The 144,179-nt window shown below is 41.1% G+C and overlaps 1 protein-coding gene and 1 non-coding gene across 3 annotated transcripts; both read left to right on the top strand.

Annotated features, from left to right (window-relative positions):
- Positions 1 to 30,830: 30,830 nt before the first annotated feature.
- KDR (kinase insert domain receptor) lies at positions 30,831 to 74,292 on the top strand. Of its 2 annotated transcripts, XM_008140318.3 has the most exons (30): positions 30,831 to 31,099; positions 34,677 to 34,770; positions 36,921 to 37,117; positions 39,955 to 40,085; positions 40,323 to 40,491; positions 41,087 to 41,226; positions 41,845 to 42,022; positions 44,351 to 44,465; positions 44,556 to 44,719; positions 46,084 to 46,240; positions 47,152 to 47,275; positions 47,812 to 47,920; positions 48,602 to 48,922; positions 51,297 to 51,443; positions 51,783 to 51,914; positions 54,260 to 54,366; positions 54,789 to 54,924; positions 55,248 to 55,352; positions 56,701 to 56,814; positions 57,394 to 57,482; positions 58,084 to 58,237; positions 60,138 to 60,235; positions 62,504 to 62,626; positions 62,782 to 62,893; positions 63,146 to 63,245; positions 63,662 to 63,767; positions 64,826 to 64,977; positions 70,045 to 70,144; positions 70,650 to 70,735; positions 72,431 to 74,292. In XM_008140318.3, the coding sequence occupies exons 1-30, from the start codon at positions 31,033 to 31,035 to the stop codon at positions 72,651 to 72,653; spliced, it is 4,050 nt and encodes a 1,349-aa protein (XP_008138540.2). In that variant the 5' UTR covers positions 30,831 to 31,032; the 3' UTR covers positions 72,654 to 74,292. The 2 variants fall into 2 exon arrangements, with proteins under 2 accessions (XP_008138540.2, XP_027999616.2); XM_028143815.2 differs by lacking the exon at positions 70,650 to 70,735 and having other exon boundaries at positions 30,980 to 31,099; positions 72,431 to 72,546.
- Positions 74,293 to 113,481: 39,189 nt separating this feature from the next.
- LOC114231075 (U6 spliceosomal RNA) lies at positions 113,482 to 113,583 on the top strand. Its single transcript, XR_003617054.2, has one exon. It is a non-coding gene; the product is annotated as a U6 spliceosomal RNA (small nuclear RNA).
- Positions 113,584 to 144,179: the final 30,596 nt, after the last annotated feature.

Below are 144,179 nucleotides of genomic sequence, written 5' to 3' on the forward strand. Positions count from 1 at the left end.
GGTCTGTCCTTCCCAGTGCCTTTCTGCTACACACAGAGTCGATCTCTTTGTTTTGGAGAACTCCGTCTCTGTGAAACTTATTTTACTATTTAAATAGAGATGGCACTACTCCCTGGCTGTAGTGGGGACTCAACTTCAACCAAAGAGAACACCACATCCTTCTGGGCATAGTAACTAATTCTGGGTGGGCCTTTGACCAACACCAGATCAAATAGAGACAATCCTAAGCCTCTTGCTCAAATTGTCGGGAGGGAGATAATTTCTTTCGGTTGGATTGCTAAACTGGCACAACATATACCTAGAACTGCTGGAGGCCATCTTGCTACCACAGAAGGAGAGCCTGCCAGAGAAGGAAGCCAACAAAAAGGAAAGCAGAGCCAGGGATGGATAATTTCTGATGACACCGCGTGAGTAACTGGACCAGACATACTTGAAGCCAGAACTACTTGGATGTTTGTTATATGAACAAATAGTCTTTTCGTTGTTGTTGTTCAAATGGGTGTGAGCTTTTAAAATCTCCAGTAATTTAAAATCTAAGTATTTTACACCCCAAAATGAAGAATTTATCAATATGTACATTTTTAGCCTAGAGTCAGAATATTCTGTTAATTTTCATGGTGTTAAAAACAGAAAAAATAAATCTCAGTGATGAGACTATTTTCCTATTGGCTGGTTTCCAAAATATGTCAGGATGAGAAATCATGTTATTCTTTCTTTTTCTCCCAATGTGTTTCTGACAAACCACATGGTGTTCAGATAGCTGACATCCATGTACAAATCGCCTGTCTGTCCAATCTTATTGGGTCCGGTGTATCTCTGTTTTGCAAAGACTAGGTGTCCCTTCTCCCTCTTTTGTCTTTGCTCTACATCTTATTTCTTATCTGAGGCTCTGTAGAAGCCAAGTTTCTCTTTTCAGATGAGCATCTCCCCACATTAACACATGTATCACACTGACCTTACCGACTATCCTTACCCTCCAGGTCCCGAGGAAAGGAAAAGGCTTGGAAGGCTTTTGTACATGTGTGGTGGCAATCCACAGGGAGAGAAATGGGTCTGCTGAGACCAGAAATGCAAATGGAGGTTGACTTTAGCTTTATGTTAGAGGGGTCATTTTCCCCAGAGAGCAATTAGTGCCTCCCTATCTGTTACTAAGAGCCATATCTTAGACCCTCATTGTGGGATTATAGAGTTGGCCTAATGCCAAGAGGGCATTGACACTGGGATTTCCCACCTCCAAATGTCTAACATTACACTGTAGAAAAACCATGCTCAATTGGCAAGAATTTATTTCCTATTCTGACCAGTTTGCAATGGTCAGATGAGACTCAGCACTGGCCTGAGCAACCCTAGATTCGGGATTAAAAACCTAAATGTCCGCTGGGGCCAGGCAGCTGGCTGAGTTGAGAGAAGTGGTCGGGGTGGAGCCTGAGCTCTTACTTGCACAATTAAAGGGAGCTGCTACTGTTCAACCCAGTTTGAAGGCATGTACACGTGCAGCGTGGGCCTGTGCTGCTGGATGTTCAATCCTTCAGTGCAGCTGGGAACCCAGAAGTCATCAGTTTGCAACCTCTGACTTGATAATAGCATCAGGGATTTGTGCCAGGGGGCTGGGTTTGGGGTTGTGTTTCAACCTAATTTAGTTCACTTTGAACATAACCCAGTGCCATGATTTAGAGCATAGACTCTGGTGTCAGGCTGTTCTGGGTTTGTGGCCTGGCCTGAGACTTACTGATGTCATGACCTCAGCCAAAGAATTAATATCTTGGACATGAAGCTTCCACATTTGTAAACAGTGGCTGCAGTTTCCACATCTGACTAGTGTCGGGTTGGAGATGGCAGAGCCTGAGGTAAATGAGGTGATGCTCTCAGAGCTCCCCCGTAGCAGTTGTGGAAAAGTGTAAAGCTCTCTACAGGCTGGGAAGTCTATGACCAGAGCTGACAGAAACCAATGTAAGACATTGTTTTTGCATTATCCAGAAGAAGCCAGAAAGACAATACTGCATAGTGGTTAAGAATTGTGCAAATCCTGCCCGGCCAGTGTGGCTCAGTGGTTGAGCATCAACCTATGAACCAGGAGGTCATGGTTCAATTCCCGGTCAGGGCAAATGCCCGAGTTGCAGGCTCAGTCCCCAGTGTTGAGCATGCAGGAGGCAGCTGATTGATGATTCTCACTCATCATTGATGTTTCTATCTCTCTCTTCCTATCTGGAATCAATCTATACTAATAAAAGCCTAGGTAGTCCTTGCGCCCTCATGCAATGCCCTCATGTCATCACAAGATGGCCACCACAAGATGGCCACCACAAGATGGCCAGCAGGGAAGGGCAGTTGGGAGTGAGCGGGCTGGCAGAGGAGAGCAGTTGGGGCAATCGGGCCAGCAGGAGAGGGCAGTTAGGGGTGACCAGGCTGACAGGGGAGCAGTTAGGCATCAATCAGGCCGGCAGGGGAGTGGTTAGGGAGTGATCAGGCTGGCAGGCAGAAGCAGTTAGGGGCAATCAGGCAGGCAGGCAGGTGAGTGGTTAGGAGCCAGCAGTCCTGGATTGTGAGAGGGATGTCTGACAGCCCTGCGGGATTGGGCCTAAACCGGCAGTCAGACATCCCCCAAGGGGTCCCAGATTGAAGAGGATGCAGGCTGGGCTGAGGGACACCCCCCCCACACACATACACACACACCATACATGAATTTGGTGCACCGGGCCTCTAGTAAAAATATATTTTAAAAAAAGAGAGTGGTGCAAATCTGGAGTCAAATCTTGCTCTCTTTCCAGCCATGAGCCCTTGACCTCAGTGTTCTCATCTGTAAAATGAAGTTTTAAGGTTGCCTAACCCACAAGATTCTGAGGAGGATTACATGAGTTAACATGTGTAACTGAGCTAACATTCCTGAAATATTTAAAACAGAGCCTGGCACACAGTAATGACTCCAGGAGTGAAAGGTTATAACACTATTGTTGCAGTACAGTTTTAACAGCTCTTGTGACTTGTCATTTGAGTAAGACTGTCTACATACCCTGGAGCTTGTGGTTTACATTGTGCTACCTTTAATAACACCCAGTGCAATTATTTTTTAACTTAAAAAGTTGGGAAAGTTTACTTACTATTATAAGGACCACTTCAAATCTACAGTGAAAGGTATAAAAATGTAGAATATACGAAATTAATGCAATGATGTCAAGTTCTTTAAAAGCAGGTTTTACAAAACTGACTTAGAAAACGGTTGGGTAGATTAAAAAAATAACAATTTGTTGAGAGTCTCTTTTGTGCAACGCACATTGCTAGGCCTAGAAACAAAGCTAAAACAATAAATGGGGAAGGTAAACATCTCTACTTCAAGTTAAGGTTCATGTTCACACATGCTAGCATATGGTGGCGTGGGGACTTTTGTGAAGTCTTTTCTCCTCTCGTAGATGACCTGGTAGTGCAGGTGCATAGGGGTAAAGGTCAGCATTGAGTTCAGAAGCAATGCAGATGTGGATAACCAGGCTGGTGTGGGAACCCAGCCAGGACCCGCAGAGTCAATGGACGGTGGGGAAGGGGACCAGGTCAGGGGCACCAAGCCAAGGGAGTGAAACTTAGTCTCCAAAAGATTTCCATTGGCACTTTGTGTGTATTTGAAAGAAGGCAAAACTAATGCCTTCTACCCAGGCTGGAAGCGTGCATGTATGCATGCATGTGTGGACATGCAAATTCCTGGAGAGCATGCAGGAGTCTAGGGAGAAAGGGAGTAAAGGGACTGCCCGAGTGAGGAACAAAGGGGAGGTACTATCCAGCGAGGGCCGCACGTGGCTGGAGAGGCGTGTTGCCAGCCTGAAGTGACACTGAGGTCAGATGTGGCTGGGGGTGGAAGGGGCAGAGCCAGGCTGTGGCAAGGCTTGTCCAGGCCTCCACGAGGTCACAGGAACCCACAGTCCTGAAGCTCATGAGAGGGGACCTCCATCTCGCCATGCATCACCAGGGATACCCCACCCCAATTCCCTTCTGCATCCAAGTCCAAGTCCAGGGCCACCCTGGACTGCCTGCTCCAGGAAGGAAGGGAGCCAGCTGAAATGAGGCTGCTTTATTAACCAAAAGGCATGGGAGTTATGGAATCAGGCTGAGAGGTGTTTAAGGGAGGTGCTTTCCCGCTGGAAAGGGGGCGGGAGGTTGTCCACAGAGCAATTGGTAGCAGTTATTTGAAAAGTAAAAACAATTCATGTAGTATATGCACCTCTGGTGGATTAATAATCTTCACTCAACAGTCCCACATGCACAGGGTGTGAAACCCGAGGGCTGTGTTTGCAACTGAGCCAGAGTGGGAGGTGTCAGAGAGTTGGGTCCAGTTGTGGGGTGGCCTCAGGAGAGTATAATCAACTAACTTCTCTATCACTCCTTTTTTTTTTTAATGTAAGGATTACAGTAACATCTTAGCTACACCCCAGAATTCTGTTTTGAGGCAAAAGAGGCAATTTCTTTGAGTGAAAGAAAGTTCTTGATGAGCAAGTATTGTATAAGCATTAGCTATTAATAAATGAATTTAAAATTCACTGCTCTATGTGCTGCCTGATTCTTCTCATGATTTAAGGTATAACCGCTTAAAATGGAGAGTTGGATAATTTGATAACTATGTATTGAATGACTCTTTGTAAGCAGCTGTCTATATGATTTGATCAGTGCAGACAGCTGGACTGAATAGCATGAACTTCCTACATGATTATGTCAATGGCTTTTGGGAGGTTTGGGGATATATTATTGACACATTTTCTTCAACTGTCCACTTCATTTTCTCCATGATTGCCTGTTGAACTTCCTGGGTTTTTTGTTTGTTTGTTTTGTTTTTCTGTTTTTACTATGGAAAACATCTGTGTTATAAGGAATAATTGTTAACTGACTTTGTTTTTGTGTTATTTCCTATACCTAATTTATTCTTATTTAGGACTGTAATTAAACTCCATAAAATAGTTTAATGTGGGGCTTCATAGTTCAAGCTAAGACTAACTTTATTTGTGGGCGGAATATAATTTTATTATTTAATTTATTTCAGGTCAGATTATTTTCAAATAGCTGAAAAAATTTAGATAGACTACATCCTATATAATAAAAGGCTAATATGCAAATAGACCAAATAGCCGAACAACCGAACAATTGAACAACGAGTCACTATGACATGTGCTGACCACCAGGAGGCGTGCGTGGAACATGGTGGGCGTAGGCAGCAGGCAGCAGAGCGCTGAACATGGTGGGTGTCAGCTGTGGTGGGATGGTGGAGCAGGTGAGCTGAGCGGGGGCGCCAGACCAAGGCGGGGCGCCGGTCGCTGTCATCGGGATGAGCCTCTGATGATTACTGAAAATTCTTTGCTCTCATGCACCGCCATCCCACCCGGTGCTTGCGCCCGCTGCCAGGGCCAGAGCCACCACTCACACCCGCTGCCGACACCCGGTGCTGGCCCTGATCAGTGGATGCGAATGGCGGCTGCTGGCCCCAATCACCCCTCAGGGCTTCTCCACCTCTCCCTGCTCCTGAAGGGCAATTGGGCCTGGCAGCTGCCACTCGCACCCATTGCAGGCGACAGCCCAGCTCACACCTGCTGCTAGCACCTGGCATTGGTCCCAATCGCTTGGTGCTGTCAGCGGGTGCGAGCAGTGGCTGCCAGCCCTGATCACCCCTCAGGGCTTCTCCACCTCCCCTGCTCCTGAGGGGTGATAGAGCAGGCCAGTGTCATCAGCGCATGGGAGCAGCAGCAGGAGTGGGCTGCCTGCATACAGGAGACCGGGGCTGCAGGGGGAGGGGCCGGTCTGGAGCGCGGAGGATGGGCTGAGACCCGCCCCTGTGCCCATCACAGCCTCAAGGCCCACAGTTCCTTTCAAGGTGCACGAATTCGTGCACTGGGCCCCTAGTATGTACGTAAACTTAAGAATTCTAAAGAGAAAAATCCTTCTCCAAACAACTGTATGAATGAGTTGAAAAAGCCCAAAGTTGTATTTCAAGAAAAAGAAATATACTTTAACTAGAGTAATTTATAATTTAAAGATCTGACCCTGTAGCTTGATTCTACATTATAATCTCATTACAATTAATCCAAAGAACCATTTTCTCCCTTATTGGAAGTCCAATTGCAGGTATGGTCTCTGCATAGTTTTAATAATATAATCATATACTGTCTCTTATTACTTAAATTTATTGCCTAAATATCATTCTAACAAGAAAAACAGTCTTTACAGCAGTGAGGTTGTGTGGCTCATTTTTATGTCCCTCCACCCAGTGTCTTTCCAGAGCTGAGTTCAAAGTCATTGCATCATGTCCAGATGCTTTTGTTGTACTGTCATTTGTTTCTTTTGGGTCAGGTACTGTTATCCCTAATTTAGCTAAACAGTCCATTGTCAATTTGTACTTTTTGGTAAATTTAAACCTCTTATAAATTACCTTAGTTATCAGGCTTCCGTAACAATTCCCAGGGGGTTACCACTTCTCTTCTTTAATCTGTGTAAGAATAAAAGAATAAAGTTTCTTAGAGATATTTTCAATTGATACTCAGTGTGATTGACTTTGAAGAAATAAAGCTGAGGAACTGTCTGGCAGTTATGCCCAGCCAACACACCAGTTGTCATTTGCTTTGAGTTTTGGTTTGAGGCTCATAGAAAACCATTTCCTTCAAGAGAGCCATCTTGGATGATATTGAGCCTCTGTTTTCAGTGTATGGAAGCGGCAGGGGTTAAGAATGATGCTTCTTTCATCACGGATCACTTTTGGTGACATCAAAGGATTAAGGGAAGTGTTTTTTTTCTGGACCTCTCACCTACTTCACTTGTCCCTTCCTCTTCACTCTCCATAAAGCTTATCTTGGAAGCCAGGCACCATTTGCCATGTGACAGTAAGGTGTGTGTAATACATGCTCTGATGGGTTTGTGTTTATAACCCAAATACATGGAGCAATCACTGAGGCAGGAATTGCTCGACATCAGGAGACGCATCCTGAATGGGGATTACCATGGCTGGCCTGCGGTCAGATTGTTTTCCTGACATGACTTTCTCTCCCGCTTACTATCTACGTCTTCACTTATGAGATTCCCACTTTTTGTTGTTGCTGTGGTTCATTTTCTTTTCTAATCTCAACCCATCTGTGCATAAACTTTTGTTTCATCCCTAGTAAAAAAAAAAAAAAATTCTTCCAATTTCAGGGGTGGGGGGTAGAGGTCAAAACAAAATGAAACGGAAAGCTGTTCAGATAACCCAGGAGGATTTTAAGACCCCTTTGTTATAACAATCCTTTTATGTTTGAAATATTTATTGGGCCTCTTCCTGGTCACGATCGGAAGGGAAACCTGAATTGGTGCCCTCTAAGCTGCTTGGGCGGACAGAGGAGTACATGTTTACAGTCAAGTTGGTGCTTGATCTTGGAATGACAGGAAATGATTTTCCAAATCCAGATAAAGTATTGTATCCTAGAAAGCATGCATGCCAAACACAGTTTAAAGTAAACACACAAGAATCCTTATGTTATGTCCCATGGGTAGAGTGGTGGGGAAGCTAACACTTCTCCATATTAAGGACAATTTGGTGCAATAATTGCCTTTCAGTGAGGGACTAGTTTTGCCTGTGTGTCCTCCTGCAGATATAATTTTTTGGATTTTGACGATGGAGCAAGGCAAAATGAAATGGTGGAACTTGTCTGAATGAATGAATGATTGAATGAATGAACAAGTGAATGTGATAACTCTTCACCCACCCAACAGCATATGGAGTTTGCATCCTCATTCCAAATGTTGTGAGTACCTTCAAGTGAATCATGAGAGACTTGATCTCCACTTTTGGTACTAGTTTTGTATTAATTTGGTACTAGTTCACTTCCAGAGAAAGTGAAGCTGGTGTCTTAGTTCTGTTTCTCCATCCAAAATTATTTTAAAACTAGAAGCCCGGTGCACAGAATTCTTGCACAGGTAGGGTCCTTAGGCCTGGATGGCAGGCAATCAAGGTGGATAAGGTTCCCCGCTTCCTGGTGTCCCACCTCCTCCCCTCACTCCCTTAGGGCTCCGCCACTTCTGCTGGTTGCCCACCATGTTCCACACCGCCCCCTGGTAGTCAGCGTCATAATGAGCGATTGAACTCCTGGTCTCCCAGTTGAACTCCCGAGGGGATAATTTGCATATAAACCTTTTATTATATAGGATTATTTAAAGTTTATATTGATGAATATTATGGTATAAGATTATCTTGAAGTTTATGTATATTATGGGAAATTGCCAAGAACGTTTTGAAAAAGATTAGGGAGAGGCATTTGCACCACCAGATTTTAAAATTTGCTGCAGAGCTAATAATAAGACAATATAGTATTTATATATAGATCCATGGAACACAAGAGTCTAGAACAGATCAGGTATATGTGCTGACTTCATATTGCTAAAAGAGGCATTTTTGATTGAAAAAATTATTTAATAAATGTTGGTAGGACTTTTCGACTAGAACAGTTAACATCTAGCATATAGTGAGCATTCACTGTGTGCCAGATACTATTCGAAGAGCTTTCCATGTATGAATTCAATTCTCATAACAGCCCTTTGAGATAGAAATTATTATTATCCCAATTTGAAAAAAACAGAAACTCAGGGAGGGTTGAAAACCCAACACACAGCTAATAAGTGGCGGATCAGGATTCATACCTGGGCAATAAAATTTGATCATTACCTGGTTTATGCTATATATAAACAGTTAAATCCCAGATGGAGCCCTTTAATTTGTAAAACACAATATTAAGAGCTTTAAATATGGTATGTTTATATTATAGAATGACAGGTATACACCACGGTATTATCATAAGACATGCTTCATACACTTCAATACCTCCAAGGACAAGGCTGAATATCAATGAAACTGTGTGGGCATTGGGGTGAGACATCTTTGGGGTTAACAATATTGTTAGTGTGAGGGTCCTAAGAAGGTGGCAGAGGATGGGTTCCAAAGCACGGAAACACAGATTATTTTTAGATGAGAAGAAACAAAAACAGGACAGGAACAGATGTAGGTAAGTTAACATGTTAGATAAAGGGAGATGAGCTATTCCAAAGGATGGCTTTTCTTTTCCCCCTAATGTTGGAGTAAAGGGAAAAAAGGAAGTGAAGAAGGTTTGGGGAAGGTTTCCTGGAGAATGAGAAGAAAAAAAATAGTAGGATTGCTAGGGTCCATTTAAGGTTAGTGAGCATTTATGTAGAGTGGAAATTAAATTACATTTTTAGATTGGTATGAGCACAAGATACTGTATGAAAAAATGAATAAAAATTTCTGGTAAGAAGTTAGAAGTTTTACTTTTCTAGGAGAAAAATTCTAACATCCAATATTAGAAAAAATATGTCAAGAAATGAAAGGAGTTACTTGCTCTTTTATATTAGAAAATTTATTTTTGATCACAGAATTTTTAAACAACTTTATTGACATACGATTTATATACCATAAAATTCAGTCATCTAAAGTGTAAAATGCAATGGTTTTTTAATTTTATTGATTTCAGAGAAGAAGGGAGAGGGAGGGAGAGATAGAAACATCAATGATGAGAGAGAATCATTGATTGTCTGCCTCCTGCATGCCCTGTACTGGGGATCGAGCCCACAACCTGGGCATATGCCCAAGCAGGAATTGAACCATGACCTCCTGGTTCATAGCTCGACACTCAGCCATTGAGCAATACCAGCTGGGTTGCAATGGTTTTTAATATATCCATAGATATATGCAAGTATTACCACCATCAATTTTAGAACATTTTTATCTCTCACCAAATAAATCTATACTCTTTTTTAAAAATATATATATATTATTGATTTTTTACAGAGAGGAAGGGAGAGGGATAGAGAGTTAGAAACATCGATGAGAGAGAGAAACATTGATCAGCTGCCTCCTGCACACCCACTACTGGGGATGTGCCTGCAACCAAAGTACATGCCCCTGACCAGCATCGAACCTGGGACCCTTCAGTCCGCAGGCTGACGCTCTATCCACTGAGCCAAACCGGTCAGGGCAGAAATCTATACTCTGTAACCATCATCCTACACCTTAACCTCCTCACCCCCTCATTCCCTAGCCCTAGGCAACCATCAATCTATTTTCTGTCTCTGTGAGGACATTTTATATAAATGGAATCATACAATATATGGTCCTTTGTGACTGTCTTCTTTCACTTAGCATAATGTTTTCAAAGATTGTTGTGGCACACTTGTCAGTACTTTCTTCTTATTGCTGAATGATATTTAATTGTATGAATATACTGCTTTTTATTTATCCACTAGAAGCGGGGGGGGGGGGGGGGGGAGAGAGTCCCTCAGCCCGGCCGGCACCCTCTCACAGTCAGGGACCCCTCAGGAAATGTCCGCCTGCCAGCTTAGGGCCTAAGCCAGCATTCAGACATCCCTCTGGCAGTCTGTGGCTCTCACAGTCCAGGATCCCTCGCTCCTTACTGCCCACCTGCAGTGGAGGCTGGAGAGACTCCTGCCATCTCTGCTGCACTCGCCAGCTGTGAGCCTGGCTTCTGGCTGAGCGGTGCTCCCCCTGTGGGAGTGCACTGACCACCAGGGGCCAGCTCCCGTATTGAGCATCTTCGCCCTGGTGGTCGGTGCACATCATAGCTACTGGTTGTTCTGCCATTTGGTCAATTTGTATATTAGGGTTTTATTATATATGATTCATTAGTTGATAGGCATTTGGGATGTTTCCACTCTTTGGCTATTATGAGTAATGCTGTTATTAACATACTTGCACAAGTTTTTGTATGGGCATATGCTTTCATTTTTCTCGGGTATATACTTAGGAGTGGAATTGCTGGGTGATATAGCAACTATATGCTTAGCCTTTTGAGGAATTGTCAGACTGTTTTCCAAAGTGACTACAATCATAGAAATTCAGAACTTAGTGGAACCTTGAAAATTATTAGAGATGTTTAGTTCATCTCTAATAACTACCAGGATAGTTAATTGACTTGACCAAAATTTAAAAAGCTAATTAGTGGGAGATAAGAATCTGGATTCTGATTATCTTATTTAAATGTATTTCTTTAACTTTAAAAATTTTAAATATTTCAAATTTCTTTACACATAAACTCACATACATTAGTTTTCATTATTATGATTATAAACATGCTATTTTTAGTATAAAATTTGAATTTTCCTTTTTTTTGTACTTATCTTCTTTTCCCCTCCCACATTATCTTTATTCCCTCCACGAAGTAATTAATACTAACAACTTAAAAACTATTCTCTCATATTTCCTCTATGATAATATTTTTACACACACACACACAAATTGAATTTTTGTCATTCTTTTACAAAAATGGGATCATGTTATACTATATTCTGCATGTTTCTTGTGGAATTCCCTCCAAATCAACCAGAATACCTTAATTTCATTATTTGAAATGCCTGTATAATTCTCAATGATTTGGATATTTTATAATTTATTGAGCCTATTCGTGAGTGTTCATTAATTATTTCTGGGTTTTTAATTTAATTAATACTTTTGAAAGATTAATTATTTTAACATTTATTTTTATTATTGAGGGTATTACAGATGTCCTCCATTATCCTCCCCCTCTTACTCCTCCTCCACCTTGCTCCTGCCCCACCCAGGCCTTCACTATTGTCTGTGTCCATGGGCTATGCATATAAGTCCTTTGGTTAATTTTATTTTTAATGGACACCACTACAATAAACATCTTTGCTACTCAGATGTGGCCAACAGCACTGGCATCATCTAGAGCTTCATAGACATGAATACTCCCTGGCCTACTGAATTAGAATCTGCATTTTAACAAGACCCCACCCCCCAAAAGATTCATGTTCACATTTGAAGATTGCACACTGACCTAGTACATATAACCTTTTATACTAGTGCTATCATTTCTATCATTACATTCCAAGGAGTGGAAATCTGGGGCAAAGGGGTATACATACTTCACATTTGAACAGGTGTTTTAATAGATTGCTTTCTCTAAAGATTGCAGCACATAGATTTCTACCAGTACTGATTGAGAATACCCTTCCCCACACCCCCATATTCCCATTAGCAGTGAGTACTAAAGTTAAGATTTTAAAGGAAATTTGCTATAATAGGAGCATTTAGGTTTAATTAGATTTTTTCCCCATGTAACTGAGCAAATTGTTCATAAGACAGTATTATTAGAATAGTACCAATTTAGAGTTTTGGATTTCCAAGTCAAATGATAGAAAGAACACAAAACAAACAAACAAAAAAATAACGAGAATAAGGATGTAACAACTATAATAGAAAATTACCCTCTTCTCCAACATTGCCTGTGTTAACAGGAAGAAACGAGTACCCAAAATAGTGATTACCTGACCAGCTGGGTATGGTATAGTGACTTGTTCACACTTACTGGCAACATTTTCAGATAAATATTTGGCAGGAAAGGTAAAACAGAGTAAAGGTTTACACAACACTTGTTCAAGCTCAAAACGAATCAGGAATTTGGAAATGTTTTTGAAAAATAACAGTGTGCTCATAAAATTGACAGCTTTTAAAATATTAGCAATATTCAGTGTTGGTAAAGTGTGGAAAACCAGACAAGCTTATAAATTGTTGATGGGAATAGAAATTGATAATATCCTTTTAAGGGATGATTTGGCAGTATATAGAAGACATTTCAATGCACATACCTTATGACTCAACAAGATAGGAATCTGTCTTACAGAAATAGTCACACATGGGGAAAAGAAATATTAAAAGATGCCCACTGAAAATCTTGAGACCATTTAAATGTCCATCAGTAGGGACATGAATTAATATATTTTGTGTATTGATAATGTATATATCTATATGGTTTGCTTTTCAAGGCAAAAAAATCAAGTCTCAAAAACAATATATTTTGTATAATTCAAAACAATATATTTTGTACAACCCACATTGGAAGCAATAACACTGTGTGAGTGTGTGTGTGTGTGTGTGTGTATGTGTGTGTGTGTGTGTGTGTGTGAGAGAGAGAGAGAGAGAGAGGAGGATTAGTGATAAGAGTGATAGTGAAGTAGTAATATATATACTATTTCCTAAGTGATAACAATTATAATTATTAACATCATAAATGTTACTTACTATATATCTGGCATTATGCTAAAAGTATATACACTTACTATATATACTTACTATATATCTGGCACTATGCTAAAAGCTTTACATGAATAATCTTACTTAATTCTGACAACCACCTTATTCAGTTATTATTGTTAATATTTGAATTTTGCCAATAAGTTGACTGAGTCACAAATAGGTGGAGTAATTTGCTGATGATGACACAGCTAGGAAGTTGTTATGCTGTAATCTGAACCAAAGTAGTCCGACTCTAGAGACCATGCTCAGAACCTCAACTCTATCTAGCTATCCACCTATTCACCCAATTCTTCTGTCCATTACCTATCTATCTATCTATCTATCTATCTATCTATCTATCTATCTATCTATCTATCTATCATCTATCTATCTATCATCTCTCTCTTCTATTTCTTCTGTGACACTAAGGTTCTCAGTTCATCATGAAGAAAATTAAACCCAGTTTTCCATTTATATGTTTGACATATAATTTCTGAAAACACACTAAGTTTTTCAGAGAGTAGCACAATTGACAGGTGATGTAATTGGTTCTGATCATTTTCCAGTGCAAGGGGGTTTGCCTCATTCCAGGACATTTGTGTCAGAGCCTGAGTGTACATCTCTGATTCACCCCAATTATGTCAGTGGCAGAATTAGTACTGAAGTCAGATTTTCTGACTTCTGGTTCAGTGTCCATTCCACTGTATTAAGATTTGGGATTGTGTCAATTATAACACATGGTTGCTTCCTGTAGGATGTAACCAGACAGATGGACACAAGGTGCTAACCCATTCCTGTATATGGAGCTCCCCAAATTTGTATGTCTTTATCTAAAAGGAAAGAGAGGACTGAGCAACCAGTGTTGAACAGATGTTTCAATCATCAGCCTTAACAATTTGGCCACTGTACTCTCCTTAAAAATTAGAGATCAAACTAATTTCCTTGGGGTTATGTTTAACTATGTCAGTTAGCTAGTTGGGTTTTGTTTTTTTTTAATCCTCACCCGAGGATATTTTCCCATTGATTTTTAGAGAGAATGGAAGAGAGAGGGAAAGACAGAGAGAAATATCCACGTGAGAGAAACACGTGGATTGGTTGTCTCCTGCACATGCCCAACCAGGGTCCATCCGGGCTGGACCAGGGAATAGCCTGGAACTGAGGTATGTGCCTTGACTGAAATCCAACCCGGGACTGGGCCCGCAAGCCAATGTTCTATCCACTGAGCCAAACTGGCTAGGACGGGTAGTGGTTTTTATAGAAACTCACTCCAGCTCTCCATTTTAAAAGTTTCCATTTCCCTCAAACAAGAAAATCAGCTTGCCAGTATGGTTAAGCAATGGTTTTGTCAGACAATGGTGGACATGAAACGAATCATCTGAAGAAGAAGACCTGGGCAGAATGATGAAGCACAATGATGGGTCCAGGACATAGAGATGGGCAGGAAGTCATTGTCAGCTAAGCCCATGGGCAGGTGACAGAAAAAAAGATCAAGGGTCAGGAAACATGTGGACCCTGAGGAGAGAAGAGAAAGTACTGAGTCTAAACCCACTTTTCCTGATTTCATTCAAGCCAAGCGGAAGGCAAAGGGCTGCGTCAACTAACTTTCCCTGAACTGTTGCATCAGCAGAACGTGCGGAGCCTCTCCTACTTATCTTCAGGTCCCAAACATAGAGTTCATGGCCATCTGGCTGTTCTGCTTTGGGCTCCAGCAGGCAAAGGGGAAGAAAGGCCACTTGGACATCTCTAACTCCTCAATCTTGCTCAAGGATGCCAGCTGTCACAGAATGTCATCAGCCAACAGAGCATCATATCAACATGTTCTCCACTTCATAAACCTTTTAGCCTATCACAATTTATGATCATTTCCATGAGCCTTGTGTTGTATCAGCTTTAAAATTCAAGCTTCTGAGTCTTTGGACTATTTATTAGCACCCGAAAGTCAAAATATTCATCCATCTTTTGCTTGAGGAAAATTTTGTTTTCTGAGAGGCAATGACCAGTCCTCTTAAATTTAAAAATCTGCATGTAATGACCATTCTTCATCCTAATGTTTGGCTTTTATGGCTTTTTTGTTACTATTCTTCCTCATGTTGAGTGGATGTCTCGAAGTCATTTTTTTTGTAAAGCAGAGTATCTAAATATGTACATGTTACATATATATATACACATATACATATATTAATGAAATTAACTTTTAAAATTATAAATGTAATATATTTTTTATATCTCCACCAGTACAGAAGATAATAAGATAAAAAATAAAAGTCAGTTGCCAATCTCACAAACATTGACATTCTTACACTTTCTAACATTGCCTCTTGGCATTGATTTGTGCATGAGGTGGATTTATTAGGTACAGATGTCCTTTTTTTTTTTTTTTTTTTTACTAAATGAGATCACACGAGAGATACCTCCTTAGAAGTTTGCTCTTTTCCATTAGCAATAAATTTAACTTTTCTCTATTAGTAGATATTAAGGTTGTTTCCATTTTAAAATCCTTTTTAATCATATAATATTGCAATGAATATCGTTGTTATAGGCACCTTTGTAGACTTGTGATATATACCTTCAAATCACTATATTTTGGTGTTTCTTACAACTCTAGTGAAAGTTTTGAAAACTGAAAACAGAGCCTGAAGGCAAAAATAAAGGGTATGACATCTCCCTATATTTATCCTCTTTGGTCTCTATCCTCAACTGCTGCAGATAATTGAAAGCTGACTATAGGAAAAGAAGAGAAGCAGAAAAGAAATATCTTTAGGAAATATGGACAAGAATTTTCTTAAATGCCATGAAGTTCAGCTCTTACGAGAGTTGTGATTTGGTAATTTTCATCCTGGTATACTATTTAAAAGAAAGTGATTTCATTTGCCACAGATTAAGTTACTATTTCCTTCCTTAAGTCTCAATACCACTGAGGTTTTTTTTATCAGCCCAGCACTGGGTTTTGCTCCTTCTAAAGAATGCCTATAATACTTATTGCCTGTCCGGTAAATTTGACATGCTATGTATTTAGCCTTACATATTTATTTTCTAATGGACCTATTCTGAGCTGTGAATTTCATGCACCTCTTCATGGCAAGCTTTAGACCTCTCTCTGTCTTTTGTAGCACCTCTGCAGCAATATGCAATGCTTCAGAAATGGTAATGAATACTTCGTTACTTCATGAGTTGATTTCTCTAGATTCTAGAGTCCTATCTTATCTTCTACTCAACAGCAATAGATGAATAAGGGAAATATTTTTTCCATTGCCCCTTCCTAAGGTAGACTAATACTTGGCATCCAATTTGAGTTTCTCATTCTGTGTTTCCAGGGTCTGAGTGGACCAAAACAAGACATTTTGGTAGACAATGACCATGACCTTTGTTTTGTTTCCTTTCACAGGTCAGGTGGCCTTAGCTGGCACATAAGGAGAAACAGATGTCAAAAATGGTAAGGAGGTGTGTGGTGCCAATGTCTGAGTTCTGGGAAAAGGAAACACTTCACTGAGAATAGGTGCCACCTGTAGGGGTTGCAGTCTGCCAAGCGAAACCAGTTTGGCTTAAAGATAGCGAAAAATAATTCCCAAGGGTATAGGTAATGTTTGTTTATACATGAAATTGAATGAGGGTGTGTATGTGTGTACGTGTCTATGTCTGTGTGTACCTGGTGCATGCTCCACTCCAATGAAGCCTATTGACCTCTTTATGAATCCCAATTGCTGAAAGAACACTTTTTATTTAATATTTGACCAGTTCAGAAGAACAGCTATTAAATTTATTGTAACAGGCATAGAAGAAAGAATTTTTAATTTCCTTCTGTTTTTAACCATCTTACTGCGATTTTTTAAGCTCCTTAAAAAATATTTTGGGCTTTGAAGAACTATGTAACTCTACACAAAAAATGAATATTATTTACATCTTCTTCCTAGAAGAATTTTGTTACATTTGTGTATTAATTTTACCCAAGGAGGCCATTAGATGGGATTTAGTGCAAAAGCTGTGTCTCTTCAGGAAAATTACTAAATTTCTTTGTGCGTCAGTTTCCTTATCTGTAAAATGGGTATAATAATTATATGCTTCTCATAGGGTTATTGAGAAGAGTGAATGTTTTAGGAAAGTCACAGTATGTAGCAATAAGTTATATATCACTACTACTGTCTTACTACTATTACTAATATCTTTACTATGGCTACCAAAGTTCCCACCTCTCTATTACTGTGCTTTCCTTTCAAACAAATATGGACGTCTGGGAAAAGAAAAATGCCATTAGGGCACTGCATTTGAAACTAAATACCACAGATTTTATTCCATAGGAATCTAATTTAATGAACAGTATATGTAATAGTACCTATCCATGTAAGCTAATGTAAATTCCCTATATATTTTGAAGGATTTTTCCCCTTTTAAGTCATGGGAATAACTATTAAAGATCTTATTATGAAGAAAGGACCTATGCTGAAGAATTGAACAGGCATCAATAAAAAACAACAACACACAATCAGTCAATCAATGTAAAATAAAAAATATATGGACCAAATCCTGTATATCAAAACTTCTCCACATCAAATTTTAGTAAGCCATTAAAATATGTACGTATAGGAGAAATTATATAAAGAAGAGAATATTGATGAAATTGAATATGGTTGTAAGGGAAAATATTGGACACTGGAGGCAGACAGTTTAGCAGAGAGATCTAAGATGTTGTCTCAGAGTTTATTTAGTCAAACAATTTGGCTCCTAAGCAACTTCAAAGCTATTATTTTCCATCAGTCTCAGCAGAAGCCCAAGGTAGAAAAACACTTATTTCAAAGAGATTTGTGGATGTAGATTTTGACTAATAGAGTGAATATCAAGAAGAGTTGTAGGGGAACTACAAAGTTTTTAAGAGAATTATGTCAGTCCTGGCTGAGTAGCTCAGTTGGTTGAAATGTTGTTCCAATATACCAAGGTTATAGGTTCACTCCCTGGTCAGGACACTTACAAGAAGCAACCAATGAATGCAAGATAAGTGGAAAAACAAATCTATGTTTTTCTCTTTCTCCTATTCTCTCTCTCTCTCCCTAAAGTCAATAAATAAAAAAAGAATTTTGTCAGCATAAATATTACCATCTTAGATTGGTATTCAGTTATTGTTCAATATTCCTGATTGCTTCACAATATTAATTTCTCTCCACTTAAGGACATTGATTTGTGAAGCAAGAAAATTTAGATTTTTATCCTGGCTCCTCCATTTCTTAGTGGTGTGGGCTGTCAAAGATGCTTAAATTTTATGAGCCTCATAGAATTGTTTTGAAGAGAAAAGATATTTTACAGCAGGAGCTTAGTACGTTTTAGCTTTTAAAATGAATTATTATTGAAAACTTATGACTTCTCTGAGGTCAAGATCCTGTTTTGGCACTACCATGAAACACGTGAGGAAGTGGGGAGTATTACAAGAGAACTACTCCAAGCTCTCTGGCAGGAGAGAGAAGGCCAAGCCCTGCTGCTCACCTTCTTTTACCCACCTAGGCAAATGAGGTGTTGAGGATGGCCTTTAAAAGCTTTCTAAAAATTAAAAATTTAGTGTCACATGTTTATTAATATTTAAAATACAAACTTTCAATGAAAATACTCAAAAACATGAGTATAGAGTAATAAACAAAATGCTACCCTCCTATCCCAATCCTGATCCTCAGGGATAATTATTTTTTAAGTTTCACGTGTGTCCTTTAAGAATATTCTTCTCTGCATGTATGTATAAAAAGTATTATTTGACTCTTGCAGAAAATTTAAGTCAGCTATATTTTTCTCACTAATGAATAAACACTGTTAAATTCTGATGTGTATGTTTTTAGTTTATTTCCTATACACAAGCACACACCTGAAGTTACTTTTAAACTTTTAGAAACACAGGCTCATAGATAATTTTAAGGATGGTTGTAGTTCTGGGGTCCTCACTTTAGACCGTGAATAATTCTTGCAATTGCATATAAAAGCCAGCTCTTCATGTTACTCCAATTCATTGGAATTTGGCTTTTGACTTTGGGAGCTAGGAAGGGAGAAAGACAACATCGTATACTACATTGATTTCAGCAGTGTTTCTAGATCAGAGAAACTGATTTCAATGCTTCATCTTTCTTGAAACTCAATTTTGGTGTCTTCCTCCCACTCAACCTCCCCCAAGCAGTTTTTTCATTCAGAATTTCAGTTAACAAAAAGCATAACTAAAAAAAAAAAAAAGGGGGGGGCAGAGAGAATTGCTTTAATAAACATAAAAGCTTATCTTCTGTTTGAGGGTAAGACCTGGGAAGCTATAAATCTTTTTATCAAAATGAATCATTGTTACCAAACTGTTGACTTCGGATTCTTCTATTTCCCTGACTTATCTTCAGCAGTAGGTAGGAACATTTCATACTATAAATATTGAAATGTAATTTGAAATACTCGAGGATGCTATAAGACCTTTTTATTTTATTTATTTTTGAAATTTTATTGAATTTATCGGGGTGACATTGGTTAATAAAATTATATAAGTTTCAAGGGGTATAATTCTATGATACAGCATCTGTATAGTGTATCGTGTGTTCACCACCCAAGCTCAAGACTCCTTCTGTCTCCATTTATCCCTGCATTATCCTCTCCTACCTTCCTTCCCCCTACCCCCCGCCCCCCTCTGGCTACAAGACTTGTTCATATGGTAGGTGCTCTTTTGGAAGACTCACCCTGAATCATGGCAAGTTTATTAAAATGCACTTACATCTCATATTAAAAATATTTTTGGTTGAATATTATTTAACTATTTTTAATAATTTTGAGTTTGCTAAGAATCCATTATTTTGTTCTTATGAATTATACTTTTAAAATTTCCCACATATTTTTAGTATTCATTAGAAAGCTCACAGTGAGTATAGTACACAATGGATAAAATGGTCCTGGAGCTATAATGCATGTTTTTATTTCCAAGTTTTGGAAGGATCTTTTTTATTCTCACGCATGAGAGTTTAACAAGAGTTTAATGTGATTAGAATCCCATTAGAACACACACACACACACACACACACACACACACACACACACACTTCATTGGTCAGGTTTTCCTCCCAGAGATTCAGATTTAATTGATGTAGGATGGTGCCAGTAGTTTTTCAAAACTCCCCAGACTCAGGAGATTCTAATGTGTAGCCAGGATTGAGAACTACTGGTTTAAAAATTAATAAATAAATTCTCTAATAAATAAAAAAATAAATTTTAAAGTAATAAATGTCTAATAAATTCTAATAAAAACAAGAACAGTGCAGTACGTCCAGTTCATGGCTAATATTTTTATTTTTTTATGTAAGAACTGCATTTTATTTTATTATTTTTAAATATATTTTTATTGTTGATAGTATTACAGATATCTTCCATTCTCCCCTTTCATAGACATGTCATAATCACTTTGCTATTAAAAAGAAAATAAATAATTTGCTGAATGAATAGGGATTGCTCAGCAATTTGCCACTTGTGCTTAAGGAGAAAACTCTGGCACTGAAGTAGGTTTCTGGGCACAGAGTGTGGGGCAAAACCTTATAGTGTTGACACTTTGGGAAGACTGTCACAATCATATGCTAGAAGAAATTCTATGTTGCCAAGTGTAGTTGTGGAGAATCTTTTTAATACTTTTTCAAGATGCAAATAATTGAGATCTGTCTTTAGTGGCTAATGACTTGTTGACTGAAGACGTGAGACTGGTTTGTATAATCTCTTGAGAACCTCTACAGTTCTAGGAGTTCCATCTCAGGAAGAGCAGCATCCAGGAGTCAATTGACACACTGTTCCATAAGAATTAGTGCCAGGAACAACTCCAAATATGACCCAACATTTGTTCCTCATGGTTTTATTCTCTTATGATTATGAGCTGAAAGACATTAAACATTTGACATTGGAGATCAGGTCAGGAAGAAGAGTATTGGGATTAGGAGGATAGTTTTGGCTGAAGATATGAGATTGGCTAATTCTCAAACATATGATTCTAGAAGTCTAGCCAAGAGATGGTCAGAACTTGGATGGTTGATTTAATATAAGTGCAAACTAGAAAGAACAGATGTTAGGAAGAACTGGCAAGGGTGAGTGATGCTCTGAATGAGAGGGCTGAAAGACAAGAAGTAGCTTTTCAGAGACTGTTTTTACCAGGAAGTGCATTTTACTGAGAGATGAACCAGCGTACGAGTCTGATCTAGAGTATAGCTTTGGATTCATTCAGCTTTGGCTCAAATTCTGGCTCCACCCCATACAAGCTACAGGGTATTAGCCAAGTTACTTAAACTTCTCTGAGCCTTAGTTTCTACATCTATTAAATGTGAGGATAATAATAGTACCTACTTTATAGATTTGGTGGTGAGGATTAAGGGACTCAGCACATGTAAAACGCTTACAACAGTGTTGGACATATGGTAATTCAGTAAGTGTTAGTTATTGTTATGGTAATACCAGTGGATGAAGGGGAAGTATGTCAGAGGAGGAATAATAATAACCCCCCCCCCCCCCACACACACACACACAAATTTGTCTTCAATTAACTGGAAGTTTAGAAAAAACAATTATGAAAACTATACTAAACCTGCTCTCTATTTCATGATATAATGAGGAAGAGAGACATATGTATCCAATAAATCTGATGTAAAGCAGGTTATCATATACACCGCAACAGATATTAGATAATGGGTTGTTGGAGTGTGAGGAATATAGAGGTCATCGGTTGGTTGTCTCTGTAACATCTGGTTTCCCTTGTTTCCTACAAAAACCTTCAGATTTTTCTTTGAGAAATAGTACCTTCCTCATTATAATGATGGGTTTTACTGTTATTGACCACACTCTTAGTTTCAGAAGTGGACTCTGATTGGTCTTAACCTATTGGCATCATTCCTACCTGATATATGGTCTTAATGTTTGTGTCCCCACCAAATTCATAGCTTGAAATCAAAGGTGATGGTCTTGGTAGGTGGAGCCTTTGGAAAAGGATTAGGTCATGAGGGCAAAAGGCCTCATGAATGGGGTTAGTGCTTTTTATAAAAGAGACCCCACAGAGCTCCCTAGTCCCTTCTGCCATGTGAGGATACAGAAGTCTGCAGAAGAGGGCCCTAACCTGATCATGCTGGCACCCTGATCTCAGGCTTCTAAGCTCCAGAAATGTGATAAATACATTTCTGTTGATTATCAGTCACCCAGTCTGTAGTATCTTATTACAGCAGCTGGAACAGACTAAGACCCTGCCCCCTGGTAATTGATGTAGGAATGAGCAAATGAGATGAAAAATGTGTGCTGAAGACAAAGAATCTTCCTCATTATTCCTCAAGAGCTTCTGGCAAAGAATTTTCTCCTTCTGAGGACAGTGGGATATGAGGATGTACAGCCATTTGTTTTGTACTATGAGGAGAGCCTGAGGGCCGAATTGAGAAAATCACAGAGAAAAATAGCAGGATGACACAACGAGACTCTGACAAAACTAGCTGAAGCCAGCCCATAACTTATAGCAACATGATCTTACACATTTAAGCCAGCCTGAGTTGGTTTTTCTGTTGCTTAAAACCCAAGGAATCCTGACTATTTATCAGTGAGAGTGTCATTCAGATGGGCGGGGCAGCCGTGATAGGGAGGGAAGGTACATCTTGGGGCCTGGTTTTAAAGGAAGGCCAGCCTCCTATAGGCAGATAATGGAACAAAGTACATCCTGAACAAGAAGAACACTTTGAGCGTAAGCCTGAGACAAGAAAGCATAAAGTATTTTCTGTAAGTGGACAGTGGACCCTACATGGCTAGAACAGTGGTCGGCAAACTCATTAGTCAACAGAGCTAACTATCAACAGTACAACGATTGCAATTTCTTTTGAGAGCTGAAAACCGACTTCTGCGCATGGGCCATGAAGTTTCAATTGCACTATACGTGCGCGCCCGCACGTGGTATTTTGTGGAAGAGCCACACTCAAGGGGCCAAAGAGCCGCACGTGGCTCGCAAGCCGCAGTTTGCCGACCACTGGGCTAGAATATTGAGTATGTCTATGGCACACTGGAAGGTAAGCTGGAAAAACAGGAAATGGGCAAAGAATAAAGCCTTTGAACACCGGCCTTAGGATTTGGGGCTTTATGCTGTGTGCAAATGCCAACTGTCAAAGATAAAAAATATATGAACCTTGTGTTTCAGAAAGATAACTTTGGCAGCAGAGTGATGGGTGGATTGGAATATTCTAGGACAAAGGCAACATGGTCACAAATCAGGGCAGACTAGTAAAGGAAAATAGGGAATGGATATGAGAGATGTAAATAATGTACACAAGATTGGATTTGAAATGAAGGGAAAAGGCAGGGGAATAACACTGCAAGGTAAGGAGCACAGATATCTAGCAGGACTCTGCTTGAGAAGGCTGAAGGAGCCAGTGTAGGAAGGAAGAGACAGAGTTTAGTTTTGGACACTATGAACTTAAGAGGTTGGTGGGACATACACATGGAGATGTCCAGGAAGGCCTGGAGATTAGAGTCTGGAGCTAAGGTAGGAAATCAGAACTGGAAAGCACAATTTTGCAAGTTATATCAACAAAGAAGATAGTTGAAGACACAAAGGGGAATGAGAGCCCTGAGAAAGTCATGGAAGAAGACAAGGGGTGATGACCAAGAATGGGTTTAGAGATGCCCTATGTTTAGGGTTGAGCCACTGAAGTGCATTCTCTGGATAGATAGGCTGTACTGTCAAACAAAGACCGAACTTCAAGTGGGGTTGGGCAATGGGATGGATGTTATGGAGGTCCGGGGCAGGGTCAAGACTGGGAAGAAGTTATTGTACTTTTGGATAAAAGGTGAGGGATGACTTCTCTTTCAAGAAACTTTCTGCTAAAGGAAAGGTAAAAGTAACAGACAACTAAGTAGCTCTAGGGAGAAGCAGGGACAAGGCTTCTTATGATAAGGAAATGTGTTTTGTGTATACAATCCAAAGACCAATTTTATTGTTTAATATTTTCGATGTGTTGCTTTGTTACTGGACTCATTTTCTCCACATCTGGAACTTCTATTTATATTATGTGGTCAAATGCATGAAATGACTCCCTTCTGGCTTTTCATCTGCCTATAACCAGCCTGACCAATTTTTGGATGATTGTCAGTTAGATCTGAAGTTGTATTTTTTATTTTATTTATAAATTTCTCTCTGTGTGAGGTGTTTCTTAGCGAGTTGTTTCATTTGGCTTTATTATGTGCACCAAGGTAGTGAAGTATTAGAAATGAACGTTCAGAAACACTCCCAGAGAGAGTTTTTATTTGTGCCTCCGGGGTCTACTCACCAATGTTTTGGAAACTCTGGAGACTAAATTTATATACAAAAGACATAAAAGTTTTCCGCTGTCATTGACTAGCAATGCTGGTGAAGTAATATTACTAGGAAACACTACCTTTATTCTGGAAAAATGTGGACAACACTGCAAACTAATACAACTAGGATGGAAGTATATACATATCCTTCTGTGAGGGATGAGTGACTTGTAACGACTTGCTTGGAAAAAAGAGCATTTTTCTTTTTTTCATTATTTGGTTCTGGAAAATTTGATAAGCTTTTAAGAGGGGAGATGGTATTAATTCATTAGAAAATGGTTACAATCTGCAAAAGGCACAGATGTGAAGTTCATTCAAATAACACATTTATTATATAGTAATGCAAATCTTATAAATAATCTTTTTCTTCATTACTCAAAATCAAAAACAAAATTCCCATCACCACTGCTTAATATATTAAGAACTTGTATATTGCTATTGTATAGTTCTATTTATTCCAACAAGTTGCTCTCTGTAAAGATAATTGTGATGGATACCCAAGAGGCATGTGATTTGGGGTTGGGGGTGGAGGAGAGTGAAGAAGAATGAAAGAGCAGAAGAAAGGAAAATGACAAAAAGTGTTTGAAATTCATCAAAATATTGAGAGGTGAGTATGCACAGAGATTGTGTTAGGCGCTGAGAACATAAAATAATTTTGACCTAATTACTACTTTTGAGGAAAAATCACTTATATAAACATATGACTATATTATTGTCTATCATCTATCATATCATATAAGTGTTTTGTGTATATAGGAAAAGGAAAGTAATTTCCCAGTTCTGTGAATAACAAAATAGCCCCTATTAATTTTTCTAGTAGCAAGTATAAATTTAGTAGTTATGGATATATTTATTAAATGTATGACTATTATTTAAATGTCAACTTGAAAATGATTATGTCAAGTACATGATACATAGATGGCACATATATTTTTATCCCTACAGTATCTTTGATAATAGGTCTATTTGATTAGACATATCATGATAAGTCTATAGTGTACAACATACATTTTGCTAAGTAAGAATCATCAGCATGCATTTCACCACTCTTACTATAACTTAACAACCGTCTTCTAAATGCAACTGTCCAGTCAGGTAAGATTTGTCTATTTATTCTTAAAGAGTATCAGTTGAAGAAGATAGCTGAATAAAAAACTAAAATATATCACTTGGAAAGGGCATTGAACTAGTTATTGAAGAATGAATACAAGTTTTTCAGGAGAATAAAGGAGAAAAAAAAAATTCATGGCAGAAAAGAAATCCCCTCAATGCACAAGTGATTATGTGTATTAAAGCCACAGCTTTAAGATCAGTGGTTCAGGGGTTGGGTAGAAGGTGAGGGTCCAGTTGAGTTGGATTCTTGGGGTGGGGGAAGGGGAGATCGAATGACCTACATTTGTCCCGGAGAGATTCTCCTAAGTGACTTGGCCCTCTATCCACCCAGGAAAATGAAAGTGATTATCACGGGGAGGCTGAGGAAGCCAGTGGCATCAATTCACTCAGCCTCATCCCTTGAAAGAGATCAGTTCTCAGCAAGAAACTGGATGTGCTGGAAGGCTTTGTCTTGGATGTTTTGTACCCCTCTGCTGTTAAATCCCGATTCCTCCACTTTCTAAATCTCCTCTTGTCCCACCCACCCCTCATGAGAATAATTGTATCTTCTTCATGGAGTCACTGTGAACATTAAAATAAGGTAACCCAAGGAAAGTACCTGGCACATAAAATCTACTTCCTCTTATTTTAAAAATCAAAGAGTGTCTTGATTAGTATCATGTCATTAACTAATGGTCAGAAAACTACTAGTATACATTGTTTTAAAACAGATAAAACAACTTTTTTTTTTGCAAGACTTTTAGGAAGGCAAAGGAACATTTATTTAAATTAAGAATAATTTCTTGTCCTTACTCCCTTTTACCCCCACGGGATGCTATAGAATGAAGGAGGGAAGAAGTGAAGCATTCAGAACCGTGCTGCTCAATGAGTGGTGGCTACTTTCATTATTTTCTAACGTTCTTTTCTGGTGCTGTGTGGCTTTCCAGGTAATTATTTAAATTTCCTGCATGCTTTCCACATTTAAAACTTGTTCTGTTTATCTGTAAGATATAACAAGAAACTATATGGGAGAGCTTGGGAGGGCACAAAGGCACACTTATCTATAGTAACTGAGATTTTTCCTTTGCAAGTAGAAGTAATGAAGTTCTGTGTCATCTGTTTCACAAAAAGGATGGGGAGTTTGTTTTATTTTTATTTACTTATTTTTTTTGGGGGGGGGTCTTATATTTATTAGGATGTAAGACTTTAAGAATAAAACCAAAGCCTTAGCCAGTTTGGCTCAGTGGATAGAGCATTGGCCTGCAGACCACAGAGTCCTGGGTTCGATTCTAGTCAAGGATACATACTTCTTTGCAGGCTCCTCCCCGGCCTGGGCCCTGGTTGGGGCTCGTGCAGGAGGAACCAATCGATATGTTTCTCTCACATTGATATTTTTCTGTCTTTCCTCTCTCTTCCTCTCTCCCTAAAATCAATGGGAAAATATCCTCAGATGAGGATTAAAACAAAACAAAACAAAACAAAACAAAACAAACAAAAAAAGAATGAAACCAAATTCTGATAGATGCATCAAAGGCAAGCCTGACCTAGCCTTCTTTACCTTGAACATACAAATACATATTAAGTTAAAAATATGTCATACAGAGAGTAAAACAAACTTGGGTGTGTAAGGAAGTAGGATAACGAGGGAGAAAGGGTATGCTCATAATCTCTTAACGCATGATAGTCATGAGTACACACCAGCTATGAAATCTAGTCCACCTCTGGCAAGGTAGTCACAGCTTCTGGTAAACATTGGAAACAAATTAAGTGAATAAACACAAGCAAGGAGAAAGTGTCATGCAAAAGTGTAATCAACAAACGGCACTATCAGGAAATATAACAGCCACTAGAAGACAGAGTTGATATTGATTTGGACTTTTTATTTGTAAAAGTAACACTTTATTGCTTTGACAAAACGTTTTAGAAACATACAAAGTCAAAAGTGCAAGTCTTCATCCATCTGCCTCTCTGCTTTGACCATTTCTCAGAGGTAACGCCAAGACCCTGACAATGGAAAAGTCAGCGGAAACACTTTGGTTAGACTTTCTAAAACACAAAATTTTTTATCACGGAATAAAATGTAAAAGTAGAGAGAATAGCAAAATGAATCCTAGGTACCCATCATTCACCTTCCACAATTATTAACCTTTTGCTCATCTTCATACTTACTTTTTAAGATATGAAGTCCAAAATACTGGTGATGGAACCAAATTGCACAGAGTGTAGTTTATGCAGTTTGCTTGGTGATACGAACAATGTATATTTTGTGCATAAAACCCAAAGAAGTAGCTGGAGAATCAGTAGTTGTGATGAAGTTAAATTTGTCCTGAGTGGAGCTACTGTGAAGACTGCTCATTTATGCTCTCATTGTTTTCACCGTAGTAACGTTAGTCCTAGTGCCTAGCACATAGGAGGTGCTCAAAGACTGTTGAACGAATGGGCCTTCTTTGCAGTTTAGATCATGGCAGCATGATGGAGACCGTGCATGGTAATGCCTAACTAACTTTTGCAGAATACTTCCTACTGTGTATGGGGTGCTTACTATGTGCTGGGCATCTGTGCTTACCAGATGTTAGGTCCTAGCCTAAGTGCCTTACATCATTTAATTGTTGCAAAACCCTACAAAAAGATACTATCTATTATCAAAAAAAAAAAAAAAAAAAAGGTACTTAATAAGTTACTCAAGACCACATGGATAGTAAGGGGTAAATCTGAGAGTCAAGCCCAGACAGTGTGGCCCCAGAGTCTGTGAACCTAGCACCATTCTTTGTTGTTTCGCCACAAATGTGTCTGAATACCATTTATGGGCACTTTGATAGGTGGTTGTCATACCTGTACTGACCAATTAACTCATAAGATCACTCCTTTGCAGTGGTGCCCGATAATGGAAGGGTGTTGCACATGGGATAGACATTTAAAAACAGTAAATAGCATACTTTGCCATTTTTCATGAATGCAAGGCATTTCTGAGTGCTGTGTGGGAGGGAATGTGGTAGACTGATTTCATCGAGACCCTGCCAAATTCTGGTCTTGTGGCCATCAAAGGTGCATCATTTCCTTCCAAGACTTCTAAAGGGGGCTATTACCATGGCCTGCAGGTTCTGGTTTGCATTCAGAGGAGACACTATCTTCTTAAGTGAGATGTGGAAAAGGAAGTGTCATGCATTGTAAATAAGGCTGAGAGAGAAGAACTGTTTGGAGATAGAGATGGGGAAAAATCGCCTTCTGCAACTCATGTTTCATCTCCTCCCCCTTATCCAGCTTTGCCAGAGCCCATCCTGTTTTCTTTGCTAAGTTTACTAGCAGGAAGTGAGGAGTTTCTTTAGGGATACTCCTGCCCCTAACAAATAACTCCTGGTTAAATATTAGTCCATGTGTATGATGGGACACCATGCCACTATTAAAAAGAACAAGATGGAGCCCCGAGGGTTGATGTAGAATGATCTCCAAGTTATATTTTAAAGTGAAAAAGCCAACACTCAAACAGCATTAATACCCAGGCTACTCTTTGTGGATGGAGGAGGGTGATATTACTATACTTACACGTGCATAGAATTTGCTTGGGGAACAAAAGGAAGGTAGAAATGCTTCTGCCGAAGGAAGGGCTTTTCATTCTAAACCATTTCACATTAAAATATTTTTAAACCAAATACATGCATTATATTTCAGAGTTAAAGTATTTCAATTGTTGCCCTAGCCAATTTGGCTCAGTGAATAGAACGTTGGCCTTGGGACTGAAGGGTCCCGGGTTCAATTCCGGTCAAGGTCACATGCCCGGGTTGTGGGCTTGATCCCCAGTAGGGGCCTGCAGGAGGCAGCCAATCAATGATTCTCTCTCATCACTGATGTTTCTATCTCTCTCTCTCCCTTCCTCTCTGAAATCAATAAAAATATATTTTTTAAAAAAGGTATTTCAATTGTTAACCTGGCAAAGGAGTAAGTACAGAAAAATTTCTCTAAAATAGTATAACAAAAGCAGCAGTTTACATTAATTGTGTATTCCAGGAGGAAGGGTTTGGACTATATGTAGAAGTAATTTTTCCTCTTCACCTTCCTCAAGGATGGTCCTTTAAGTTGTCATTGAAAAGCACCTGAGAAATGGGAGACAGGAATCTGGAAGATCCCATTGAATGAAGTTAGGAGATATCTGATGCCATGCCCTCCCCCCCCCCCCCCGCCCCCCCGCCCAATGTGGGGAGAAATGGAGGGAAAAGAAGAAATAAATGTGCTCAGAAAGGAATCAGAGTTCTCCTCCCAAGCTCCACAAAGAGTCGACACATGTGGAGAGAGTTGTGAGGTCTGGTGCAGTGTTCTGGGCGCCCAGGGTCTGGGAGCTTCCGCTTCACTGCTTCTCCAGTGAAGCAGGTTGCTGGGCCTCGGTCCGCTCAGCCTAAGGGTATCTTGGCTGGAAGCTGTGCTCTGTAAAGGGGCCTGGCCTAAGGCCCAAGAGGAGTCACGCTAGGGGCCCCCTGTGGGGAACACGGAGAGCCCCACTGGCGGGACGGATGACCCTTCACTCCCGCGGTGGGTCTGCCAGAGCTCTGGGTGCCTCCAGCTCTCTGGAGGCCTGGGGTAGGTTTTTGGCGAAAGCCAGATAAGGGGGTGGCGTGTGTCTTCAATGTAAATGCGTTTGGGGGCTTGACAGGTAACTTAAAAACACTTGAAGCTGCCAGGTAGAAGAGAAAATACCGGGAACTTTGGGGAACTGGGGAAGGGCATGCTGTGACTATTTCAGATTCCGATTTTTAAACTACAGCTGTGCTGGCCAAGCAGCACACCATGCCGGCTGGAGTCAAGGCCAGTTTCCGATCCCTGGAGCCCTGGCCGGTTGGCGATCCTGCGTTTCAGCTGAGTACCCGTCTCTCCCCAGCGGCTTTAACCTGATCCTCAACCTGCCTCCTGCCACCGAGGCTCACGTGGCACGGAAGACCTCCCCAAACTTGGGCGCGCGTCCCGAGGGCGCAGTGTCCCTCGCTGAGCTCCCCGCACTGCTCCCCAGCCTCTGGGCGGTCCGGCAACCGAACGAACCTTGGAGTGGCTCGGAACCTGTTAGCGGCTACCTTTTATTGCTGCCAGAAACAGGGTTGTCGCGTCTGAGACGTCGGGGGACTCGGGCCAAGTGTGAGACAGGGAGATGTCCTGGGCGTCGGGAGCCGGGGATCCAGGCGGGGTACCCGGCTGAGGGGCGGGGCCGGCAACAGGGTGGGGGAAGCCCTGCCCCCGGGTCCCGCCCCGCATGGCCCCGCCCCCGCGCTCTAGAGTTTCTGCCACAGGCTCTCCCTCTGCACTAGGTCCCGGGACCCCGGCGAGCAGCAGGCCGTGCGTGGTTGGGTTTCCTCGGCCCGCGCGGACAGCACTCGCGCGCTACAGAGTCCGGAGTTGTCCCGCAGCCGGCATCTCCTCTGCTGCCGGCGCCCGCAGGCGACCCTGCAGCGGAGGCCGGAGCCGAGGCACCCTCGCCCTGCGCACCCCGGAGTCCTGCGCTGCAGCGCGCGGTCCACCTCCACCCCTTCTTGGCGGGGCGGGCCGGGGGAGACAGGACCGGCGCCCCAGTTCTGGGCACTGCGCCCGCCGCGGGGTGCGGGATGGAGAGCAAGGCGCTGCTGGCCATCGCTCTGTGGCTCTGCGTGGAGACTCGGGCTGCCTTTGTGGGTAAGGAGCCCGCTCCCCAGGAGGAAGGCTGAGAGGCCGGGTGCGGGCGGGGGAGATGGGGATGCGGAGAGGACCCGGAGGCCAGACCTCCCCGGGATCTTAGAGCTGAAGAGTTGAAAGGGACCGGACACTCTGTGTTCCTTCATTTGCCAACGAGGCTCAGCGACTGGCCCAAGATTCCCTAGCAAGTTGGTGGTCTCCAGAGCCCGGATCCTTTTCCAGGACTCTGGTCTCGGACAGGGGCCTCGTCTGGAGCCACCCTCGGGCTCTCGGGAGGCGGGGGTGGGAAGGCGCCCGAGGCCGGCCGGCAGGAGATGCTCCCGCAGGCGGGAAAGGCGGTGGAAGGAGGTCCCCTGCTCGCACCATCCTTGCTCTCGCGCAGGGAAGGGAGCCCTGGAGGGAGCACCTTGCACCCAGCTCTGCCTCTGAAAGAGTCCAGCGGTGACCGGGGCTGCTCTTCCCTTTGGGCTCGAACTCACTCACACACTCGCTGTATGAGATGGGGGTCGGGAGCGGGGGCGGGCATTTTTCCCCGTCTTGGTGCAGGACTCCGTTTTCCTCGCAGAGAGAAAGGGGAAAATTGGGGCTTGGACTCGGGACTTTGACAGCTTCCCAAAGTGTCTCCAAGTAACAGTCACCTTCCTATGAAAAACAGTTTCACATCTTTCAAAGCGCTTTGGTCCTTGCGGTAAGCGCATCGTCAGAAGTTCACGTTCTGAAAACTTACTCCGGGGGACTCGGTCCCTAGATTAAGCACACCTCTCCTTGCCACCAAATATTTAGCTCCTTCGAGATTAGGAACACATATACTCTTGATGCAATAAATTCTCTTGCCTTTTTTTTTTCTTTCTTTCTCTCCCCACCCGTTGCCCCTAACTGTTTTCTGTAGCCACAGTTTGCTGATTTCCAGATTTGCCCTCTTTGGAGGGTGAGAAAGGGGACAGGGTGGAGAAAGGGGGAGGGGAGATATCAAATAATTCAGGAAGAAATTCCTTATATAAAAAGAAAAGGCTCTGGTCTTTAAAAAAAAGACATATAAAGTAACACGATCATCTGTCTACAGTTACTGATTTTTTTTTTTTTAATGATTTGGTTCATCCAGGGCCAGCTCCACCATGGACACTCATCTGTCCATGACAAGCCCTCCCTCTCCGGCTTTATTGGGAGAGAATGAAGGTCTGGAACATGTGGTTGTTCTGTATCTCACAAAGAAGTGAGTTCCTTTAAAGCCTGGGGTGTTTCATAGTGTAGCCGTAGTCAACTGGTAACCGGGTTGCCCTGAATATAATGATGAGGTTGCCCTTTCAGAGTGTGTGACTTGCTTAATTGGATTGGACTATAATTGGTGCCATCAAGTTCTAGAGACAGAGGCGCTGTTGTTTTTCCTTCCGGTCTTTGGAAGGGTAACAGTGCACAAATTAATCAATTTTAGTTATGGGATTTGAACATAGAAGGGCTTTTTATTGAGCAGTAGCATATGTACTTCTTATAGTTATTTCTTTAGAACTTTCTGAAGAGTAGAACTCAGACTTGCCAATGACAATGAATGGAGCTTAATACAGAAAAACATTGAGTGCTGGTCTACGGATATGAGTTGGAAGTTATCATTACTGGTAGCCTTGTTGCATAGTTTTTTGTTGTTGTTGATGTGTCCCTAGGAAAGTATAGTGCTGTTTTGGCTTCCCAGGGAAAACACTTAAAAAATGTTTCTAACAGAGGGAAGTGCATCTAGAGTGTGAGGTAATCTGTTGCAAAAATTAATGAAGATCTTCAGGAATCTCTCATTTTGGTGGTGGGGTGGGCAGAACTTAGTCTTTACTACCATATTTTTTTCCCCTCTCATATGCATGCGCTTAAATAATGGGTTCTTCCCCATTTGGATCATTGTGTAAATTAATTAAGTTGCTGTTTTTGATATGTTTCTCAACCTAGTGTTTATTTATCCAAATAAATTGTTTTCATTTTCCTTTTCTTAGACAAAGTGGGACTCCATTATTAGAAGGCTTTTCTTTTGCTTTTAAACATTTTGCTTTATTGTTTGTCTTTCATATTGTAAAGTGCTGTGCTAATTAACTGAACACCCAAGACCAACAGTTGTCCAAGAGTGGCCCTTAGACCATGTAGGATTGAGTTACCTGATGAGTTGTCCAAGAGTGGCCCATAGACCATGTAGGATTGAGTTACCTGATGTGCTTGTTAAAATGCAGAGTTGTAGGTCCAGGGACATTCTGACACACCTAAAGTCCAAGAAGCACTGCCTGAAACACAAGTTGGTACCAGTGCCAATTAGTTTGTAAGACTTGTTGTTGATATAAATTGATTTTCAGGTTTTTAAAGCTTTTTAAAATTATCTTTTAAGTATGTTACTTGTCAACAAATCTACAGTTATGTCAGCAACCTATTTTGCACATCTGGGTGAGTGTGTGAGAACATGTGTGGCCAGTTGCTCATTTTGCCTGCAGCTATTCACGTTGGGATCCATAGATTCAATGCATTGGATATTTGCACTGAATATTTGCTCATACTCTGTTTGCGCATACTCTCTCATATTTGCTAATACCCTCTTATTTGCCCAACGAGGTCAGTGCCAGTTTAGGCCTAGAGGGTCATTTGTACTTAGTTGATGTGAGTTAACAATCATATTAAGCTTGGGTGCTTATCAAGCATTAATCTCTTGCTAAGGGGGTGTTTTGGAGATCTGGATATTAGTTAAGACCATAGCATCATGGTTAGTTGTTGTTGTTTTTTTCTGATGCTCTTTCAAAACCTGGTAGCTGTTTGCATTTAGTTGACAGAGAACTCAGTTTTCTTGCTGTGGAGTAACATAACCCAGGGCGAGGAATATATCCTATGGTATTTTTAAGTAAAGTCAGATTTCTTGTGTTCCAAGCTCGGTTTCAGGAGGAACTCAGAGCTTTGATTGTTAAGTTGAGATTCCCCAATTGCAATTCATTAACATTACACCTTTTCTAGTCCTATTATCTGAGGAAAAGTGTATTAATAGGTATATTATGTGACATTTTACTCAGTTTCTCTCAACTGGTTTTAATGTAGTCTTTCAACTTTGGCAGTTTAGTTATCAGAAAACTGATAAAGGAAAATGAGACAAGGTCATGGATATTCCTACCCCCTTCAGGGTACAGATGAACTATATAGAAATCTCTCTAAGTAGTATTTGTTAATCAGCAATTTAGTCGAATGTGTGCATCCTATGTTTTATAAGAAATGTCAGTGGGTCTTTTCCTCAGGGAGTGAGATCATCAGATGAAGGTTCATTGGGTTTCAATGCCCCATATCCTTTTGTAAGACCTTGAAGTTGGCAATGCAGGAAAACAGGAACTCCACCCTAGCTCCATGAATTGCAGAACTGTTGTGTTGGTTTATGACCATCTGCCCATTCTTCCTGTTATGACACAGCTTGTGAACTTTTACTGGGAATGGTGAAAAGTAAATTCACAGTTTAATGAATTGCTGAAGAGGTCTTTTAAAGCTATGGAGTATGCATTGTTTATGGAAGGTGTTTCCTATTGGGTCTGACTCAGTGGCAACTACATTCATTAATTTAATTTGTTTCTAGGTTTGCCTAGTGTTTCTCTTGATCCACCCAGGCTCAGCATACAAAAAGACATCCTTACAATTATGGCTAATACAACTCTTCAGATTACTTGCAGGTAAGGATTGATTTTAGATATGTGGATACGTATTTCCTGTATTAAGTAACTCATTATTGAGCAAAAAATAAGTTCCATACAGCATAGTTGTAATAGATTTATAGTAATTGTTTATAAGTAGTGAGGTTTCTAAGAAATGATATAATAATGAAAAAAATGAGAAAGGTTTTCTCCCAAAAATTCTGCATGATTTTGCTTGCATTCTTTTTTCTATTGCCCTCTGCCAACACATTCCCCCCAATAACCAGTGTAGAACCAGGCATTATATAGTAGACACTCAATAAATATTGAGTGAATAAATGAAGTTGAGGGCATACCCTTAAGGGATAGGGTTGAAGAAGTTTTGGGCCATATTTATAACACAGCTTGTGAGTGGCTCTTGGGCATCTGTTTAGCTCTTTCAAGAACTTTATGTCATATAAAATTCTGATTGTAGTTGCAATTTAATATTCAGCCATTAATATTACTGAGTACCTGCTCTGCATAGGTAATGAACTTCATACTCTGGCTCAATATTCTGGAATGCCTCTCTTCTCACTTGCTAGCAAGAAGCCATACTATTATTGATTTTTGTTAACTAGGAAAACAGGCCTCTATAACAAGAAGAGGAGGCTTTTAATTTTTGCCTTTCAGCCACTAACCCAGGAGGAGAAGGAGAAGACCCTGGGGTTCAATGTAGTGATTATGCAGACACTTGTCAAGACCAGTGTGTTTTGGCAGAATGATGGGTAGCGGCAATGTTGCCCTCTGAGAAGCGTGCTGGAGGTCCACCAACAACCTTGGGCAACTTATTGCTATTGTTTATGATTGCTGAATACCAGGTGTTCAGCTCAGTGACACAGATCTATTTTAAATTGCAGAGTGTAAAGGATTCCTAGTCCATTATCAAGGGTAGGTCGCCGATACCTGGGGGAGAAATTACACTAACAGGTGCTGTTTCTCTAGTTTTGCTATTTCAATACACATTTCTCACTAGATTTGCCTCTTACCCTCAACAACAAAGAATATTTAAAATCCTCAAAAATTTCATACTCCTTTTAAAAACTCCGAGTAAACATTTCTTATGTTCTGAGAAAGCTATGAAGTTCCATGAATGGAACTGCAACTTCATGAAATTTCAAGTTCTTTGAAACAGGGATTAGTATGTAACCGTCTTCTTGACGTTGACTATCCTCCTTGGAACTCTGTAGAGAAATGCTGTGCTACAAGTAATCTATGTTTTGCCCGGCTGCTGTGGCTCAGTGGTTGAGTGTTGATCTATGAGCCAGGAGGTCATGGTTTGATTCCTGGTCAGGACACATGCCAGGGTTTCGGACTCCCCTCTCCTTTAGGGGCCGTGCAGGAGGCAGCCGATCAATGATTCTCTCTCATCATTGATGTTTCTAGCTCCCTCTCCCTCTCCCTCCCTTTCTCTGACATCAATAAAAACATTTTTTTTAAAAAAAGTAACCTATGTCTTAATGTACTCCTTACAGGTCCTGCGAGGCTCTTAGACAGTTGAACTCCTTCCTAACCTCACTTCTTACTCTCCTGCTTTCTCACTCTTCTCTGGCCACTCTGGCTTCCTTGTTATTCCCTTAACACTTCAGATATGTACCCACTCCAAGGCCTTTACGTTTGTGTGCCGTCTGCCTAGAATACTGTTCCTTCTGATATTCATATAGCCCACTTCATCAAGACTCCTCCCTCCAGAACTCTTCACTCTTTTCTTTGTATCATCTATATTTTGTTCATAGTACATATCACCACTGTGTAAAGCATACATTTTAATTTTTTAAAAATGTCTGCTATATTGAGGTTTATTTACTTTTTTATTGCCTGTCTCCTCCAATGAGACTGAGATTCCATAATGGCATTGATTTTTGTCTGATTTTTTCACGGCTGTATCTTTAGTTGGAAGCATAGCACATACTTAATAAATATTTGTTGAATGAATGAATGCGTAAATTAATAAAAAAACTCAGGAATCCCTGTAAGTGATTTCTGAATCTGAGTCTTCTTTTTTGTCATTTATTGAAATAATCTGTGTGACTCTGTTGAGAAGCTTATATAAGTTTGAGAACCGAAACTTCTATTGGTTTGTTTTTATTTAGAAACAGCTTCACCATGTGGCAGTTCACATTAATACTTTCCTGGAATTAATTTTTCAGGGGACAGAGGGACTTGGACTGGCTCTGGCCCAACAATCAGAGTGGCTCTGAGAAAAGAGTGGAGGTGACCGACTGCAGTGACGGCTTTTTCTGTAAGACGCTCACAATTCCCAAAGTGATCGGAAATGACACTGGAGCCTACAAGTGCTTCTACCAGGACACTGATGTGGCCTCGATTGTTTATGTCTACGTTCAAGGTAAGTGGTTAAAAGGAATTCATTTCCCACATTGATTTGCCAGCTATCAAACACAATAGGCGCAAAAAAGAATCAGAGTACAACAAAAGGCTCGCCCTAAAGGCTCTAGGCCAACAGGAATATACAAAATTCTTCTCTCCCAAGGCTTCCTCTGAGCATAAGACTCATTGATTTGTTCTGGAGCTTGGGCTCTGTTACATCTCTTTTGCCAGTTAGCTTCGTTCTGATCTTTGTTTCTAAGGGAAATCTGTGTTCACAATTGGCTATGGAGATTTATATAAAAAGCCTTCTGATGTTTGAGAAAAACACACACCCAGAAATACTTGAAAAGGAAGATTCAGTGTGAATTATGGAATGGTTTCTGTGGAGAGATAGGTTATCTACAGCAGTAAGAGATTTCCCCAAGAATGCACAGGGAAACAGCCAAGGAATCTGGCGCTCTTTTGTTCATAGGAACTTTTCCCTCTTAAACTTTATAGTAAATTACTCCCATACTTTGGTGCAAATGGAGATGCTGCCTCAAAGGGCCTTTGAGGACAGTGTTTCTCTCCTTTGTGTGGTCTGAGATGGTGGATGATATGCCACATCAGTCTAGATTGACACCACGGAGGCCAGTTAACACCCATGCAGGATAAAATACAATGTTACATGTATTCAGTATTTATAATATTAATTCTTCCTTTGTATTTCAAAATCCTTCTACTACCTGAATTTCCCTGTGAAAACCTGACTTAACTAATGAGATACTTATCAAATAATTTGGAGGAATGTAAATATTGTATAGTATTTTGCTAGGATGTACTAATTTTTTTTTTCCAGTGTAGATGACTTTTGTAGACATTTTATTTATACTCTTGTATACCTCTTAAATCCCAGAGGATTTGAGGTAGGTGAAGATGGCTTCGACTTCTTTCCAGAAGTATCTTTTATAGCACAAGAATTTTGTCAGCTTGATAAACATATTTGGAATATATCCACTTGCCTTTTGATAATGCAGTTTAGTCAGTGCAATGGAAAAGTGGAGAACACATCAAAATAACATGTCACTCCTGGATTGTATAGTATTTGAGTATTATTTTTTTGTCCAGGTTAAGCACGACCCAAGGTAGAATTCTGGGCCTCCTCTCTGCAGAATGTGAAAGAGACAAAGCTCAGATCTTTGAGAATTTCTGGCTCCTTTTGATCCGGCAGTCTTGGGAGACCAGGCTTTCTCAGAAGATTGCGAGGATTTCCTGCTTTCAGTCTGTCTGGAAATAGACTACAAGATGAACCTCTCCCATAATATCTCCTTATTTCCTTCTCCCTGGAGTCAGGAAACCTGGAGACATGTGAAAACTCATTTCATGAGTTTCAGTAAATATTTTATTTTGAGAGGATGGGTGGTTGTTTGGGTTTCTTTTGTTTATTTCCTTTTTCATGGGATACTGAAATAGAATTGATTTACCGAATAGCTTCAGTCTTACGTCAAGGTGTTAATTTAGTTTCCAAAGGCTTCTGTAAGCAAGCTCTATAACATTTCCTACCATATGGATGAATGGTAGGCAATGTTAAGAAGTAGCAAGCCCTAGCACTGTTTATTTGTATATTGCTCATCTTTTGTATACCATCAAATTCGGCTTCCTGTTGAAGAGGTAAGCTGTTCAAGATTGTGGTCATGAAACTTAACAATGGGAAAGAAAATACTGTACCTCTCTTTAATGTCCCCACTGGTCTCCACCTTGCTTCCCTAGTCTTCTGACCCCATTCCCTCCAGCAATGGATGGAGCCAGGAAGTGGGTCCTGGCCTGGCAAGATAATGGCTATGGCATGTGGTGGGCTGGATTGGCTGCCTTTCTGTGCTTTCCAGCTGGGAAGGAAGTCAGATTTCTGCTGTTGAGAGAATTAGTTGCTTTTGTCCCCTTTGGTTTAATTAACTCTTCCTTCCCTTAGACCAACCATCTTGAAGAGTTCTGAACATGCTAAGTCAGGTGTGTGGGGCATAGCAACTTGAACGATTATCTTTGTGAGGGTTCAGGCATGCCTTCACTCCACATTAACTCTCTCTCTGGGGAATGTAGGAGTTTCCCACCAGCGTATGAACATTGTATGAACAATGTTTGAACGGCATTAAAATATCTTTTGTTTTCTTCTCACGCTTTGCCATGGTGGCTTTTCGAGTTTTTGTCATTGAAGATATTAATGACCGCTGAATATTAAACTAGACACAATAACTATTAAACATAATTTTATAAAGAATCTCACACTGAGTCTTCACAATTTTAAAATACCCATATAAAACAATTCAAAAATTGTTAGTTATTTCTTGCTTATTTTAAAGTTCTTTTGGGACCTGTTAATGTATTTTCATGGCATTTACATTATTCACCTAAAAAAAGAGAGCATGAATTTTTTTAAACATCAATAAAAGTTTAAATTTACTTTAAATTTTATATATGAAAAATGTAATGTATATGAACAATGTATATGTGTATATGAAAATGCATATGAAAATGAAGAAGTATACTCATTCCTTTTGAAAAAACTATAATGATCATTCTATTTAAATGTGGAACCTGTAAAATACATTATACTTATTGATGATCCTTGTGAAAGGACTCAATTCCATTCTGTGATTTTTCACACAAAATCACACTCACACACACACACACACACACACACACACACACACACACACACACAGGATACCCTTGGAGCCATATATGTACCAGCAGATTGACCTGCGGATTCCTTTCCCTAGTGTGAAACGTCAATTCCAATCATTCACTTCTCAGAACCGGAAAGATAACCAACTTTTCCAGTAAATTCCATTAAGCAAACAGAATGAAATTTTCTTTTAGATTACAGGTCTCCATTTATTGCTTCTGTTAGCGACCAGCATGGAGTTGTGTACATCATGGAGAACAAAAACAAAACTGTGGTGATTCCATGTCTTGGGTCCGTTTCAAACCTCAATGTGTCACTTTGTGCAGTAAGTTACATCTTCAGTCTTCTCTTCTGTTGTCTTAATTTTAAACTACTAAGATGGGTAGCTTGTTTATAATATAACATCAAGAATGATATTTAAAGATCTTATAGGAAGGGTCAAAATGACAATAAAGAAAACCAAGTTGTATTCTTAAAATGTCAATTTTTTAGTGATTATTTTACGTGATTTTGCTTTTGGATAGCACTTGATTAAATATTTGATATTTCTGTTCCTACCCAGAGATACCCAGAAAAGAGGTTTGTTCCTGATGGTAATAGAATTTCCTGGGACAGCAAGAAAGGCTTTACTATTCCCAGCTACATGATCAGCTATGCAGGCATGGTCTTCTGTGAAGCAAAAATTAATGATGAAAGTTACCAGTCTATTATGTACATAGTTGTGGTTGTAGGTAAGAGAACAGTTCCTTTCTATATCATTATTTTCACACACAAAGATTGGCTTTCTGTATTAGGATCCTGGAGATTTAGGTATAGAGTGAAAGACAGGGATTTGAAAAATATATTAACTCAAGACACAGTATTGGGCAACTCATTATATCTACTCTTAAAAAAAAATCAAATAAACCCATGTGCAATCAAGGTTTTCTCTTTTCTTGCCAAGACCAAGGATGAAAAAGAATACTATTAACTGAAGCATATTTTATGGAAAATTTAATGTTCAGAGCATTGCTTGGCATCGATTATTTTAATTATACCTATTTTATGGAAAGTTCAGCAATTTACTAAAGCTGGCCCCATTGGCTATTGACTACTCAAATTTTACTACTTTTCTCTCCACTGGGCTCCAACATCTTTGAGATCCCCGAAGGTTTGCTTTGTAAATCTCTACAGGCCATTTGTCTGAGAGCTCCCAAATATTGGTGAAACCCTCAGGAAAAGATGATGTGATCCATTTTAATGTTGCATCATTTGGGGGAAAGCTTGTGCCAACTCATAGATTTGTTTTCCCTCTCACTTTCTGTTTTTTCAATTTACTTGCTCCAGGGTCAAAGATTTATGATGTAGTTCTGAGCCCCGCTCACAAAGTCGAGCTGTCTGTTGGAGAGAAGCTTGTTTTAAATTGTACAGCAAGGACTGAACTAAATGTGGGGATTGACTTCAACTGGGAATACCCTTCTTTGAAGGTAACACTAACAATTTAAAGCCAGCTCTCTAAATACTTTGCTAATCAGCTCTGATAGAGTTTGCTTGAGAGAGATAGGGACCTCTCTAGCCAGATAAAATGTAAATATCTTCACACACACACACACACACACACACACGCACTTTAAGGGAATTGCAGAACAGACAACATTAATGGAAAAGAAGATGCAATGCCAAGAATTCTCTGTCCCACTCTGCTACAATCAGGCTCTGAAGATTAGTTTTCTCTGGGTGATTCCATCTTCACAGGTTGTTTTATTTCTCTGTTCTGCAAAGTCTTTGATCTATTTCCCCTTTAAGAGAATTTCTCTCTTCAAGAGGTGGCATGAGACACACTTCTCCTTAACAGTGATCCTATTTGCCTGTTTTGCAGTTCATACCCATCTCATTCCCACTATGCGAGGTTTTAAAAATCCTATTTCATTTGGTTCCATTTATTTCTCCTGAAACCAAATGTATTTGTTGTCTACATATGTTAAAAGTTCTGAAATCTCTATTATCAGCATTAAGTAGTATCCACCAAGAGCCACGACTTGATGTTCTGGGTATCTAGAATCTACTGGGTAATATTATCCTGGACTTAGTAAACTGTTTTTTAGCATCAGCATAAGAAACCTGTGAACCGGGACCTGAAAACCCAGTCTGGGAGTGACATGAAGAAGTTTTTGAGCACCTTGACTATAGATGGTATAACCCGGAGTGACCAAGGGTGGTACACCTGTGAGGCTTCCAGTGGGCTGATGACCAAGAGGAACAGCACATTCGTCAGGGTCCATGGTAAGCTAAGATCTCCTTTGGAATTATGCTGTGCTTTGGAATGTGACATAATTTAAATTAATTCAGATCAGCTAGTGAACCCTATTTTGATCATTCAGAAGATACTAGAGGCCTGATGCATGAAATTCATGCAAGAGTAGTCCTTCCTTCCCCCGGCTGCTGGCACCGGCTTCCCTCTGGCACCCAGCACCCGGGCTTCCCTCGCAGCCCCAACTTTGTTGGTCTAATTAGCATATTATGCTTTTATTATTATAGATTTCTGAACTCTTACTAGGGAGGCCACATGACCTAGTAGCCAAGAGCATAGCTTGGATTCAAAATCCCAACTTTAATGGTGAGATAAGCCAATAGATCATTAAAGCTCACTAAATAGTACTTGTTGTAGTGGTTGTTGGTGCTATTATTACTATAATATGCAGAATGTTATTATCTAAGATAGTTTTTAGATTTTCATTTTATTGTAAGGCTGAGAGTCCCACTTGAGTTAAGCATGGGTTTTGCAGTTGGAAAAATCTGGATTGAATTACTTTCTGTGGGGCTTTGAGCAAATAACTTAATTTCTCTTTCACTCACATAAATGCCTCAGTTTAGATGATAATTTATGTGGCACCCAAATTATGAGCCTTGGTAAGGATTTGGGGTTTTATAATATGGGAATGCATAGCAGGGTTTTAAGCAGGGAGAGAGACATGTTCTGGCTTATGTTTTTATAGGATTATTATCTTTTTTTTTTTTATATGGAATACTTTAAGTAAGTAAGGGTGGAAGTAGGGAGACCAGTTAGGAGGCTAATCACAAAAATCCAGTGACAGATGGTGGGTGGCTTAAACAAAAGTGGCAGAGGTAGAAGTAGTGAGAAGTGATCTGATTTTGGATATGTTTTTGAAGTTAGAGCCAATAGGATCTGCCTATTAATTCATTGGCTACAGGGGCACAAGAGAAAAAGAATGGAAGCTGACCTTTGAGTTTTTATCATGAACAACTGAGTGAATGGTGATTTTACTTCCTGAGATAGGGAACATTGATAGAGGAGTAAGATGAGGAGAAACAGGATTGGGTGTGTTCATTTGAAGATACCCATTGAACATCCAAAAGGAGACATTCTGTCTAATAAAAGAGTAATATGCAAATTGACTGTCGCTCCAACACACAAGATGGCTGCCCCCATGTGGTCAAAGATGGCCACCTCCATGTGGACACAAGATGGCCGCCACAAGATGGCCAGCAGGGGAGGGCATTTGGGGGGGACCAGGCCTGCAGGGGATGGCAGTTGGGGCAACCAGGCCTGCAGGGAAGGGCATTGGGGGGGACCAGGCCTGCAGGGGAGGGCAGTTGGGGGAACCAGGCCTGCAGGGGAGGAGAGTTGGGGGGAACCATGCCTGCAGGGGAGGGCAGTTGGGGGCAACCAGGCCAGCAGGGGAGGGCAGTTGGGGGTGACCAGGCCTGCAGGGGATGACAATTAGGGGTGACCAGGATGGCAGTGGAGGGCAGTTAGGGGCAACCAGGCTGGCAAGGGAGGGCAGTTAGGGGTGACCGGGCCAGCAGGGGAGGGCAGTTGGGGGCAACTGGGCCAGCAGGGGAGGACAGTTAGGGGCAATCAGGCCGTCAGGGGAGCACTTAGGCATTGATCAGGCAGGCAGTCAGAAGTGGTTAGGGGCAATCAAGCAGGCAGGCAGGTGAGCTGTTGGGAGCCAGCAGTCCTGGATTGTGAGAGGGATGTCCTACTGCCCATTTCGGCCCGATCCCAGTGGTGCAGTCAGACATCCCTTGAGGGGTCCCAAATTAGAGAGGGTGCAGGCTGGGCTGAGGGACACGCCCCCCCTGCACTAATTTCCTGCACCGGGCCTCTAGTATAATATATAAACCTGGAACCCAGAAAAGTCAGGGCAAGAGACAAACATTTAGGAAGATGTAAATGGCACTTTATGCCTGAGACTAGAGGAAGGTATTGATAAAGAGAAGAGGTCTGAGGACTGAGTTCTGGGGCACGTGGTGGGGTATGTATACAGTGTGATGGGAGCAGAGGAGAAGGAGCACCCAAGTGTTTGGGGAACTTAGAGAAAGCTTCACAGAGGAAACATTGCTTGAATTGAGACTTGAGCAATTGGTAGGCTTGTGGAGTACATTTGGGGAGAGAGAGAATCAAAGGCAAAACTTGGAGGTGTGGGAGGGGCTGGAATGTGACTACAGCAGGATAGTATGGGCAGTCTCTGAACTTAGACCCCCAAGGCCTTTGACTCTTCATTTGAGATGAAATAATAAACCAAACGATCTCTTACAATAAGTTGACATTTGTGAGAATAATTCTTTTTTTTTTTTTTCTTTCAGAAAAACCTTTTGTCGCTTTTGGTAGTGGCATGGAGTCTCTGGTGGAAGTCACGGTGGGAGACCGGGTCCGAATCCCTGTGAAGTACCTTGGTTACCCTCCGCCAGAAATAAAATGGTAACTCTTGGAAATAAACACAAAGCATTGTTCCACGTGAAAATAAATCCGAGATTGTATAATTCCTGTTTATTCCCCCGCCCCACATAGGTATAAAAATGGAAGACCCATTGAGTCCAATCACACAATTAAAGTGGGGCATGTATTGACCATTATGGAAGTGAGTGAAAAGGATACAGGAAATTACACTGTTATCCTTACCAATCCCATTTCAAAGGAGAAACAGAGCCACATGGTATCTCTGGTTGTGAATGGTGAGTCCATCCAGTTTTCCTTTTCTGCCCAGAATTTATTATGAAGTGTATGGTTATGTTTTCGTATTCCTTTGTCCCCTGCTGCTTCACGCACATCATGAGTGGGCTCCTATGTATAAAAATAGTCCAGAGCAGTAGCATTGAAATGAGGTATAGGAGAGTGTGCTCTGGACATGTTTGCAAATGAACTGCGTGGTGGTCAAATGCAAGGTGAAAGTAGATGGTATCCTCAATGGCTAAAAGCTGAGAATGCCTGCGGGGACAGTTGACAAACCTAAGCTGCATCCCTTTTGCACCTGTCTCATGGAATTGTGCACCTGGCATTGCCAACACGTAAGACTCTTCTTGAATTTTGTGGGGAGCGTTCAGTTTGACATTGAAGTTGATGTACCAGTGATGTCCAGGGAGGTAAACACTGTTGGCTGGTGGAAGCTTTTCAATTTTTTTTAAAAAACAGGAGTCCAGGATCTGACTCTAAGGCTATAAAGGGAAGATATAAAGTGTTTTATTTAAGGATGATTTGAACTTTGTTTTTTCAAACTGAAATATGTAAATAAATGCTCTGTGTTTGGGGGAAAGGGGTGTCATGGTCAGGTAAGTGTGGGAAATGCTAAGTTGATATAAAACTTTATTGCAGGACTTCTCAGGGCCTTTAATATGCAAATATATATTGCCATTCTCCAAGGGGAGAGACTTAGAATCTGCAAGGTTTAACAAACTTATTTGACCAAAGCATCCCTCTCCAGTAAATTCATTAATACCTTGCTCCAAACACAGTTTATGGGAAAAGCTTCTCTGTTGTAATTCTTAGGCATATTAACACTCCAGGATCTTCTCCTATGACATTAAGGTGCTTCCCCATATATCCTGACACCTCCCTGTGTGTCTGTTGAGGTTGGCTCTATTTCTTTGCGGGGACATCAGCTTCAGGGAGGTAACAGTTTCCAGAAAGTCCCTTAGAAGCTACATGGGAGTAGGAGATTGGGGAGTGGAGAGAAGTTGGAAAGCTGTTAAGTAAAGGAGAAGGAAATGAATAAGAAAAAAAAGATGTAAAAATGGACAGCGGATAATCCCATCTCATTAATTCATGAAGTTGCTTAACATATGACTTGCTCTAGCATTTACCCTATTATATAAAATCAGTATAAAAAAGAAGTGTTATTGTTATTAGTGGTAGCAGGAGTAGTGGTAGTACTATCACTAGAAGTCATGTCTCCTGTGTCCAAATCTAGATATTCTTTGAAAAACGAAATGGGGGCAAAATCATCTGCCTTGAAAAAATGTAGGCTTTTGTTGCCGAAAGCGTTGACTTTTCTTACCGTAACGCCAATTGACAATTCAAAAGTGGTTTTTCTTATCTCCAGTCCCACCCCAGATTGGTGAGAAATCTTTGATCTCTCCTGTGGACTCTTACAAATATGGCACCACCCAAACGTTGACTTGCACGGTCTACGCAGTTCCTCCCCCGAGTCACATCCTCTGGTATTGGCAGCTGGAGAAGGAGTGCACCTACAACCCCAGGTGAGTAGAGCCACGCCCTCTTTTTTTCCTGCCCTCTGGCATTTCTTATAGCCCAGCTCCGCCACAGACTCCAGCCTAAGGCTGTCTCTAATGAGAAAGCTGTCCCTCAGGTGGTGCTCTTAATCTCCATCCATCTTCCTCGGTCTTGGGTTTTAGCAGTCTTGCTGTGGGGTAGCCTGCCTTGAGATTAGCTAGCTTTTTCTCCACAGGTCAGCCCTGATGTACAACTCTCCAGACGCAGGCTCTTGGCTCACTTTGCTAATTGCCAGTCTTTGGTTTTTCTCCTTATTCCAATTAACCGGTGAATACCACTTCTTTCCTTATCTGGGAGAAGGTTCATCTCAAGGAAGTGCTGCTGGAGTCAGGGAGCATTAGACCTCACTGCAGCCAGCCTCAGAGGCTCGGGCCCAGCTTATCAGGTTCTAACACAAGGCCAGACATCCTTAGGAAAAAAAACACACAAAAAACCCAACCACAACAGCCACCTACACCACCCTAAGCAGTTCACTTCCTGTTGTTGTTTTTGAGATGGCCACTACTAGCTTCTGCCTCAGATGCTGACCATTTCCTACACAAAGGCCACAGTCCCACAGAGATTACTCTGAGAAGCCCAATGGTTTCTTAGTTTCCTTTGAACTAAATTAACTTGAATTGTCTTGTCGATCCAATTTATGAATGGAGGTTTGTTCCCAGAATAGCTGCTTCCCTCCTGTATCCTGAATGGATTTACCTGGAACCTCTTCCCTCATTGCTGAGGCCTATTTTTAATTGGCACCAAGTCTTGTAACCAGGCAGGGTGCATTGAAAGTTATTTCTAAGAACATAATAACCCAAGTCTGACTCCTTTCCTTACTATTGATGTGCATTAAAGAAAAATTTTATCATTATATGATCTGTTATCTCTCTTACAGTCAAGCTGTCTTAATGACAAATTCATACACCTGTAAAGAGTGGAGAAATGTGGAGGATTTCCAGGGAGGAAATAAAATTGAAGTAAACAAAAATCAGTTTGCCCAAATTGAAGGAAAAAACAAAGTGAGTTTGACGTTCTTTAATTTGCAAATCTGTCTCTCTCTCTCTCTCTCTCTCTCTCTCTCTCTCTCTCTCTTTCTCTTTTATGGAAGGCTGGCATGGAAGTAGGGTATAATAATATGTGAGGATATTGGAGAATGATAATCAAATAAATCGGATGATAAAACACTAGCATATTAAGTCAGTTTGGAAACACCATTGACTTTTAGAAGCACCACTGACTTATTAATAGCTTAGAGTAAGATAAAACACAAATGCCATTATATCTAAGCATCTGTTATAAGGTGATTCTGGTTTTACAAGTATGAAAATGAGAAAATACGTTATATTAAAGTACAAGGTTCCCAAAGCCCATCTTGTTCAATGTGTGAGCTAAGCCAGCATCATATACTTGCATGCATTTGTGAGTGGTCAGTGTAGTAGAATGAATGCAGTAGGCAGGTCACAGTGATTATGGGGTGGCTTCATTTTTTAGTCTGAATGCATGTGCATAAACAGAGCCTCCATTGTTTATGGCCTGGGATTTGTTTTTTTCACAGACTGTAAGTACCCTTGTCATCCAGTCGGCAAATGTGTCAGCTTTGTACAAATGTGAAGCGGTCAACAAAGCTGGGAGAGGAGAGAGAGTCATCTCCTTTCACGTGACCAGTAAGTGCTGCTCTCCAAGGGGTGGGCTGGATCTCTGGCCAAGTGGGTGCTAAGCTGTCTGATACTCTGTAGCGCTTGCTATTCCTGGGAGTGGCATGGTGTTTAGGAAGAGGACTTGGACTGATAATTGATGCTTTGGTTTATAAATTGAAACTGTTCACGTGCTCCTGGGCTCCCGTGAAGTAGGTACATCCAACTTCACTGGAGAGATCATGGTTTCACACAGGCTCATAATCACAAGTCCTGCATCATATTTATGTCTCCATCATCAGAGTCTAGCACAGTGCTCTGCTTATTGGGGTTCAACCAATACTAATGGGCTTGCTGCTGACGTGTTGACAAGGTTGGGTTTTCTGGAGGCCATTGTAATGACATAAGAACAGTGGCCTCTAAATGCTGCTGCTTTTGTCTGTTCATCTTAGTTTTATGGCCAAGATGTAGCTGATATTTGATAAATATTTGTAAAAATTTATTTACATTTCCAAATAACATATTTCTATAAAATAATATTATTTTGGACCTGGATTGTCCATTTCGGCTGTCTCCTTATATTACGTTGTGTGGGATTGCTAGAGCTTCACTTCTCTTGGTGCTGTATAGCAAGTCTGAAGGCAACAGGAACCCCATAGGGGGGCCTCCCAGTTGAATCATTATCTTCTAACCACGGGTTTTACATTTCAGAGGGTCCTGTAATCACTCTGCAGCCTGATACCCAGCCAACCGAGCAGGAGAGCGTGTCTTTGTGGTGCAGCGCAGACAGAACTACATTTGAGAACCTCACCTGGTACAAAGTTGGCCCACAGGCCCTGCCCACACCTGTTTGCAAGAACTTGGACGCCCTTTGGAAAATGAATGCCACCATGTTCTCTAATAGCACAAATGACATTTTGATCATGGAGTTCCAGAATGCATCCTTGCAGGACCAAGGAGACTACGTCTGCTTTGCTCAGGACAGGAAGACCAAGAAAAGGCATTGTGTGGTCAGGCAGCTCACAGTCCTAGGTAGGGAGGCAACTCTGATCTTCTGGAGGCCATTGAAATGCCTTAAATGTAGTGATTTGAGAAGCTGAGTGAAGACTCCTGCCCTCTAGGAACTTATAAAGCCAAATGATGCATACTTATCTTATTTACTGAAAGTCCTTGAGGCAAAAAGAACTAATAATGGTGAAGTGATGGATTAAAAGGAGAAAATAGCTTGGTTCTTTCCAACCCTAAAGGCAGAATAACTCACTAGTATCTGCAAGGGATTAGTCTGAACCAGGGAAACTTCTGCCATATTCTTGGGCACTCATTTATTTAAGTAGGCACAGATTTATGAAATCTCTAGTATGAGCTAGGAGGGTGCCAGAAGTTCACAGTGATGAACAGGTGGACAGGATGAGAACACAGACAACCACCAGGCAGTCATGTACACTGAGTGGCCAGGTTATTATGATCTCTGAACGCATAAATAGAGGCCCGGTGCATGAATAGAGGCCCGGTGCATGAATTCGTGCATGGGTGGAGCCAGGGGGAGGGGACATGGGCAGTTGGCCTGCCTGCCTGCTGGTCAAATTCCTGGTGGAGGGGACAATTTTCATATTAGCCTTTTATTATATAGGATATACACTGAGTGGCCAGATTATGCATTCAGAGATCATAATAAGCTGGCCACTCAGTGTACAGTGGGGGCTCTGCCTGTGAGGACAGGAATTGTTTTCTGTTTTTCTCCTTGCAGTCATTGAACATTGTGGCACATGCTAGGTTCTCCGTAAGATATCTGCTACATGAACAGTGCAATGGTGGGGTTGTTTAGGACCTCTGAGAGCCTGTGAGAGTGGTGCTGCACTCAGTGCCTATACATCTGTGTCATCCTTGTGGTCACGAGTAGTTCAAGGTCTGATATTTTGGTGAGCAGATAGCTTTGAGAATTCTCCATGAAGCTACTCTCCAAATCTCATCTCACCTTAGGCCTTGCACAAAATCTGTGCAGCCCTGGCTCTGTCTCTGGGGAGATCAGGCAAACTTGGCGAGTTTCTCTTCATGTCGTCTCCCTCCATTTTCTCCTCTCCTTAGTGTCCCTTCCCAGATTCAAAGATGCATGTGTTCTGGTTTTTGTTGTTGTGTGTTTTTAATTGTTAGAGTAAAAACTTCCCATGTAAACTAATCCATCCCAATGTTTTAGAGGAATCATATCTTCAGAGGCCTTGGCATATTTTAAGAGGTATCTTTGGACAGACATTAGGAGGTGTTTCGCTAGTGTTAAGTCTTAGGTGTCAAAAAAAGAGATTTTTTTTTTGGATGAAATCATCCCAGGGCTCTTCAAAACACATCACACACCATGTTTTCTGTTCACCTTGGTAACTGGTCTGGTTCTAAGCTACTGGAAGAATTCAGAAAGAGATGGGCAAGGGGTTCCTGGCCTTGCCACGCCCAGGAAATATGTGCTCACAATGAGCTGGTTTGCTTCCCTAAGGACTCCTACGTTGTTTCCCAAAACGTATTCTTAGAAATTGACTAGAGATCAGGAAATTGGCTTAAACCCCAGTGTAGTTCACTGTTGAGGTAATCTCATTTTGCTAAATCTTGATTTAGATTCTTCCAGCATGATTCCTTCCGATATTTAATTGGTTTGAATAAGATATTTCCATAGCACTTTGGTGATTTATAGGTAAAGGGTAAATCTAAAATTTTTCTGTACATGCAAACAAATACCCATGGGCTTACTTTTCTTTAAGTCTTTGACTTTCCTTAGGGTTTTGGTGTTTTGTTTGTGTTTTAGTGGAAATAGCATTGGACCAGACTTTTAGGTGCACCAGATTCTATTAGTTCACCTTTTTGCTTAGTTATAAAGACGTGGGCAAGTTGTTTAACCCCCTGAATCACAGTTATTTCAGCTGTAAAATATAGCTAATACTCCTGTCCTGCCCATCATAGGACTGAGAGTAAACAACAGAAATGGTATAAATGAGTTTGTACCAAATAAATACAAGGCACTCTTTGTTTGTTGAATAATACTGAAGCTTTGCAATTTCCAAGAGAAGCATGGCAGAATTTTAGGGTGACACCAGCTAGAACTTTCCTGGGAGGGAAGCCATGTCTGATTAGAAGAAAAATCCATAAAGGCAACAACCTTTATCCTGTGAAGTGATTACCAGCTTGAATCACTAATATGATTGTTCAAAGAGATGCAGTAATCTGTCTGAACCGTCCTGATTTATTGATTCATTTCACTTTACTCAGTGACCAACGGTACTGGTATCACCCTCTGTGTGTTTTCAGCTTAGTAAATCAACAGTGTACTGTTTACTAAGTTTAAATGGTATAACAGTTTACTAATACTCAAACCATTTCAAAAGTTATACCTAAATGTTCTATTTTCTTTCTGTGTGCAAAGAGCGCATGGCACCCATGATGACAGCAAACCTGGAGAATCAGACGACAAGTATTGGTGAAACCATCGAAGTTTCCTGCCCAGTGTCTGGGAATCCCCCTCCACAGGTTTCCTGGTTTAAAGATAATGAGACACTCGTGGAAGACTCAGGTGAATAGAACATGTCTATCTCTCCTTAGCTGCAGAATTTTCCTGGAGATGTTGTCCAAAATCATATTATTTTTTTTTATTTGTTTGAGGTAGAAAAAAACAACAATCTAAGTGTCCCTGGTCTTACTCATTTCATAGACTCAGAATCACAGTATTCAGAGCCTTTTTGAATTCTCCTGGAAGCCAGGTGTGATGAGTCAGCAGTTGATTGTATGGACTCTTTGGAGTTAGATGATAGCCAAAATAAAGGGCAGCATTTATATTAAAAAATATTTTTTTCCTGAAAAACTTCACTAGGCCACATCATAAATAAAAGACATAATGTTCTTCCTCTCTTAGGGATCGTACTGAAAGATGGGAACCGGAACCTAACTATCCGAAGGGTGAGGAAGGAGGATGAAGGCTTCTACACCTGCCAGGCATGCAATGTTCTTGGATGTGCAAAAGTGGAGGCATTTTTCATAATAGAAGGTCAGTGGGACTTCATAGACACATCAGATGGTTTTAAAAAATTAGTTTATTTCTTATACACTTTGGGTGGGAAGATTGTAGTTGATTTTTAAATATTCTTTTCTGTAAATTTTCTATTACAAGTATATATTATTTTAATCAGACAACATAATTACTGTTATTTTCATTTTGTTTGCATCACATTTCTGTCCCTGCAGTTCTTATGGTGGAAAAATTCTTAGCCAGGCAGGCAGAATATCCACCTTTCCCTGATTCTTTTTTTTTATTTGAATGGCTCAGTGAAATTATTATGGAATTATACTTCTATATTTATTGGGAAAACCATTAGAATTACTGCTGAGTCATGAAAATAAATGCTATCCAAATAGTCACAAATATGTTCATGGTTTTCATTGGACTAAAAACAATTAAGATTCATTTGTGAACAATAGACCATTGCTTTTCTGAAATGAAAAATTTGGGGTTCTTATCTGAACTTGAAAGGAAACTTGTCTGTGTATGCAGGAATGATGTGAAATCAGGCATTTTCTCAGATGGGAAAGGTAATTTGTGACAGACTATTTTATCTTTAGGAGTGTATTCCTCTTTTTTTTGTTAATAACACATCAGAGGGACAATGAAAGCATATTATGCGGGTGAAGGAATGGTATGCAAGGGGAAGAAATAAGGGTGGTGACAGGTGGAGGAACTGATGGATTTTTATGAACTCATCCTAACTTGTCTCTCAAAGTCCAAATTGTAGTCCCTTTAATCTATCAAATCTCTGTTGCCAAGTATTGCATCTTAATACCGTGACTTGTTTTCAAATCTCTAGGCTTATTGCCATTTCATAAATTGCACTCGCAAGTAAAGATTTCAAGTGCATGAAATAGAGATTTCAAGTGACATGGTGATTTTGTCACTTCCAGAGTGCTTCATGTTTGGGGGACATTCTAATGGAGACATCCATGTCTATCCTTTGCTCTGCCTCACCTCGGTTAGTTGGTTGTGTCTGGTTACCAATAGCTAAGTAGGTAACATTGGCACAGGGACTAGATTTACTTCTCACCCAAGGAAAATACTAAGAAAGGAAGAGATAAATCTTTAATTTTCCTGCTAAGTTCCCAAATGTTATTATGGGAATATTAATACACAAACTTATATTGACAATTGAATCTTTGAACTTTTTACCATGTATAAATGAGCTTTCAGATCTCTAAGTATAAATAGAGAATTACTTGAGTACATCCACCAGGGAAACACAATCTACTTCCAGGCATTCTTGGTGCTTGCCTCTCAACTGTTAACTCCTGTTTTGCTAACTAATTAATTACTTGTCTTTCTGCCTTCTTAAGGCTGCCATGGGCCACTCACAGCTTGTGGCCGGTTTGATGCAAGCTGCCCTCATCCACTGGGGCTCGAAGTGATAATTGCTTCCTTATCACCTTTTTGCTAATCACTCTTAGCAGAAAGCATCTTCTGGGCTCAATTTCTCCCATTGAGAGCTGTCCTCTGGAGCAATGAGCTTCTGCAGCTTTCCTTGTCGACCTTTAGCTTTTTCTCTTCTCTTTCCTTTCCTGAGAGTTTTCTTTATACACACACACACACACACACACACACACACACACACACGTATATATATATATATGTATATATATGTATATATATAATTTTTAGTTACAGTTTACATACAATATTGTATTAGTTTCAGATATACAGCACAGTGATTAGACATTGATGTAACTTATAAAGTGACACCATTCCTAGTTATTACAACATTATTGACTATATTCCCTAGGCTGTACTTTACATCCTGTGACTGTTTTTATAATTGACTATTTGTATGTCTTAATCTTTTCCCCCTTTTTACCCATTTTCACCAACCTCCTCCCATCTGGCAAACATTAAAATGTTCTCTATGAGTTTGTTTCTATTTTGTTTGTCCATTGTTAGTCTTTCTCAGAACTATACAGATCAAAACATAGATTATCAGAGTAAAACCAGACATTTACTTTCCCCCAGTAGAAGTACTTTTCTTCTCTATAGAACATGATCTTTTTTTTTCCATCAAAGTCTTCTCTTCTTTCAAACACTTTCTATGGTTGTCTTTGAAGACATTGCTATTTCTACCCTTAATTACTTCAGAATTTTATTGTTGGAAGTTTGCATGAGCAAAGTTTTACAAACTTTAAATTACCTATTAATAGTAGTATAAACTCCATCCAAGTTAGAGGTGTGTGACTTTTTATTCAGGATTTTTCCATGTTGGTAAGCTTGAGATCCTGCTTTAGAGTTGAGCTTAGTCATCTTATATCAAAAGGTATGAGTTTCCAGCTGTTGATGCTCATTCAATTGTGTCTTTCCAGGTGCCCAGGAAAAGACCAACTTGGAAGTCATTATTCTAGTAGGCACTGCAGTGATTGCCATGTTCTTCTGGCTACTTCTTGTCATTGTTCTACGGACTGTTAAGCGGGTAACAAAATAATTTCTCTTCCATCCCACGCATGTTGGTTTTCGTGATTAATGAAAGCTGACTAGGGCTCGCTGAGTTGCTTCTTCCCATTGTTATTGGCTCAATGGGCACAGTTTATTTCAATACAATAGCATCTTGCCCACTTTCTTTTGGCTGAACACTGGGCTTTAATTGATAGAAACCACTAGAGGAGAAGAGGGCTTGGACTGTCTAGTGTAATTAAAATTTAATAACTTAATTCTGAGCTTATTTGGGGGTTGAGGGGACACTGGAAACAGGATTATAATGGGACTACTCTCAAACTCTGTGAGTTTTATTTAAAAATGAGACATCGGGAATGGGGCTTCTATCAAAACAATAACAAGCACACAAAACAACAGCCAAACAAGAGTGTGTGTGACTAAAGGAGTGATGCTTTCCAGGCCAATGGAGGGGAACTGAAGACAGGCTACTTGTCCATCGTCATGGATCCAGATGAACTGCCCTTGGATGAACACTGTGAGCGCCTGCCTTATGATGCCAGCAAATGGGAATTCCCCAGAGACCGGCTGAAACTAGGTATGCTTTCAAGTTATATCAATTTAATACTGGATTTATTAAGCCATCTCGTCTTTCTTTAGGATGGTGACAAATCTAGTCTTTGCAAATGTTGGATTCTAATTCAGAAATAATCATTTCATTGCTTGAATTTGAATAATTACCATTTTAGTCACTTAGAAGTAGGGTCCCTTATAACAATAAAACCAGGACAAGGAGTAAACTGGACTGTTCATGCTAAACTGGAATGTTTGGTCACTGTGCCTAGTTGGAATCTCTGCATATCCCTTTGGTGGTGTAATAGCCCAGATCTGTTTTGTTGTTGCTGTCACTGTTGACTGTAGGTAAGCCTCTTGGACGTGGTGCCTTTGGCCAAGTGATTGAAGCGGATGCCTTTGGAATCGACAAGACAGCAACTTGCAAGACAGTGGCCGTCAAAATGTTGAAAGGTAAAAGCAAAATTATATGGTGATGTAACCCTCTATCTGTTTCATCTGGTCTTTACACATGATGGGAAGGCTTGTATCAGCGGCTCTGTGGTTAGGTGGACCCACTAGCCAAGCATGCAGTCAACTTATTTACCTTTGTGAAAATTGGAAATAAAGTTCCTCTTTTATAGCTTCATGCCAGGGTACATGGCCAGGGAGGCAAAGTTAGGGATGAGTTTCAGCAACCCCCCTCCCCACCTTGCCCAGGAGTCTTTGTGCAAAACACAGCTTGCACAACTGTACTGAGTGAGTGGCCTGGCTATGGGGGAAAAAAAACACCTTGGTTACATAAAAATTGTTTCTTACTTTGTTATGGTGCATTAGTAAGATAATTATAGACCATCAGAACATGGAAATAAATTTGCTGTAATAAATAAATATAGTAGAGTACAAAAAACAGCAAGCTCCCTAGAATTGGAATATGTTAAATATTCCACATATAAAAGATAATATAAAAAATAAGGATGGTGTGCTAGGATAAAAGGATTATGGGTGCTATTTAAAAAATTAAAAGCTTTGTGAACAATTATTAATTCTAATAGGAATGGAAGTCTGGTCTTGCCATTTTAATTTGGGGAGGTGATGTATACAAAACCCTTTGCTCCAGTTGTGATGTGCTTTTATTGATGGAGATGATGCTACCTACCCTCTGTCAATAGGTCTTGATGGCATTTCCAAGCCATCTCTCTCCTTTTGCCTGTTCTCTCTTGTGGCCAAAGGGATATGTAATTTTGAGGTAGCTTATCAGGACCTGAGGTGTGGACCATGTCTGTGAATTCCAGGGAAGTGTACTGGTTGGTGCTGGATCAAACTTACAGTCTTAGCCTCATCAGCCTCGTGTGCCAACTGGCCTTGCCAGCTGGCCCTTGTTAAGTTTCCTGCTCAGCACAGATTGGCGGGAACTTCAGCACAGCCCCGAACACATGAGGATATTTAATCCATGGTATTGCTTCCTTACGAGGAAGCACGAAATAATCAGGCCCCAAGAAGCATAGTAAACCTGGTATATGAAAATCCAATTTTACAAAACAAGAAAACCTGGGCACAATTCCTTTTGCAGATGTATTCTCCACTTTGCAAAAGAGTTCACAATGGGTTCCTTTAAATATCAAACATTCTGAGTGCACTTAAAGGAAGAATTTGATTTGGAATTAGAAAATATAATTTATACTTGACTTCCAGGGGAATGCACTAGTTTGCAAATAGGGCTACGGTTGTATCATCGCTGGAGGGAAAGTTGCAGAGCTTCATCAGTCTTCCCAAGGTAATGCCCACACTTCTGATTTCCCTCTTCCCCCTGTATTTGTAGAAGGAGCAACACACAGTGAACACCGAGCCCTCATGTCTGAACTCAAGATCCTCATTCATATTGGCCATCATCTCAATGTGGTCAATCTTCTGGGCGCCTGTACCAAGCCCGGAGGTGAGTATCGGTGGGTGGTTCTGGTTTGCCCCATTTGGGCATATGCATCTCTGCTGGTCTTTGAGGGAAACCACTCCACTCTCATGGCCTTGATTTCCTTAACTTAGGATACTTTGCCAGATTTCCAGATGCATACAAATATATTTCATGGAGGTTAAGTGGGCACTACAAATAATTCTGGATCTTTCTACGAGTTAAAAAATGTCACATAACTATAATGCAGTTTGCTACTTGTGCAATAGGTGTTTAGGTGAGAAAAAGAAACTTCCCCCCAAAAATTAAAAACAAAGGACCGTAACAGTAGTTTCCCCTAAAATGGAGTCGTCTTAGGTGATTGTATAGAAAAGCAAGTGGGTGGGTTTTTATTTTTTATTTTTGTCAATCTTGTGGAATTGCCTTTTGGAAAAAGCAAAGCTACAATATAAGGGGATTATGACCAGCTGATTCCTATGATCTTATCCCCAGTGAGAGGTCGTAGCATTTCTATGATATTTTCTGATTCAAAAAATATGTTAAACACTTAGTGAGAGACAGGAGTGAAAAACATTTTCCTTTCTTGACATTCTGTGCTGTCCACAGGCCCACTCATGGTGATTGTGGAATTCTGCAAGTTTGGGAACCTATCAACTTACTTAAGGAGCAAGAGAAATGAATTTGTCCCCTACAAGGTATGTCATTTCCTAACTCAACTCTGGCTACATTGTAAAATGGAGGAAAATTCAGAGTGGTACAGATTCAATTTTTTTGGTTAAAATTCTGTGAAAAACTTGTGGGGAATCTTCTTGAATTGCCTCTTGGGTGTTGTAACTTCCTCTTTTACCTTCTGGGGGCTGTAATCTTCTCATGTTTTATTTTTGTGACTTTAATCTACTGACCCGTTATAGATGGGGCCTGAGGAGGGGACAAGGTGGGCGTAATTACAGATAGGGCCAGCTCTGGATTAGTCTCTCTCTCTCCCCTATTTGACCCTGGTGAGTGGAAATCCCTCTGTAAAGAGCACTCTAATATTAGAAGTGTGTCTGAGTGAAACTTGAAATAAGGCATTTAGCTCTGTGAGCTAAAAAGAAGGAGCTAGACTTTGTGGAAGAAAATCTATTATATAGAACACTTGTTTAAAATTTTAGCCTGGAGACTTCATAATCTTGACATTGATGTCATTCTGGTCTGCTTTTTAATAGTTACAATTGTTTCCAAAGCTTACAACATTTTAGAGATCCCTTTTGTAGTCAAGGAGTTTGTTCATGTGTGTGTGTGTGTTTTTTTTTACAGACCAAAGGGACACGATACCGTCCAGGAAAAGAATACGTTGGGGAAATAACCATGGATCCTAAACGCCGCTTGGACAGTATCACCAGCAGCCAGAGCTCAGCCAGCTCTGGATTTGTTGAGGAGAAATCCCTCAGTGATGTGGAGGAGGAGGAAGGTACCAGCCATTGCTTTCTCCACACTTCACTCATGCTCTTGTAAGAACAGACAAGGTGACAGGGTGTAACGAGAAATTTTGCCAAGGGAAAAGTCCAATACTACCTAATATTTGAATTTCTAGACTGGCTCCAGTTAGTCTCCCAAAGGTGAAGTGTGGAAGTCTAAATAAGCAGCAGGCTAGGCTGTAAGACAAAGCCTGGCTAGCCTGAGAAATCTCAATCCCCAGGAGCACTAAGCAGTGGGCAACTGTCAAACCAATGCCCTTAAAATATTGGCAGGAGAGACTCAGAGCTATGTTCTAGAAGGGCAAAGGAGGCTCTCTGGTGGCTGAGGAGCCTCCCTGTTGCCCAAAGCAGTTCAGCCCCACACTGATTACTTCACCAGCACAGCAGAAGTTCAGCTAGTTAATACCCAACCTTCTCCAAGGCAGTGTAAGGGCCATCTGTTGTTTCTACGCCACCCTACCTGGCTTATCAAGTCTTCCTTTCATCCAGACTTCCTCAGAGGAGTCTTGGTAAATTCACCTTTCTTTATCCAGTTATGCTTCCTAGGATATCGTAGGGCTCTTTCTGAGTGGTGCTGTGTTCCCAGCTGCACTTCCAGGACTTCTTCTGACTCCAGGATACACCAAATATCTTCTTCCCTCAGAAGGAGCAGAGGGAGCTCCATGGATGTAGAGATAGGGCTTCCTGACATCTGCCTCCTCGTGAGGCATGAGCTCTAAGTAATCTAGTCATGAAATAGTGGGAGACGCTCACTATTTCCCTTGACCTGAGGCCATAGGTAGTACTGAAATCCAACTTCTTTCCCTTAGAAGCCTAGCAGGCAGTGTGAGGCTGGAAGGTGGTCTAGAAGAGTATGGGAAGGTTGTCTAGACCTCACGTAACTGGACCCACCCTGAGTGGAGCCATCTCTGCCCTATCCTTCTCTCTCACAACATGGTAGCCAGTGAGATGGAAACCCAAAGGATTGAGGTAGTAAGTTGGAGTAGAAAGAGTGTAGGATTCTCCCTCCAAGTCTTCATTTGGAAAATGAAGGATTTTCATTAATTATTCACAGACAGCTCTCTGGGTCTAAGTGTAAAAAGTCATTGAGAAAATGGTTTGAAGCCCTTTTAATACTTACAAGGTTATTACAGTTGACTTTTCATTTACTTTGCTAATTGTCTCCAGGAAAGTAGCCATGTCTTATCTTATCTGATGAAAGTTAAGAGATGTTGAAACACCCATTAATGTCTTAGTGTTTATTTGTACCAGTTGCACGGATGTAAATACCACCAATTTACGTAAATTTGTCCTTTGTCTTCACGTTCCTATCATCTTTCATTCATATCCTTGAAGGAAGAAAGCATCCTTGTAGGCCAGGTTTATTGTGTTTGCAGCACTTTCTCATATTGAAAGTGAGAGAAGTCAATATATTTCTGGTATTTTTAGTTATCCGTTGTAGATTATAATTTGACCTTTGTTCTTTGTCCCAGGACAAAGCCTGGAGAGAAAAGATTCAGTGACCCTGAATATTGTTGTTTTATTTTTAGAGTTCTTGATATGAAACTATTGTTTACCCCTCTGGGTACATGAAAAAAACACAACAGTTTAGAACAGTACATTTGAAAAAGTCCTCTTTCACCCTGTTATCTGTGCCAATTTCACCTCTATTCTGTCTCCTGGATTTGCTGGCTCAATTTGGCTGAAATGGAAAAACTATTTTTGCTAAGGGGTATGATGAAGGCTAATAATACTGGTATTCAGCAAATTTACAGAAGAAAGAGGCAATTTCTTTCTTCTTATATTTCCCGAAATTTAACTCCCAAGTTAGGAAATGAAGATTCCTCTAACAAACGTATGAACAAATAGCTTCTGGTGGAAATACTGATCTCTGTCCCCTGCACCTTCTGACAGTTTCTGAAGATCTGTACAAGAACTTCCTGACCTTGGAGCACCTCATCTGTTACAGCTTCCAAGTGGCTAAGGGCATGGAGTTTTTGGCATCTCGGAAGGTAAGACAGCTCAAGGGGAAACAGAGTGCCTCTTCAGTTCATAGATTTGGAAATAAGACCTCCAGTGCCAGGCACTGGTGTTTGTTTGGTACTGTAATTCATCCACTACTCCTGGGACTATTAAGAGACTCTATTGCGGAGGCCCCCCCCCCCTTTGTTTTTTTGTTTTGTTTTGTTTTGTTTTTGCTTTTTAAGGGGATATAGAGATTGTACGAAATTAATTTATGTGATTTTTGAGCCTCTGATTATTGAGCATCTCCGAAGTGCAAGCAGTCTTCTAAGCACTAAGGATACTGTCTGAACAAGTAGGCAAAACTTCGTAGCTTCATGGAGTTTGCATTCTCACGGGTGGAGCAAACAGTAAATACCAACAGGTAAAATACATAGTAAGTCAGATGGGAGTAAGTGCTATGGGGAAGAATAAGTGGGAAGGGTATGGAGTGTGTAGGAGTGGCATATTTGTGTGCACATGCTCCTATGTTTGTGTACATCAGTTTTAAACAAAGTGGCCCAGGAAGGCTTTATATGTATATGACATTTGAGCAATGACCTGGAAGAGGTGAGGGACTGAGCCTTGCAGATACGTTTATTTTTAATTTATTTTACATCCATCACCATCCATCAAAAAAGTATTTGTTAGTAGTATAATTAGAAACCAGGAAGGACAGACTTCAGATGAGAGAGATTAAAAGAGCTAAAATTAGAAAAGTAGGCCAAACAAAGGCGGAGGTGGGGACGTGACAAGTTACAAATATTCCAAAAGTTGTAAACACCAGGGAGGGGGCAAGGTTGGCTGCAGTCACCTCTCTGGAAACAAGGTACAACAGCTGGTTTGACATTACACACAAAAAAAGTTCAAATTAAGTGTCAAGAAAAATTGTTGGTTGTCGAAATGCATTTGCTGCAGCAGCCTCCTGGGAGAAGAAAGACTAAGTTTTGGGTGTTTTGGTTTGTTTATTTGCTTTTTGTTTTTTCTAAATTAGAGTAAACTTCCTAATCCACTCATTTTTCTGAAATTTAAAGGTCAGCTTTCAGAGCTTCAGGATCTCAGGTATATCTGAGGGGAGCTCTGGTCTTCCCTCCCACAGGGAAGGGAGAGAAGCCGGGTCTTACAGGATTTTCCCTAAGACGAAGGCCCTTTGCCCTTCTGATTTTTAAAAATTACTTTTTTAAGGCCAGAGCCTGCCATTTAGTCAAGGCTCCTTTCAGGGACTGGGCAGGGAATGGGGAGGAAGGAGATCCCTTAGCTTCCCTTGCATCTACCCAGTGATTTATTGGATATCACTTGGTTGTTGGGCTAAAAAAGGACGCTCTTAGGTTGGAAAGAAAGTAGGGAGGGCTGTCTGTTTTTTGGAATCTCCTGTTGCTCAGTCATGCTAGATGATGTGCTTTTAAATATGCCTCATTCAGAGGGAAGTACTACACTGACGTTAGGTGTGAGGTGCAGGGTGGCTAGTAACACTTCTGCACTGGCCCAAGAATTCGCATCTAAGCCTTTTTTTATTCATTTAAAAATGTTCCCCTTGACTCTGATTCTCTCACAACTCGACCAGGTGGAGCTAAAGCTTCTCAGTAGTAGGAAGTTAGATGAAGTTGGGGGATATAGAGACGGGAGAAATGGGAGAGGAAAAGAATAAAAGGAAAGCCGAGGAGAGTTGGTTTTCCTTTTCAGTGCACCAGAGAATCAACCTGGCTAGTGAGAAGCTGAGACCTTTATGATAACCCTACACTTTGAAAACAGGATGAGCCCCACTGGGAACTGTTTATCAGTGCCAGTCCAGCTTCAATTACATATGGAATGGGGAAACCAACAAAGGCACCAAACCAGTGAGAGCCCCTTGTTTCTGGTTTCCGTGCATTCATTCAAAATAAACCCCATTCTGGGCGTCCCTTAGAATAACATGTTTCAACTGTATACGGAGCCGGGCAAAAGGGATGTGTGGATGTGACCAGAAACACATTCTTAATTGTGTCCAAGAGAAGTCTATTTATGACTCCCTCATCATACTATAACTTAATTATTTAACTCCAAAGTCTGGGGCTGTTTATGGAATAAGCAGATGTGTGTCTCAACGAACCTCAGACTTTTCCCCTGAAGTGTTGATAAAAGATATTAACCCGGTGCTTGTTAATCAGTTGGTTTTCTGATGTAGGTTGTGTTTTGTTTTTTTGGTTTTGTGTGTGTGTTTTTTTAAAGCATGAGGTCACAGCAGATGTAGAAAAGATCAGCTGTGCTGAGACCTAAAGCACACACGATTCTTTTTGCAGTGTATCCACAGGGACCTGGCGGCACGGAATATCCTCTTGTCGGAGAAGAACGTGGTTAAAATCTGTGACTTTGGCTTGGCCCGGGATATTTACAAAGACCCTGATTATGTCAGAAAAGGAGATGTAAGTTTCAAAGATGAACCCAGTGACCTCTTAATTTGCAGAATTCAAACTCCTCTTTGCAAACTTCAGGACCTGTGTTCAGGAGTAAAGGAAGTGTTTTTCCTTTTAGACACTTGCTAAGTTGGAATCTGATTCCTTGTCTTCTACCTGCTTAGGCACGCCTCCCTTTGAAATGGATGGCCCCAGAAACCATTTTTGACAGAGTGTACACAATTCAGAGTGACGTGTGGTCTTTTGGTGTCTTGCTCTGGGAAATATTTTCCTTAGGTAAGTCACTTCTCTTGGTCCTTCCATCCAGGCTCCAAATAAAATAATAAATCAGTGGCCTGCAATCACCTTTCCCTGTCTTGTATTCAACCTTTATTGGGTGAAACTGACTCGCAAGCTTTGTGTTGTAAAATCTCTTAAAAAAAAAAGAAAGGAAAAATATATAGGTGATCAGTATGCTCAAGAAGCAGGTTCGGGGCTTTCTATCTGAGAAAATCAAATAAGAAACATCCCATTCCTATTTTATTCCAGGTGCTTCTCCATATCCTGGAGTAAAGATTGATGAGGAATTTTGTAGGCGATTGAAAGAAGGCACTAGAATGAGGGCCCCTGATTATACCACACCAGAAATGTAAGACTTTAAAAGTATCCTCTGATTCTCTTTCTTTGCTCACAAGTTCTCCCTGCCTAGAAGACGTGCATTATCTGCACCTCCTTCCTGGCCCAGTTTGTGTCCTACTTCTTTCTTGTAGTCCTTCCTTGAAAATCTCAAGCACAAAGCTATCTCTTCTTCTTGAAATGACAGCATGATATCTATACCATTCTATTAGTTGTTTTTTTTTAAATTATATCTCAATCTGTAATTTTCCTTTCTGTGCACACGCGATGCTCCAAGTATAGGGGAGCACCAAGTGTCTTATGTATCCTTATTGAGCATCTTGGCTCCTGGTAGACTTTCTGTAACTGTTTACTCATTCAAGTGCTTATTTTCAGCATCAGATCAGGAGGAAAGAGGCAGTTAATGACATCAGTGTTTTGCTTCTCTAGGTACCAGACCATGCTTGACTGCTGGCATGGGGAGCCCAATCAGAGACCCACGTTTTCAGAGCTGGTGGAACATTTGGGAAATCTGTTACAGGCTAATGCTCAGCAGGTTTGTGACCTCCATCCAATGAACTTCTGTAAAGAGTACTTTGGTGTCCAGGACTTCTCTACTGCCTAGACCTTATCATGGCCACCATGCTATATTCTCAGCCACTGAATAAGAAGCTATATTCTTTTTAGCTTTTGTCCTAATTCATATCCTGGGAGCAGACCACTCTTATTCCTACCAATGCATCTTTTTAAGCCTTCAGGTGCTCTTCTAAAGTAACAACAACAACAAATTTGTAAAGTTGATGTAAAGAATATCAACAATGGATGAAATTTCAAGGAATTTTTAATATATTCTGCAGGCAAAAACACATGGCTTTATTTTTCCCCAGTGAAAACCCGAGGCCCCCATAACTTCCATAGGAGGATTTTAGACTTATAGCCTTTACCACTAGAAAGTTAATCTCCAGTCAACACCTCTTACTACAGTGAATGGAAGCCAATTTCCTCCTGCTTTTCTTTTGAACAGCTGGGGGACGATGGGTCAAATCTGTTTTTATCATAACCCTTCCAACCATTTAAAGGTATCATCTTGCCCTTTATTTCTTTCTTTTGATGAAATAATGTTAAATTGGGTGACCTTTGTTTTTAGAAGACCTGTTTTCCCGCACATTTATTGCTTTTCTCTAGACCGCGATCAGTTTTTCCATTGCCTTGGAATGTAGAGGCTAAAATTGGACGACATGCCCTTTAAAGGTCCTGGCCTGTGTGGGTAGGGCTTTGTGAACAAATGATTTCTCAGCTCTGCGAGGCCCTGCGTGTTCTGTTGCTGCATCTGTGCCCACAGCCTGCCTGGCCTTCATTGTGGCCACAGTGCTCTGTGTCCCCTTACCCATCTGCTTATTCATGAGCTCCTTGCATATACTTTCATGCGCACATCCCTTTCAAGTGCCCTTTTGTTTTGACAAGGAATTTTTAATGTTGTCTTAAAGGTTTACATTTCCGACATGAAGGCAACATACCCCATAACCGAGAAGCTCCCTCGGCCTTTGTTTTTTCATGAAAAGGCCCTTGGAGGACTGCAGCCATAACAATAGCACTCTGTGTTTATTGTTTCAGGATGGCAAAGACTACATTGTCCTTCCGATATCAGAGACTTTGAGCATGGAAGAGGATTCTGGACTCTCTCTACCCACCTCACCTGTTTCCTGTATGGAGGAAGAGGAAGCGTGTGACCCCAAATTCCATTATGACAACACAGCAGGAATCAGGTACTATATATGGCCAACGTCCCCTGTATATGGGGGAGGGGGGCGCTTCAAGGTCACCTTGGGGAGGGGGTGGGAGGAAGACATTTCATAAAGCTGCTGCGTGCCACTTCTACATTAAACCATAGCCCTGAGGCTAATAGAAAGAGAAGTGCTCCTTGAAGAGGGCCCGGGTAGGTGTGTTTCCGCCCATCTGTAGCCCACATTGCTGCCGTAGCTCTTCCTTTCAGAATTGTAAGCCCTGCAGCTGCAAATAGCTGGAATGCCACAGTTTGTTAATCTCCAGAAAGAGAGAGCAATTTTACAAAGACATCTGTATTTAAATTATCCCCATGTACTCTTTTATTAATGTGAATTAAATGGCTCAGGAAAGATGCAGGAAGGAGGAGTTCTGTGCGTATATGAAAACACACTTATGCCTCTGGGGCTAGGATGCAGTGTGCCAGGGGGATGTGCCCTGAATTAGACTGGACAGCACGTCTTCAGAAACCCCTCCCAAGTCTGATTTTCAGGGTTTTATTTGCATAATGAGACTTCTGGGCTTATTTAAAACACGTGCACTGCAGTCCTACCCTGATTTGTAAAGGGGCTCCGAAGGCAGCTTTCTTTTTTCTGTCTCCCAGCACCTGTGCCTGAGGAAAACGTTGGTATGGTTTTCTACATTCTGATATGAAAATTGCCTTTTACTAAGCCCAGGACTCCTTCCCTTGGCTTTGTTTCTTCTCGCACCACTTTGGGTGTTTTCCTCCTACAACTGGACCCCCTGACAGCACGGGCCCAAGCTGCCCTGGTGTTGTGCTGTGGCTACAGGGGGGGACACAGGCCCTGAGGCCCTTGGCCAGGTTGCCACATAGAAGATGAGGAGACACCTGGACAGTTTGTGCCGTGGAATCGCCCTGGGCAGTGGAAACTCTGTTGAGAGAGAGGAAAGCTCAGAGTGATTGGAGGCCAACAAGTGAACTGCCTATTCCTTTTTGTCAAGAACTCATGGCATTGTTCAAACAGCTTTTCCTTATGTTATCAGATTTGCACACATGATAACTCTCAGCGTTAGGCAAGGTAGAAACTGTTACCTTTTTTTTTTTTTAATATATTTTATTGATTTTTTACAGAGAGGAAGGAAGAGGGATAGAGAGTTAGAAACATTGATGAGAGAGAAACATTGATCAGCTGCCTCCTGCACACCTCCCTACTGGGGATGTGCCCGCAACTAAGGTACATGCCCTTGACTGGAATCGAACCTGGGACCTTTCAGTCTGCAGGCCGACGCTCTATCCACTGAGCCAAACCGGTTAGGGCGAAACTGTTACCTTTTTTGATGTAGATATTCAACGTGAGGCTCGGAGGGATTACCTGTGGGGAATACAATATTGTGATTCAAGATCCAGATAGAAGTGGCTTGGATACTCAGATCAGCCCCTTAGCAGCTGTGTGCCCTGAGGCAGATCTTCACTGTGACAGAGGCCAGATCCCTGGTGCTCAAAAATGATTGTTTTGAGAATTACCGATATCACGTATTTCCAAGGGAATACACTGGCACTTAGGGAGCACTCCATAAATTATAGTTCTTGTGTGAGCTGCTTAAAATCACATCCCCAGGGTGAATCCAGTTTCTCTGATATCAAACTCAGCGCTGCTTTCTCCCTCACCAAAGAGGGGCTCTCAGAGAGAATGAGCAATGGAATGAATGCCTACAGTTCCACTCCTGAGTTAAAAAAAAAAAAGTCCTCGTTCAAGTTCAGCTGGCCTCCTGGTGTGGTAATTATTCCTGCAACACTATTGCCTTCTCGTGGATCAGAAAGCCATTTGATCCTGAAGTCTGTTCCTTAGGTTTTCTGTGACCGGGGGGGAATGAGGACCAAGTCGGCAGCATCTTGGCTCGCGTGGGCACTTTGCATATGGTGCTGAGAGCGGATGAAGTCATCTTTGTGTAATGGAAGTGCCAAACGCAGTGCAGGATCTGAGACAGGGCTGCTAACATTTATCCCCAGAAGCGTGGACAAATGTGACATCACACTCCAAGCGCAGGCCTGGCTTCTATTTTCTGCCTGTGATTTTTGAATTGGTCTTTCCAGTTCAGTTTCTCTTTTATCCAGCCATAATTTGAAAAATAAAATGGAAATTGGAATCTTTTGTCTGCATGCCCTCCCAACCGCCTCCACCTTTTCTCCTTTTACAAAAATAAGACTCCACGGTCACATTTTAATCATCTGGGTTCAAAGAAAGGCGGAATGGAGGCATCTGCACACGGCACACTTCGTTTTGTGGTTCTGCTTCCCTGGGGAGAGAGAGCCGAGGCTGGGGTACCTCTCAGCGGACTTGTTTCCTCCTCTCCCAAATTTCCAGTCAAGTAGAAAAGCTGAGGAGTCTTTCTCACTTGCTTCCTCCCTCTACTTTTCAATTCCATTGCATTATAAATAGAGCTGGACAGAGGCATCGCTGTGGGAGCCAACCTCATGATTTGCTGCCTGGTTAAAAATATGTGTTCAGCATTTATTTAGAGAGAGGCTAAGAGGTGTGTGGGGGAAGGGTGGGGAGGAAGGACCACCGGTGTCTAGACTTAGCTTTGTCTCTCGTTTCCCCTGCGGATCAGCTCTGGCCCCGAGTTCGCATGCTTCTTGCAAGAAAACACGTATTAATTGCACTCATCTTTCTTTGAAGGCAGTTTGGGGACCATCTGCGGTTGCTCCATCATTTCCCCTGGTAGTTTCACGTCCCACTCCAAGCAGCTTATCAAAGATTTCTTTTCAGTTCTCTCACAGAAGAAGGTTTTGGCACACAGCATCTTCTTCATTTTGGTTAATTGCTGGTGATGACTAAATGTTCCTTGAAGATTGATGCTTGGGACAGTCTGCTAGCTAGAGGTTTCTGAATTTGGCTCTGATTTTAGACAGCTCGAAGCAAAACTGTCTTTTTTTCCATCTTTTGTCTATCTTATACCCCACAGACCCCTTCTCCCCACCAAGTCTCATCACACAGCCTGGCCACACATGGGAGAGAGCAGTGCGGTGCACATACTAGGTGCTTAATGAAAACTCGAACAATCATATGCACTGCTCTCTTCTTCTTTTTCCTTCCTGATATTTTTCCAAGGGAGTTAACATAGAGCAGGGTAAAACAAAACAAAACAAAACAAAGCCAACAACAAAAACAACAACAACAAACAATAACACCGGCATGGGCTTTAGTGTCTAATACCAAAGTGTGAATCCCAGTTCTAGCCATTTCCTCCCTGTGTCTTAGCTGCCTCATCTCCACATGGGAAATAACACACACACACACACACACACACACACACACACACACACACACATACATACACACTCACACAACCTATTTTGTAGTTTTGGGAGGAGCAAATGCAGCAATATCCATGAAAATGACTTTTTAACTGTGAAGGGCCATCGACCTTTGGAGTTACTGGGCTTAGAAGTCAAGGAGCTGCCCTTTCTAAGGACGCTGCATTATTGCCCAGGGTCACCAATTTTAGTTGATTCTATATCCTGACTATCTCTTGAATCTGTCCACTTCTCCAAATCCTGTAAGCATCACCTTTCTTGAGGCAGGCTTTTCTTCTTTCTCCCAGATCAGTGGAAGTGCCCCCTCATTGGTCTCACTGGCTCTGGTCTTACCCTCCTCAACCCTAGAGAGAGGTGCCGTTTGTGAAGATGCCATGTGACAATGGTTGAGGAGCAGTTAGCACAGTGCCTGGCACATGAAGGGATTCCTGAATGAGTGAGTGAATGAGTGGTTGACTATGCTTCCAATAGTTTTTAGCAACTGTCACTTTTAGGGACTGAACTTAGGAGAAGGGGGCTTTTTCTGTCTCCATGTATATCACGTCTTGTTTCTTGTGGAGGTTCCTGAGTGAGGATGTCACTGTGAACTTCATTGGCTCCTCTCTGTGGGAGGAAGAACCAGCCTCCTGGGGCAGGAGAGGGAGACTCGGTTTCAAGTCTCTTCCTTTGGCCCAAGTGAGTCCTCACTCCACTCATTCACAGAAAACATAAGGAAACGCAAGTTAGTACGTCCAGAAGGTTGCCTATGGTGGAAAGCACACTGGGAAAAGAGTGAAGAGTGAATTTGTTGTCCCTCTCTGTGAAAAGGACTCTCCTGTTCTCCACTCAGGCTGTCAGTGGCTTTAACCAGATGGCTCAAACTCACCCAAAGTCACAAGGCAGGGAAGGAGCACCCCCTGAACACAGGAGATATTGTCTGACAAGTCCCAGTCTTTGGGCTCCTGAGGGAAACTGGCACCCTTTTGAATACAAAGGAGGAAAAGAAGCTTTGGTTGACAGAACATCATTCTTTCTAAGAACACTTACCATATACCATTATTTACCACCTCATTCATCCTCTTTACTCATCTTTCTGATTGATGGAGGGAAGGCAATGGCCAATACATTTTAAAGATGAAGCAACAGAGGCATAGAAATATTTATGACTTTCCCAAGTTTGTGTAGACTTTGAAAAAGACAAAATATCTCGTGACTCTGAACCACACTGCCCTTTCCTAAGACCAGCAACTCTGAGGGCTGGAAATAGGGCTCAGTGAGACTCAGCCCACCCCTGTCTACCCACGAAGCTGCTATTATATGTAGACAGAGGTGATTATCTTCAGAAGGTGTTTCCCTTACTCATCTTCCATTGGACGTTTGCTCTGTAGACATTATCTAGAAACATTTTCCTAGGACGTGGCCAGGAAGCTGTGAAACACTCCGTGATACGGCAAGAACTCAGTGGAGCAGTTGCATGCAATGAGGAAGCCAAGCAGAAGGCAGTTGATCACTTAATTTGCTGTTGTTGTCTTTAGTCCAGCCCTGGACCTAGGAGTATGATTCAAAGGAACAGGGGCTCATCTAGGCCCCTCAGTTAGATTATACTTTTAAATGGACTTTCACAGGAAATTAAGCCTTCAATGTGTGCTAGCAGAGAAAGATGTTGTTTTGTTTTTCTTTTCCAAAGGATGTTTTGAAGGTCACTGTTAAACTTGTGGTTGAAAGATAATGAACTTAGGTATCTGCAGCCAAATATACCACCACTAAAATATAAATATTTGTTCTTTTGCAGTCAGTATCTGCAGAACAGTAAGCGAAAGAGCCGGCCTGTGAGTGTAAAAACATTTGAAGACATCCCATTGGAAGAACCAGAAATAAAAGTAATCCCAGATGTAAGTACATCTTTTAAAAATAGTCTTAGAAATAATACAAAGGACGAAACATTAGCTAAATAAATATTAGCCTAAGCATGAGAGTCTTGGAGGCTCATTATAAGGCTTTCCTTGAGGGTCTGTGTCATGAGGTCACTACTGAAATGAAACTTAGGCCCCCTTGCTTTTTCTATAAGTAAAGCTCCTGGCTCAAGGTTCAAGATATTCTACCTTCATGCCTAGTTACACTCAAATGTAAATGGTATCACTGAAAAAGAGGGATGGAAATGGGCCCCTCAGCTTCTTCTTCCTAAATTCTTCTCCTTTTCCCGTTGTCTGGGTCTACTTCTAGGATGCAGTTGCTCCTTCTTTCATCTTGCAGAGTTTCTGGCTATGACACCTTTAGCTCCCTCTGCAGAACATTGGAACATGTTTTCTGATAAATGGGTTAAGAAATCGGTTTAATTAAGTAGTAGGTTAGTGTACACACTCAATCAACTGTGCCATCTCATTGTCTTTTAAAAAGGACAACCAAACGGACAGTGGTATGGTTCTTGCATCAGAAGAGCTGAAAACCTTGGAAGACAGAAACAAATTAGCTCCGTCTTTTAGGTAAGGTTCAGCCAAATAGAAATGACAGATTTCAACAGGAGTTGTAGGCAGGAGCTTAGAACTTTCAATGTAGGTGCAGAGTTTTCATGTTTTGTGTCTTTGTTGGTTGGGCAAATTTGCATCAACCTAAATAATAAAGAATTTAAACAAATAAAACAATTGAAATAAGTGGTAAGTCTAAAAAAAGAATTTGAAATAAATTAGAGGATTTTTAGAAGATTTGTCTGGTACTGGCTAAATAACAAAGAGGTCATTATTAAAATCTTTGTGGACTCTGAAGAATTTTCAAACGTGTATATAAATGTTGCATCTGTTCTTAAGAAGTGTGACATATAAATAAGATAATATCAATTTGTTTAAGATACTTAAATATTATTGGCTGAATTTGCCTACATAATTGCGGGAAAAATATTAACTTTAGTTTTGAATATTTATTTCTCCATGTAGTTCCCTAGGAACTTGTAGTTGTTTTAAATAGATGTGCCTAACAAATAAATGAAAATCTGTATTTAAAAGAATAATAGGCTGCAGAGTAGTTATTTATTTGCTAGTGGGTTCGTTCTAAGAAAGAATAGAGAAGATTTTTAGCTACTTATAATCTGTATAAAATGGGAACACCCCTGGGTTATTGAGTGATGTTCATGTTGAAAAAACCACACACATTAAAATGTGCAATTGTGCTATTTTGTTTGCCTTAAGGCCAAGGTAAGAAATTGTGAGAGCCAATCATGTTTTATTCACTGATTCAAAATATATTTATTCAGCAATGACTATGTGCCAGTTACCATGCCATTGCTTGAGACACTAAACTTATTTTATTGGGGTTGGATTGAGAGAAAAAATTGCATTTCTAGTGATTTGAAATAACTTTTAAGCCATATACGATGGAGTTAATAAAATCCATTTTGCAAATTTTAACATGAATAACTTGGTAAAGCACTTATTGAGGGGGAAACCCCACATCTTAGAATGGCTTGAGAAATGTAAATCTTGACGTTTTAGGTTAGGTCAATACAGCCTACACGTCTCAGCTTTGACATAATTATCATCTGTCATGATTCCACACCATTGAAAACATTCTCTTCTTGCTGCTGAGTGATCCAGGTCCTCAGTCCTTCCAAAGAATGTGATTTTGATGAGTAAAAAAGCAGTTTCTGACATGTCTGGCTTGATTGCACACACACATACACACACACACACACACACTTCAAGTTATTAAAGTTTAATGCTGCTCGAGAACTCTATTGACACCATACACATGCCTTGTAATCCCCTAGTTGACAATGTGGGGAAAGCACAAGTGGAATTTCAGAACATCCCAATTTCCTTTTATATCATGAAGGAGTCCCTTTGGCTCCTATCACTGTATACAAACCTGTCACTCCACAAGGCCATAAAAATGCTCCATTGGTTGGAGCCTTTGCATAAGTCAGGAGAACTGCCTTTCATCTCATCTCAGGCTTGAAAGATTCGGACCTGAATAAGAGGACTTATCTGCAAGGACAAATTCATGCTAGTACTGAAAATAGACAATGTCTGAGTAAAGCCAATAGGTTGATTAACAAGTGGGGGAGATAGGGGCTGGTGTCTCCAGGGAGATTATAGCCCACATAGAGTTGGTAATGGGGTTTGGGTAAGAAGCCAAAGAAATGCCTTCTCTCTGCCAACTTATGCAGTTGCCATTTTTTCCCACAGTGGACTGATGCCCAGCAAAAGCAAGGAATCTGTGGCATCTGAAGGCTCCAACCAGACCAGTGGCTACCAGTCCGGGTATCACTCAGATGACACGGACACCACCGTGTACTCCAGCGAGGAGGCAGAACTTTTAAAGCTGATGGAGATTGGACCACAGGCTGGCAGTGCAGCCCAGACTCTCCAGCCCGACTCTGGGACCGCACTGAGCGCTCCTCCTGTTTAAAAGGAGGCGCCCAAACCCCCTACTCCTGGAAATCACATGCGAGGTGCTGCTCAGATTTTCAAGTGTTGTTCTTTCCACCACCAGGAAGTAGCCACATTTGATTTTCATTTTTTTAAAAAAGGACCTCAGACTGCAGGGAGCCAGCCCCTAGGCATTTCCTGACAAGATGCCTGTGACCCAAGAATGTGTTGTGTCTTCTCCCAGTGTTGACCCTATTCTCTTTCTCATTCATTTAACAAGCATGTATGATGCTCCCTGTTGAGGGTCTCCCCACAGGTTATAACAGGAGAAGTTCAAGAAATGGCTTCGTCCTCCAAGAAGTAGCAATACCCGGGGAGCTGACACCTCTGTAAAACAGGAGCTGATCCAGGCAGTGGAAGTGCGTTTGGTGTTGAAGATGGGACAGACCGTTAGGGTTGAGGCCATCTGAGAAGCTTTGTTTAGGATGTAGGTCCTGAGCCGAGACTTACATGTGGGGTTTGGACTGATAGAAAGGAAGATGTCGGCTTGCTCGGAGAGCCTACTGGAGCCTGCAAATGCATGGCGTTGGCTCTGGTGGAGGTGAGCATCGGGTCTGCAAGGGAATGTAAAGGCTTCAGACGAACTTGCTGGTTTTAGAAGGTTGCGTGATCGTTCCAGTTGGGCTAAATGAGAGTTCCTTGTGCTGTTTCCGCCTCCTAATGAGAGTTCCTTCCGGACTCTTACGTGTCTCTTGGCCAAGCCCCAGGAAGGAAATGATGCAGCTCTGGCTCCTTGTCTCCCAGGCTGATCCTTTATTCAGACACCACAAAGAAAGGACATTCGGAAGAGGCCCCCTGTCGTGTTGAAGAATTCTGACTGTACAAACCAGCTTCGGGTTTCTTCTGGATGAATACCCACATATCTGTCCCGACGTGATATGCCTGAGCCTGAATGCAGCAGGTTCAGTGTCAAGCTGTGGTGTCAAGGCCTCAGAAAGGAGTTTACCCTTCTGTTCCTCTCGCCTCCTGTGCCATCCCCCTCCCGTTCACCCCGACTAGTCAGTGTTTCAGTCATTGGAACTCTACACCCTAGTCAACGCTGATTTGGTTTGTTTACTCTCTGAATTATTATTAGTCAGATCTCAAAATTATTTTATAGCCAAAGTTATAACAACACCTATTGTATTGTGTAGACTTTTAACATGTAAAGCTATTTCTACTGTTTTTTCCCTTGTTGTTTCCTTTTAAAAAAACAAAATGTATTTTTCGTTTGGTACCATAGTGTGAGATGCTGGGAACCATGACTAAAACATGCTATGGCACATATATTTATAGTCTGTTTATGTAGAAACAAATGTAATATATTAAAACCTTATATATAGTGAACTTTGTACTATTCACATTTTGTATCAGTGTATGTAGCATAACAAAGGTCATAATGCTTTCAGCAGTTGATGCCATTTTATATATATAAAAAACACCGAAAAACTTGAAGGAATCAGTTTGCAAGGTTGACTGTATCTATCATTTCTCTCACTTCTGAAATGAAGGAGGGGAATCAGACATAATTTTTATGTGGTGTTTTTTTCATTTTTACTTGTTCCCTTATTCTTCTTATAAAGGATATTTTCATAAAATGTTTATATACTTTATAAATCAATAAATGTATTCTTAGTAAAAACATACAATGTTATAATATTATCCTAACTATTTTGAGGGCATATACTTCTGGCTTGAGATAGACTTGCTCCTGACTCCCCCTCTGCTTCTTCAGGACACTAATAACTCACGCACACATGTGTTCTCATTGTATCCCAAACAATTTTGGGAGTCTGAAAATATGGACTGGGAGATATATGTGCTGAGTTCCCTAACAGTATTTGTGGCCAACCATGAAAATTAAAGGGTGAGAGACCCAGAGATAGGTGGCCAGACCCAGGCAGTGCAGGTAAGCATGAAGCATATGGATAGTGTCCCATAATATTTTACTCTAGACTTAGTGTCAGGGCATCAGATCCAATGATGTCATTTCCAATGATTAATTTTGCCTGAATTCAGTAAGTGGAATTATCTAACAAGTCATTGACACCAATGAGTATCCCTATTTTTTGTGATATTTTTATACAAGATGTTGGAATGTTTAGTCAAATATGCTTATCTTTTTTAAATGGCTTCTAGGTTTTTTAATCTTATTGAAGAAGGTCTTCCCAATTCTAGAATAACCCCAAATTCTAAATTTTCATTTTTTTCTTTACATTTAAATCACTTGGGATTTATTTTTGTATATGGAGTGAGATAGAGGTCTAGCTTTGTTTTCTTAAAGCAGTTGTCAATAATGGCAACACCATTTATTAAATACTAGAGGCCCAGTGCATGAAATTCGTGGGGTGGTGGTCCCTTAGCCCAGCCTGCACTCTCTCGCAATCTGGGACCCCTCGAGGAATGTCTGACTGCTGGTTTTGACCCGATCCCGCAGGGATCCCTGTGGGACCAGGCCTAAACCAGCAGTCAGACATCCCTCTCACAATCCGGGACTGCTGGCTCCTAACCGTTAGCCTGCCTGCCTACCTGACTGCCTCCAACCACTCTGCCTGCCTGCCTGATCACCCCTAACCACTCACCTGCCTGCCTGATTGCCCCTAACCACTCGCCTGCCTGATCACCCTAACCACTTGCCTGCCTACCTGATCTCCCCTAACCACCTCTGCCTCAGCCCCCGCTGCTGCGGCTTCATCCAGAAGGACATCCGCAATGACGTCTGGAAGGTCGTTCGGTTGTTCAGTCTAATTAGCATATTATGCTTTTATTATTATAGATACCTCTTTCCCCTCCAACCCCCGAGGCTTGGGAAAATATACATTGCAGCACTTTTCAACCCTATCATCTCCCTGAGACATTCTGCACAACTTTGTGGTGAAGAGGGTGGCTATGGATGTGCGGTTCCTGAGCACAACACTTGCAGATTGGGCCGTTGTCTGGGATTAGCGGTCTTCTGACAGATGTTGTGAAACTGTAGGTCAGGCCTGGCCTCTTCTTTTGCGTTATTACAGTGCCATCCAGTAAATGAATAGGAGAAGAGTCTAGGTTATTCAAGATAGAGGAGGCCACAGAGAAAAACAGAATTTTCTTCATTTTAGGAAGAAGAGATTTTGTTTCTCATGAGCAGCCCCTGGCACTGTTTCCAATGCCAGGAATTTGGATTCAGTTAAAACTTCACACTTTATAAAGAAGTACTTCCAGCACCTCAGGCAGAATGATTAGGAGGTGAGGTTTGCCCTCTCCTTCCTCTCTCTTCTGTCTTCCACACTCCTTGTTCTTAGCTCCTCTTCTCCTCATTCACCCCATGTATTAAGAGAACTCTGTGCCTTTCTTAAGTGTCTCCTGCATGGTTCTATTTTCAAAGCTTTAATTGTGTTTTAGATGAGGCCAGGACTGTCTCCCCTTGGCTCCTGCCCTCTCTCCTCTCTCCCTTTACTTGCTCTGTTCTTTCCCTCCTCTTAAACTCCTCTGTCCCTTCACCTTCTGTTTCTCTCTTTGCACTGTTCTACTCCTCCACAACCCCCACCCCCACCTCCACCTCCAGCAGCCCTTCTCCTCAACCACATCAACAGGGAAGATGAGAGTTGTAGGAGATTTAAGTCCATTACTCCTGGACTAGGCTTTCCTCTTAATGCACATTTCTTTGTCCTCTTCAGTGAAAGGAAAGATGAAAAGTAAAAATCTCAAAGCCACAATTTTGTAGTTAACGGAACCCAATTTCTCTGTCTCCTTTAGCTTGTCTTTCTTTCTGCCTCTTACTCAGAAATGTTTCACCAGGATGATAAAATGCAGGGAAAGCCTGAAAGCTAAAGCCTTTGAGACAGTGGTTTCTATACATCTCTCCACATCTGCATTCTCTTCTCCCTTAATGGCAGGAGAAGCCATGGCCATGCCCTCCTGGGTGTGTAGTGAGTAGGGCTCAAGGGGAGGCTCTCATCTCTTCTTACAAAATTGCATTTGCTACACGAATCTCTTCCATGTCAAGGTTTAGACATAAATGAAAATCTAGGCAGTCATTTTAAGCCCCCTTTCTTTTGGGGGGCGGAGGGGTTACAGAATGATCTTAGGTGAATAATTTACTTTATTTTGAATGAAGAGAAGTAGAGGAATCTGGGAAGAGCAACCCAGAAAGAAATTTAACAGCCAAGTTGGTCTGACATTCTGGAGGGAAAGTCATAGGACATACCAGCCTAGCAGAGGGTCTGGCTCAGAGATAAGGACGCGGAGTTAGGAACAAAGTTTCCTAAGAAAAAGAAAGACCACTGATAAGACAAGGGTTACAGTAAACTGTGATTGATATCAAGTGAATGTTAGTGAGAAGACCTCTAATTGTACCGTTCTTCACAATACAACACAAGGCCTTTATATAACTGCTAGACACCTGTACAGCTGTACAGCAGCATTAAATTCAGCAGCGTCACTCATTTTGTTTGTTTGTTTAAAAATGAAAGAATGGGAATATATAGTTTAGTTGTTTAATTTAGCCCCACCCACCAATTATTCCAGGTACTTTAGGACTTATGCTCAGTGTACTTACCAGTAGCTGGTGACAGCGAGCCCTCCTACCTTCATTGTTTGACACTTTCAGCTTTTAGATACACTGCAAAAGGAGAATGGCAGGGAATAAGAAAACCGGACTTTGCTCTAGTTTTGACCCATTCTTTGCTCTGCTTGTGCTGTCCCTTTTTCAGAAAGCGACATTTTGGGGGAATAAATTCAGGAAAGTGGGTTGAGTTCTTCAGTATTGAATGCACTCTCATTGCTGGACTCTCGGCCCCTGCGCAGCTCACAGGATATGGGCGTGGAATGACTCACCAAGAGTCCTCTGAACTGCTGCTCCGAGGAGAGGTTTAATGGGAGCCTGGCGCTGTGCTGTGTGGGTGACCTCTTTAAGCTGAAATGACTTATCCTGACAAAGGGGATCGAAAACATTCCATTCATTGCCACAGAGAGAACATAAATGGAAATGAAAATCCAGATGCAAAGTAGAGAATTCAAGCTGGATATAGAGTGACCAAAAACATCCCCCATTCATCCCCCAGGTTAACAAGAAAATTAGCAGACAGTATCCTGCAGCACATATTGGGAAAAGCCAGGCCTTCCATAGAACCAAGTATCAAAGACTCAGCCTTTAATAGTAAACTTTAAGTGAGTAATATTTTGTTTGTTTGTTGTTATTTAATTATGCTTACAATGTGCCAAATACTCTTTTGAAAAACTTACTAATATTAACTCAGTTAACTAATAGGCACTCTAAAGCAAGATGTAGGCAGCACAGTACACCAAGCCAGAGTAGGATACATAAAAGGATGCTCACTGATGGTTTTGACAAATGTTTGTTAGGCATTTACTATGTGCCAGGCATTAGCAGGCAGCGGTTAAAACTATTTCCTTAGCTGCATGGGTTAAGGGTTAGCAACAGAACTCCGGAGAAGAGAAACGCCAATCTTATTTCAGAACTCTCTACATATTCTTATCATCTAACGTCAATGATTGAGCATAGTGCTCATTATTGACTCATTCTTTATTCAGCCATTCTTCAATAAAGATCTGAGTTCAAGAACCCTTCTAGATATTGTAATACGTAGATTCTACCATGCCAGCACTTAATCTCGCTTTAGAGTCAGGATGCAAGTAAGAAGCCATCTCACAGAAGGTTGAGGAAATCAGCTTCTTTTTGTCTGGCTTGCCTTATGTGGCAAAGCAAGATGTAAAGCAAGATGAGATTCTGATAGTGCTCCAGAAGAATTCCATGTTGGCACACGTTGTACGGCAACACAGAAGGAATCTTTGGTTTTATCGTAAATAACATAGTGTCGTCCTTGACTTACTAATCTACATTTTAAACTTTTCCAGTGGCTGCAAATCCAAAGCACAGAAAGAATAAATGCCATCACTGCCATTAGTTTTACAAGGAATTCCTTAGGGATTGGTTTACATAATGACTTCTCCTTGGTCATTTAAAAATGTTATCATGTGCCATGGAACATTTCTTCAATACACCCTTTTCACAAATCAAAGTATGAACCTATGTAAACCACCTTGAGAATCTTTTAAGCAGACTGTACTTCAAATCAATAGAAATGAATTTTCTTTTAGTTCAATCATCGTGGATAAATCATGATATATTGCTTTACTTTTCCCCCCTCCCCTGTCTGATATGGTTGGCAAATTGCCTTGAGGACCTGTCATGAAGAGAGAAAAAGATCCTCATTCTTCTCTTATCCCCGTACTCATCAGTGAACTTCAGTGTTCTGCCCAGCTTTTATTCTTGTGGTCTTTTGTACTGGAGGACAGCTTATTGCTTCTTTAGCTGAGTAGCAAGACAAGAGAATGGCATGCCAGAAACCATCTCTGAGTCAGATCTTACAGAACTTATTAATAATTTTCACTTTAAAAAGGTGTCAAAGAGTATTAATTTTGGGTGACATATATTAGCACAGGCTTAATCACAACATAATAGAGTTTTTTGATAAATATATATTATGAATTTAACTTTCATTGTGTTTCTATATTTCATGGTGATAGACATTGCAAGAAGCTCTGTAATCATTGATACCTGAGCAGCTTGAAAGACAGAGAACTAATGATCATCTACCATATATCAGGCATTGAGCTATGCACTGCTCACATATTATCTCATTACATTGGAGATAATATATGAAGACTGCTTAGTTCAAGCCGAAACTTATGGCTCTCCCTATTTCATTAAGTTTAAAGACTTGTATAAGGATTCTCCTAGCATGACAAACAAAGTGCTGGATGGCATGTGACTGGGAAGAATATGGTGTGATACAGTCCAGATTCAGAAAGAGCCTACATGTATATTGCTGCTGGGATCGCAAATTGGTGCAGCCACCATGGAAAATAGTATGGAGTTTCTCCAAAAAACTAAAACTACACATGACCCAGCAATCTCACTTCTGGGTATCCATCTGTAGACAACAAAAACAATAATTTGAAAATATATATGCACCCCTATGTTCATTGCAGCATATTCACAATAGCCAAGCAACCTGTGTCCATAGATAAATAAGTAGATAAAAAATATGTGATACAGCCCAGATATCTGCAGGGAGCGTGCGCTGCCAGAGTGAGCTCCTGCACCAGGCCTTCTCACCAGCCCTCTGGGACCCAGCATACGCGGATCCAGCTCCAAGACCCCACAGTGAGTTCAAGCCAGGGGGAAACCTGTGCCCCACTCCCGCCCTGGACCCCAGAATCGTGCTGCTAGCCTGATTGGGAGCCACCTGGCACCCGCTCCACCACAAACACCGGGACCTGCTGCCAGGGCAACCTGGAACAACCCAGAGCATGCCCCACTCTGGGAGAGTGCAGACTATGTGACCCAGAGCAACCGGTGCCCACTGTACCCAGGCCTGTTGGACAGCCCTGCTGGGGTGACATGGAGCAAACTCATGCCCAATTCACCCTGGCCAGGAGGGGTGACCCAGAGCAACCTAGTGCACACTTCACTCAAGGCCACAGGGAAACTCTGACTGTGTGACCAGAGCAACCCATGCCCGCTCACCCAGGCCCCTGAGATAGTCCTGCAGGGTGACCTGGAGCAAGCCAGTGTGCCCAGCCAGGGGCCACAGGACCGCGCTGCAACTGCACTGCCAGAGAGACTTTGGGTGCCACCCTGTCACGGGTGCTGGAGCTGCACAGCAAATTGCATGCCAGAGGGCTCTGGGTAATCAAAGGGAGTCACACATCAGAGTAAATGCACGCGCTCTCACCACCCTGAGAATCTGAAGCAGACAACTGAAAGACCAGATCTGTGGGAGAAGGGGATACAACTCAGAGCAGAGACAATAAAGGCATGAGACTCAAGGCAGACCCAGCCACTGGGCTAATAAATTCTGGATTATTGCCCTGATAGAGTCTTCAACCTCTCAAACCTCAAGCAGGGTGCCAAGGGCCAGAAAGAGACAGCAAAAATGGGGAGACAAAGAAACAATGCCCTCAAGGAAAGAAAAGGAGGAATTGCCAGAAAAGGAACTAAATGAAATGGAGGCATGCAATTATGTCAGAAAAATAATTCAAAGTAAGGGTTAAACAATTCATAAACTGGATGGATGAGAAAAATCAACAACTTATGTAAGAATCAAGAGGAAATAAAAAATGATATAGCTACAATTTAAAAAAAAAGGAGGTTTTAACAGTAGACTAGAAGAAGCTGAGGACTGAATTAGGGAGTTAGAAGATAAGGCAAAAAAACACACCCAATCTGAACAGCAATTGGAGACAAAAAATTAGAAGCAGAAGGAGAGCCTAAGGGAGCTTTGGATAACATGAAACAAAGTAATATTATGCCATTGTGATTTGAAAAGATGCTTGATATGAAGGACAAGAAGAGGAGCAAGGATTAAAAAACCTATTTGAAGAAATAATGACAGAAGGACAAGAAGAGGAGCAAGGATTAAAAAACCTATTTGAAGAAATAATGACAGAAATCTTCTCTGATGTGGGGAAGAAAAATGTCACACAAGCACAGAGAGTCCCAAACAAAATGAACCCCAAAAAATCCACACCAAGACACCTCATACTTACAATGGCAAACATTAATGACAAACAGAGAATCTTAAAGGCTAAAAGAGAGAGACAGAGAGTTACCTACAAATGATATCCTATTAGATTATTAAATGATTTCTCAACAGAAACACATCAGGCCAGAATGGAATGGAATGAAGTATACAAAGTGATGCAAAGCAAGAGACTGAATCCAAGAATACTCTCTCCAGCAAGGCTATCATTCAAAATTGAAGGGAAAATCAGGAGCTTCACAGACAAAAAACAAAAAACAAAACAAAACAAAACAAAAAAACAACTAAGGGAGTTTATCACTACCAAGCCAGCAATGAAAGAAATGCTAAAGTGACTATTGCAAAAAGAAGAAATAGGGAAAAAGGAACACAGGCATAAAGAATAAAAATGGATACAAACAAGTAGCTATCAATAATAACATTAAACATAAATGGATGAAATGCTACAATCTAAAGTCATAGAGGGGCTGAATGGATAAGAAGACATGATGGATATATAGGCTGTCTACCAGAGACCCATCTCAGAACAAGGGACTCACACAGACTGAAAGTGAAGGGATGGAAAAAGATTTTTTCAGGCAAAGTCTCTCCAAATTCCAGAAGATAGAAATCATATCAAGCATCTTTTCAAATCACAATGGCATAATATTAGAAATAAACTACAATAAAAACAATAATAAAAATTCAAACACTTGAAGGCTAAATAGCATGTTACTAAACAATGATAGGGTTACCAAAGAGATCAAAGAAGAAATAAAAAACATCCTGGAAATAAATGACAATGAAAACACAACAATCCCAAATCTATGGGACACAGTGAAAGCAGTCCTGAGAGGGAAGTTCATAGCATTATAGGCCTACCTAAAAACAATAATAACAACAAACAAACAAACAAAACAACCAACACGCCCCCCCAAAAAAAACAAAAAAAGAAAAAAAAAGAAAAATTGGTAATAAATTATCTGACTCTACAACTTAAAGAATTAGAAAGAGAGCAACAAGAAAAGCCCAGAGTGAGCAGAAGGACAGAAATAATAAAGATCAGAGTGGAAATAAATGACATAAAGACCAAAATAACAATACAAAAGACCAATAAAACCAAGAGCTGGTTCTTTGAAAGGATAAACAAGATTGATGAACCTCTAACCAGGCTCACCAAGAAGCAAAGAGAGAGGGCTCAAATAAACAAAATCAAAAATGAAAGAGGAGAAATTACAACAGACCCCACAGAAATACAAAAGATTGTAAAAAAAAAAATACTATGAACAACTCTATTCCAACAAACTGATCAACCTTGAAGAAATGGACATAGTCCTAGAAAAATACGACCTTCCAAAACTCAATCAAGAAGAATTAAAAAATCTGAATAGGTTGATAACTATGGAGGAAATTGAAGCAGTAATAAAAAAACTTCCAGCAAACAAAAGCCCTGGGCCAGATGGTATTACAGGAAAGTTTTACCAAACATTCAAAGAAGAACTAAAACCTTTCCTTCTCAGACTATATAAAAAAATTCAAGAGGGAGGAACACTTCCAAGCTCTTTCTATGAAGCCAGCATTACCCTAATCCCAAAACCAGATAAAGACACTACAAAGAAAGAGAATTACAGGCCAATATCTCTGATGAACATAGCTGCTAAAATCTTCAAGAAAATCCTAGCAAATCAGATCCAGCATTACATTAGAAAGACCATACACCATGACCAAGTGGGATTTATTCCTGGGATGCAAGGATGGTACAATATCTGCAAATCAATAAACATGATACATCACATAAACAAATTGAGAGATAAAAATCACATAATAATATGAATTGATGAGAAAAAGCATTTGACAAAATGCAACATGCTTTCTTGATAAAAACTCTCAGCAAAGTGGGAATAGAGGGATCATACCTCTGCATAATAAAAGCCTTATATGACAAGCCTACAGCCAACATCATACTCAATGGGAAAAAACTGAAACCATTTCACCTAAGATCAGGAACAAGACAGGGATGCCCGCTCTCACCACTCCTGTTTGATATAGTACTGGAAGTGCTAGCCATAGCAATCAGACAAGAAGAAATACAAGGCATTCAAATTGGACAAGAAGAAGTAAAACTGTCCTTATTTGCAGATGACATGATATTGTACATAGGAAACCCTAAAGACTCCATCAAAAATTGACAAGATTTAATAAATGAATTTGGCAGGATACAAAATTAACACCCAGAAATCTATGGCTTCTTTTATACACCAATAATGAACTCATAGAAAGAGAAACAAACAAACAAACAAAAACAATCTCATTTACCATTGCAACAAAAAAATTAAGATATCTAGGAATGAACTTAACTGAGGAGGTAAAAGACCTGTATTCAAAAAACTACAGGACATTGAAAAAAGAGGTAGAGGAAGACATAAACAAATGGAAGAATATACCGTGTTCATGGATTGGTAGAATCAACATCATTAAAATGTCCATACTACCCAAAGCAATCTATAGATTTAATGCAATCCCCATTAAAATATCAATGGCATATTTCACAGAACTAGAACAAATGCTCCAAAAATTTATATGGAATAAAAAAAGACCCCGAATAGCCTCAGCAATCTTGAGAAAGAAGAACAAAGTTGGAGGAATCACAATACCAGATATCAAGCTATATTACAAAGCCACTGTTCTCAAAACCTCCTAGTACTGGCACAAGAACAGGCATATAGATCAATGGAACAGAACAAAGAACCCAGAAATTGACCCAAGCCATTATGCTCAATTAATATTTGACAAAGGAGGCAAGAGCATACAAAGGAGTCAAGACAGTCTCTTCAATAAATGGTGTTGGGAAAATTGGACAGATACATGCAAAAAAAAAAAAAAAGAAAGAAAGAAAGAAAGAAAGAAACTAGACCACCAATTTACACCATACACAAAAATAAACTCAAAATGGATAAAGGACTTAAATGGAAGACAGGAAACCATAAAAATCTTAGAAGAATTCATAGGCAGCAAAATATCAGACATATTTCGTAGCAATATCTTTACCGATACAGCTCCTAAGGCAATGGAAACTAAGGAAAAATAAACAAATTGGACTATATCAAAATAAAAAGCTTCTGCACAACAAAAGAAACAATCAACAAAATAACAAGAAAACCCACTGCATGGGAGAACATATTTGCCAATGCTATATCTGATAAGGGCCTAATCTCCAAAATTTATAGGGAATTCATACATCTTAACAAAAGGAAGATAAACAATCCAATCAAAAAATGGGCAAAGGAGTTAGACACTTTTCAAAAGTGGACATACAAAAGGCCAAGAGACATATGAAAACATGCTCAGTCACTAATCATCTGAGAGATGCAAATCAAAATGACAATGAGATACCATCTCACATCTGTCAGAATGGCAATCATCAACAAATCAACAAATGACAAGTGCTGGCGAGGATGTGGAGAACAAAGGAACCCTCGTGCACTCCTGGTGGGAATGCAGACTGGTGCAGCCACTGTGGAGAACACTATGGAGTTTCCTCAAAAAACTAAAAATAAAACTCCCAGTTGACCCAGTAATCCCACTTCTAGGAATATATCCCAAGAAATCATAAAGGACATATGCACCCCTATTTTCATAGCATAACAATTTACCATAGCTAAGATTTACCAACAGCCTAAGTGCCCATCAGTAGATGAGTGGATTAAAAAACAGTGGTACATCTACACAATGGAATACTAAGCTGCTGTACAAAAGAAAGAACTCTTACCATTTGCAACAGCATGGATAGACCTGGATAGCATTATGCTAAGCGAAATAAACTATTCGGAGAAAGGTAAATATCACATGATCTCACTCATTTGTGGAATACAATGAGCAACATAAACTGATTCACAAAAATATATCCAGAGACAGAAGCATCGAACAGACAGACAAACTTCGGAGGGAAGGCAGGGGAGGGGGTAGGAAAGAGATCAGCCAAAGGACTTGTATGCATGCATATAAGCATAACCAATGGACACAGACACTACAGGGGTGAAGAAATGTGTTGGGGGGTAGGGGTGGCTGGGGAGAGGTCAATGGGGGAAAAGAGAGACATATGTAATACTTTAAACAATAAAGACTTAAAAGAAAAAGTCATATACATACACACACTCACATTGAAAAAAGAGGTAGAGGAAGACATAAACAAATGGAAAAGAAGTAGAGGAAGACATAAACACACATGAAGAATATTACTCAGCCACAAAAAAAGAATGAAATCTTGCCATTTGGAACAGTATGAACGAACCTAGCGGTTATTATGCTAAGTGAAATAAGTCAGACAGAGAAGGATAAATACTGTATTATTTCACTTATATGTGAAATCTAGAAAACAAAACAAAACAGAACCTGACTCATAGATTCAGAGAATGAACTGATGGTGGCCAGAGAGGATGAAGGATGAGAGAATGGGGGAAGGGGAATAAGTACAAACTTCCAGTTACAAAGTAAATAAGTCACAGGGTTGGAATGTATAGCACAGGGAATATAGTCAATAGTATTGTAATAACTTTGTACAGCAACAGATGGTTAATAGATTATCATGGTAATCACTTTTCAAGGTACATAAATGTTGTACACCTGAAACCCATATAACATTGTATGTCAACTATCCCTTAATAAAAAAAAAGAAAGAGCTCACTGATCAGGATTCAAAGTTTGACTCAAATTAATTTGATTTCTCTGCACAAATTTTGAGATGGGGCACCATGGCTTTAGCAATGGCTTTAAACTAACAAATATCAGTTCGCCAAAATCAATTAGAAAATGACCGATTTGCCAAAGTCAGTTTGTCAAATGATCAGTTTGCCCAATGAATAACATCAAATTAAATTCATCAATAAACCCAAATTGTTAAGAATTAGCTATAAACTTTACAACAATTTGTATTGACATTTTCTGTGTAATTATAATGAACTGATTCTCCATCTGTCTTCCAAGCAGAATTTTATGGAATGTTCATTTTTCAGAAGATTTAAATTTCTCATGAATATATTTAATCACTGTCAATAATTCATTCAAACTCATAAATTTCAGCATAAGATTATGTTATATATTTGCCATTAACATGGAAATTCCACGCCAATCACATCAACATGAAATGTTGATATTTTTTTTTTCTTACCAATTGCTAGAAATGTAAAATTAAGGCTTATTTGCCATTTGAGGCATTATTAAAATCACATTCAAAAGAATAAACTCAAAAGTGTCTGGAGCAATTCCATTATACTAAGAATGCTAGCTCCACCAAGACAGGAATTTTTGTCTATTTTGTTCACCCTTAATTTCCAGTGCCTAGGACAGTGCCTGACAATAGTAGGCACTCAATATTTCTGGAATGCAACAATAAAATTGGCCACTTGGCAAATAGAATTTCAGCCAATTGGCTCTCAGCAAATTGATTTTTGGCATTTTAGCCTGCTCTCCTATGCACCGGCAAGAGCACAAAAACTCAGAGGCTTTTGTTGACTATGTTTTCAGGGTATGCTGATGTTTTCCAAAGAGGTGAGGGAAATTTTAAGCTTTGTAGCAAGATAAATATGTGGAGATCAGAGGGAAGGAAGATGTCCCATTGTCTCCAAGTTGGTCAGACCCACTTGAATTCTGTCACTCCATTCTTGTAACCACATTTAAGAGATAACATGACAAACTGCAGCATACCAGGAGGACGGTGACCAGATGGTCTTACAGAAAGAATGGCTGGGAAACTGGGATAGGCTAGAGAAGATTTAAGGCATATGCCAAGGCTCTCCTTTAATAAATGAAGAGGCCTGCATGGAAAGTACTGTTCTCTTTTGTCTTCCCAGAGGGAAAATTAGGTCAATAGATAGAAACCATGAGAGTGGCAGACCCTGGATCATCTGATCCTGAATCAGGTTCTCTTTTCTTTGTGACTCATGGATTCCTCTATTCCTAGAGTAAGCAGAGACTGTTCTGTAAGGTTGCAGGAGAGGAGTTAAGAAGTTTAAAGGAGCTAAGAAAACAGCACCAGTTGCACCAGGTGGTCTCCAAGTTCCCTTTCATCCCAGCATATTAGAGATCGAGAAGTAGGCTCTTGAGTAAGACATGTTTGGAGCTGTGTGATCATGTGCAACTTACTTGACCTCTCTGAGCCTCGGTTTCCACATACATAAGGTTGTTTAAGGATTACTTTAATGGGTGTAAATCGCTTAGTACAATGCCTGAGACAGTGCACTCAACAAATGCTTTACCTATTATTATGAATCAATTAAAGGGAATGTACTATGTTTACTTTTTTTTTTTTCAAGAGGTGATAACCAAGGTTTCAGTCTCAAATGGTTAAAGTAGGTGCTTCTAAATGGTCACCAAGTTCTCCGGAGGGCAGGGAAATTACTTTTTTTTTGTTTCCAAAATAGCTGCTTCCACAGATGACGCCCAAATGTATACACAACACTTCAGTCTTTGCCGTGAACTCCAGACTTCTGCTTTGTTCAGGGGTCTGGGTGGAATGGAGACAGGAAGAGGCTCTGAGACACAGGGACCAAGGAGCTGGAGTCCAGGCTGGCTTAAGCTGGGAAGTTCCTCGGTGAGTCACAGGCTGCAAAGCTACAGCGGGGCCCTCTGGCTCTTGGGCTTCTCACACCAGGAGACACTTCCTGTTCTCTGCTCTCACTCTCCCCCCTCCCCCTCCCCCTCCCCTCAGGAGTTCCTTAAGACAAAGTCTTTAACTGAATTGTTAGAACCCAAGGGAAGGAGTGTGTTTAGTGTCTGCCGAAGCTGGGAATCTCCCTGGCCTTGGGAAAACGGTGTGTGAGGCAAATTGTTTCTCCTGCTGGGCCCACTTTGCCATCGGAGCAAAAGGAAGCCATAGCATTCACTTGTTTCCTCCGGAGTTGCAGGCTGTAGCTAGCCAAGTGTTACTACCGAAAGAGTCCTTTTCCAGCTCCCCTGGAAAGGGCAAAAACTTCCCTTTGACTTGGGATAAGGCGCCCCATAATGCCCTGGGATTTGCTCACTCAAGCTCCACTCTGCATGGAGGTCAACACAGGAAGTCCTGGTCACCTGGGAGGAGGAGATGACGTGGTCATCCTGTGCAGACTCAGCCTTTGGCAGGTTTATGGAGGATGGAAGGCAGGGAACCCTCCTTGGCTTTGGCCTCTTGGCTGGATCAGGTTGGAGCTTGCTTCAGCCTGCAGACTGATTAGGTCCCAGACTTTCCTGGGGTCATCTGGAAACGGCACTGGCCCTCTAACATATGGCCCTGATAAGGATCTCCCTCTCAGAGATAAGAAGCTGTTTAAGGGGATCTGAGGAAGCCCGATTTTGTTTCCGTAAAGCTGCACAACGTAAAGTGTAATCCCTACACAGATGTAATTAGCTGCTAAACATATTGAGTCCTGAGGAAGGGGTGCTCTGCCAGACCATAAATTACTGTGAATTTGCCCCAGGGGAACCAAGGGCAGGTATCTTTTCCTGCCAGATCATTAGCAGGGCCATGACGATGGATCAAGAGGCTGAGCTTATGGTAGTTTCAGCAACCCCTGGGCTCCACAGGAAGAAGGACCTTTGGGGGAAGCCGTAGCCATAAATGACCAAAGGCTGTGGGCCTTTGTTTCCCTCATATAAAGGAGGGGGCAACAGAGTGGTCTCTGAGGAAGACTTTGAAAAAGTCACATCAAGGCTCAATATGGCAACCAGCTCACTTAGTGTTCTCTGCTAACACAGGGTTTGGCACTGGGGTAAGTCGCCCGGTGATGTTGGTGAAGGCCGAGTGGCCCTCCAAAACTGCCAGGTGGATGCCTGGCAAGGCATTGAAGCTGAGTCTGTCAGAAGGAAGGAGACTCTAAGTCTCATTTCTGGCCAAGTCACTACTAAATGGCCCTCACCTTATGTGCCAGTGGCACCTCCATATTCCTTCAATTGATTTAATATAAATAATAATAACAGCAACACGAATAATCGATAATTATTGAGAGCTACTCTTCGCTTGGCAGAGTACTACAGTTATATATCTATTATCTAATGTATGTCTCATAATGTATGTCTATGAGCTAGGTATTACTATTATTACCAGTTTACAGATGAGAAAACTAAAGTTTAGGCAGATTACTTTATTTGTACAAAATTACACAGTTCATGAGTAGCGGATCCAGATTTTAATCCCAGAAGCTAATTCAAGAGCTTAAACTCATAACAAATACTTTAGGGCTCATTAGAAACAACTCTCCATAAGTCTTATGGAAAAATCTTCCATTCCTGACTCCAAAGATCAACCAAAAGTAAAGTGTGTTAGATGAACATGTTGGTAGAGCCTATAACAATATGATCTTTTGTATCCTCTCTCGTTGTCTGCCTGGTCTAGACTGATCTTCAGAAACTCATTTGGGTTTCTCTGTCATAGCTGACTTTATGTTGTTTGGGAATTTTTTACGTAGATGGTGAAAGAACAAAGCAATCGGTGAACAGCATCTGTGATCACACCTTTGAATGTCTTAAAATTTTACAGAGACAGGACTTTTCAGGCAAAAAACCAACAGCTGGGGTGGGATGCTGGGGAAACTGCTGCAATTAAAATGTACCACATAATGGTTAGACATTTATATAATTTATGAAGTGATCCCCCAATCAGTTTAGTACCTACCTGGCACCATACATAGTTATTACAATACTAGTGACCTGGTGCACGAAATTTGTGCACATTAAAAGGGGATTAATTAGAGGAAATAATTTAATATTGCTATTTGCCCTTTCTCTATAATAGAAGTGTCAGAGATGAAAGAAAATGAGTAAAATGTATATGAAAACCTTCCTCCTGTCAGAGTCTAGGGCTCACCAAGGGACCCAGAGTCAAGTCCCCACCCACCCACATGCACCTCAAAATCGCATGAGACCCAGACCCGGCAGGACCCCCCCCCCACAACTGGGCTAGATCCAGACCCGGCCAGTCTCACCCTTGTCAAGCCCTGCTGGGCAGGGGGCATAGCTTCAGGTTCCCTGGCCTGGCTCCAGGATGGGAGGGGGGTGGCCTGAGGTCCCCCAGCCCAGACTGGGGTGAGGAGGTGTGCCTTGAGGTCCTCCGTCAAGCCCTGCCAGGTGGGGGACATGGCCTGAAGTCCCCCGTCAAGCCCCGCCAGGCGGGGGGGTGCAGCTTAAGGTCCCCCAGCCCAGCACTGGGAGGGGGGTACAGCCTCAAGTCCCCCGTCAAGCCCCGCTGGGTGGGGGGCATGGCTTGAGGTCCCCTGTCAAGCCCAGCCAGGCAGGGGGCATTCAGCCTCAGGTCCCCTGTCAAGCCCCACCAGGCGGGGGGTGCCGTCTGAGGTCCCCCAGCCTGATGCCAGGGTGGGGGGAGTGGCCTGAAGTCCCCTGTCAAGCCCCACCTGGTGGGGGATGCAGCTTGAGGTCCCATGGCCTGGTGCTGGGGCGGGGGGGGTGGGTGGGGAGCAGCCTGAGCTCCCCTAGCCCAGCACCAGGACAGGAAGCGCACCTTGAGGTCCCCCATCAAGCCCCGCTGGGTGGGGGACATGGCCTCAGGTCCCCTGGCCTGGAACTGGGGCGGGGGTGCAGCCTGAGGTCCCCCAGCCTGATGCCAGGGTGGGGGGCGCAGCCTGAGGTATCCTGTCCAGCCCTGCCAGGTGGGGGGTGCGGCCTGAGGTTCCCTGTCAAGCCCTGCCGAGTGGGGGGTGCGGCCTGAGGTCCCCTGTCAAGCCCTACGGGGGTGGGGGAGGGTGTAGCCTCAGGTCCCTGCTGATTGCTCTTTAGGGCTCCTTATGGGAACTTGGCCTCAGCTGTGGTTGCACCCATCTTTGTGATGGAGTGATGGTCAATTAGCATATTCCCTCTTTATTAGATAGGATTACTGACTATATCCCCTATGCTGTACTGTAAATCTTCATGATTATTTTGTAATTACCAATTTGTACTTCATTTAAAAAATATGTTTTTATTGACTTTAGAGAGAGACTAAGGGAGGGGGAGAGAGAGAGAGAGAGAGAGAGCGAAGCATCAGTCTATTGACTGGTGACCTTTCAGTGCGTGGGAGGACACTCAACCAACTAAGGCGACCAGCCAGGGCCCAATTTGTGTTTCTTAATCCCTTCAACTTTTTCACCCAGCTTCCTCAACCGCCTTCCCATCTGGCAATCATCAATTTGTTCTAAGTATCTATGAGTCTGTTTCTGTTTTGGTTGTTCATTTATTTTGTTCTTTAGATTCCACATATAAGTGAAATTATATGATACTTGTTTTCCTCTGTCTTACTTATTTCACTTAGCATAATATCCTCTAGATCCATCTATGTTGTCACAAATGGCAAGATTTTATTCTTTGTATGGCTGAGTAATATTCATATATATATACATACTAGAGGCCTGGTGCATGAAAATTCATGCAATGGAGGGGGGTCCCTCAGCCCAGCCTGCCCCCTCTCACAGTCTGGGAGCCCTCAGGGGTGGAAGGCGACCCAGCGATCAGAAGAAGGTGATGCCCCCATTACACCTCTGCTACTGCCACTGCCGGCAGCACAAGCCTCAGCCAGCCCTGGTTACCTGAGCCTCAGGCGACCCTGGGCGTCTGGGTGGCTGAGGGGACTGGGGGACTCTGGAGGCAGGTGTGGGGCAGGCCCGGCCTTGCAGCGCGCCTGCCACCCCAGCGGGGCTGAGGGGACTGGGCGCCATTATCATGTGGCTGTGGGCGCCACCCTCTTTGAGGGTGTCGCAGTCAATTAGCATATTCCCTCCTTATTGACTGTGGGCACCACCATCTTTGTGAGAGTGTGATGGTCAATTAGCATATTCCCTCTTTATGAGACAGGATATATATCACATCTTTATCCAATTGTCTATTGATGGGCACTTAGGTTGCTTCCATATTGTGGCTATTGTAAATAATGTTGCAATGAACATGAAAAGAATTCATATAATTTATTACCAAAAGAAAACAAACAATCCAATTAAAAATAATGGGTAGAGAACCTGAAGAGACATTTCTCCAAAGAGGACATATAGATAGATGGCCAATAGACATATGAAAAAATGCTCAACATCACTAATCATCGGAGAAATGCAATTTAAACACACAATGAGATATCATCTCACACCTGTCAGAATGGCTATTATCAATAAATTAACTACCCTAGCCTGTTTGGCTCAGTGGATAGAGCACTGGCCTGGGGACCAAAGGGTCCCAGGTTTGATTCTGGTCAAGGACACATATCTTGGTTGCAGGCTCCTCCCTGGCTTGGGCCCTGGTTGGGGCTCTTGCAGGAGGCACCTAATCAATGTGTTTCTCTCACATCGATGTTTCTCTCTGTCTTTCCTTCTCTCTTTCACTCTCCCTAAAAATCAATGGAAAAATATCCTTGGGAGAGGATAAATAAAATAAAATAAAATAAAATAAAATAAAATAGCCAACAAGTGTTGCTGAGGATGTGGAGAAAAGGGAACCCTGGCACATTGTTGGTAGGAATGCAAATTGGTGTAGCCACTATGGAAAACAGTATGGAGATTTCTCAAAAAATTAAAAATAGGACTACGTTATGACCCAGCAATTCCACTACTGAGTATTTATCCGAAGAAATACAAAACACTTGAGAAGATATACTAGTATGCACTAATTTGAGAAGATATACTAGTATGCACTCCTGTGTTCAAATTTGGGTTTTTTAAGCAAAATCTACAGTATCTTTCCTTAGAGTTGGCCAGCTAGCATTACAATAATCAGGCTCTCTGGAGTTAGTGTGCTCCCCAGGATAAGATGCTTAAGGGTGAGTGTCTGGCATACTACTTTTGTGGGAATTGCCATTCTCTTTCTCTTCTTGTCTCCTCTGTGCATCTTCCAATCAGAAATACTTGAACTCGGAAAATGTCTGACCTGAGATTCCCGTTTGCATTCACTGCAGAGGCAAATTGCCATGTGCCTGCTTAGTGATGTAACTGCTCTCTTTCAGATGCCAGTTGGATCTTTGATCCACTGACTTGTGATGGGAACTTTCTAGAGACTGAATCACTCCCCGTGGAAGCTTTAACGACTTTTCTTAAATGGTAAGAGATGCTCCCACCAGGCACTTAATTAAAAGTTAGTCCCAGGCTGCTACTGACTTCGGCAACCTGCTGGGGTTCTTACTCCACAGTCTGCCTGGAGCCCTGCACTCTTAAGTGTTGAAGGGAACAGTGTGGCTCTCATGAGCATTTCGTGCACCGGATGACAGCGTTTGTGCAATAGACTTAGGATGGCAAGACAGGAAGTGGCTTTGTGGCCAGCAAGGACCAGGTGGGACTGGAATCAAGAGTGACCAGGTCAGGCAGGCTATGCTGAGACAAAAACACAGCTTACTCCATATCTTATCAATAGCCATTTTGCGTGATTTAAGACAGGGCAGTATGACATTTTAAAAAAAGTGTGTGTGGGTGGAGTGGGGCAGGCATGGACAGAAATCTAAATGCTGTCATACTCACTTCCAGAGTCCCCAGGAGATAACGTCCCGCCAGCAGCTGTGTGGGGGCACTTAGGGTAGCCTTGCCCTAAAACAAAATAATAATCACAAGGCGATCTTTACATTTCCTGATAAAGCTCCCCCTCTCGCGTACCGGCAGGAGCTGATGAACATCACGTTGGCGTTAAGGGCTAAAAGCAGCAGGGAGTGTTGAGATAAACCACTGCAATTATTAACTCACTTGCTGTTTAATGGCACAGAAACCATCAGTAGTGGGGTGGGCCTGACCGGTTCCCACAGTGATCCTGCCATCTTGCGGGCCTGGCTTGTTCTGTTTTATTGGCAGCCAGCAGCTTGTGTTCATTGTACAGCCATCTCCATGAAGGGTGCCGAGTTGGGCCTCCTCAGACTAGTTTGCTTCCAACACGTGGTTAAATAGAGTGGTGGGCCAGTTTGAAAGCTGTCATTCTTCTTTGGGGCTCTCTGATTGTTTTTCCCACCTTTTATCCCATGAGATTCCTGTGTCACGCCCCCTCCCCTAACGTACCCATCCACTGCTCAGACACGGTGCTTGGGAAGTCTGTGTTGAGGATTGACGCTGTGGCAGATTTCATTTCCCAGAGCTTGTGGAACTCTTTTAAGCAGGTACTGTTTATAACAGCCCCCTTGCTAAGGGTGATTTTACAAATATACTTGCATGAACCAAACTCTTTGAAGCTCACTGGCAATTTATAAAAATGGAATATATGGAGATTCTAGAACCCTGTACTTTCCACAGTCTACCAACCAAACACATAAGATATTCAAACATTGTATTCACTTGGTAGTTATACCTGTACTCAACAGTTACTTATAGTGAAGCTGCCATGTTAAAGGTAACGCTTCACAAAATAATTTTTGAAAACATGAAAGAAACTTTTTATGCAATGATTGAGCAGGTTCATTCACATCCTCGATCCTTAACGTATTATGAATATGCGAAGTCACATGAAACAGGCTTTGGGTGGGTTTTGTCAGGTCCCCAAGAAATAGCTATCACTAATGGTGAACTTCCGTCTCAAGAGGAACCTCTGTGAGAAAGCCTTAAACCTGCCTGCCTGGAAGGTTTAAGGAAAACAGCAATGGGAATGGCCACGAACGTGTCTCTATCAGCCAAAATACATTCAGATGGGTATGTTCCTGAAGACCTTGATTTTACCTTAAAATAGCATGGGGGTCAGTTTTTTAAATCTCCTTAGAAACTCGATACACAATAAAAGTTAAGAACCACTGGTTTAAACAGTAAGAAGGTTAATAACCTCACACAATAGGAAGTGGGCAGAGAGAGTGGGCTTCGGCAGCTCTGTGATGTCACTGGGCATCCAGGTAGTTTCCATCTCTCTGCTTTCCCAACCTCAGGACAGTTTCGGTATTATAGTCAGGAAGCAAGACACCGCAGACTTGATGATTGATGTAAGAAAGAAAAGGCCAGACCTCTCAATAGCAAGCAACAGATCACCAGAAGCCCATACCCCAGACTTCACCTGATGGCTCAGTGCTCAGAGTTGGCCCATTTCTGAATCAATCACTGGAGAGGAGAATGGGATAATCCCTAGATCAACTAGGAACCCCCTTGGAAATGAGGATAGGATGGCCCATGCCCATGGCTTTGCCATGAAATACATGACTGTGTTCCCGAAGAAACCAAGGTTTGACAGGAAGGAAATGAAGTATGGGTAAGGCAGGCAACTCAAGTGCTCACCAGAGTATCAGTCACTGTGAGTGATGAGGTGACCTGCAGTGACACATTTGGTTTTATTTTTTTTTTCACTGCTTTTCTTTTCAGATCACAAAAGTGTATATGTTCTTCATGCAAAAATTTTAAGTTCAGGAAATTAAAATCACTCATTACTTTCTACCTAATAATAATATTATTTGACTTTAACCATATGTGTATATGTGTGTGTGTGTATGTGTGTGTGTGTGTGTATATATATATATATATATACACATATATATATATATATCTCCTAGGTATTATATATATTAAGCAGGTACTATTTTGAACAGCCTCCTTGCTAACAGTAATTTCATAAATATACTTGCATGAAAAAATTATTATATATATATATATATATATATATATATATATATATATATATATATAATGATAACCATGTTATCAGGTAAAAAGTAATAAGTAAATATATATTCTAAATATATATGTATATAGTATATATGGTTAAAACCAAATATTAATAACTAGAGGCCTGGTGCATGAAATTTGTGCACGGGGGGTGGGGGGGGAGTGTCCCTCAGCCCAGCCTGCACCCTCTACAATTTGGGACCCCTCAAGGGATGTCCAACTGCCTGTTTAGGCCCGATCCTAGGCAGTCGGACATCCCTCTCACAATCCAGGACTGCTGGCTCCCAACTGCTTACTTGCCTCCCTTCCTGATTGCCCCTAACTGCTTCTGCCTGCCAGCCTGATCATCCCCTAACCACTCCCCTGCCAGCCTGATTGATGCCTAACTGCTCCCTTGCCAGCCTGTTTGCCCCTAACTGCCCTCCACTGCAGGCCTGGTCACCCCTAACTGCCCTCCCCTGCAGGCCTGGTCCCCCCTAACTGCCCTCCCCTGCAGGCTTGATCACCCCCAACTGCCCTCCCCTGCTGGCCTGATCACCCACAACTGCCCTCCCTTGCAGTCCTCATCCCTCCCAACTGCCCTCCACTGCTGGCCATCTTGTGGCAGCCATCTTGTGTCCACATGGGGGCAGCCATCTTGTGTGTTAGAGTGATGGTCAATCTGCATATTACTCTTTTATTAGATAGGATAGAGGCCTGGTGCACGGGTGGGGGCTGGCTGGTTTTCCCTGAAGGGTGTCCCAGATCAGGGTGGGAGTTCCCTTGGGGTATGGGGCAGCCTGGGCGAGGGGCCTGTGGTGGTTTGCAGGCTGGCCACGCCCCCTGGCGACCCAAGTGTAGGCCCTGGTATCTGGGATTAATTTATCTTCTACAATTGAAACTTTGTGGCCTGGAGTGGAGCCAAACCTCCTGCTTGCTCCATGGCGGCAGCCATTTCTGTTGGGATTTATGTATCTTCTATAATTGAAACTTTGTAGCCTCAAGCGGAGGCCTGGGTATGCAGAAAGCTTGACTTCCTCCATTGCCAGGAGCAACCCTAGCCTCCTGCTCTTTCCAGCTCCATGGCTGCTGCCATTACTGTTTGGATTTATGTATCTTCCATCATTGAAACTTTGTAGCCTTGAGTGGAGGCCTAGGCCAGCAAGGGCAGGCGGAAAGCTTGGCTTCCTCAATTGCCAGGGAAACCCAAGCCTCCCTCCTGCTCTCTGTGGCTGTAGCCATCTTGGTTGGGTTTATTTGCATATTTGCTCCTGATTGGCTGGTGGGTGTGGCTGGTGGGCATGGTTTGTGGGTGTGGCAGAGTGATGGTTAATTTGCATATTACTCTTTTATTAGATAGGATGTTATCATGTAGAAAGTAATATAATTTTATTTTCCTATATATACACACATACATATGTATTTAGAATATCTACATATACTGTGTGTATATCTATATACTATATATTTAAGATATATATATATATATACTAGAGGCCCAGCGCACGATTAAATCGTGTGGGTAGGGTCCCTAGGCCTAGCCTCCTGCGATCAGGGCCATCTTCTGCCTGTTCACCAGTCCCCAGGCACAATGCTGCCTCCGCCGCTGCCACTGAGCTGCCAGGCTGTTGGGATCACCAGCTCATCCCCAGCCGCTGCCGCTGCTGCTGGGGCTTGAGGTGCTGACCAAGGGGAGCACGGCAGGGGATCTGGGTGCACGTGCGTGAACCAGGCCAAAAGCCTCCGGCAGAGGCTTTTGGCCTGGAGCCGCGTGGACAACCGGCTCCCCACCTCCGGGTGTCCAGGGTGTCCGAGGCAGCCCCCGACAATGGCCGCCAATCCGGCAGTTGAGAGATGGGGCGGGGGGGGGGGCAGGCGCAGGGCGGGATATGCCACCCCGAGTCCCACCCCCAGCCTCCTGCCGCCCAATCGTGAGTGTAGCAGAGTGATGGTTATTTGCATATTACCTTTTTATTAGGTAGGATATATATATATATATATATATATATATATATATATACACACACACTATATACTAGTATATAGTTAGCAGCCAAATATTAATATTGATAACACATATATATATAGTGCGTATATGTACATATACTTTACATACATATGTAAAGATATAATGGGGTTATAATATGCATGGTGTTTTGTAGATCTGCTTTTTCACTGAAAATATATTGTGAGCATTTCCCCATGTTATTAAATACTTTTCTAAATTCTGACTTTTGATGTTTATATAATATTCTGTACCATAACGAATAGTCCCTGTTGTTTGAAATGTGTTTCTTTTCCAAGTTTTCTTTATTATAATTAGTAATCTGATAAACATCATTGTGTCATCCTTTTCTTTCTTTTGGAGACTTATTTATAGAGATGGAATAGGAGACTTGAGGTTAAGAACATTTTTAAAGCTTTAAAAACTATTGCCAATTTATCAATTGATATGAGTAGTACAACACCATAGGAAAGCCACTTTCAGAATGCATTTGGTCAGTTTTATTGAAAGCCTTAAAAAATATTTATGCCTATTAATCCTGTTCCTGGGAATTTATACTAAGGAATTAATCTAAATTAAACAAAAGTAGGAGAATGCTATCCTTGCAAAGATGTTACTGCAGCATCCTTTGTAAACAATAAATTTTTGGAAATAATCTGAATGCTTTAGAAACACGTTACTGGAAGGGTTCTTAGAGATCATCTAACTTTTATTTTTCAGATGTAGAAAACTAATAACATCCAGAGAGTTAAAGTGACTTCCTCAGGATCACACAGTGAGTTGAGGTGTTAGGACTCTCATTCCAGACTGTAGCAGGAGACTTCTAAAAGTTCAACTTATACCTCGTAAAATGTTACAGCTTTGGCATCATGAATAGAACTTTCAAAATATAGTTTAAATCTTCTTGCACAACTTAGTTTTACAAATGTAAAATCTTATCAGATATTAAAGCAATAAAAATTACATATTTTATATGAGCTTAGTTATACAATGCCTACATGATATTATTGCCTTTAAAATTAGAAAACAAAAGTACTTTTTATATGAAAGGATACTTGAAAACAATGCTATATAAGAAAATCTACCTGTTCTGAGCAAAGTAAAACATTAGTCACTATTTTTAGCTTCCTCTCAAGCAAAATAGAAATTACTTTTAATTTAAATTTTTAAAATTTTAAACTACAGTTTATAATCAATATTACTTTATATTAATGTCAATTGTTCAGTCCACCTATTCTAATATATGAAGAAATATTCATAAAGGTGAACTTTATAAAATAGATCAAAATCAGTGTTTTAAAGCACTATACTTGAGCAACAACTATAGATATTATGTTGAGACAGATGCAAGTGACAAAACTATACCCATGGTTAGAATTCTTATAGTTGAAGTTCATTTATATGAAGTTCAAAAATAGGCAAACCCAATTTATATTGTTTTGAGATATATATGTATGTATATATATGTGTGTATATATATATATTGTTTTGAGATATATATGTATGTATATATATATGTATATATATATATACACACACACACACACATATATATATACATACACACACATATATATATATATATGGATATGGATATGGATATAAATATAAAACAAGGACCGTAACTCTTTATCACTAAAGATTAAATAGTGATTACATCTAATGAAGAAGCAGAGGAACATACGTGATTGGGCAGTGTCATGTGGGATCTTCTGGGATGCTGACTATATTCAAATTCTTGAATTATGTCATTGTTCTCAGAAGTGGTTCTCTTGGGATTTGGGTATTAAAATAAACATTAACTTTGTAATTATTATTTTAACTATATATTTTGTGGATTATGATATATTTCCTATCAAAAAGTAAATATATAAGAATTTAATTTTATATTTTGATCAATTTTTATATCTAATGATATGTGTTTCCAGGGATAGAACTATAATTTATAATATTGAACCTGTATGAGCATGAGAGTCTACTTGTAATGTTTGGACTATGGCCTAGAATTCAATCACTTGTTCTAATTCAGGTCCATGTATCAGTAGATATTCATTTCTTTTAAAAAAATGTTATTTATTTAATTTATTGTTGTTTAAAGTATTACATGGGTTTCCTTTTTCCCCATTGACCTCTCCCCAGTCGCCCCCCCCCAACATATGCCCTCACCCCCCTACTGTCTGTGTCCATGGGTTATGCTTATATGCATGCATACAAGTCATTTGGTTGATCTCTCACCCCCCACCCTCCACACCCCACCTTCCCTCTGAGGTTGAATGGTCTGTTTGATGCTTCTAAACAAGAGGCCAGCTGGGTAGAGAAGTTTTCAACATGAAAGGGGAACACTGATGGTGAGTGGTGGATCGCATGAAAGACACGTTTAAGGTATTTCTTGATTCTCTGCTGGATGAGCTTCTTCCTCAGGTCTATGGCTCCTATGTCCCACATGGGCACTATCCTTGTGCTTGTTCATGGATGGTCATGAGATGGCAGGGACATTTATACATGCCCAGTGTTCAGACAGACCTTCGGAGGGGAGAGAAACAGGGCTCTGTAGTGTCCATAAAGGACTTGGAGAAACTACAAACCCCAGGATTGGTCCTCTCCTGCGAACAGATATTAAAAACAAAACAAAAAAAAATCAACAACTAGTTATGCTGGGGCAACTATTTTTACTAGAGGTAGGTGGAGTTTTCTGGTTGGACAAGCTTGTATTTGCCAGAGTGGGGAAGGGTGAGGAAGAGAGAGGCCAGAGGCCAGAGAGGATGTGTTTCCTTCCTCCTTTTAATTATTTAGGCAGTCACCACACACACACACACACACACACACACACACACACACACACACACACCATAGTCTACAGTAAGTACTTGCCAACAGTAAATTCTCCATATATGCACACGGGAAAAGCAAACTAATTAGATTCTAGCCTTTCTAAATTTATTTTTGTGTTGTGTTGCATAGAACACTTTTACCTTCTGCTGTGCTAGGCATTATAGTTAATAAGTTTTGGAGTCAGGCAGCTTATATTTGAATGCTTTGGGTCTTACTAGCAGTATATCCTTTGGTAAATTATCTTAGGTAAGCACTGATTTTTCTCATCTCTTTCTTACCATTTAGGATTATTGCAAAGATTGGCAACCATTAGTAAGGTGCTTAACATCATCCCTAGCTTTATGGTATTTGCTCAATAAATGGTAGTAGCAGTAGCAATTATTGTTTTGTTTGTTCTCTTGCTGGGAAAACATATTAACCACGTAGACAAAGATATAAAATTATACATTTAATCAAGACCTTGCTGGGAAGTTGTTTCCACTGGTGCTGAGTAGAGAGGGCAGTTGAAATGTATGGATCATTTATCTTGAAAGTTACCCTAAGATTTCCAATAGGAAGGATCTTACTTCATTTATTTGTTTGTTCACCAAATATTCAACAGGGCTTTACTTTGTGCTAGACACTGTACTGGAAATAAAATGGTGAGCAAGACAGGTATGTTCCTACTTCCATGGGGTTTATGGTACAGGGGAATATTTCCCCCTTGTGTCCTTTTTAGGGCCATTAGGAAACATTCTTTTGGCTATATTAGAATAACAAGATTCTTTGAAATGTCCATTGATAGACCTTATTGTCTCAATAGACTTCTCAGTCTTAGTGTTTTTTGGAAGCAAATGTTTGCTGCATTTGGTATTCCCTACCTCAATCCCAAATGGGCTACCAGCCATGAACAGGCCATGGCAAATTCAGGCAAGGAAATCTCCTCCAACTTCAGGAACCTGGACATTTCCGATCTATTCTGGAAGGATTTGAAAGCCACTTAATATAGATATCCTGTAAAATTCCGTTCTACTGGGAATGGAATAGTTGGTTTTTACAGAAGCATTTTCTTCTGTCTATAAAGCAAGATTCACAGAAAAGAAGGAGCACCTCCCTAAATACTCAGTCCCTGTTAGCCTGCCCCTTTCTCCTTGTCTAATAAGCTTTTGGCTTTTTAAAAATTTTTCAGAATTTTACTATGAAAAATTTCAAACTACAAGATAGTTGAGAGACATTGACAGCAAACACCTGTACACCCTCCACCTAGAGTCTCCTATTAACACAGAACTATATTTGCTTTATTATGTATCTATGCATCTACTTATCCCTCTCTCCATCCATTAATTCATCTTTTCTTTATTGCATTGCAAAGTGAATTGCAGACATCAGTATACATATATATATACATATAAATCTGCAAATATTGAACTCTACTTGATGTTAGCTGAATAACATCAAGTAGAGTTCAATATTTGCAGATTTTTCTTTTGATGTAAAATATACAAACGAAAAGTAAATCTTAATACATCTGAAGTATATATTTATTGATTTTGACAATTCATGAACCTGTGTAACCCAAACCTCTTTCAGGATATTGGACAGCACCATCAGGCCCAGGAAATTGGTTTATGCCCTTCCCAATCAAACTCTGCTAACCCACCTCCCACCAAAGTCAACCATGGTTCTTATTTTCCCCACCATATTAGTTTTCCCTGTTCTAGAATTTTGTATAAATGGAGTCCTACAGTGTATACTCTCTGTGTTAGGCTTTTTATACTCAGCATAACATTTTTAAGATTCAGTCATATTGGTGCATGTACCAATAGTTCATACCTTTATATTACTGAGCGGTATCATTTTATGAGTATGACAGTTTGTTTATCTGTTTTCTGATTGATGAATATCTGGACTGTGTCCAGTTTTTGGATAGTATAAATAAAGCCACTGTGAACATTCTGTACAAGCCTCTAGTGAATGTATGTTTTTATTTCTTTTGGGTAAATACCTAGGAATGGATATGCTGGGTCAAAGATAAGTATATTTTTAACTTTATAAGATACTGCCAAACTGTTTTCCAAAATGGATGTACCATTTTACACTTCCTAAATAAATGCACCAGAGTTGTTCTACATGTGGGTTGGTAAACTTCTCCTGTTAAAGGCCAGAGAATAAATATTTTAGACTTTGTAAGCTATATGGTCCTGTTGCAACTATGTAACTCTGCTATTGTTTTGTAAAAGCCATAGACACTTTATAAACATGAGAGTGTAGCTGTGTTCCAATAAAACTTTATTTACAAAAACAGGTGGTGAGCTGGCTTTGGCCTGCCGGCAATAGTTTGCCAATTTACCTCTGTCTTTGCCAGCGTTTGGTGTCAGTCATTTAAATTTCAGCCATTCTAGTTAGTGTGAAATGGTATCTCTTGTGGTTTTAATTTGCATTTTTCTGACGACAAATGATACATTTTATGAGGTGTCTATTCAGTCTTTTGCCTTTTTTTTTTTTTTTGGATGTCCAGGACACTCTACTGGAGACAGAGACCACAGGAATTCTGGGTGGAATCAGACATGAGTGGGAAGAGGTCAACTTGGAGTCTTGTTCAGTCTGGCCTTCAGATGATTCCAGACTAGCCCAGTCATTATCTAGTTGCAATCCCATAAGGGACCCCAAAAAGAACCACTCTGTTGATGAGCCCAGTCAATTGACAGACTGTGAGGGATAAATTATTTTAAGCCACTAAGTTTTGGATTAGTATGCTACTGCATAATAGATAACAGGAGCCTACGTTACTAACATGTTCTCTTCTCAAGTGTTCTAAAACAGACGACTTCAAAATAATTAAACTGTTGCACACCATCATTAAAAGTTTTGCATGTCTCTCTTATTTTTATAATTCTTATAAATGATATTTTAGAGACTTTTTAAGTTGACATCATAATTGAGAAGAAAATATAGAGATTTCCCATATACACTGCCCCTACCCACAAATGGTACGTTTGTTACCGAGGACAAACCTACATGAACACATCATAATCACTCTTAAGTCCATTGTTTAGGGTTCACTCTTGGTCTTGTACATTCTATGGGTTTGGGAAAATGCATGATGACATGTATCCATCATTATGGTATCATATAGAGTATTTTCACTGACCTAAAAATCCCACTCCCTCAGGCAACCACTGATCTTTATATTGTCTCTGTAGGTTTGCCATTTCCAGAATGTCATATACTTGGAGTCATACAATATGCAGTTTTTAAGATTGGCTTCTTTCATTTAGTAATACGCATTTAAGTTTCCTCCATGGCTTTTCCTGGATGATAATTCATTTCTTTTTAATGCTAAGTAATATTCCATTGTTAGGATATACCACAGCTTATTTGTTCATTCATCTGCTAAAGGACATCTTGCTTGCTTCCAAGCTTTGGCAATTATGAATAAAGTTACTATAAATATCTGTGAGAAAGTTTCTGGGTAGACATACATTTCAACTCCTTTGCATAAATACCAAGGAGCATGGTTGCTGGATTATATGACAAGAGTAAATTTCATTTTGTAAGAAATTGCCAAAATATTTCCCAAGGTTACCGTACCATTTTGAATCCCTACCAGCAATGTATGTGAGTTTCTGTTACGTCACAGTCTTGCCAGTACTTAGTGTTAACAGTGTTCTGAATTTTGGCTATTCTAATAAGTGTGTAGTGGAATATCATTGATATGTTAATTTGCATTTCCATGATAGCATATAATGTGAAGCATCCTATCATATGCTTATTTGCCATCTGTATATATGCTTTGGTGAGGTGTCAACGTCTTTGGCACATTTTTAAATCAGGTTGTTTGTTTTCTTACTGTTAAGTTTTAAGAGTTCTTCATATATTTTGGATAACAGTCTTTTATCAGTTGTGTTTTTTGCAAATATTTCCTCCCAGTCTGTGACTTGTCTTCTCATTCTCTTGTCATTGTCCTTCACAAAGCAGAAGTTTTTAATTGTAATAAAGTCCAACTTATCAATTTCTTTCATGAATTTTGCCTTTGGTTTTGTACCTAAAAAGTCATTGCTATTTCCTAGGCCATCTAGGTTTTCTCCTATGTCATATAGGAGTTCTATAGTTTTGCATTTTACATTCAGGTCTGTGATCCAATTGGAGTTAATTTTTGTGAAGTGTGTGGGATCTGTGTCTAGGTTAATTTTTTTGCATATGGATGTCTTGTTTTTCCTACACCAGTTATTGTGGAGACTATATGTGCTCCATTATATTGCTTTGTTCCTTTGTTAAAGATTAGTTTACTGTATTTATTGGGGCCTATTTCTCGGTTCTATATTGACCCATTTGTCTATTCTTTTGTCAGTACCATACTGTTTTGATTGCTGTTGCTTTATAGAAAGTCTTAAAGTCTTAAAGGGTAGTAATAGTCCTCCAGCTGTGTTCTTCTCCTTTAATACTGTGTTGGCTCTTCTGAGGCTTCTGCCTCACCATGTAAACTTTATTATTAGTTTGTCAATATATATAAAATAACTTGCTGGGATTTTGATTGGTATTGCATTGACTCTATAGATCAAGTTGGGACGAACTCATATCTTAACTACATTGAGGCTTCCTATCCATGAACATGGCATATATATTTAGTTTTTCTTTGATTTTGTTCATCAGAATGTTATAGTTTTTCTTATATAGATTTTGTATACATTCTGCTAGATTGATAAGTATTTCAATTTTGGGGTGATAATGTAAATGATACTTCAAAAAATATGCAAAACTTTGAAAAAATCTTCTGAGGTGTTCTTGGTCATTTGATGGAAGCAACATAGCAGGTTTGTGTATGTGTAGGATATCACACGCAGGAAGATTTTGTATGAGCTGCCTGGCTATGCTGACTCCATCAATGATGTGGCTTTTCACCCCAGTGAGCCCATCATTCTCTCATCATCCAGTGACAAGAAACTATATATGTGGGAGATTCAAGGAAGGTATGGAGTGGAAGGGTCTAAGGCTACTTGACCCCGAGACCTCAGATTCCATAAGTAGCATTGAGTGGTGCCTAGGCTAGCACCCTTCCTTCAGATGAAGATCATTACTAGCAAGAAACAAGGAGGTGCCCATACTCCAACACCAGCATGTATTCCATTTCACCAGGATGATTTAGGCAAGCTTCCAGTGGCCTCCAAAAAGCATCTACCATATCTCAGGAACTGGGGTTTTCCCTCTGTTGTTTTTTTTTTGTGTTGTTGTTTTTTTTCATTTTTTAATAAGATTTCTTCCAAGGGACAGCCATTGGTTTGCAGTTTCCTGTTTTTAATCCAGACTGAAGATAGGGAATGTGAATAAAATTTGTTTGGGGGGATTGTTTTTTTTCCAATGAAGAGTCATGAAATCCATCAGCTATAGCCACAGGTATTAGTAAAATAAAGGTCTGTGGTGGTGATTGGGGGGTGGGGGTGGGGGGGAGATGGGTGTGGAAGGGGGCATAGAGGGGATAAATGATGATGAAAATAAAATAAGTTAAATTAAATTAAAAACATATAGAAAAGAATTTTAACTAATAAATGTAGGAGGAATTACATCACTAGAAAAAGAAGAAAAAAAATGTCCATGGAAGTGAAAATTGTGCATGTTTGCATTTTTATTCTCTTTAATTTTTCATGAATCTTACAGATTGGTATGCAAAGGAAGAAGAAATTCATGTTCTCTTACTAAGGTTGGCCACTTTCAGCTGAATATGATTTGTTTGGCAAAACTCCTCCAATCAGAGAGCAGCATCTTGCCGCTACTTTTCCCCCCGGGATACCTCAAGCTCTGCGGGTATACTCCCCACAGGAAAATTACTTTCTTTAGGCATCCTCTGTACTGGCAGAGCCTGGGAAACACTTCCGGGGGGGGGGGGGGGCGTGGAAACAACCAGAAAAAAACAACAACAATCAAGTTGACAATGCCAAGGATGTAACAGTGACTCAGGTTTTTCTCAGTGTGGTAGCGCCCTTTAAGGCATTCATGCTAAAGGAAAGGAGAAGCTACATGAGGAAGGTGAATTTGGAATAGGAAAGCACGGGTTTTTTGATATTTATATACATATAAACCTCCTTTTCCCCAGTGATTTACATGGAAATTCAAGAGCAACTGTTCTTCTGAAAGCTATTTTAGGATTCCACTCATCTTGTTGACATTTGGATACAAACTTGGCAGTGCAGGTAAGCACTGCTGGGATTTTGGGAAAAAAAAAAAAACTGGTGGGAAAAAAAAAACCCTATTTGTGGCACCTGTCAAGTTTCATGATGTAAATACTGCCACCCTGGCTGATTATAAGCTACCGAGATGCCATCACTGAGGATGGCACTGGAAAAGCCATGAAGAGTCAACCAGCTCTTCACTCAGAGCAAGCTGCCTCTGACAGCACATAGCTTGAGGCTGGCTCACGCTGAGAGATAATTGCTATTGGCAAATTCACCACTTGTTGAAAATAGACGTCATCGAGTTCTAGAAAACACTCCCTCTTGCTCTACGGCCTGCATTTTGGTCATTGTTTCTCCAGCTTTTTGAAGCAGCTCAGTAAGTCTCAGTGCTGTGGACCCCTGGCCCTTTGACTTAGATGAAGATTGAAGCCTTCATCAGATTTTGAAAAGGAATGCTCGTACATTTTATTACCGGGTTGCTGGTGCCTAGTACTCTCTGTTCCATGGGCCATCTCTCCCACCTCCTGTGACACATTCCTGAAAGGACTCCAGGAAAAAAAAAAGTTACAGCCTCGGCCGATCAGGGTTTTCTGATTGTGCAATGTCCTTCCTGAGAAGCCCAGGCTCCAAAGGCAGTCATCTGAAATAGGAGCAAGAAATGGTGCAGGCGGCCTGCGGGAGGGCAGCGCGGAGGCCAGATGGTGGAGAGCCGGGGCAGAGTAAACCTATAGGAAATGGCACCCATGTGTATCTCACCAGTTTTATGGGTTTAGGAAAACTGTCAAAATGTTCATCGGAAAAAAGAAAGGGATGAAAGGGTAGTTGCTTTGCCAAATACACTACCTTCATTTTAATTAATTTTTGACCTTTACAAAGCAACTTCACAAATGTTATCTCATTTGCTCCTCACTGCGGGCTGATGAAACATCATAATAATAACAACAATAATATTGTTAATATAATAATATATTACGTTGGTGTAAGATGTAATATTCTCTAATAAATATTATTAATAACGTGATAAATATGATTATTTCCCTTTGCAGATGAAGACATTGAGACTCACAGAAGATAAATGGCTTGCTTAGGGCTACCAGATGTTAATGATAGTAGAGGGGCTTGAACTCCATATGTCTGATGCCAGGCTATAGCTCTCTCTATGCCAGACAGTGTATATACTGTATGTGATAGAATCAGAAGTGTCAGGATGTTTAAACAAGTCTGAAGTTATGCTACTGTCCAAGAAGTTTCAACAGGCTCCTGAGGTCAGATGTTCTCCAAGGAATAGTTCAATAACACCTCACTCATTGAGGGCTGGCGGGGAAGCAGATATTCTGCAAAAATAAGATGTCTATGTAGTTGTTCATACAGCTTAAGCTTCCAAATTTCAAATGAAATCTTTTAAAATTATGTTGCATATCAACCTGTGTTCTTAAATATAGAAGGCCATACATAGATTATTTAACCTTTTCTTATTGCAAATCTCAATTTTTCTAGACTTTAATTTACTGCCCTCTAGGGATCTACACTACAAGGTTCCAGAATGCTCTGCTTTTTGGAGTCCCTGTTTCTTTTTTGCTTAAGTGATGTGCTTACCTTTAAGAGTCTGTTAAGGAGTGAGAAACCAGCCCAGATAACCATGTTGATTAGACTTGTTGATCAAACAGAAGTAGATAGGTTTTAAGTAAAGTCTTGGATAATCCTGCCAGGAGTAAACACTTTCTATCATCCTTGCGTTTAAGGGTGTGGTAGGGGCTTTTGCTGTGCTACTCAGATCCTTTTACTAGTCTGTTATCTTCTTACTCAGCTGCTGTGAGTATTGCTGACTAAGGCTTCTCTTGGCCACCAGAGCTGCTCCACTCAGAAATGCCTGGGAGGTGGCCCTCTACTTCTGTATGTGGTTTGCAACGTGATACTAATACAGGAGTACAAAAACCTATTCCTTTGCCTCCAAATGGGACAATTCTGTGAGGCTATCCTGTCCTGTACCAGAACTTTCTATGGGATTGGGCTAAGGCCTGTGTGCAGTTTAGCCCATATCCTTACTTTGCTTCTCCCATGTCCTGTCTTGCTTCCCTCACTCCCTTACAAGGTCTCCCTGTGAGCACTTGCATAGGATCCCCAATCCCAGCCTCCAATTCCAGGGACTCTAACTTAAGACAGCACCCCACTTCATATTCTAGAGAGGGAAGCTAACAAAACACCCCTGTTCTCTTCACTCCCCTTCCTCCCAACCCAACATTAACAGAGAAGGGCAATTGAATCATGTAAGAAATAATGCACGATGAGAAAAAAAATCATTTTTCCAAAATATATATTGGAAATTCATCCATTTGTCAAACTTTGCCGTAAAGCCTACTATATGACTCACTGTGCTAAGATCTCAGAATACAGATTTAAAAAACACAATCTCCCTTGACCTTACCCTTTTGAGAAGCTCAGTCTGAGGAGGAAACTAGTACGTATGTAGGCCATCATAATAAATGCTATTACTGAAGTCAGAACTCATTCATTCATTTAAGAAATATTTCTTAAGCATCGACTATGTGCTAGTCTTTTGGGGCCGAAACATCCTAGAGCAAAGGATTGTAGATTCCAAAGCCTGGAGATAGTTTTTACTTTGGAAATGACACTGGAGGTGGTTTGAGTAGAATGAGCAGGAGTTTACCAAGTGAAGAAGGTAGGAAATGTATTTGGATGAAAGGACCATGTCCTAAAAGGGCATGGTGTTTGTGGGGACTGGGGAGAAGTTTACTATGGTAGGAGATGAGGAGAAAAAGGCAGGGATGAATGGGAAACGCTTTATCTGCCAGGCTAAGAATCTTGGGTTTTATCCTGTAGGTAATTTGAAGCCAAGAGAGCCCTCTGAAGCTAAGAATGTGGCTAAGTACATTTCAGTGAGAACAGGACTGTCATCCATTGGGTGGATTATGGAGGGGAGTGGGATCTCATAACTTGATAAGCAAATGCCTACCTGAGGTGTTTGTGTGCAGTGCTCAAACTACCCAGTGGTATGTGTATGACAGCCCTATTGACCTGTGACACCATGGCTTAGCTATGGCCTCTGTGGTGAATCCATGTCTCCACCAGAAGGAAAATAAAGAATTCCTTAAACTCTTACTACTAAAAATCTGATTGTAAAGGAACGCAGAATTCTGCTGCTGGGTGCTCCTTGTGTGAGAGGTCATTAGCTGTTTATACATGGCTGGGTAGGATTGGGAAACATCCGAGAGAATCTCTGTCCCCAGGCCCCATACTCTGTCATCATTGCCTGAAAGGCCACCGTCACACATCCATCCCTTATGACTCACCAAGCTGTCACTCATCTGGGGAGAAGAGAGGGCAGCAGGAAGATGGGGGAGAGAGGAGGCACTGGGGGCTCACTGTGGCACAGGGGAATATGAAGTAGTGGGGCTGAGAAGGACACTGGAAGAAAGGGAAGAGTCAAGAAATCCCAGCTTGAGGAAAACAATAATGCTATAGTGGGCAGGTTCTTTCTACTTAAGTTTGCACAAATAATGCTCAATATCAAGTTTTTGATTATTTTATTATAGGGAGAATATATTTTCCTCAAATATAGACTAAGTAATTCCTGCCTATTTTCAATAATGGTGTTAGTTATAATCACAATAATAACAACAATAAATAAACATTGAAGAGCTACTATATTCCTGGCATTGTGCTAAGAGTTTGCCAATTTGTGCTTATTTAGTTACTTCTCCACCAAATCTATGATGGAGGTATTGTTAGTACTTATTATATAAGAGGAAAGTAAAGCTTAGAGAGGTTATTTAACTTGCTCAGAATCACACAGCCTATGAGGGGCATACCCAGCTCAACCTGCCTTACTCCAAAGCCAGGACTTAAACTACGGTGCTATCTGGTTTTCCCAGCAATAGCTATTGGCTCCTTCCTCCACCTCCTCAATGCTTTTGTCCTTCAAGGGCCATTTCACGTTTCCTTTGTTCACTTCATCGATATTATTGAGCACCTTTCCCCTGTGTTGCGATTCCTCTTCCTCCATGAAGCTTTCCCACACTGATTTCTACCTTCTTTCTTTCCTTATTTTTTCTTCTTTTTTTGCTTTTTTGTTTCACTGAAGTTGTATATACACACATAGTTCAGCGTCTAATAGTTTCATCAGGTTTATTACTAAAAGCAGCAGAGCCCTCCATCATTTTCTGATTACCAAAAAGAGCCATCATGTTCATCTCTTTAGCTAGTTGGTACTTATTGGTGTCTCTAAATAATGCTGGTATTGATCCTACTTGTTTTTTTTTTTTTTCAGAGTTAGTCACCATATATTGTCTTCCCAGCATGGAATGTGAGGCTTTAGCTTTCTTTTGCATTTCTGTACTTTGCCCTCATATGCATCCTTCCCCTTCCTTCCACTTTTCCTTGGAATATAGTTATCTCAAATTCATTAGTTAGGTCAACATTTAGTTAAATCAACATTATTATGCCTTCCTATACGCTATGAAAAGTTGAATAATAGATTACTTCCCTCTCTTAACTTTTATTTTCCTCCAGAATGTTTTTCTGTGTGCTTGCAAAGTTTTCTGTGGAGTTTTCATGAATTTAAGGGCAAGTTCTTCACTAGTTATCGAAATCTTCCCTCAAGATGTGCCAGTGCAACAGTGAAATTGAATCAATTTCCTTCTTTAAGCACCCTTGAGCCTTTAAATACTTTTGAGCCTTTAAGGTAGGAAGTGAATCTTATTATGAATAGATTTGCATTATTCTCTAAATGTTCCCAGTGAATTTATTTTGTTTTCTCTCCCTCGAAGATTTAGAGCAATTGTAGGGTCAGGGTCAACTCATCAAGATCCCTGTCTTCTCAATGGCACCCAACACAGTGTTGAACGAATGTGGCAGGAAGCCCCTGACTGTTAGCACATCCAATGGTTGCATTTAAGGAAGAAGAGATGCATGTGTGGATCTGATAAGGTCTGAGGGATATCTGGAGAAGACGCCCCATGAGTGAGAATCAGCTATGTTTACCAATTAAATCCACAGCAGCAAGCCAAGATAACAGTCACAGTCTGTGGACAGAAGTTCATGAAGATCATTGCTTGACAGGTCAGGGTAAAGGTCTCTTTCTTTCAAAATATGTGAAGGGGCAGGAAACGTGTGCACCAGGTGTTTTGTGTTCCTGGCTGCCTGGGAAAGATAATTCTGCCTGCTCCATCAGAACATTGTGCTCTACACATCGGGTTGTTTTTCCAGCAGCTATTTTCTGCCCATAAAAACGAGCATCACTGGCTCTCAACTTCTTTCCGCAAATCCCCTGGGCTACAAACAAAAACAAAAGGTATCTTATATTTATACAAAGCTGTCCTCAGAAAAGCTCAAGGACCTGAACAAAGTTTGTTTTCATATACAAGAGTTCTTATATAATCCCCAGGAGGAAACGGAGCAGAGGGTGACAGTTGAGTTAGGAATGTTGTCATTCCTAGCTCACAAAACAAAAAAGGGAAGGCCCTATGGCATGACAGGCAGACAGCGTGATTAGGACAGGAAGTGTGTCTTCCCCATTTCCTGTCTAGGGTACTGCACACTGGGCCACACTGCCTTGTCAGAAATCTGAAAACCCGGAGGAGGCCACTGGAGAGGAAAGATTGGAGAGAAAGCCCAGCCACGCCAGAAGGGGTACTGCAGTCTCATTGCTGTTTGGAATCTGCAGCCCCTAGAGGGAGTGTCCCTCTTGTCCAATAGTAACATTGATCCTGGGGAGAATTTTCATCACCCTCATTACGAGTTGTAGGTGAATCACAGTAGATTTTAGAGGTCTGGGTGGTACGAGGAAGAAGAGCCATCTGAGCAGAGAATATTCTGTAAATTTTATTGCATGCTTAGATACAAAGATGAGTAAGGCATGGAACAGGAAGTCAAACACAGGGTGAAAGGATCTGAGCACTGGATGAATACAATAATGGAAAGGCAGTTCCTTTTGGCTGGGATTTGAGTCAGGGCTTCATGAGATTGGGAAGGGGCATTTTTTCTGGGGCTTGAAGGGTAAGCAGGAGTGGTGTTAAAGGACATCTTCTACACTGCGTTGAGGTGATAGCTCCATACTAAAACCAACTGGGCAGCTTTTAGAGAACATCCCATCCATAAATAATCGGATTACATCGATCTGAGTGCAGCTGGGCATTAGTATTGTTGGAGAGCTCTCAGGTGATTTGACTGAGCAACCAGGCTAGACAACCAGAGAAAGAGGGTAGCTTTGGAATGAGACAGCTTTGTGACCTTGTGACCTTGAACAAGGCCCACTGGGTGTGGTGTGAGTCTCCCACAACTTCACTGTTTCCTCCCACTTCTACCCACACCATTGAAGAAACTGCCGTGGGAGAGTCCCTCCTCTTTGACAAACTTCCCTTGACTGAAAAAGCCTGGACTGGGAGTCAGGAAATCTGGATTCTATCCCAGCTCTGCACTGAGGTGCCATATGGGTGTGCTGGGTCACATAGGAGATAAAGCAAAGACACTTAGGATGACTATTTTCAAGACACTGGGCTAGGGACTCAACTCATCTCTGGGCCTCGGTTTCCCCATCTGTCGAGGTTTCTAGATCAGTACTGTAGGTCAGAAAGTCTGTTTAGTAGACTATGACTAGAATTATTTTAAAAACAGACATAAAGCATAGTAGAAAAATAGAGTGCTCTGCATGGAATAGGGCAAGTATTACAAAGTAAAAATTTGTTTCATTTATATATGTGTGTATTTACTAGTACTGGGTCATAATGTAAAATACACTTCATGTAAGTTAAAAAGTTTGAGAGTGATCTCTTGTGCAGCACATATACTAAAATTGAAATGATTCAGAGAAGATTAGCATGGCCCCTATGCAAGACAACAAACTCATAAAGCATTCCATATTTTAAAATTTATCATGTGTTTTTTATCACAAAATTTTTAAAAAAGTTTGAGGAACATGAGGTTAGGTGCTTTCCATGGATCCTCTCCTTCTACTCTGTAGCCCATGACTACTCCAGCCCACCGTGAACTCACCTCTTTCTGACCTCCTTTTAGTTAGTACCACGTAATTCTGCGCTATAATTTATTTTTTAACTAGAGGCCCGGTGCATGAAATTCCATGCACGGTAGGGTCCCTAGGCCTAGCCGGTGATCAGGGACAATCGGGGCCTTCCAGCTGCCAGCTGCTGGCAGGGGCCTTCCTTTGTTCTGTGCCACCCCTGGTGGTCAGTGCAGACACTTTGCATATTAGCCTTTTATATATATAGATGAGGGAGGCAGAATGGTGTATGGTTAAAAGCACCCTATTGAGTTAGCTAAGTCTATGTTTGAATTTAATTTTTTCACTTATTAGTTAAATGACCGAGGAAATGTATCCAACCTCTCGTGGTTTTCTCATGTAGGTGATAACACCCAGGACACATGATGGTTATAAGATTAAATAAGATGCTATAGGTAAAAATCTTAGCACAAATCACCTTGTTCATAGAAAGTGCTCAGTGTATGACAGCAGTTATTACCTGACTTCCTGTCCCATTCAGATTTTAAGGCACAGTCTGTAATTTAGTGTCTGGCACATACAAAATTATAAATACCTCGTTCTTATCTGATTGGAAAAATGGGGATTCCAGCTTCCAGGAGACACTCAGCTGGAGAGCTGCCACTATCTTTTGGCGCATCCCATCAGCATATGGGTCTTGGGAGGAGAGGCAGGGCACCCTGTATATCCCCTACCTACACGTCTCTTTTGGCCTTTTCCTCTGACATGGTCAGTTGGACGTGGGAAGGCAAGGCAGAAGGAAGCAGATTCTGTTTAAAATTTTCTTCCAGGATAAAAAAGACCATGACATTTCAGTGCCATCAAAATCAACAGACAGCTGGAAACTCAGGATCAGCTGTGTCACAAATTGGGCATCTACCTCAGAGGTCTTCAGAAAGAGGCACAGGACAAAGAAATGAGAAAGAACCAATGGCCAGAATCCTGAGAAACTGGGGTGTGATTCAGACATTACCCCAGGAATAAACTGCTACCATAAAACAGTCAACAAATGAGCAACTCACTATCTTATAATTGCCTCAGAAATAGGCTAGGAACTAAGGTAGAGTTTTGTAAATGACTCATTTCAGGAAATACCCACTAATCAATTAGTAGGGCTTCCGTGTAATAGTTTCCCCAGATTTATAGGTAGTAATCATGTGAATTGGATCATTGATTCTAGAATGAGATAAGCAGCAATACTGGTAACCTAATCTACTTAGGTTATCCAAGTAGCTACAAAGAAATTAGCTCCTCTGAGTGGAAGCCAGCCCATTACGGAAGAGTGAAAAGAAACCCATTTATCATGGCAGAGCCTCCAACCAGCCCCGTCTCCCTGGAGCATTCAGCTATGCTGAGAAGATGTTGATGGAGAAGGGAATAATGATCCATAAATAGATACATGGGAAAGGGGAGGGTGATGGGGAGTATGAGGGAAGTCTCATGAAATCACACAGGGAAAAAATGGCCTCAAAATGCTAAAAAGTGATAACAGAATAGTTATAGGATTACATAAATTATATTACAAAGAATAGGACTGTGGAAAGTAGCATTTGATGCTAATGTTTTTTTCTGGAAGAAAACAGGATCTGAAATTGTATGGTGAAAAAGAGAAGAAAATGTATGTGAATATTGCAGCCCCACCTAAAAATATGTTGCTAACACAATGGTTTTTCAGGAAAGAAAAGGCAAGGATGCCTAGAAATAGCTGCATCTAATCAGCCCCCATCCCAAGCAATCAACTGAAGTCCAGGAAATTCCATATGTAACCAGAAGAATAGACATCCTGGAGCATTTTGCTACAGTTAAGATTAGCGGAAACAGACCCCCAATCAGTGCCAATAACAAAGAACAACTAAAGGTGAAGAAACTGCTGTGGGTCTCCGGGCCTCCCTTCTGGGAAGGTGGTGGCTGCGGGGGTGAGAAGGATGAGAATTAGGACACAGTTGTGAGGCTGAGCAGGCAGCCCTTTGTTCTGGTGGCACCTCTTCAGCAGCACAGAGCAGTGTATTTCTCCAGAAAAAATAATGAAAGCAATGGCTCAGCTTATGCCCCTGAACTTATCTTAAAAATCTTTTTAAAAGTTTGTGAACATAGCAACGTTTTATGATAAACCCTTTTTGGGTCTTGTTTAAGAAATCCTTCCTTACCCAAAAGTCATAAAGATATTCTGTATTTTCTTCTAAAACTTTAAAGGTTTTCCTTTTACAATGAATGACTCTTTCTCTATGAGACTGAAAGATAAACAAAAAAGCAAAGATAAAAAAGGAAATAAAATTTACTTCATTAAAATTAATAACTTATGCTTTCTGAAAATATCATAAAGAGAGTAAAATATCAGCTACAAACTGGGAGAAAATCTTGACACTACATAAGTCAAAGGACCAGGATCCAGAATATATAAAGAACTAGTAGCCTGGTGCATGAAATTTGTGTACATTAAAAGGGAATTAATTAGAGAAAATATTTTAATATTGCTATTTGCCCTTTCTCTATAATAGAAGTGTCAGAGATGAAAGAAAATTAGTAAAATGTATATGAAAATCTTCCTCCTGTTAGAGCCTGGGGCATGCCGTGGGACCCAGAGTCAAGTCCCCGGCCACCCATGTATACCTCGAAATTGTGCAAGACCCAGACCCGGCCGGCCCCATCCCCATCAAGCCCCACCAGGTGTGGGGGGGTACAGCCTCAGGTCCCCCATCAAGCCCCGCCAGGTAGGGGGTGCAGCCTCAGGTCCCCTGCCAAGCCCTTTTGGGTGGGGGGATGCAGCCTCAGGTCCCCCGGCCCGGTGCTAGGGCAGGGGCGTGACCTGAGGTTCCCTGATCCAGTGCTGGGGTGGGGGGTGCGGCCTGAGATGCCCTGTCAAGCTCTGCCAGGCAGGGGGCATAGCCTGAAGTCCCCCAGGGTTCACAGCCTGAGGTCCCCCGGCCCAGTGCTGGCACGGGGGGGGGGCAGCCTGAGGTCCCCTGTCAAGCCCCACCAGGTGGGGGGCACAGCCTCAGGTCCCCCACCCCTGCCCGGAACCATATAGCCTCAGGTCCCTGCTGATTGCTCTTTAGGGCTCCTTACGGGAACACTGCCTCCGCTGTGACGGCGTGAGGGTCAATTTTCATATAACCTCTTTATTATATAGGATGCATACAACCTGTTTAAAAATGTACAAAAGACATGATAAGGTAATTCACAAAAAGAAATGTGGATGACTATTCAAGATATTAAAAGATTCTCAGCTTTGTCAGTAATCAGGAAAATGCAAATGAAAGCCATAATGAGAACATTTTACATACACTAAATCAGGTGGGGAATGTCCAGCCCACAGGCTGTATAAGGCCCTTGAAATCATTTGGTCTGGTGCTGCCAAGGCATTAGGGGTGAATTAATTAGATGTTTGACCAAATATAGCAGGCTAATTTTTAAGTTGATAATTTTGTATGGCCTGAGAATTTTGTTATAAATATCCAAAAGGCTCTTGGCAGAAAAAAGGTTCCCCCCACCTGCACTAAATGGACAAAAAAATTATGAAGTTGGACAATGACAGATGTTGAGAATGTAGAAAACAATCTCATACATTACTGTTAGGACTGGAAAATAGTACACTTTCTTTGGAAAACAACTTGGCAGTGTCTAGCACAGGTAAAGATTACATTTCTATGGCCCAACAGTTCCACTCCTAGGTGTGTGTACTCTAGATAAATTCTTGCACTTGTGCACTAGGTGAAATGTATAAGACAGTTAATAAAAGCACTATAAATATTAGCACAAACAAGCAACGCTGAACAAATATTATTTGGTTATACCTACATTGTAGTTAACTATTTTTAGAAAACAAGACTATGATAAACACAAAATTCAGGAAAGTGGTTATGTTTGAAAGGAAAGAAGGAGAATGGGAGGAGGATAGAGCTAGTTTCAGTTACATTGTTAATATTGGATTCTTCAGTTGGTATATGAATTATATATTAATATAATATATTATTATATTAATATATAATTCATATATTCCACTATAGGCATAGAATATTACACAATAAATTACTTTTTATTTGTGTTGTTTTTTTTTAAGTGAACAAAGACCAAAAACCTCAACTTTTTTCTTCCAGTTCACTAATTCTCTCTTCCATTGTATCTAATGCCATATCAATTCTCGGGGTCTTTAGTCTCATTTGTTATGTGTTTTTTACTTGGAAGTTTTGTTTTATTTTTTCAAATCCACCTGATCATATTTCATAGTTTCTGGTACCTTATTATACTTCAGATGTTCTATTTTTATTAAGTATATCAAACCAACTTATTTTATCTATACTAATAAAAGGGTAATATGCTAATTAGACTGGACATCTTCCAGACATCCTTCCAGACAAAGCCATGGTGGCAGGGGCCAAGGCAGAGGCAGTTAGGGGGCAGGCAATCAGGCTGGCAGGGGAGAGCAGTTAGGGGGCAGGCAATCAGGCCAGCAGGGGAGAGCAGTTAGGGGGCAATCAGGCTGGCAGGGGAGAACAGTTAGGATGTGATCAGCCTGTCAGACAGGGGAGCAGTTAGGGGCATCAGGCCGGCAGGCAGAGGTGGTTAGGGTCAATCAGGCAGGCAGAGAGGTGAGTGGTTAGAAGCCAGCAGTCCTGGATTACAAGAGGGTGCAGGACGGGCTGAGGGATCTCCCCCTCTACCCGCCCCCCTGACACTCCCCCCCCCCCCGGCACAAATTTCATGCACCAGGCCTCTAGTATTTTATAATTACTAATTCCAATATTAACCATTTTTGTAGCTATAATATTTTTTGTTTGTTATTTCTATTTATTCTTCATCAAATGACTTATTTCCTCTTCTGATTTATATTTTTATATTTTAGTGAGTTTATAAATACCCAAGGAAACTATTTGAGGCCTTGGTTTAATTTATATTTATCTAGGAAGGCATTGCTAATAATGAGTCACTTTAAATTAAGTTCTAAAGGTAGGTATTTTGGGACCACATAGGTAGTGTAAATTCTAGATTTTGGCTCTAAATCCTCATGAGGACTTCTGATGAATAGGAATTTTCAAAATAGATTCTGCTTAGAGCCAAGGTTGAAAGGTTGAGATAAGAAATATTTTTTTTTAAACATTTTTTTTTACTATTTTCCTTTGTGGGATACATTTTCTGCTTTTGGTTTACTCTTGCATTAAAGATGTCAACTCCTAGGTCCTGGCCTGTTTAGGGATCTTTTTCTGTCCTCACCTTGTTCAGGTCCTAGGTATTGTATGCTGACCCCTGCTTGATGCCCATTAAAATGATGACTCTACACCACCAGGGATAATTAATGGGATCCATTACTTCAGAAAGGTTACCTCTGAAAACTTGTGCTTTATTGTAATTTTTAGGCTCTTATAATTTCCTTTATTTTCCTGACAGCTCAGATAAGCATTTTAACATCTTTTATTAAGAATTTTTAGATTTTGTGAGCTAGGAGGTTCTTGTAGTACTTTTTCTTCAATATTGTGGGAAGTGGAAGTTTTGGCCCTATTCTTAAATACTCTAATATACAAAATTTATATTGTAAGGTAAACTGAATTGAGGAACTGATATAGTCCTTTCTCCTCCCCCACCCCCAGGAAAAATCCTCTGAACACATCAGACTCAAACAACTGAGCTATTGGGGGCAAGTTATCATCTTACCACATTACAGACAGCATGGCTGCTGCCCCAGTGCAATCCTGGCCAACATCTTCTAGTAGAAGACAGACTGAATGTGGAGAGAGTGAAAAAGGAACAGTGTCTGGTTCATGGATAGGCACCTGGCATGAAGTACTTATTTTGAGCTTCACAACAACCTAATGAAATGGGCAGCAGTAAATCACAATTTACCTAACAGTGTTAAGTGATTCATCTGAAGGACACAGAAGGAGCTGGAATGTTCTGAGAGATTATCCAGATGTATCTTCCTAGATCATCTACAGAGGACCTGTGGATACTCACCCATCCATTCATCCATTTGTGAATTCATTCAAGATACCTTTTTTAAAACCTGCCATGTGTAAGACACTGTGCTAAACACTGACATAAAAAAACGAATAAGACCAAAAAGCTTAAATTCTCATATGTGAAGATACATAAACAATTATAATATAGTACAGTAAGTCCGATGATAGGGATAATGAGAATGTTGGGAAGAGCTCATTGAAACCAGCTTGTATAGCTCTGGGGTCAAACAAGGGAAGGTGGCTACTGACCAAAATGGATGGTGAGATAAAGGTAGAATTATCAATAACAAGAGAAGATGGAGCAGTTTTTCTTCTTGAAGCTTACCTTTCAGGAGCCAACCATTCCTTTTTTTTCTATTCTAAAAAGAAGAAAATAGCAGCTCAAACTACTGTCTATAAAGAGGATTTATTATTTCTAGTTACCAGGAACCAAGACAGTTGCAGTGCAGGGTCAGCTCACTTACTGGAGGGAACAGATCAGTGATGGTTTGCTTTTCCAGCTCGTGATCTCTGGAATTGAAACATTGCACAGGGGAGAGACTCGACAGCTACAGTTACTTATAATTGCATTTTCCCCTCAGATTGCTCAAGTCCTTATATCAAGAGCTCTAATCCAATTTTATCAGACCCCATCTCTCTACTGCCCAACAACTTCCCATGCTGGGTCTTCCAAAATTAAGCTATAAGCTTTTCTTCTACCAAAGGTTTGAATGGATGTCAGAGTTAATCCAGTTACCCCAGGCACTCTTGAACCCTTAGAAAAGTAGATGTCTTGCTGCCTTGTTAATGGTGTGAGATTTTCCTCTACTCAGCAACGTTCTTCACTTTGTTCGTTATACCTACTTGGGTTTACTAGTACCTTTGTCTGAACCAACATGATGGGCAGACCTTTTGGCAAGTGGACTGTGTTTATTTCTAGGGATTACAATGTGGGTCATAGACACTGAGACTAAATATCCCCTGGGAATCCTTATCCCACTCTAGTTGTTTGTTCTGAAAACAAAGCTGTCATCAATGACCCTGGAAAACAGAGCCCGGAGCTTTAAGGTTGTTGTAGCAGTTACTTGATATTAGAGCTAAACTGAGTATGCTCAGTGGTGTTAATTGGGGTCAACTTCCAACATGCTTTTGAGGTCTGTGATTGCTACCACTACAACCTAAGTCCCTTAAAGGCAGCATAATTATCAGTAGTCCAACCCAACCCCTGGTCTCTCAGATAAGTCACTTTCCATCATAATGGAATATATAGTTTGAGATCAGGGTCTTGCCAAACTAAACTTCTGTTGAGTGATTTCTAGTGAGTCTCTTATATCCATGATTCTTGGCAGTACAGTTTGGACAGGGCAGAAAGACTTGTTTCAAATCCTTTTTATAACACTTTTTAAATGTGTGACTTTGGGCAAGTTACTCCAACTCCATTACTTGCTTCGTTTTCAAAGTTGGGGCAATAATGTTCCCAACAATGTTCATCTCAGAGGTTTGTTGTGAGGACTAAATGAAATAATGTATGTAAAGCACTTCACCTGGGACATGGCTTAGAGTACATGCTCAATAAATAGTGGTTGCAGTACTGATTGCCTTACTGACAAGGGTATCATGGCCTCAGTTCTACTGAGAATGATTTGCTGACTGATTGCCAAGTACAGAGTATAGAATTAGGTTCAAAATTGTAGGGAGAACAAGTCAAGTTGGAGATTAGTAGACTGATTTCCTACACTCATATTTGCCCAGTAGTTGGCCAAACGTTTACAATATCATCAGAAATGTGAAACCAAGGGGGCACGTGCCGATGAGACAAGTGGAAATTATGCAATTGTTTTGCAGTCGTGGTCATCTCTGTGGCCACAGCTGAATCCATCAGTCCCCACTGTGTACCATGTCTTCGCTACTCGCAGCTCCTCTTTGCTTTCCACGCCATGATTCATGAGGTCACTCTGTCCTGTGTGTCAGAAGTTGGGTCCTAAAGCACCAAGGGAACTGTGTCGAGTGTGGTAGTGAAGGACACATGCTGAAAAGTGACCATAAGAAGAGCCCAGCTGGATACTGTGCTGAATACTGTTCTAGAAGCTAGACAACGATGGCCATGAGATAGCATCTCTGTTCTCAAATTGCTCACTGCAATTTAGTGGGTGAGACAGACAGGCACACAGACAATGCCGTTGCAGAGCAGTGAGTGTCACTTAGATTTCAGTGTAAGATTCTAGAAGCTATAGCTGACCCTCCTGGGAGGTCAGAGAAAGGGGCACCAATGCTGAGAAATAAAGATGTAAACAAGGAGTCAGCCAAAAGAGCAGACATATGGGATGTAGGGTGATGCTGGAAATGCTATAGGAAGAAACAAGAGAAGGGACATTTTGCAAAGCACTCTTCGTGCTGTTCTTGGAGGTGAGAACGAGAGATATTTGAGGAACTGTTTGTGCAACTGCTATTGGTGCCTCTTTGGTGTCTTGTAAGGGGCTTTGTCATCTAAGGAAGATTGCTTGGTGACCTGCACCGGGATGCAGATAATTCTGCCCTGAAGACCCCACTGTGAGAGCCAAATCCATTAATCTCATCTCCCTGTCTCCTCCATCACCTCCCCAAGTGTTTTTCTGCATCCCCTGTACTTTGTCAAGGAGCTTTGCTGCAGTGTGGGACTCAGGGAACAAACTCACAAAGGTGGGGTCTGGATGCGATCCATGACCTTCCCTGTAAGGTCCACCTGCTCATCAGGCACAAGCACTTGCTGGCTGAGCTTCATGTTGTTAAGCCCCCATTTTGGCCCTGGACCCTAATCCCTTTGCTGGTTTCCCTCTAAGAGAAGGTTTTTCTTTCAACCCCTCTCAAGCATATAATATAGCACTGTTAGCTATAGTCTCTATGATGCACATCCAATCTCCAGAACTTATTCATCTTATAACTGGAAATTTATGTTCTTCGACCAACAGATCCCCCAGCTCCCTTCCCACCCCTAGCACTGGGTAACCACCATTCTACTCTGTTTCTGTGAGTTTGGCTTTTTAAATTCCACATATAAGTGATATCATACAGTATTTGTCTTTCTTGTCTGACTTATTTCACTTAACATAATATGCATATATATATTTTATATATATAATTTTCTACAAGAAAGTACTCTCAAGCTAAGTTATATTCAAGCTATTCACATTCTTATTAGAAATATAAAATCATTCCACTGAAACTCTTCTAACAATAAATCCTTTAAAAATATTTGTCAGTTTGTTGATAAATAATCACTTGACTGTTTAGATTTATAATTCTTGGATTCCTACCAAATTGAATATTCTTCAACAAATGTTTATTAATCATTTATATTTCCTAATTTTCTTCTCTTTAAAGCAGGAGTTGGCAAACTGCAACCCATGGGTCAAGTCTGGACCACAGTCTGTCTTTGTAAATAGAATTTTATTGGGACACAGCCACTCCCTGTCATCTACGTCTTGTCTGTGGCTGCTTTGGTGCCTTTCTGCAGAGTTGGGTAGTTGCAACAGAAGCAGTATAGTCTGCAAATCCTTCAGTGTTTACTATCTGGACCAAACAACAAAGTTTGTCCACCCCTGCTCTTGAGCATAGACTCCTATATTGTCAATATCCTATTCCCTTTACCTTGGATTTTCAATACTTTCTGCATATGTCTCGAGTTGATTTTTTTATGCTACTTATCCTCATTAAGAGAGATATACCTAGATGTTATGTTTGCAGGATGTGGGAATTTCCCTCAACTGTTTTTGCTGACCACTGGCCTGCTAGTCGAGTCCCTTCTCAGGTCTACAGAAATGTGATTGCACATTTTACTGCCTACTTTCCAGTGTCTAGCTGGTACTCATGTAACCTGACTCTGGGGTCCCATGAGAGGGTCCCATCTTCTATCTCCACCCACAGTTTGTTTACCACACACACACACACACACACACACACACACACACATCATCATCATCATCATCAACATGATGTTGTTTTAGGAAGGTTAATAGTCTCTAATTAGATTAGAAACTTGGAGGTGGGGTGGGATAAGGAACAGTTCTCTCTCCATCTCAAAAGATAGCCACCCACAGATTAAGTTCTGCTTAGACAGAGTCTGTGTCTCTGAGCAAGAGAACGAAATCTATGTGTATTGCTACCTTCTCTCAGGTTGCTGGGGCTGCTCTGTTTCATGAGGAAAAGCACAGGAAGACTACCATTTTTTTTTCCAGTATACTTCCATTCACCTTTCAGTTAATAGAAATTTCTCCCCAATTCTGCAGTAGGCTGTTTTTGTCTTTCAGGGTTAATCATTTTCATCTTTTTCCAAGTCTCCATTGATTCTTTATCAAACCATCAGTCTTATTTCAGGTCTCCACTGGCATTCGCTCAGTCATGCCTCTCACACAGGTTACATTCAGTCCACACATTCCCAATAAAGTTATTTTCATTCCTAAGCTGTTTGCTCTGATTACTCTTTCACTAGTTGGAACATGGAACACAGGAAAACAGATGTGATTAAAAGAGTTGCTAAAGTTCTGTGTTCTCCTCTCCCCAAATTGTTACTCCTTTCAAATAGCAAGCCATCTTTTGTTTCTTCTTTGATATATCATGTATGCACGACCTAGCTTTCTTATTTTGGGAAAATATAACTATTATTCACTGTCTACATCCCGAACCCCAGTGACTATCATCTCTCCATGCTGTTTTAGAGTTAGTCGAAGTATAAACAGGACAATGTGATGGGAAAATGAGTGGGGGAGAATAATGGAGTTCCTTAAATGTCAAACTTAGGACTTTGCATTGCAACTAATGTGGTAACTTAATGCAATATACATTTTGCATCTTAAAGAAGCCACAGATAGGACAAAGACCTCATGCTTACCTCTTTAAAGCATTATCTTGGCCCTTTCCCTGTTTAATTCACACAGAGATCATTGTCCCAAATAGAGGTAGCATGTTGTGGAAGTAGGAGGGACTCTGGACACTCTCCGTTCTAGATCTACACCCTGGGTAGAAACTTACTAGCTAGGTAAAATTGATAAAACTACTTTGCTTCTCTGAGCTTCAGTTTCCTTTTTTGTAACCTCACATGTCATTGAAAAGGTTAAAAAAGGAATTATAAAAATATTTGACACAGCTGGTTTTCCTTCTTTCTTTATTTTAATTGATTAGTACGTTTGTGCTTTAATGTCAGAATCTCACCCAGAGACATTTCCCCCCCATAAAAAAAGCAGCTTTGTGCCACCTTTTGACAAAGGTTTCAGTACCCCTCACTGAGGTCCAAAAACCTGACCCTCCTTTCAATGAATGTTGGTTAAAGCTTCCTTTCAGGTATGCATGTGATGGGCTTTTTCACTTTGATGAAATCCCAGAAAACAGTTTTTCAACAAAACAGATGATTTTCCTCCTTTGTATGCAGTCTTTGGACAATGCAGCCAAATCCTCTGATAGCTCAATCTTGTCTGACACAACTTTGTTTTTCTGAGCACCATGGATGGAGATCACTATTACCTCTGTTTCTCTTCCTGCCCATGAAGGTCTCCTCTTGCTCATTCGTCTCTTTAAGGTCTGTGATCTCAAATTCCTATTTTATTTACTTATTGTGGTTATTGATGGGACTTCATATCCCACTAGTAGTCCTTGGCCTGGAGAATCATGTGAATTCCTTTAATCTTTTCTAAATGATGTAGCCATTTTATTGGGGTGTTCAAATGTCTGATAAAAATCAGGCTCCATCCACCAAAAATTTTGTGGTCATAGCTTGGTTATGGCCCTAATGGGAAAAGTAGTTTTCCAAACTTCCTGAGATGAGTTTTAGTGCTTCTTATAATTTGTCAACCAGCTTATCGAAGCCAGATTCTTAAAGTGTGTAGATCCTTCCTTTTATCATTGTTGGCCTGGGATCAAAGGCCTTGAGTACATTTTGGAAAGCTGACCCACAATCCCTGACCTTGGACTACAAATACACCTAAAGGTAAAGCTTATGTATTGGTGTATTTAAAAAACAATATGGAAGACCATTCCCTCTTGGCCAGCCTTGTTGATTTTTCAGGGAAAGGAGCCATTGAGACACTTTTCTCATATCTTTGTGTCCCTTTCAAGAGTTAAATATCTTAGGCTTTATATCCCAAAGTGGCCCATATCAGACTATAGATACTTTGCTTTATCTCGATTGCCTTCAGGAAGATGATCCAAGGAACTACCCTCATCGGCATCTTTCCTTGTAACTCCTACTAGTCTAAATACTTTAATATTAGTAAATGGTGGAAGATTATTTTATGATTTTTGTGAATAGCATTGTAGCTTACTGAAGGGCTTTTGAACATAATCATCGCCTCCTTTTATTTTTAAATCTCTAGAGTTGCCGTTTGTTTTTTGAAGTTACTTTAAGGATCATCTTTCAGAAGGAAAACAACCTAGTATATAAACCACTTCTGAGTCTGTTTATCCAGAGTAGAGGGTGAGGACACTTTTAGGCATGAAGAAAACAATTAATTTCATGGGTATTAAGACGTAGGACCGGAGGATGTTGATGCCAATGCCCCCAGGGAAGGACAGGAGGCCGAACTGAATATTGCTGAATTTGTTTTCTGAATAAATATTTAAAAACATCCACCCTTTATTTTTCATCTCTTGACCTGCACACCTGATTAAACATCTATAAAAGTAACTGCAAAGTCAAATGATCAAGGACCAGCTACAATTGCACCTCCTGGAGAAGGGAGGCAAGTGAGGTGGGAGAATAGCATGTGGGGAAGACTAGGAGAGGGGAGACAACGGGACAGCCAGTGAAGTGTCTCAGGAGAAGGCTGAGGACATCATTCTGGAATCTCCCAGGTCTGTTGACGAGGCCAAGCAGGTTCAGACTGAGGCAAGAACTCATAAATAACTCTGGTAGTGAGGTAATCGTTTAATGAATACAGAAACTATGCATGGGCCTCAAGGTAAAAGGTTAATAGGCAGGGTTTCAAAAACAATTTCATTAAGTAGTCAGTAGTAGTCAACAACTAATGTCATGTGTTCCTACATTCAAACAAGAAATGGGTTCAAATGAACTAATGCATCCTGGATTCCAAATTATATAAAAAGAGATGATTGGAAGATGGAGGAAAACTGAAATCTCAAGATATAAATAAAAGAATCATAGAGCACATAGCAGATATTGAGAAGTTAATCGTGCATATGTTGATCTTGTAGAGATAGTGGTTCTGGGAAGGACCTTGTCTTCATCTTTCTGTTCCTCACATGGGGTCAATTCAGTAAGTGCGAGTTGAATTCCACTCAGCTCAATGTTACACTTGCATCGTGGTTGTATATTGTGGTTGTGCAGGAAAAAAGTTAAAGAAATTATTTATAGTACCACAAATTCCCTAAAATGAGTTTAATTCACTTATACCTTCAAAGAGAGAAAAAAGGAAAATACGATACACTCATTAATTAATAAAATTAAGGTATATGTTTTAAGGAACTGGAAAGAAATCCAGATGTTAAGTTTTATCTCCCAAAATTAAGTGAACTGAAAATGGATTGCTAACCACTGCCACGACCACAACAGTAATAGCAAATACAGGAGAAACACTTCCAAGTATTTTACACATTAATGCATTGAATCCTCAGAAAAAAACTACAAGATAAGATCGTTGCCCTTATTTCACAGAGAAAAAAAGCTGAGGCATGGAGAGGTTACATTACTTGCTCAAGGTCATACAAACAGTTAGAGGAAGAACCTGGATTTGAACCAATGCATTTAGGTTCTAGACTGTGTTGTGGATGCTTGCTTAATTATTTTACTACAGTATTGTGAAACAAGCTGGGAAAAGGTAAGAAAAAATATTATAAAATTATGTTGTACACCTAAAAAAAGTATTAAAATGTTAAATATCAATTATACCTCAATTTTAAAAAAAGAATGAGTTATAGATATTCTTACATTTATGAACTAACTAATAGCCCTGCACACGAATCCGTGCACCAGTAGCTCTCTTCAGGGCCTGGCCTCTCCGCGCCTGCTGCCCAGAGGCCCATCCGCGGCCGGGCACGGAACGCTTGCCTTGTCACCATGGTGAAGAAGCAAGCATTCTGCCAAGCCGCTCACGCTGCTCACTCTCAGTGGCCGCCTCCCAGGGTCTTGGGGACTCTGACAGGGCTGAGAGGACTGGGCACCGCCATCTTGTGACTATGGGCGCCACCATCTTTGTGATGGAGTGATGGTTAATTTGCATATTACCCTTTATTAGATAGGATTTTCTTGACAATCTTTTAAGAATCTTAGTAAGAATTCTTAGTAAGAATCTTCCATCAAGAGACCTTAACTGACATAAGTAAAAATAATAATAATAATAATAAATTCTCTTTAAAAGAATAAATTCTTTTAAAAAGATAATGACAAAAGAAAAAAATAAAGAGGGAAGGGGAACAAGAGCAGTGAGTGGTGCTGGGTTTCCAGGGTAAACCTCTCTAAGAAGGTGACTTTTGAGTCAATACTTAAAGAAGCTGAAGAGGGAACCCTGCGGATATTTGGAGGAAGAGCTTTCCAGTAAGAGGGAAATGCAAGTGCAAAGGCCCTAAGGTGGAAGCATGCCTGGAATATCTGAAGGAGTTCCCGTGACTGGAGTACAGGGAACAAAGGTGTGATTCATAGGAGATAAAGTGAGTGGGTAAGTAAGGGGCAGATTATATAGGCCTGCGTAAATCATAATAATGACTTACCTTTTCCTTGGAAGCCACGGTGATTTTGGAGCAGAGTGACATGATCTGGCTAATGACTTACTTGGGTTAGTGTGGCCAGCATGTTGAGAATGGGCCATGAGGATGAGAATGGATAGGAGGCAAAGGCAGAAGCAGGGAGACCTGTTAAGAGTAGGGGGGTAGCAGTGGAGATGGTATTCAATTTTGAATATTTTTAAAATAAAGAGCCTATAGAATTTTCTGATGGACAAGATGTGGAGTATAAGAGAGAGAACTCAAGAACGAAATTATGGATTTCTGCTGGAGTGACTGGATCGCTGGGGGAACTTCCTTTTTGGTAGTAGTGGGAGAAGAGCTATCAAGGGCTCAGTTTTAGAAGGGATAGTTTGGAGGTGTCTATTAAATATTCAAGTAGAAACATAAGATCTGGGGTTTAGCAAATGCTAGACACAAACAAGTTGGAACCATAGCACAAGGATGGATTAAAGCCATAAACTGGATGAGATCACCTAGGGCGTAAGCTAGATAGCAAAGAAGGTCAAGTACTGATCACTGAACATTCAGAGATTGCAGGGATGAGGAGAACCAGCAAAAGAATCCAAGAAGGCATGGCCAGTGAGGTAGGAAGAAAACAAAGTGAGTGTGATATTCTAAAAGCCAAGGAAAGAAAGGGTTTCAAGGAGAAGAACGCTATCAACTGGGTCAAATGTTGCTAATAGGACAAGTCAGATGAGGTCTGAGAAATGAGCCCAAGATGTAGAAACATGGAGGCCATTGTGACATTGAGAAGAGCAACAAAGGTCAGAAGGAGAGTGTGGCTAAGTGAGTCCGAGGCTGGACCAATCATTATTTCAGCAACGTCATTCTCTTGGCTTGGCATCTTCTTAGGTGGGTTCCTCATGGGGGAAAGGTCCCGTTTTAAAAAGTGCCTCCATGGAGCTCTACCTTTCCATAGCCTTCATCATGTGTTCATTTGTGGATTCAGGTGTTTTCTTGCCAATAAATGCAGAGTGATTGATACTTCCTTTGGGCAAAGGCATGGGAATGTAGGGAAATAGGAGATATCATTCCATTGTCAGGATAGTGCCCAGCACACTTTGCTTTCCTTCACTTCTGGAAACATGTTTCATTGTGCTGTGAGTATGGCTGAGGTTGTCTCACCTCCAACCAAGAGTGGGCAGATGACCTAGGCCTGGCCAACCAGAATGCTACATTTCCTCTGCCACAGCGATTGGCTCAAGGCCAGCAGACACCATCACACCAAGAGCTCCACCCTCTTGTGCCTGGCTTGGGAAGGACTTGGGGAGGACGGAGCAAGTGGCTGGAATGGGAACAAGTCTTCAGCTCCCCCTAGAGGCTCCAAACTGTCAACCTACATAAGGCAGGAGGTTGTGTGCCTTCCAGAGGGCCAATGGCAGGCTCTCTTCGCAAGTGGACAGTTGTTACCACAGGGAGATCCCTAGCAGAAGGGCATGCCACACAGGGAACCTCCCTTTCTGACTTGGCTCCCAACAGCTGACTCGGTACTTCATTGGAGCGACCTCCAGAGCAGCCTGGCTGTTTTGCATTATCAGCATCCATTACAAAGCCACATGATAAATGATGGCCTGTTTCCTCACTTCTGTTTTTGAGGGCACCACAAAAGGACATCACACTCAACAGGCATGCCGGGCCAGATATCCCCTGCCCCAGCCCTCCCACCCCTGCCACGAGGAAGGTTCTCTCCAGTGTACGATTGATCACAGGAATGGCAGGGGTCCAGATGAAGCTGGGGAGAGGAAGGATGGACAGTGGGATTAAAGTGGATGGAAAAGTTAAAAGAGTGAGAATTTTTATTTTTGCAATGTGTCCCTCTGCTAACCATTATTTCAAAGCTTCCTGAATGGAAACGAATCAGGAAACATCAGTGGGACTAATAAAACCTTACTGGGGAACAGCTGGGGATAGCGTCGGTGATCATTAATAATACTACTATTGTGTGGAACCTTCTTTGGTCATACATAAACTTGGCTAATACCCTTTTATCTTTCAATGTCCCCCAGTTTTCTTTTTTGGACAAAAAAAAAGTATGATTCAGAAAGTTAAGTGACTGGCCCAAGGTCACCAGCAGCCGGTTAAGACAGCAAAAGGTTGAAATTATGTTGCTGTAATTTAGTTTCTTTGCTCCTCCCAGCTGGGTGTGCTTAGTTTTCCTGGACAGTCCCGGTCCCTTGCGTTACCGCCTCTGCCCTGAAGGGGTAGGGGTAGGAAGTAGTGGGTAGAAGGACCCAGGTGGTTTTCAGTCTCAGCTAAAAGGGCTAACAACGTTACTTTCCACACTCAGCCAGAGGACAGACGCCCTAGGACAGATCCCCATGGCTTTCTTTGGAGATTGACCAGTTGACTGGGCCTGAATACTGCGTCAGATCTTAAAGAATTCATTGTCTTTGATTCTCTTTCCCTCCTCTTTGTGGTGGAAACTTTTGATATCCTGGTCCGCAATTTAGCACAAAATTCACATGGACCTTAGCTTCTCTTTCTGTGCTAAGTTCATTCATTCATCCATCAGAAGCATTTATAAAGCAGTAATATTTATGGAGCATTCACTCTGTGCCAGGTGCCATGCTAAGTTCTGGAAGGACAGTGGCACGATCTAGTTTAAGGGTTAGGAAACCCTTCCCTGAGGAAGGACTGGCTAAGCTGGGACTTGAAGGATGAGCAGGCTAACGCAAGGTGAAGAGGGTGCTGGAATAGCCTCCTAGGACAGCAGGTCCAGATACCTGGAGGCAGGAGAAAGCAGGGCCCCTCCGAGAAATGCCAAGGTGCTCGGTTAATGAGGAGGAGGACTCCGGAAATACAGACTACCGAGGCATGACACGGTTAGGGTGTTGTCTTTCTCCCAAGAACAATGGGTAGCTAGGATGGTTTGAAACACACATGCTTCTAGCTTCATCTCTCTCTCTCTCATCTTGGAACCGGAATAGCTCTGAGAGAAAATCAAATGCTTTTTGATAAATACCTGAGTTCCCAGGCCCTGGCCACTGCTATGCCTCTTTAAGCATAGGTGTGAATTGCCCCCAGGACCTTGGATCACAGTAAATTAACCTGCCTTGTTGGAGAGAAGAGGGGGGCAGACCTGAGAGGTGTAGATTATCCCTTGGCTAATCTACAAGAGTGACCCCGAACAGAAAATGGTTAAGAGAATTCCAGTGACCAAGGCGACGCAGGGAAGGGGATTAGGAGGGAACAAGCATGGCCAGGAAGGAACAATCCAGTCCTGAAATTCTGTGATCCCAGGCCAAATTCCACGAGTGCTTCAGAAGGCACTGAGCCATGCTCATAGCTGTGCGGGGAACGAAAACACGAGGTCACGGCTCCTACTCTCCTGCTGATTTGTTTTGGGTGTGCCCTTTAGATTCCAGCTCTTACTCTCCACTCAGGGAGTGGAATCCTGGAATGTGCTCCTTTTTTTTTTTTAACCTTTTACCTCTCCTTTTCACCCAGCCCACCCCCATTCCAAAGAGCTGCCCCTGTTGGAAGCATTCTCATCACTGTTTCTGCTGCTTGAATGCTTGAATGTCATCCCCTCTGCTGCCCAGGAGAGGCCTCCAACAGCGAAAGAGAGGGACGCCAAGTCTTATATGGCTAATCAGAACGGCTCTGCCCCAGGACCTCTGCTCGGGCTGCTGTGTCAGCCTGGACACTTTCTCGAGATATCTGCTTGGCTACTTGCCTCACATCAAGTCTTTGCTTATCTATTACTTCCTTATCAAGGACTGCTCTACCTTATTTAATACCACCCGTCTGCCCAATCCCCCTTACCCTGCTTTCTGTTTTTCTATTCATCTGTGTTATAATGGACTCTGTAATTTACTTATTTACTATGCTTATTGCCTTTTATCAATCAGGAATATACGCTCACCAGTGCATAGGGTGGTGCCTGGCATGTATAAGTGCTCAGTCATTGAGCGGATGAATGTTCTCTCAGCAGGATGAGGCGTTGTTTTCTCCATTCTTCCACCCTGTGTTGGCAGTGTGACATCAGCAAGGTGTGTGGTGCTATGTACAGGTACCATCTCTGTTCCAGGGTGTTCTCAATATTCTGTAAATTCTCCTCAGACGCCTAGGAATGAAACCAAAGATGAGGAATCGACCTCTGACAGGCACTGAGATCCAGGAGAAAAGGTTCTCGGTGCCAACAGACACATCTATAAACAAACGCTTTTAAAATAGAAGCGAGAGATGGCTGAGCCCTGAGAACTGTCCCTGAGGTATGCACGCGCATGCAGGCAGGAGGTGGCAGGCCAGCAAACACTGACCACGCTCCAATCAACAAGGTCAGCGCACAATTTACACGGAGGAAGTCATCTATTTTTACTATTGCAATTGTTTTCCTGTTTTCCTTTATTCGGTATGTTAACACAGGAGCCCGATTCCAAGAGTTTTGTTTGAATGCTTGCCTCTCGTATTTTTCTTTTTAAAATTTGGATGCAGCCTTGTATTTCCAGAGAGCAACTGTTTTCCCACTATTTAAAGAAAAGGCCGAGGAGGCTGGGCCAGCGGACAGGCTGAGCAATGCTGGGCTGATGTGAAGTGGGAGGGTCTCAGACGCGGGGATTCCACCTGGCCAGGTTGAAGGTGAGCTCTCTCCTGGGGAACCGTGGATGGGGTTTGCAGCCCTGAGGAAGGGGTGGCTGTGTGCTGGGCGCCAACCCAGGGAAGCAGCAGGCTTCTTGCCAAGCTGGCAGGGCTTGACGTGAGTCCCCAGTAGTCCAGCCACCACCCCAGTCCTACCTCGCCACGCCCCCACGGAGCTGCAGGGAGACATTCCTTTCATACCCAAAGCCATCCAAGCCCCTCCTGGATGTATTTTTCTGGCCAATTATCTGTCATTCAGCTGAGGTTTTGTAGGCCTTGTATTTTCCAAGCACCCAAATTGCAAAGTTTCACAACTATTTGATTGTAACTCAGCAATCAACCCTGTTTGCTTTGTCCTGGGATTAGCCCTTTGCAGGGCCCTGATTGGCAAAGCCTGGCCTGGAACAGAAGCAAAGGCAGTCTAGAGATTTCCCAAACACAGATTCTTTATTGTTATGCAATTATTTGTGAGCTCCACCTTAGCCTAGCTAAGCAGTTCACCGTGTCCCAAAGCCCCGAGGTTTGTGCGCTCCTCTGTGTGGCTGAAGGACTTGGACTTGAGTGGAGGGACTCTTGGTCCTTCTTGGAGTTTACTCCCTGGTCTTTAATCGGCCTCCCTGGCCCTGGGTTATATAATATCTCAGCGCTCTCACAGGAGTCCCAAGGAAGGCACTTCCCTCTCTGGACTTCCTGCCCTGACCTTGCAGATGTTTCCGTAATCTCTCCTGGAAATCTTAATGGTCCCTTGCAAGTCCTAGATTCTTGCCCCCAAACTCTTTCTATGTCCCGTATTTGGTGTCTCTGAGTCATATTCCGATGTCTAGGTTGGGTTCCCTTTTGCTGGTAGCTGGCTCACCTATTTTTCTGGTAATATCAGCAGACTCCTAAGGGAAATGGTTTCATAGAACAGAAGGACTTTATGCTCACTTATAGGTCACAAATACAATAACCATGCCCTGGCTAGAGTGGCTCAGTTGGTTAGGCATCGACCCGTGCACTGAGGTTGCTAGTTCAATTCCCAGTAAGGGCACAATCCCCGGTAGGGACCATGCTGGAGGCAGCCATTGATGGTTCCCTCTTGCATCAATGTTTCTCTCTCCCTCTCCTCTCTCCCTTCCTCTCTCTCTAAAATTATTTTTAAAAAGATAAGATTCAACATTGTAACTAAGATAGGCATGACCCAGAATGTTCTATACTCAAAATTACTTCAAACATTAACCCATTAATCCAAATGGAGTTGAGCAATAAGCTTGCTAATCACATATTGGAAGACAACCTGTTGAGGTTAAATAATTCATTGCTAGTCAGAAGCTCAGCAAAGAACTTTCACCATCAGGACCATTGCCAGAGTAGGAATTATGTTTTAGGAAAACAAAGCTTTCCATGTTATAAGAGCCAAGCAAATAGCCCCTTGTTCTATACACTTAGCACTGTTATCTCATGCACCCATGCTTGAAGAAATTATATGATAAGTCAGCATTGGCTTATCAATTAGGAATGCATATCACAACATAAAATTAAAATTGAATAACAGGGCCAGAGATATATAAACTAGAATAAACACCAAGTGAAGAAGAGCAAACAACAAGAAAAAATCTTACACAATTATAATAACTGAACAGTAAATTTCCCTCAGAGCTTCCTAGTGGCCAAAGCAAAAAAGGTAATGTGATCACTTATACAAGTGTTATTGTCCAGTAAGAGAAAATTACCTTTTCCTCAAGAAGCAAAGCATTTTGCTTTTAGTTCTGAAGGAGATGTCTCATGAAAAACTTCAGCAAATGAAGATACATTGCATGAAGTTACCTATTTTCTGGCTAAAGCAGCTATCCATGAAGTGAAACCCTGGGTAGGTTGCAGAACCTCTCTGAACAGAAGTTTTCCATCATGCCCATCTATTCTAGGGGGTCTATTTCAATAAATGATTCCAAAGGTGCTCTGGGAACATTTATATATATCTTTGTCCCCTGGGTCCTTAGCTCAATGAGGGACACACGTAAATACACAGATAATTCTCATACAAAAGTAGCTTGTTGTCTTACTGAGTTTGAGCTGCTATAACAGAACACCATAGACTTTGTGGCTTAAACAACAGATATTCATTTCTCACAGTTCTGAAGGCTGAGAAGCCCAAGATCAAGACACTGACAGATCCAGTGTCTGGTAAGGACCTATTTTCTGGTTTGCAGACAACCATCTGCTCCTTGTATCTTCACATGGTGGAGAAAGAGAGAGAGAGAGAGAGAGAGAGAGAGAGAGAGTGAGAGAGAGAGAGAGAGAGAGTCTCCTGGCTCATGGCACCCTGGTAGCCTGGCCTGAGACCAGGGTGGTGTGATTGTCCAACAAAAGGCATGTGTCTGTTGTAAAAAATAAAGGCCGCTGGTAAGCTCAAAGCCACAAATGTCCACTACCTACTGGTTTTCCCTTTTCAAACATGTCCCCTATTTGCTAGCCAGGATAAATTGGTTTCTTCTGAGGTTCCTGCAACCCAGATTCAGTTGTTCTTCCTAAGTGAGTCTGGGGGAGACACAGTGGACATACCTCATTTAATTTTACCATTATTGAACGAGAAACATTTAACTGTAAGGAAGTAACAGTTCTGCTTTTTTTTCTGGCTAAAGCAGCTTAAGTTATAAAATGTTCCCTAGCACATCACTGCTGTTACCAGGGGAGTTTGGTGGAAAGCCTCCTTAAGTCCTGCACTCCTATTAGCCACCAAAGCCTGCTGGGGTCACTGGACCTCAGACTGAAAAACAAACACACACACTAAGAAGCTCACGGAAAAATTCATCAGCTCTTGATATGAATTATGGCATAAGACCAAGGCACACTTTCACATATAACCTGGTGGAGGGACCTCCTTAAGGACATGGGGTGCACCCAGGGGGCGGCGGGGGGGGGGGGGAGGGACTTGGGGGCTGTATCTTTGACAGACATTCCTTTTTTTCTCCCATCCCGATTGGATGTTCACTCTTACTCTGCTTCACATGGCACGTGTGGGAGGACAGGCAGCCGGATGGAGCTGGTCAGATGGAATACGCTTCTCCACTCAGACCACATGGAAATATCCAGAATATTTGTACCAGTACGGGAATGTCTGAACAGTGGCACAGAAAAAGTGAAATTATTCAAATGTCACTTTCCCCAACGCAAATTTTCTGCACTTGCATGTGTAATGTCATCATTGCCATGCATGCCTGAGATATGTTAGCCATTGCCCATTGATACAGAATGGACTTAGCTGCCTCATTCTGTTAGGCAACAAATCATGTCTTTCTTTGTCTCCAACACCTGGTTGAAAAATTTTGCCTAAGATGTCCCTTTCGAACCTCAAATTCAACATGTCTATAAGACTTCTATATAACCAAACCTCTGATTCATCTTTTTAAATCTCCATTTCCTTTTCTCTATTTAATTATAGATCAGTCTGTTTATCAACCTATCTTCCCCTCAATAAATATCTACTGTGCAACTTTTGTGCATTTGGCCCCAAGGAGGCCCTTGATGGGGAGGAATCGCAGACATGGGCCCTGCCTCATGGGGCATCTGTATGATAGAGGAGACAGATGTTACTCAAATCGTCATAGACACAAACAAGGACTTATAACCAGTTCAAGAGCTCAAAGGAGAAATAAGCTCAGCTGATCCTCCTTCCATAATTACTCCTGAGTCTATTCCTTCTCTTCCTTCAGCATGGCCACACACCTTGGCTAGGATTTCTCATCTCATGTCTAGATCTCTGCATTAGACTTCCTGTTCTAGTCCTCTACTTAGTACAATGAGGACTTATCATTACCAACACACCTTGGACTTTTTGCGAGGGTACCTCACTCTTTGAATTGTCTTTCTTCTTCTTTTTAAAAAAATATATTTTATTGACTTTTTACAGAGAGGAAGGGAGAGAGATAGAGAGTTAGAAACATCAATGAGAGAAACATCGATCAGCTGCCTCCTGCACACTCCCTACTGGGTATGTGCCTGCAACCAAGGTACATGCCCTTGACCAAAATCGAACCTGGGACCCTTCAGTCCACAGGCCAATGCTCTAGCCACTGAGCCAAACCAGTTAGGTCTGAATTGTCTTTCTTTATCTGACCCACTCATCACGTTATCTCTCCAAATTGTACCACTCTTCAAGACTCAGCAGAAATGCAATCCCTTCTTTGAATCTGTCCTGTCATCTCCAGCCAGAATTGATCTCCTGCTTCTTCCCGCAAGAAGCAGTCTTTGACCACATCATTTGGATGGCACACCTTACAGACCACGGTCATTTGTGTGCATATTCTCTCCTATTAGTTTGTAAGTGCCTGAAGGTCAAGGACTCAATGGAGTGGCCACTGGTCATTCTTTTGGATGTACCAACATCTGAAGTCCCTTTCTATATTTTGAGACTTGAGTCTTTGTTGGAAACCCTGCCCACTTCCTACTCTAGAAGTTCCCAGGCACTCATGGCCCATCTTTCCTTGTAGTTAGGATGTGTTCATGTGACTTAGATTCTTCCAAGTAGATACTTCAAATGAGGCCCTGAATGGAGAACTAATGATGCAAAGCAGCAAGAACATCAATGATGCTCTCTGTTGGAAGTGGCGGTCTAACAGGACCAAGTCCCTCCGTAGCAATGGTGGTGGTGCTGATGGCATCCTTCCATGTCCATGACAGTGGAGTCAGTGGCGACCATTTCCTCACCACACTGGGTCTGTGATGGGACCTTAGGCTTTGTCCCTGTTCACAGAGCCACACGTCCCCAGGGTTCTGTGAGCTGGTCAATATCTTTTTATGAATCCCTTTCTGTTTAACTCAGCCAGAGTCTATTTTAGCCTCCAAAGATATTAACACAGAGCCTCAATCACTTCAGGAACTTTGTAAACATTTGTTGAGTGAATAAATGAATGAATCTTGATAACTGGAATAGCCTAAGTGTGTTTCCTCATCCATAAATTGGCTAATAATTCCTACCCCAAAGGAATGTTTTAAAGAGTTAATGAGATAATGCAATTAGCATATAATGAATAAACTGTAAAGAACAGTTATTATTGGATCTGAAACATGGATCTGATGATGGTGATAGTAAATCATTAAATACCCTTTGCTTTCACAGGAGGAGAGAATGTGAGTAGGTTCTCCCTACTTACATGTCCTAGACTTTTAACCTTGCCTCATTTAATCCATTGTTAAAGGTTGGTTGCCTTTTTGTTTGCATATGATCTGCAGGTTGTACACCTGGGTTTGTCACCTGGCTGGACCAGTGAATGCGGTTTGAGTGAGCAAATCACCTGATAGTGTACACTAAAGGAGGTACTTCTTTTGACAGCACTATGTCACCTTGAGATCCTCAGAGAAAGGTCTTGTTTGTTGGAGGAGTCCAAGGTCAGGAAAACCAAGGTTAAACAACTTGGCACCAAATCTTGAACACAAGAGGTTTTTCAAAGAACCAGAGTGCCCCTTGCAGGACAACAGAGAAACTGGAAGAACAAAGGAATGATCAGAAAGGCAGGTCTATAACTCACAGAAGAGAAAGCAAGAGTTGAAGCAAACAGCAAGTTGAGAGCAGATTCCAGCTGACCAGACAGTGAGGAAGCAAAGGAGATGGCACCTGGACTCTGAGACCATTTGTTGAAAACAAAGGACAGTCTTAACACTGTGGGTCAAATGTTGATCCTTCATGGCTCTATCAAACGGATGATTATCATTTTCACATTCACGTACCCAGGTCAGCATTATTTTCTTTTTTTCAGTTACACTCGACATACAATATTATATTTTTTATATTTTGTTCATCATATATTTCTTTGCATTAAGTTTGACTTTAAAAAATATTATTTATCTTTACTGCTGAGGTTTTGTTTTTCCGGGAAGGGGGGCTTACACTTTGCTCCTTACTTGTCTCTCTGTGTTCTCTGTCTTGATCATACCAAATTGCACAGAAAATACTCCCACATATGATCATATTCTTTCCTCAGAGCAACCAAGAGGTAGGTATCACTATCTTCATTTTATGCTGAAACAAACTGAACCACAGATAAAGTAAGTGTCTTTAGGCTGAAAGTTCATGCAGCTAATTGAAAATTGTTACCTGTTCAAGTTGAATTTGAACACAAGCTGCATTCGTTCCACCAAAACATAATTGCACTCCTGGCAATAACACCAAGAACAGCATAGGGAATCAGGTGAAAAAGGATTGAAATGTATGAATAAAATTCATTCTAAGAAGTTATTATTATAATTGAAACAGATCACAAGATGCTTAAAGCAGGATGATTGTAGGGGTCCAAGCAATTGCTTTCCAAGGAGTACTTGACATGCACCTCTCAGAAAGTAATGTTGAATCAAATGTTCCCATGACATTCTCTGCTCCAAAGAAACATCTTTCTCACCGAATTCTCTAAGCCATCCGCTGGATTTGACATGCAAGCTGGTTCAATGTCTCAAAACCCTTCTTGTGTTCTCCTGGTCCATCATAGCAACCTGCTTTAACTATTCATTTCTCCCTTAGTTAAAGCCAGGAATTGGTTTCCCTTGGATACACACCATCAAAGCCATTTTTAATTAAATTTCTGAGAAACTTGGCAGACTGAAGGAAAAACAATTGACTAGCCAGGCAATCTTCATGAGAACGATAGCCATAAGTTCTGCAGAAAAATTGTTTTCATTATTTCATAATTATAGCTCATTCTCACTCACATGCTTATTTACAGAGAGCTTTCTGAAGCACATAGGCCGTCGCCTAAAAAACTCAAGCCAGTTGGACTTCGGCCACAGGTGTAAACACCGCTCAGGAGTCCTTGCAGCCCAGACTTAAGCACTAAGGCCATTCAGGAAAGACGAAGCTCCCTTTCAAGTGCCTATGTCATAGTTTTAAAAGTGCAGCATATGATCGAGGAGACCGGTGGATAAATATGCCAAGGAAGACCCCAGGAAAAGACTCATGAATTCTCTCATACAAGTACTTTCAGTCTGGGTTTTAGTGATGCCAAGGAAGTTCAGAACTATCTGTGGATTGTACCTCTTCTCGAGTAGTCCAATTCTTAGTGCTGACACAAAAGACATAAAGGAGCCTTAATGCATATTAATAAATTAACTGAATGTGTGAGAAAATATTTTTTAAGAGAAATAGTTGTGATAGTGGTACTATCTTTAGATACCTCTGGGGAATTCATGGTTATTAATGCTCTTGAAAAACATAGTTAAATGTTCCCAAGGGGAAAGGCTCGTGTAAATTCAATGTCCACAGTGAACTGTTCATTATTTCTTTATTAAACAAATGCTGATGGTTCGGGCAGTGTCTGGGAGCAGGGGATGTAGCAGTGATGAAGGCTGGCAAGTCCTTGCCTTCTTGAAGCTTCCATTCTAAGGAAGAGACAGATGATATGAAAACAAACAATTGACCAATACGATTTCAGGTGCTCATGAAGAACAGTAAGTCAGGGTTAGGGGATGGGGACTGATGGGTGGTGAGAGCAGGCTACTGTAGGTGGGATATTCAGGGAAGTCCTTTGCAAGGAGGTGGCATTTGAACCAATATCTGAATGATGATGGGTGAGCCATGTGAGAATCCGGGGGAGAGTCTTTTAGAATGTGAACTCCATGAAAGCAGGAACTTTGTGTTCTTATCTGTATCCCCAGATACAATGCCTGACACACACCAGACATTTAATATACACAAGGCTAGTGCAAAGGCCTTGATGCAGGAACTATTAAAAAGAGCAACGCGGCCTGTGTGGCTGGAGCGCAGAAAGCAGGGGAAGGGTTAGGAAGTGATGCTGTCATTTTTTTTCTGGCACCATTATTCTTAAAGCCTCTTTTTGTCTCACAAGTCCCTGGTTTGGATAGATAAACTATATGGTCACTTTCCTAATAGGCTATGGTAAGAAGTTTGAACTAAACTGTGAGGGGAAAGCAGAAGACTTTGAGTAGGAGGGGCAGTGCTATTTCTTATGTTAAAAAAGATCTTTTCGCTGCACATCTATTTAAATGGCCAAAGTCCAGAACACTGACAACACCAAATGCTGAGGAGGAGGTGGAGCAATAGGAACTCTCATACACGCTGGGGAGAATGCGAAACGGTGCAGCTACGTTGGAAGGCAGCTCCGAGGTTTCTTACAAAACTAAACAGGCTCTCACTAAGCAATCCAGGAATCTCTCCCTTTGGTATTTACACAAAGGTGTTGAAAACTGATGTCCACACAAAAGCCTGCATTGCACGTGAATGTTTATAGAGCTTTGATTCATAATTAATGAATCTTGGAAATAACGCAAATGTCCTTCAACAGATAAATGGATAAATAAACTAGTGCATCAAGACAATGGAACATAATTTAGCACTAACAAGAAAAAAAATCTTTCCATCTAAGATTTTTCACAAAAAGACATGAAAGAGCCTTAATGCATATTACTAAGTGAAAGAAGGCAATCTGAGAAGGTTACATACTATATGATTCAAACTTTAGAAAAGACAAAACTAGGGAAAAAATCAGTGGTTGCCTGGGGTTGGGGTGTGGGCGGATTGAATAGGAGGAGCATAGAGGATTTTTAGGACAGTGAAAATATCCTGTAGATACTATAATGATGGACATATGCCATTATACATCTATCCAAACTAATAGAATGCACAACACCAAGAGTGAACAATAATGTAAACTATGGATTTGGGGTAATAATGATGTGTCAGGGTAGGCTCATCAGTTGTAACAAATGTACCACTCTGGTTGGGGTTATTGATAATGAGGGAGGCTATGCCTGTGTGGAGGAAGGGCATATATGAAAACTGTATTTTCTGCTCAGTTTTGCTGTGAATCTAACACTGCTCTAAAAAATTAAATCTTAAAAACTATTAGCGAGGCCAATCTAACTTTATCAATCATCATGATCATCATCACCATTATTATGACAATGATAATACACCATTAAGGAAGTTCTACCTCTAAAAAAGCAAAGACGATTCAACATCAGAAAATCAAAGTAGCTCACCACATAAATAGCCTAAAAGAGAAAAACTGCATTATTGTTGTAATAGAGCCAGAGAAAGAAAGCACTTGATAAAATTTAACAACTATTTATAATGAAAAAACATAAACTCTTAGAAAACCAGATCTCGAAGGAAATATCCTCATTTTATAAAGGTCATATGCCAAATGCTTGCAGCAAACATTATATTTGAAGGAGAATTTCTGGAAGAATTCCATCTAAGATTAGGAACAAGACAGGATTCTCACTACCACTGCCGCAGTTTAACTTAATATTGGCGGTCCTGGACAACTGCACTGTAAGAAGAAAAATAAAATAAGAGGCAAAAGGATTTAAAGGGAAAAGAAATTGTTGTCATTTGCCATGGACAAGATCATCTACATAGAAACAATAGAATAATCGACCAACTAGTAGAACAAATGTGTTTAGCAAGGTTGCCAGATACAAGTTGTAAACATCAGTAGCATTTCTCTACATCAGTAACAACTATTTACTAAATAGAGTTATAAAAAATAGAAGACTCTTCACAATAAAAACTATGAAGTATCTAAGGACTAATTTATAAAAAAAATTTAATAATCTCTTTGGTGTACTGTGTAGGTAATATTCATTCTATGAGTATTCATCAAGCTGTAAAAATAAAATTTAATGTACTTTTCTGGGGGGAGGTTATCTATGACTAAATAAGCTTCTTCTTCTTTTTTTTTTTTAAAGAATAGCTAGGAACATTCTGAAGAGAAAAAAGAAGATAACAAGGGGGACTAGACTTACAGAAATTTAAAAGTATTACACAGCAAAATAATTGAAACAATTTGATTTAGAACTGACTACTTAATATCTCAGTGGAGAAAATACGAAACTCTATTAAAGGGTATAAATAAGATATGAATAAATGAAGAGTGACTCCAAGCTCTTGGTTGGGATGACAATATAATAAAGGATGCCAGTTCTTTGCAAAGGAACTATAAATTCATGCAATCTCAATGAAATTCCAGCTAGATTGTCTTTTTAGAAGCTCAACAGTTTTCTGTAAATTTGATAAGGAAGTTTAATGATCCATGAGTAACCAAGTCAAGTCGACTGTGAAAAAGAGAGGAAAGGGTGGGGAGTGGGGACTTGCTCTACCACCAAGTCATAGTCATAAAGTCAGCACAGTTCTGATGAAAGAACAAACAGAACAGTGAAACACACTGGGGCTCAGAGAGAAGACTGTATTCCTGCCAACACTGCACAGGTGAGTGGACTCCAGCTGGATGAAGACCTACATATAGGGGGTGGTTAAAGACACAAAGTTAATAAACAATATTTAGGAGAATATTTTTGTAAATCGACGGATTTGACAACAGCACAAAGAAGTTTTCTATTCAATGAAAATAATCATGGATAAAAGCAACAGAGAATGGATGGGGGCCGGGGGGAAGGGATTCCAATAGAAATATAACCAAAGGAAAAGAACATGTCACATGAAGAAACATAAAATACTGTAACACCAAGCCTATGAAGAGGTTTACCAAATATGCAAATTATAACAAGAATGATCGCTTCACACACATCAGATTAGCACAAATTACAAAGCTAGAGCTCATGCTGATTGCTGCGCAGAGTAGGGCCGTAAAGATCCCCACACCCTCCTGGAGAGATGGTGGACTGGCGCAGTCATGCTGGATGCACTGCCTCTATTGGGTCAAATTAAAAACAAGTATATCCCATGATTCAGCCATCCTGCTGGGGAACCCAGAGGTTTGCTGTGGGCAGGATATCTGGGTGCCTGTCTCAGAGAGTTTGAATAGGTTCATACGGAGATATATATGAAGATGTGCATTGTTTTATAGGGAGGCGAAGGCAATCTGGAGGCCCTTACTAGAGAATGGAGAAGTATTTGTTGAGGACATACACGAGGGAGTGCTATAAAGTGCTTAACCAAGACAATATATGCATGGCAACATGAGGAGACCTCGAAAGCGGAATGCTGAGTGAAAACGTGAGAAAGAGAATGAGATATGAGGTGCAATGCAATGTGTGTACATTGAAAACACCTGAATACAAGACGCCAATATTTGTTTTATAAGAAATATGAGAACATGTGCATACCTACCTGAAAGGAGCCTCGGGTTGAACAGTGGCGATGGCGCATGATGAACGGAGGCTTTCTATTTGAGACCTAACATTGAATTTACTAAAGAAGGGAGGGAGGAAGGCAGGCAGGAAGGAATCGGAGTGGATGGTGACTTATCCAGGCCCTCCTGCTGGGCCAGTTAGTGTCTGGTGAGGCTGGTC

The sequence above is a fragment of the Eptesicus fuscus genome, chromosome 2 (assembly GCF_027574615.1).
Source record: "Eptesicus fuscus isolate TK198812 chromosome 2, DD_ASM_mEF_20220401, whole genome shotgun sequence".
NCBI lineage: Eukaryota > Metazoa > Chordata > Mammalia > Chiroptera > Vespertilionidae > Eptesicus > Eptesicus fuscus.

Excerpts from the sequence above, each read along its gene's own strand:
- KDR (XM_008140318.3), top strand. The coding sequence starts at position 31,033 with ATGGAGAGCAAGGCGCTGCTGGCCATCGCTCTGTGGCTCTGCGTGGAG. Across the intron at positions 42,023-44,350 it reads CACATTCGTCAGGGTCCATG|AAAAACCTTTTGTCGCTTTT; the intron begins GTAAGCTAAGAT and ends TTTTTCTTTCAG. Across the intron at positions 57,483-58,083 it reads ATGAATTTGTCCCCTACAAG|ACCAAAGGGACACGATACCG; the intron begins GTATGTCATTTC and ends TTTTTTTTACAG.